Genomic DNA, 123,374 nt, shown 5'->3' on the forward strand with positions numbered 1-123,374 from the left:
CAGCTGGTATCAAGGTTACTACCCCATCCTCAGGACGTATTTACCCCGGCACTTAAACGCATAATACGGTAATATGAGTGGTTTATACAATTTTTTTTTTTTTAATATACAAGACATGTTCCGCGAACTTTGACAAATATTAGCTTGAGACTCAGATTTCATTCGAAAAACTTAAATTCATTTATAAAATACTATTGTTTTCCTATTCGCATCTTGAAGTGCATAAGGTACTGCATCGGTGCATTGCAGCGTATTTCGATCATTTAAGTTACATTGAAGGGTAAGATTCTCCCTCTAGCTTCGGGTGCCAGTCAAGGAACAAAAAAAAAAAAAAAATGTTTTTTAAACTCTTACATTACACATTCAAATAAATAGAAATATTTCAAAATTAAAATGTTCATTACAAATAGCAAAAAATGAAGCACAAATGTTAAACGATATGCTTCGTTTTGATATTAATCTACTATATGCTTTGTTAAAATGGGTTGTCTTTATTAAATTGTTTAAATTTAATTATTATTGTGTAATAATTACACGATTATTCGTTAAATTAAAATAAAATTTTATATGTAATAATTACGTTTAGTTAAACATGTAAAAGTAGAAAATATGAATAATTTCAATTGAATACATTTTGAAAAACATGAAACTTCCACTTGACTTGAGTAAAACTTATTGTGATTTTTATTCAAAGATTTTGATTGGAGAAACAATCATGTGAACTAATGACACGTTAATTATATATAATATATAAAAATTAAATTTGCTATGATAATTCAAATGTTCATTCGCTCTACATGCCTGAACCAACGCAAAACTCCTTTATTGATTTTTTCGATAATGTAATTAAAGCTATTTATAATATTTTGATTTTTACAAAATTGATCAAAGTTTTTTTGAAATCTCTAAATAGTAAAAAAGAAAAACAAATCTTCTCGAAATTTAACCTAGGACCTCAGCATGGTAGGCAAATGCGCCAACTTCTACACTTAGAGGCAGACTTATCTTCATTAATTTTTTTATCTGAGAATAACCATCGCGTCGAACCTATTCGTTCAGGGTTCTAGTTTTATTTTACACTCTGAACTGTATTATTTGTCCGCCTGGATTCTAAAAAAAATATTTCCTTTCGTAACTAACATGCATAATAACTAGGGTCTGAAAGGGTTAAACTTAAAATCAAACTGGACATTACTCATACTTTGGGAAGACCATTATGCTAATTACAGGAAAAAAGAATATTGTTATCCTTTGCTTAAGTAGCTAATTAGTATTTACCCCTAATTAATATATTATTTACCCGTACCAATAGTATGATAGTTATTTAAACCGGCGTAAATTAAGCATAAATAATTTTTAAGTCAGAATTTCCAGAGTAAGAATATAATTAGTTCTGTAGCAGTTTAACTTATAATTTGTTTAAACGGAAATACGTAGTCAACATTAAAATCTATCGTGTTAATTTTCTAATTGAAAAGGGGACTTTGTTTTTGAGTATTTTTTTTCAAATAATTCGCAATACTTTACGTTTAAAAACATAAAGTATTAAATGACTTTCTTAACTAACTATAACCAATAAAAATTTCAGCTCTTTCACTTTCCTAAAATCAACAGAAAGCAGCAAAACGTTAAATGTTTAAGAATAGGCAGAATGGTGAACGTTACACCGGTAAAAAGTGTAAACAGTGTAAAGTGGGCATTATTTTTTTTTTTTTTACAATATACGTAAGAAGTTAAACAGAATATTAAAAAAAGTAATGACACAGCAATGAAATAAATATTGATAGTAAGAATACTAACAAAAAAATCCCACAAAGGCCAATGTATACCAACCAGACAGGTCAAAAGCCCTGTAAATGCCTAGACTTCCATATTCCTTTTTCTAAGGTATTCTCCACCCCTGTTGTAATTTGTTAATCTTAATGACTCCCGAGGGGGTGAAATCCAGTCTTTGGTCTACAAACATTTGGACAAACTCAAATATTGTAATTAGCTCTTTATCATCGCCAATTCAGTTTCTTTTCTTAAAATCTAGAGTGAATACGCAAATCTTCTGCTACACAATAAGGTTTGTTGGCTTTCAAGTGGAAATGTTTCAAAACATAAAATAAATTTGGATCTCAAAAGAGTTCTCAGTTGTTGTACTGCTTATCTTTGGCTCTTCAGGCTAATGAGTTTGCCGACCACTGCTATATGCCTATCCCTACGGAAAAACGGCGCGAGGGTTTATTTGCATAAATCGATACAAAAGGTATCTATCTATCTTCTCACCACTTTGTACTCAATAATATCTTTAAATTTAAGCGTTTTATCATTTTGACCCTGTGAGCTTATTGCCCCCCTTAAGGCGAAGAATGAATATAGTAATCAGAATCAAACGATTAATTGGTTCATTGCACGTTTTCGACAACAAAGAGGAATTACGGATCTTCTCTGATATGGAAAATTACGTTTGGTCTGAAATTAACTAAATGTTGTGTGTAACAAATGATTAAATTGAAAGATCTGGCAGCTTCCACCCGAAAAGGAAACAAAATTCATAGTTGCTGGTTCATTTTTATTTAGGTATTTTATTTTATTTTATAAGGTCATGAATGAAACAAAGATACATGAATGAAACAAAGATACATGAAACAAAGATACATACTAAAAAAACATTCAATTTGAAGGTATTCGTCGATACAATTTCACATGCATTTCTTTAATTATAGAATTAGACAAAATATATAGAATTACACAAGTTGTTGTTTTTTATTAACAGTTGTATGTGTGAACTTTTTAAGTAAGATTTATTCCTAAAATATTTTTCGCAAAAGTTGGGAGAGTATCATGAAAAATTACAATTCTGTTTTTTCGGTAGTATATATTATATTCACGACATATGCGGGCCATTGCGCGGTTCGAATCCCACTCTACCCCAACTCGATTCCATTTTCTAATAGTGAGTTATTTACAACTCGTTGAAAATGGCCCTCAAAATTAAATATTTGGGTAAATCATAAGAACGCAAATATTTCTTTTTATTAAAAAAAAAAAAAAAATAAGTATGTGGTAAAAAGCATTACTTGAAATTAAAGGGAGTTTAGATATATCCCGATGTCTGAGTGTTCTCAATCCCATTTATTTAGATTTTATTAAGGAGGTTAGTGTATACTTTTTGGTAGAATATTTTATAAAGAAATTAAGATATAAAAAGATAAAATTGTTATTTTTTAGTTAAATTTTTTGTTTTATCGTATTTTTTTAATAATAAAAAAAACCCGGCAACTTTGCAGAAATATTTTTATTCCAGTGCGGCTTCGTGGTAAATATTTTATTAATATATTACAAATTTGTAGTTGTCTATTTTTCATTATATTACTGTGTGCATTCAAAATACATTTTTAAAATAAACACTAATTGTAATTATAATTATCTTCAAAACTATTTATTGAAGGAGACATAAATGATGACAGGAAAATTTTACTTTAAGCCCTTTCTTAGAATTCGGTCGGCACCTCAACCAGGCAATAATGTACATATATTACGTGGGAATTACCGGGGTTAATTATACCTACAGTATTCAAAGGAAGAAACGTTTCAATTTTATGTATTCTCAAATAATTTGGATCTTTTTGTAAAAATATGTACATATGTGTTTTGAAAACTCTTTCAACTTTTGTGGTTCCTGACATTCTTTTTTATCATTAACAAACAACTTTTTTTTTCAAATATGTTACTACTGTTACCACACGAAGAAAAACATTTTAAAATACTGGATTTACTTTTTTTTAAAAATAATGGGCAAGTTTTCCCATTACACGACTACCTACTTTAGGTGGAAACGATCAGAAATGTTACCATAATATTTATTTAACCGTAACATTTAAATGTAATTTGATGTCTTTTTATGATCTGAAACAACACTGCCTCTATTTAAAGTTCACAAATTACTACGAATTTGTAGATCTCGTTTAGCGAAATAAAATAAAATAATATTTTACCGAGTAACACCACACTACGCCAATGCTATCGTTACGAACCTTTACTTCCAATTTTTAGTAATAAATATTTGTTAAATTTTACAATTTTATTTTTACATTAAATAACAGTGGAATTTAAAAAATCCTTCTTCCCCACATATACAAATTTAAGACCCGCGCTTGCGATAAATAGTTTGAGTCGAAAATTGTGTTATCAAATCTAGGTAGTAATTAATACATTTTTTGGACTAACTACTATTACTGCATTTTAAGCAAGGTAAAAAATAATGCAACTCCCTTAAATATACATATATTTTTAAGTACTTTATTTGTATATAGTTTAGTTGTATTTCATTTAATATATCATAATATGTCATTTCATAGAACAAAACAACCAATTTCCTTCGTGTACCTATTAGAAAACTCCAAAATTGATGTAGTCAAGTCCATCAGAGATTTAGGAGTTGTTTTGGACTATAAACTGACATACAACGAGCATATATATAATACAGTAAATAAATCACTGAAATTGCTTGGCTTCATTAACAGAATATCCTCTGATTTTACTAATGTCCGTACAATCAAAACTCTTTATTGCTCAACTGTTCGCCCTCTTCTTGAATATGCCTCAGTGGTCTGGTCTCCATTCTATGTGAATCGCATAAATCACATTGAATCAGTCCAACATCGCTTGCTTCGAAAAATAGCGTGGATGCTTGGACTAGAGAGAGATAATTATTCTTATGCTGAAATAGAGTCAATGTTAAATATTTCTAGTCTACAAAAACGTAGAACTAATATTGACTCCATATATATGTTCGGCATACTAAATGGTATAATCGATGTTCCATCATTACTGGGACAAGTAAAATTCAATATTCCGACTCGTAGATTGAGAAACAATGAAGTACTATTCATCGATCAGCATAGAACAAACTATGGCCTAAATTCTCCAATGACCCGCCTTTGTCGTATTGTTAACTCAAGACAAGATCTGGACTTTTTTGGTTTAAGTTTACAACGATTTAAACGAGCACTAAATAAATAGTCCAGATCTTGTCTCGATGTCCTTTATGTTTGTCAATGCTTCTTTCTTTTTTTTAAAAATGTTTTAAACTATTCTTTTATTGTAATATTTAAACCTTATAAATTGTATACATGGACAATGTCCGTAATAAATAAATAAATAAATAAATAAATTGGGGGTAAAACAGCTTTTTTTAAATCGGTAAGTATAAATAAGTTCTGAAGAATGCAAACTCACGTTCTAATTTTTTTGTGATAGCTCGTGGAAAGTTCTGAAAGTTTCCAAACTAGTTGATTCTACAACAACAAGAAACTACTGAGTTAACACTCGGATAATGTTAGTTTTCCCGATGGTTTAAGAAAATAAAAAAAAAGACAAAAAATGTCAAGTGTGTTTGAGTGATGTATCTAAGAAATAAAAAAATGCAAAATAGCGTTTTGAAACATTTTTCTTAAACACATTCTTCTTCTTTAAGCGATGTCCCCTTTGCGGGGGCTTACGATCATTATGCCCGTCTCCATACTGTTGACTGCAGCACTGCACAGTGATCTGGTAATCGTTTCATACCACTACTTCAGATTTTGAAGGCAGGAAACTCTTCGATGACCTGATTCTCTTCTGCCATGTATGCTTCCCTGTACTATTAATTGAAGGATTTTGTATTTTTATCCCTTCATTACATGCCCAGAACATTGTAACTTTCTAGTTTTTACATTGCCAAGTAACTTTAGATCCCTCTTCATACATTATAGAACAATCTCATTTCGAACTCTGTCTCTCTAAGTGATCTTGGGTATTTTTAATATACATATTTCTAGAATTTGAACAGTTGTATTCTCCTATCCAGGCTTCCATATTACATAATAAAAGGACTTTACATGTGGACAACACAATTTCGTTTTGTCCGGTGACTCAACTTTTGTCCACACGTAAACAGCTTGCCCACCACATACCGCACACCGCATCTGAGTACAAAAGTCTGATTGGCGGTGCCCACATACACGTAAAGTTTGCTCATTGTCAAACGAAAAAAGCTGCCCGAAGGAACTCTCTGAAATCTGGTAGCCTTAGCATCTTTGTGCTTGAGAAAAGAGTACCGACTAGGATTAAATTAATTGGACATGATCAATTCGACGAAATGATTACAAAACTTTTTAAAAGCCTTGAAATTCTTTTTGGAAGCCACCAGATCTGTATATTCGACAGGACCTATAACAGGGCCACGGATAGTAGCGAGAAGCTCCATTCGGTAATCATAGAGAAGGGGAAAGGCACAAGACCACAGGATGTGTTCAGAAGATTTATTAGGATATCCGCAGCAGCACGAAGGGGAGTCGGCAATATTAAAAACAAATAGTTTTTGATTAAATTTACCATAACCTGATAAAAATTGCATAGTACAGTGATCGAGGATAACCCAAGAAGATTCTAAGCGCTGACGGATTGAAGGAAAAAAAGAAAGGTAACCTTGTATGTGTTTAATGTTTGTTGAACGAAAATGTCCCAGGTTGTGATACTGTACATTATTATAACAGGTTCGGCGAGAGAAATATAATGTAATCATAATGTGGAGGGAAAAAAAACTTAAATTTATTCCGTTCTACGGCAGATACGCATTTAAACAGTTCATCAAATTAAATGAATCACAGTTATTCAGAGAAAACAGAATAATTATCCTAAGTTGATTCAAGGTGCAAATTTGATTTATTCAACATATTATTTATAAACAAGTTGTTTTTTCACATATTGTTTTCAGGCGTTGTTTAGTAGGTGAATAATTTATTCAGTCGGATGAATCTCACCTTAATAAAAAAGGTTTCATCTCTTTTACTTCACAAAGAGGCTATAGAAAAAGGTGCTATCTATTTCAATGTGCCTAATAGGCCAATGAGGCATTATATTTCCTTTAGATATATTAATATATCTAAGTCGAATTTGCACATTCATTCTCTGTTCCCGAGAATTCACTCTTTCGCGAACAAATACACTGTTGACCAAAAAAAGATATATTTGCCGTATCAAATTTCAACAGCCGATTATTCTTAAAACTTTTTGAACAGTAGTTATAGTTTAAATTTATTTTAACAGAAAGGGGAAAACATTTTCGAGAAGGGAATATGGAAGTCCAGGCATTTACAGGGCTTAAGGCCTGTCATTGACTGGTTTAATTGGCCACTTTCACACCGTGTAACATTCACCATTCCGCCCATGTTTGAACATCCACATTTCCTTAACTCTTCCATCTGTTGACTTTTGTGAAGTAAAATAGCTGAAACCTTTATCACGTAGGCGAGATTCATCCGGCTGAACCAAATCACCTACTAGGCAACGCTTGAAAACAATTTTCCAATTTTTATACTTCTTCTTTTACCAGGTAGTAATTCAACAATATTTGAGTATGACCAAATATTTGCAGACTGACTGGATTTCCTCCTTAGGGAGTTATTCATATTTAAATTCATTTCAACAGAGAGGGAAAACATTTTGAGAAGGGAATATGGAAGTCTAGGCATTTACATTATATGTTTTCCCTCTCTGTTGGAATAAATTTAAATATGAATAACTCCTAGAGAGGAAATTCAGCCAGTCTACAAGCATTTGGACATACTCAAACATTGTAGTATTTTTAGTTTTTAGTATTTGCATGTTTTATATGCATATATTTTTTTTCATTTTTAATCCATTTTTTTTTATTTGTAAATTGTTAATAACCTCTGTATAAGTAAAAGCCCTTTGGGCGTTAATATATAAATGAAAAGGCAACAGATGGAAGAATCGATGAAATGTGGGATTTGAATTATAGGCAGAATAGTGAATGTTATAAAGTGTGTCAAGTGGCCACTTTAACCAGCCAATGACATGTCTTAAGCCCTGATAATGCCGAGACTTCCTTATTCCCTTCTCAAAAATGTTTTCCGTCTCCGCTGCAACAAATTTAGGTATAAAAAAGTGTTCATATATTTTGAGTGCCCAAGGAAAATTTAATAATACGCACGGAAATATGTAAAATTCATATGTAGGTATTTTTTCGTCAGACAACACAATTTACCACAATTATCTTTCTTGTTATATTTAAATCTTTTGCTCGCACATTTTAGATCTAATATACCGAAAACACTTTGTTCGGGGGCGGATTAGCCGCCATTCCGACATGTTATTTGCATGTTTTATTAAAACTCCACCCGACTCTGGATCCATTCACCCTCTAAATCAGATTTCAGACGTTTTGGTAGAGTTGTAAATTGGTGTTGATTTTGACCCTTTTTGAGGAAACCAAACAAAAGGTATTTGATGGGCAAACTGTGGATTTAGTGGAACTTCCCCGAGTTGCTTTTACGTTACGTATTGAAGAAATGAGTAGATAAAGGCGTCCTGTATTTTGAAAAAGAATTAACAATTAAAAATTCAAATAATGATTGGTTCTTCACTTGCTTTAACTCTTTACTCTTGTGTGTCTAATTATTTTTTAAATTGATTATTGCTTGGTATTAATATTTATATAAACCATAAAGTAAACTTTTTAACTTTCCTTTTAAAGAACTTTCTTTTTATTTATTTATTTCTCTTTTATTTCTTCTCTCTTCCTATTTTTTAATGCTGCTATTTTCAAAAGTTACCCTTCTTTTATATAGGTAAATATTTATATTTGATACATATGTAATATTTACCTATACAAAAGTTATTTTATACAAAATGTAATTAATCTACTTTTGCAAACAAATGTTTAAAGAAGTATGGAATTGGAAAAATGATGATGAAAGTAGGTTAAATGCTGTCGAAATGCGATCCCTCAGGTGAATGTGTGGTAAAACGATGAATGATAGGTGCACAAATGTCGAGATCCGTGAAGTGTGTAAGGCTGAGACATGCATTATCGACAGAATCAAGAAAGAGGTGCTGCGTTGGTTTGGACATGTAGAGCGAATGGACAGCGTAAGAGCGGCTAAAAGGATCTACGATGCAAATGTTGATGGATGAAGAAAACAAGGAAGACCGAGAAAGACATGGCACGATCAAGTCCATCAAGTACTTGAAGATGGACATGTCTAAAGTAGGAATAATCGGCGTGCGTGGATGAGAAGATGTATGAATGTAGAGGAAGCGAGGTCTGTATGCCCAGATAGTGTTATGGCGTTCTATCCTCTCTGCCTACCCCTACGGGGAAACGGCGTGATGGTTTGTTGGTTGTTTGTTTTGTAATATTTCTTTTTTTTAAATATAAATACTGTTTTTACCATTGTATACTTTTCTCGAAGTTTTTGTTCTTTTTTTAATATTATGTTATTTTTTGTTTTATTTTTTTCACTGGTTTTATTGTAATTATGTAAAAGGTTCATGGAACCGTAAACAAATAAATAAATAAATGTGGCAAAAACAAAAAGCAGAGTTATCTAGGGTTAAAGTTTTGAACACCAGTGCAATAATCATTGATAAAATAACAACTTTATTTGCTCTCAAAATTGATTATTTGCTACTTTTTTATAGTGTAGTTGGCTTTATGTGAAAGGGCTGTACATAATATATTTATCGATGCAAAAAACAATTTTGAAATGCCTTCAATTCATAAAATTTAATACAGATACTCGACATTAGAAAATCGGTGACCTGCGGCATATATCGTGAGTTTTTACCAAATATGGCCAATTTTGGCGATCGTTATTTGCCGCCGACACGCAGGCACTAGATATGCCGGACATTTGACGATCGTCGTGTAGGCGACCAGTGTGTATGTAGGTGCCTAAAGTGAGACTCTTTGATAAAATAGCTGAGACTATCATTTTGAGGTTGCGGGCTTGATTCATGCAGGGATGACGTGTAATATTTATTTCAAAGTTGGCTTGGCACTGTAATATTTTTTTGTACCTGGACTGGTACATGAAGCGTATTTCTGATCACATTACCTCCATGTAACAGATAATCGAGATCTGCATTTGGTGTTCTAATGCAGGGTACTCCTTATGCACCATCGAATGCTGATTGGGGTACGATGATGATGATATGTATAGATGACTTAGTATTTCATGTAAAGGTTCGGAGCTTTTTTCATATAATATGAAAGTTTATGATATAGTAGTAGAAATATTTTTAAAAGTTACTAATACTTGTAAGTTAAAAACATTTTCAAAAGTACCAATAGTTATTACTAAGAAGGTCACGAATTTGACTTCTAAAGTACAAACGAAGTCGATTCAACACTTAACTTATAAATTTATTCAAATATCTACTCCATCATTAGCCGATTTCACACGATCGTAAAAATCCTCACGGCACGATAAAATAACGTTTTTTATAAATTGTTCATTAAAAATTTTTTCAGGAACAGTAACTAACAAATTAACATTTTACATATTATAACATTTAAATAAAAGTATTACATTAATATAAAGTTGCATTAATTGTCTAATATGGTTAAGTTACCCAGTTCTAAGACAGTAAAAATAATACTATTTTTAGTAACAATATTTTGAGTTTGTCCATATTTTTGTAAACAAGACCTGGGTTCAACTCTCTGGGAAGCTGTTAATATTAAAATATTACAACAGATACGAAGAACATTTTAGAGAAGGTAATATAGAAGTCTAGGCATCTACAGGGCTTATGACCTGTCACAGGCTGGTTTAAGTGGCCACTTTACATACTATGTAACATTCACCATTATTTTTCTTTACTTCAACTGCACAAACTTCAACAGATGAAAGAATTGAAGGAATATAGATGTTAAAATATAGGCAGAATGATGAATGTTACACAGTGTGTAAAGTGGCCACTTATACCAGCCAATGACAGGTCATAATCTTTGTAGACGCCTAGACTTCTATATCACATTCTCTAAAATATTCTTCATCTCTGTTGGAATATGTTATTATTCACATGAGCAAATGCTGAGAAGTACCTGATTGGCCCACATTAGAATGTCTTTTCTGATTCCAACAGTTTAGCTAGTATAATGTAAAACAATAGCAGAAAAATCCTATTTTAAAAAAATATAATCCTTATATTATAAGAAAGGTAAAAATAATGCAACTCGCATTAAAAAAATAAATAAAATATTACTATTTTTAGTATCGTAAATCACATTCAGGATAAATAATATTTCTGGAGCCGTTACACTTTATACTTGTTCAAAGCATGCAATGAAACAATAATTTAAGAAAAATAAAATATAAAAGCTACCAAAACCAGTTAAAAACTACTAAAAGAAAAAATGTTTATGAAAAAAGAAGACTTAAGTTATAATAACACGAAAAAGCACTAAAACGTAGGGAAAAAAGACTTATTTAATCAGTGTCTTAGATCAATAAGGGCCAATGTCGCAAATCGTTATTTATACTTTTTCATTGTTTGTATTCTTTTTTTATACAGAATAATGTTCCCTCACCGGGGTGGGGTGTCCCGTGCCAAAGGAAACATTTTACAAAATGTGGAACATACCTAAGATTAACTATTTAACAAAGTTAACATAATAATAACAATAAAAAAACGTAATTAATCCAATGAACCTAATTATCATTAACATAATAAACAATAAAAAACTAAAATAATCATAAAAAACAAAACCAATTTATACAGACTAATTTCATACACAGTACACCCATTTTACTTATTTGGCTTGATCCGTGCGCAACCCACCGCCACTATCCATTTCTAAATAGCAATTTTATATTGTGAGAACTTACTAATTGTCCTTATGGATAATGAAAGTAGATTGTACACATCAACCGAGTAGTAGGCCAATCCTCTTTGACCGAAGGTTGTATTTTTAAAATTTTTTTTGCAGCATCAGGGTAGAGTATCTAGTAACTCTTGTATTATATTAGAGGAGAGTAATTATTTAGCCATTTTGAGGCATTATTATGAATTAACATAACGATAATGATGAATAATATTAATAAGAGACATTAACACACACATGTATGTGTGTATTACGTAGGTAAATATAAATATTAAAAAAAATATTCTATCTTTCGCAATATGCTTTTTCATCTATTTGTATCTTGTATCTCTTATGTGCAGACAATGCGAGAGAAGGATTATAATATCATGTATTCAAGCAAAAGTCTTCAACTCTGTCAGGATTACGGAGTCGTGTAAGTTTATGTTGCTAATAAGTGACAAACTATTGTATAGCCTGGTTAGGCCTCTTTTTAAGACTGTCTATTAAAAAAAAAAATAAAGCGGAAAAAATTCAGCCCTTAAGGAAATTGGATGTAAAAATGAACGTAGTTATGCAGAAAGCAGTCAGTCATAGAATAGTGAAACTGATATAAAAGCGCTTTTGTGAAAAGGGTGAATAATCGAGTTTACACAACAGTTGGAATGTTTTCGACTTTTTACAAATGATAAACAATGAATACATTATTTTTTAATATTACAAACAAGAATCTAATTACCTATTTGACCAGTTTGAATGATTTTTAAAGTACCGTAAGATTTTTCTAGTGTCCTGGGTGTTTCCTGCAAATTGAGAAAGGCCGTTTTTGTGATCGACACTATTTTCAAAAGGTGATAACTACAGTTTTTTGTATGAATGCGGCCTGGCTGTTTTTAGCAGAATATAGAATTGACCTTACTGCATCTGATAAAACCAAAATATAATTTTTACAAATTTGTGGACTGGATGCTTTCTGCATAACTATGTTAAAATGTGTTCTTACACGCAGTAAAAAATAAGCATTAAATTGTACTGCGAAGTTTCTTTAAAATGGATTAATAAATAAAATAAAAAATCTCAACAAAAACAAACTACTTTGTATGACGTCACTAGTTCTTTCAAATCAAACAATGATTATAGGTTTCCGGTTTACGGTAAGTCAACTGACGAATCAGCAGAACTCATCGAGAGAAGGGGGAAGAGAACTTAAGACGTCACACGCGAAGTGATAAAAAAAAACATAACTTTAGTAAATCACAACGCTAATAGTACGACACTAAAAAAATATAATTTTTTATTTTGGCTATGTTTAATAGTCTATTAACAAATATACAAACATAAACGTATTACAACAGAGATAAAGAACATTTAAGAGAAGGTAATATAGAAGTCTAGGTATCTACAGGGCATATGACCTGTCATTGTCTGGTTATGTGGCCACTTTACACACTGTGTAACATTTACCATTCTGCCCATATTTGAATATCTATATTCCTTCCATTATTTCCTATGTTGATGTTTTTTTAAGTTAAAGAGCTGAAACCTTTATTTATGCGGATGAGATTCATCTAATTGAATTGTTTCACCTACATACTAGGGCAACGCCTTTCGAAGTAAGCCAAATAAGGATCTCAAATTACCACCCGTGTAAGAAAAAAACCACTTGATTTATTGGGTCCACGTGTAGTATTTAGTGAACATGATAGAAATAAAATAAAAATGAATCAATTCATTAGTTACGTAAACCTTGACAAAGAAGCTTGTTTGCTTTGAAACCGGTCGGTGAAAAATAAAAATTAGTGGTTAAAAACAAAGTTGTTTTATTTATTTTATTATAATAAATAACCACAAAGTTAGTGCTTCAAATATAAACTTTATAGTATAATTGTTATTTGAAAAAATACTCAATGATTTTCTAGTAATTTAATCCCTGAAATATTTTTGGTTTATTCATTTAAACATTTATTTTTCAACTGTTTAAAACTCCTGCTGAATGTGTTATATAATTTTAAAGTTTTATTTTTGTTTGTAAATGTTAGATAATGTGATAAGTAATATATGATTTAAAAAAAAAAAATTAAACCAAATATGTTTAATTATAAGTTTCGCAAAGGACAATTTGGCCGTATGTGCCAATAAAATAAAATAAAAATAAAACTTCCCCATTGAATGGCTAGGCCGTTCGTTTAATGAATGAAGATACGAGTAGATCAACGTTCAAGTGTTAGCTGGTTAAAAGCTAACCCTTTGGAAATATCTGACCTAAAAGCCGCCGGATTAGTTATGACAAGTTGGATTAAGTTAAGTAAAAAATCTGTTTTTTTAATTATATAATTAATCCTAACATAACCTGACTCCACACAACAAAATAAATTAAAAAATAAAACAATAATTATTGTCGTATTAAAATTAAAGACGCTAAGCGATCTTCAGCCGCTTTGTTGAACGCTGCTTTCAACATTTTTGCTAAGCGTCCGTTAGCCATTCAATAAAATACTGTCATTCAATGAAAAACCTAGCCGTCTAGATAAGCGGCTGATTTAACTACTTGTCGGCGACATATACACAGGGTTTATTGATTTTTATTTATTCGATGCCAGGGTAACTCACTAATCAGTACATCTTAAGGCCGACTGATCTTCACTCGATTTTCGTTTGAATTTTTTTTACCTGGTACTAACCAAAAAAGAGATATAGGAAATAATAATAATTTTATTTATTTAAAAGCATAATTATACATTTTTACAATTTAAAAAAAAATTCACTTGTTATATTTTTACTAAAACTAAAATCCCACCAAGCCACTTTTTGTAGCTTGTTGGTGAAGATTATATTTATACTGACTTAATAATATTATTTACATTTATAAAAACAATGAATAACAGATAAAAATTAACAGCCGGAAAGATCAGAATAAACATGTTTATACAAATAATAATGTATAAATTTATTTTTTAAATACAAGAAAATATATGAAAAATTAAAATATTTATACCTAAGCTACTATTCATATATAAACTCTTGATCGAGTAGCCACTCTCTTATTTTGCTATTGTTACATTGTGAGTTAAATTTAAGTTCTTTTGGTAATAAATTAAAAATTCTAGGTACCAAATATTTGAGAGTTCTATTTCCATATTTATTACATACTTTTGGTACTACCAAGCCATCATTAGACGTGAAGCGCGTAATATGGTTATGTTTTAGAGGAAACTTGAACGTATTACTATTAAATTGTTCCAAAATGATGCAAAGCCACAGTAGTCCTCGAACAGGCAGAGTTATGATTGTTTTGTACAGGAGATCATTATTACTTCTTTGTTCGTAAATCTCTGCAGGTACAATTCGCTTAACTATAGAATACTGTAGACCCTGGATCATTTATTCACCCTAATTTTATCGTGCCGTGTGGATTTAGACGATACGTATGAAATGGTCTTTTCTCGAACATTTTCCAGATTACTGTATTTTTGAACCACATTTAATCAAGCCGACATTGTCATTTTATCATTTTTGAACATGAATTGTGTCTTGAGATGATTTTTCAGAAAGAACGACAATCTGGATTTGACAACCAACGCCAATTCGTTTTACGTCAAGTCTTTAGTATGACATCATTGAAAGTTTTGGAATTCAAAGAAAAATTCACCGTCGTATTAGGGATTATTACTAAGCGTTGATTAGGCGCAGAGAGGATATAATTAAGACGACAAAGCCTTTTGTAATCTAAAAAAGTAGAGAATTTCTATGAAAATTTGAATTTCTACGAAAAATACATTAGTATAGAAAATGCTCTAATCTTGTAAGTAATGTATTCAAAACACCATACATGATTATTTGAAATGGAAATAAATACTATTTCGAATCTAATTATTTTCTAAAATTTATATTTGATGCACAAAAAAAAAATTAAAACACATTATTATTCATCGTCATTCCCTTTCCTCACCTAATGGGGCATAGGGCACTGCATCGGTACACCAATCACAGCCTACCTTAATCATTTTTGTTTTGTGACGGAAAGTAAAAATAAAAAATATAACATTAATTGATTTTCAATCTCAGAGCGCTCCCCAGGGAGTTGAATCCAGTCCTTGTCTACAAAAATTTGGACAGACTCAAAATATTGTCGAATATAATTGATAAAAACTTATTTTGAATACATTGATACTTATGTCATTAGAATCGTAAAAATCTGCTGCAAATATACATGAAATTTTTAACGTTATTCTCTACTTGTGAAAATATCCTATTGGTACATGAGGTGATGATGAGTCTTAGGCTAAAGGCACCAGTCCAAGATCAATTAAATATTAAAGGGTAGAGCTACCTTTAAAATCAGTATATTGCATTCTCACTGTCGGGAATCGAATCTAGAACCTTAATTATGGCAGGCGAACATGCCTACGGGTCGCAAAGTGAATTTATCTATATTCTTAATTTTTATTTTTACCCGAGAGTAGCCACCGAGTCGAAACATTTGTTCAGGCTTCTGCTTTTATTTCATACAGATAACTGTATTCTTTACCCGCCCGGACACACTTTTACAAAAGCTCAAATTGAGAGTTTTGCTAATAAAAAGAATCGTGTTCCCAATACAATAAGATTTGATTTGAAATGCCTCCAGGATAAATCTTATTGAAGAATTCATATGGAATATGATCAAATCAATCGTTTTTGAATATAAGATTCAGAATATTTATTCGTATGTAAAATAATTTTTATCCCCCCATCGAATTCTGAGAATTTACGAACGGTGATCATATAATCCAATTTCTATTTGATTTAAGATAGACATATTGATATTGAATTATACATTTATAGATGTACAAACGATTATTTCAAATAGCATGGATAAATAGTTCTTTGACCGAAACTCGTCAGTTCTGCGCCGATGGATAACTCTACGTCATAATAACGTTACTTTGCCATTAGGTTGTTCTCTTTACCGTGGCTGAAGTGTGGTTAAACGTCATCAAGGCTTAATTGCTAGAGGTCGCATATGCATAAGATGCGAAGTGAAATGCAATGTATGCATCATAATAAATATTTTTTTAATCCTTAAAAAAAATCTAGATCACATTGGTAAATGAGTTAATTCTTTCAATTATGGACATAGACTGGAATTCTAAACGCCACAACGCTCTGTAGCTGCATGATTTGTGGTAATTTAACTAAACGTTCGTCCTTCTAAGACGAGTTTTTTTACAAAAAATGAGCCGTATTAATATCTTTGTTAAGAAATTCAATGTATTTATACAAATCAGAGGTAAGGATAGAGAATAAAAAATTATATGTAAGTAAATTAAATTAAATTATTTTTGTCTTAATAATCAGATCGATTAAGCCTATTTGATGCCTGAAATAAATATTAATACTTTTGTCGCCTTTAACACATAACATTATTGATCACGACCAAATGCAAAACCACAGGAGCTCATAAAATCTCCATTAGCAGACCAATAAGTACCTTTTCAAAATATGGGAAGATGTACTATTTGGACTTGTTCAACGGCTCAGTTCTCACCCCCCTAGAAATGGAAGCTGAGTCTTATTGATTTTAAAAAAGATTAATTATTGGCTTTTTTTAAAGTCTAACCTTAATCTAATCTCATAACACACATGCCACGTACCACACTCCACACAACAACTTAAATATAAATAGTACGAATTGTCAATATTCTCATAACATTTTGTCTTTGTAAGACATTAATTACTATTGTATATCGTATTGTGTACGTAAATTGGGCCGTGTTAGGTTTATGTTTTTTGCACAATATAAATTATAAATTTAATCGGTAAATATATGCAAGTTTGTCTATCTTTTTAATGTAGCTTTATAAAATCCGTTTTAGAATATCATTATTTTTTTACAAAGACTTCGTGTATAAAATAAATTTAAATATGCATTCTAAAATGAATTATTTTTAGTTAATATACGTGACGAGAAAAAAATGCGATAGAGGAAAATGGCTTTTGAAGTAAATATTTTTTTTGTAACTTTTCCGTTAGATTAGATTTTAATATTTGAAGCCTTTGTGAGGTTGCTTAGATTAAATTCAGAAACAAATTTTTCGCTTCACCGGGTACATTATATTACATATATTATCCCGTTAAGGTCTTTCAAATTTTATTATCAAGCCCCTTGGGGTCAGTTGCACCAAAAAGATTTAAATGAAAAAAATATACGTTAGCGTCAAAGTGGGTGAAATAGCTTGTTTCATCTAAATTAACCAACGCAGTGCTCTATGCACTATGAGGTGCGGAAAGGGATTTGATGATCATAAATTGTAATTTAATGATAGTTTTTTAAAGTTTTTTTTAACAATAAATATTTGCGTTTCCATAAAAGTAGTAAATATCCATGCGTTAGGAAATTAGAATATTATGATGCATGTACTATTTATAATTGAATAGATTGGAGTTCCGACACTATTAGTTCTTATATCATTGAACCACAACTTGGTTGATTATATATGATTATACTTTTTAGCTATAAATAGTTATAATTTCCAGTACAGTGAAAAAAGACCGAGAACTGTTAACCACTCTTAAATGGCGAAAGGCCGTATACTTTGGCCACGTATTCCGTGGAGAAAACTATGCCCGTCTGCAGCTCATACTGGAAGGGAAGATAGAGGATAGACGGGGTGGGGTGGGGTGTTGGGCGGGAAATAACATCATGGTTCTGAAATCTCTGAGTCTCCGGCGGTGGTTTGGCATACCAGATGCAGCATTGGTCATCATAACGGCTCGGGATCGAGAAGAGTTTCGAATGACGGCCGCCGACATGGAAAAGAAGAAGAATTTTCATAAAAATTATTTTGAAGTACAGATAAAAATTTAGAACATTACGGAAAATTAGAAAACTTTACCGATGTTAGTTTAAAATTGTAGGTGAATTTTAGATTTTAATAGAAAAAAACAGTCAAATTTCGCAAAATAAATTGATCTTTGAATGGTATAAAACTTTCTAATAATAATAATAAAATTAAAGTAGGTTAAATTATACGGTATACTTTATTTTAATTTACAATTTGATGAAAAAAAAGAAGTTACTTGGTAACTGAACGATATTGACTTAATTAGGTACCTAAGAATACAATATTTATATTTGAAAAATAATAAATTTTTTCTTCAAGTTTTGTCTTTCTCGTGAAACGGATTAAGTATTTTAGGCTGATAATGGAATTTTTCCCTAGGGACAGGATTATTTTAAATTACCGAAACGTTTTTGATGTTTCAAATTACCGAAAATGCTTATTATATAAATTTTAGGAAACCATTTTAGAGAAGTAAATTTACCAGGAAGTTCATTCTAGTAATTAATGAATATAATAATTGTTGTTGAAATATTTTAATTGAAGGACACATTTTTAGTACGAATAATTAGTAATGGTAGTTTGTTTATATTAGACCTTAAGCGCCTACAAGCGTATTAAATATTTTGATAAGATACTGCTTTGTTGAAGAATATTATCAGAAGATTTTAATTTTAAAAAGTTATTGACTCAACATATTGTGTATGTTTAACACGATCAAAATGTGAAACCTAAGAATTCACTAGCCACGGGACGACAAACCGATAATATTATATTGTGGTAGTCGGTAATTGAGTTTATTGTTTTATATTGAACTGTGGCTAAATAAATATTTAATATAGCTTTTCTCAGTTCAAAACATTTAGACTTGCGGAAGGGGTGCAAAATGTCGATATGTGCGGATGTAAGGCAATACAAGCATTATCAACAAAAGAATAAGGATGTGCGCGTTGGTTTGTACAAGTAGAGCAAATAGACAGCAAATAAATAAATCAACTAGTGCTTTGTCAAAAAACTTGTAAAATGTATTCATAGACACGGGATTTCTGAGTGAGAAATACATTATAACCAAATAATGTATATTTTAACCAACGAATTATTTAATAAAGAAATGAAGGGCTCGAAAATGTTTTTAAATACAGTAAACAAAATTGAAGGATGAAGACATAGCATGACCAAATTTAAAGCACTTGAAGATGAAACTGTTTTTTATTTTTTTTATCTGTTTATTTTTCCATACATATATTTACATAGACTTTTAATTACAAAAATACAATTAAAAAATACATCTTAAAATTAAGCTTTAACATAATTGGAAAAAATGCCCGCAAAGACGCCCGAAAAGCGTCTGAGCGTGAGCTATTCCTTTTTTAATGATTTAAAAGTTTATAACATTTAAATATGGTATGACATAACCATGAAGAAAGAAAAAAAAACAAACAAGATTAACGTATGCTGATAGAACAAAAGACAGGATTGATTTGCAGTATTTCATTATAAATTTTAATAAAAAAAAAAATAAAAAATGTGTCGATCTACTCCTTCCATGCTAATTCAAGACCATGTTTAAAGTCAAAACACTTGGGGGAAGGGAGGTATGTACATAAAGATCGAATGATATGACGTTCTAGCCTCAAAAATGCTCTAGTTTTTCACATTTCCCTTCTTCATCTCTGTTGTAATATTTGTCAATAATGATAAACTCATCCGGGCGAAAATTTTTGTCATATAATTAATTTATGTAATTATGTATTGAGGAAATATGAAATATCAAATAAGTTCTTTGAAACTGGGCACTGAAAAATAATGGTGGTCGTAACTTTATTTTTAGTAGTAAAGTGATGCAATTTAGTTTATATGGCGCAGAAGAGCCTTTTAAAAGCTTTTAGATGCTGCACAGTCAAATGTCACCGCCTAATGGAACGTGCAACTCTGTAAACAAATCGCATTCTGCCTTCAATAGCAACATAAATATAATAAATTGCGCTAGGTAAGGCTTTTGAACTAACAATAAAATAAAATGAAGTAATGAATATTTTAGGAATTTTAAAATCTATCGGTTCACATATACGAGTATATTATATAAAATATGTTTATCATGTACTAAATTTTGAATTGAAATAACAAATGTCAGAAAAAATTCATGCTGATTTTATTCAATTTCACGATTCTCTGTTCACGATTACATTTACTGGTATTGTTTTTACAATTATTAAACTTAATTCTAACGGATCAGTGAAGAGCTATGCTTATTTTTTCGATAAAATTATAATATTAATATGTTAAGGAAAAAAAATAAATACAAGAAAGTTGTATTTAAAGAAATGTAAAAAATTACGGTTAAAAAATCAATATTAAAAGACATAGAATCAAAGTAAGTTTTAAAAAAACAGTATTGAATGTCATAAAATAATTCATCAAAAAAATTATAAAAGATAACAAAATCAGTAAGCAAAATTTAATGTTATGTAAGAAAAACAAGGGTATGTATGTTTTTATCATAATAAAGTCACTGGGAGTTTTGTTCAAATGATTTTGGTCCAATGTTTTACTTAAAAACTTATCCCTTTAGGATATGATTGATAAAGCAGTTAAAATTTTAACAAGGTCTTTTTAAAAACTTATTCTGACAAAAGTTAATATTAAAATCGTTAATTGTATGGTTTTGTAGGACGTGCGATTGACAACTAATGTGCAGACAATATAAGAAGGTACTATTGACAGATTACAAAAGTATTGCGGCAGTCTTTTTTCTTTCGATTTTCGATACTGATTTTATATATTTTTCTGTAAGAAGGGGTAAATAGAAATGGGGTTTCATGACTAAATAGCTTAATACGTAATAGTTCAACGTCAAAATTGTAGTCGATCAATTTAAATTAATCGTATTGCGAAATCCTTAAAATGAACACGCACAATATAATTAAATATTTTATATAAAGTCGATATTGATTCAACAATAAAGTACGGTATTTGTTGCCTACACTAAACTTTCAAACGTCAAATGTTTCTTAAGTTGAGTGTAGAATAGTTTAAATTATACGTTCTTTTAATTGAATTTCGTAACATCAAATAACATTTGTAATACCATTTTTTTATTTAAAATTATTATTTATAACTTTCAAATCCATTCAATAATTAAAAAAAAGTGTAAGCTACTCTCCAAGCACAAAAGGAAGTCTCTTTTTTGGAAAGTTACAGTTTTAAGATTTAATAAATACATAAAAGTAGATTGAAATAAAAAAAATACATGTTTCATCTTATGTGACTATATAAATAAATATTCGTTGATTTTTGAAGCATTTCTTCATTATCATATTTTTTATGTTTATACAGGTTCACGTATGATAGAATATCTATTTCAAATTATTCTTTATTAAATCTGTACACTTTGAACTAAAAATATGTTAAATAATAACTTTTTATTAAATTCATACCGTATTATTATTATTAATCTTTATATATATAATTCCTCTGTACGTGTGATGTCAACGTACTCCTCCTATACGGCTTAGCCGATTTACGTGCGGTTTTCAGAGAAATATAGATCTTTGCGCTGTGCATATTCGTAGATATTAAATTTTTCAATCAGATATGTGAAAAAGAAGTTAGGAGCAAAAATTATTTATTGATTTATCGATCTACTAGGGTTGCATTCGAGGAGAATGCATTTGCAAAAGAATGGAAAAATGTTATTTTTTTGTGTATAAAAAAGTTTGTTTTTGAATGTTTACAAACAATATTTGTTTTTTGTGGATCTCAATCAGATTCTTTCCTTAAATTCTTTATAATTTGTACCCATTTATTTATTTTTATTTGATTTTTGGTGAGACCAAAATAATATTAAATTCAATACATTTATAAAAATCGTATTCCTACATAAGTACACCTCTTTGTTGGTGAGACGACCGGAGTTTGACACTTGCAAAAAGAATGCCATATTTGAAAAAATATTTATTCTATGTTTTGGAATTCAACCATAAACAATTACCTACTTAAATTGAATTATTTTTGAATATCAACAATTTTTAGTTTTGGAATTTAATCACAAACAAGTACCTAGATGAAAAGTATTTTTCCAAGATAATAGCAGGCAAGCCAACGTTCGGGCAGGACAACGTCTGTCGTGTCCGCTAGTACGATATAAAAATTCATTTAAAGGAGTACGTATCTACAATTTATTAATATTTGAACATGTATTTAAAAAAATATTATTCCGTTGGTTATGGTTATCGCGTGTTAGAGAATAGGGATTGCGTTGTGTCAGAGCAGGAAGCGAATCTTGGACCTCGATTTCGTGTCCACAACACTACCACGGTACCCACAAAATGGCTCTAAAAATGTGTAGTATATCTATGTTTTATTAATTTAATTTATAAGATGTCAAAGACAAATAAAAACATTTAATTTACATTCCATTACATGAACATATACCAAATACATAGTTTTTATAATTGATGTAAAATATTTATTATCTTTATTTTTAACACGTATTTTTCCGTTCACTCACTGTACAATCGGCTTGTGGTCCTGTAGATAGCATAATGGATTTATAGATCAAAGGTTTGAGGTTCGAAACCCGCTCTACCACAACCTGATTCCCATTTCTTAATAGTTAGTTATTTACAACGATTTGAAAATGGACACGAAAATTGAATCGTAAGAACCGAAATGTTTCTTTCCCTTTCATATAAAAAAAAACAAAAAGAGTTTTTAAACTCTGCTTAACTGAGTAATAAGGCGCTACCGCTATAGAGCCGCTCATACAGACAAACATCATACTAGGATTATCAATCACAAAGTTTACCATAGTTTACAGCAAAATAATGGGCCGTAGGTATTCAGGTCGAGAATCACAAGCGCAGCGATGAAACCGTCAGTTACAGGTCTGTTATTGAATTAATAACCAAATGAAAAATGTGCAATGTTTTTGTTCTATGCAATAGAGCGGAATGGCGCCTCTAGAGCTGTATCGCATATTACTCAGAGGTTTTTTCTTCATCGGTAGTAATTTTTTCTCTGGTTTTAATGAAAAACTTCAGCCCTACGGGAAATTGGACAAAAAAAAATGTTTTCTTTTCCGCAGTAAAAATTAGAGCATTACATTGTACGACAAAGTTTCTTGAAAATGTACGAAAAAATATTTTAATAAAAGTGAACTACTTTGAACGACATCACATCAATGATAAGAGAGCTGTGAAAGGCATCCGGTTTGCATACCGTAAACGGACCAATCGGCAAAACTGACGAAAATAAGCGCTAGATAATCTCTGACGTCACACGCTGAGTTATTTCAGCAAAATAAAACCTTAAAAAATCATAGCGATGATAATACGATATACAATTTTTTTTCTTCCCCATTGAACTTCCTCATTGTTTCGTATTTTAATTGAATTATAATTTTATTTTATCTAACCGTTTAATTATTTTGTGGGTTAAAATTGTAACATTGAATTTAATTTCTTGCTTTACTATGGAAATTATATTTGTTATGAATTTAAATGTGCAAGAAAATATAAAGAATCGTTTTGAATTCATTATATGGCGTTGTTAAAATTATTGTAGCAAAACATTTTCTTACGATACATTTCACTATGTATATTTCAATAGTTGGATTGAAAAATAGCCTTCAAACAGCTAAACGTTTCTCAGAACAGGTGGATTTTACGTATTCCTTAAAGTTCGATTTTCGAAACATTATAAACAAATGGTGAATTTCAAAAATTCAATTCGAGGTCCTGAAAATAGGACGGGGTAATTTTACAACAAAACACTTGAATAGTGAAAATATATCAGGTTACAAAGTCACGTCCTTCTGAAAACTACCCTCTCTTTACGAGTTCAGGCGCAGCATAGCAAAGTACGTGATAAACATTTGCGGTCAGAATTTTTATGATACTGCAAAAGTTGAATAGAAAATTTTTCAATATTGAAATGTAAAGTTGATTTGATATCTCAACAGAGACGCAGGGAATTCGACTTTTAAATGTTGTCTACTAAGAATACAAAAAACAGGATTAAGGAAAATAAAAATAAGCAAAATATATTCATACCCTAAAAGAAAGAGGAGGAAAGGTTAGAAATCTAAAGGTTGGGCAAAATGGTTACTTCTACATAGAATTTGAAGTGATCATTTACAAGTATTGTTCATACTTTTTTAAGCTTTGATCTGACAAGATCTCATTAGAAACATATAATGCGTGTACATCAGGGCTAGCTATAAAATCTATGTCCTATTAGCACGTTCGTTTTATATTTTTGTGCAACTACATTGGTGCAGGTGTGCAGTGGGATTTGCATGTACGAGTAATTTGTGTCCTGACGAATAAAAGGGTACGTCTCAAAACCGGTAGACATAGAAAAGTGGTTATATGCAATCATTTACTAACATTTAATGTAAACCAGCCAGTGATGAAGCCCTGTACGTGCATAAGTGTTCTACATCCCTAATAATTACTTCCTCTTGTTTGAGATATTAAGAAGTAAAATTTCAGAATTAGTCAACAAATCTTTGTACGTATATACGAAAAATATTTAAAATATTGAAAATTAGGTTTTGTATTGCTGGAACCTTTTTATAGGAAAATGAAAAATTACACATTTTTTAGTTTTTCAAATGTTTGTAGAATATTTGTCTTTAAGAATATAATTATGACGGAAAGATGTCTCTTTAGGAATTGGGATTATCTATAAAAACACACGGAAAACAAGCAAGACTTATGACATATCATTAGTTAATTAAAGTTAACTGAATTACATTCACTGTTCTGTCCATATTTTAACAACCATCATTTTAGTGTTCAGTTCAAAAGTTTTTTATACTTTATTAAATTCATTCAAACTGACGCGACGCGACTGGATTATTCAAAGTGGAATTTGGGGTTTTTTCCAGAACGTGTAAATTTTTATAAATTGCTATTTTTTTAAAATCCATATAAAGATTATAAACGAGTAAGTGTGTTTGTCTGTTTGTTTGTATTTCATTCACGTCGCAAGGGAGCAACATATCAACTTGATTTGCATAGGAATAGCCAGAGAACCGATATGTATTATAGGCTACTTTTCATCCCGAAAAAAATATAATATCATAATAATGTCCAAATAACAATAAATAAATATCCTTCGGAAAAAATCTCAGAGAAAAAATGAATTCTTCTTTCATGTCGCAACGTAAGAACCGATTGACGTAGTATTTTGCAAAACGATAGCCGAAAAGCCTAAATTTATCATGGGCTATTTTTAATTCTCAAAAAATTATCACTCCCTCGGGAAAATTCGAAGTAGAAAAACGAATTGATATTGATACAGAATACTGATGCTCATCGCCATAGACTAATGTATTATCGTTTTTTGGATAGTGAAAGTCGAAAGACCGGTAATCGATACAGGCCACTTTTTATTCTGAAAAATGTATCTTTATATCGGAAAAATCATTGTTTTTAAACGACGAAACAAATCAATTAACTAATTTCTCCTGAATACAATGTAGTATTTTATTAGTCCCTAATCCACATAAATATTTTTCTATAATAGTATATCAGTACATGCTAAAAAAGTTGACGCAATAAAGCAAATAAATGAATAAAATACGTTTAATTCTTTTTGTTTTTATGTAAACGAGCTAAAACTTGTTTGCTAAAACGAGCTAAAAATGACGTTTTTTCCGAAATAGAATATCCCAGCGCAAAATATATGTTATTAAATGATAAATTCCCTAAAGACTTTATACTGATCAATGATCATCAAACCTTCATCTAACAAACATGATAAAGATGTGCATTAGTGTACCAATTAAGTGCCCTATGATACCTTTGAAATACCAAATGAATAAAAAATAAAATAAATAAATCAATTTTGTTTTTAACCAATTTTTTTTTTCCGACCGGTTTCAAAGCAAACAAGCTTCTTCGTCAAGGTTTACGTAACTAATGAATTATTTCCTATTTTATTTGTATCGTGTTAACTTAATACTACACGTGGACCCAATAAATTCCAAAGTTAATGCTTCAAATATAAAATTTATATTAAAATAAAAATAATTTATGCAAGCGAGATTCTTTAGAATTAATCAAATGCTTGACGATTTTAGTATGCGCAATAGAAGTTGGTATACTCATACATTTGTAAGTGTTTTCATGTTATTTGATCAGGGGATGCTTTTAACATTTCCACGTTTTTGTAAAACGTATATTTATTTGAATATACAGCGGAAAAGCTTTTTACAGGAACAAATACGATATTAATTAAAACGAGAAAATTAAATATCATAATGTACAAGTAACGAATATTTAATATAAGTAAATGTTTATGCAAGAGGAGAATCGTTTATTTAAAGAAAATGATTTATCATTGGCTGGTTCGAGTGATCACTTTATACACTATGTAACATAAATTAGCAAGTATGGATGTTCACATATAGGCAGAATAATTAATGTTGTACCACTATACTCCAGGATCCACATATAAGAGAAAGACTTACACCCATGTGCGAGAAAAGAATCCTGCAGTATTTTGGACATATTTCCAAGGGTAACTCCGATAGTTTGAAGTAGTAAGTAGTAGTGAAACCATCCTCCTGGGAAGTGTCGGAGGGACAAGGTCGAGTGGACGTCAACCGACAAGATGAAGCGGCTTGGTCACTGACATATCAGAATTATCACCGACGAATGAATACAGAAGAGCCTCAAGACCGTCCCAGATGGAGGGAGACTGTCTACAAATGATCCATGCCTGGAGTCAGGCTTGATCATTCATGGCAATTTTGTATTTCATTTATCCTTGACTGGCTACTGAGGCATAAGACTGGCCACTTTACATTCATATAAGAGATGACCGAAATACGCTGCATTTGGTTTACCAATGTAGTGCCCTATGCACCAAGGGGTGTGAAAAGGAAGTGATGATGATGATGATAAAGAGCTGAAACTTTTGTTGATGCGGGATGAGTAAAAATAAGCTCAAAATATGTACGGATAATGAAATCATTTTGTATATAATTTTACACACATGTCCACCCACCTTTTCATAATATTATAACTGATTTATCTTTTCATGCGTTTCTGTGGATGTTTGTTACTGGTTTTATTATATTTTTAACTCGTGTTACTGTTGATATCCCTAACAAACAAAAAAAAATGTTTAAAAATAGTTGATCATGACACAGCAGATTGATTTAAAGTTGGATACTGGAATCATTTATGTGGCGCTATTTTTGTGAAAATCACCTAAAACGCGCTGTACATTGAATAAATATCCTAGCACGTCTTGCAGCTACAGAGCGCATGGGCGATTAGGATTCTTAATCCTTGTTTCCAACTATGATATATTCAAATTATAACAGATAGGAGCTAATATTACAGCACGCCTTGCAGCTACAGAGCGCATGGACGAAAAGTAATATAGTCCCCATTTACATTATATTTTAATTTGACGATGAAGTTTAGTGTTTGAATGATATTAAAGTAAAAAATAAAACGAAAAAAAACTCATTCTTAAAATAAGAGTTATATTATAACAAGTCTTACAGCTACTGTGCGCATGGACTGTTGAACTTCTAGACCCTAGTTATAAAATTAAAGTACAGAAAGATTACCAATCCCCTTGTAGCTACAAAGTGCATGGACTAGTCGAATTATGGCAATGTAAAATTTTATCAATAAATTTACAAAAACCAAGCAATGAGCATAGTAAATAATTTGTTTTGCGTTCGTACTAAAAAGTAAACAATACAAAAAAAACATAAATAAAGCACTGTTTAAACATTGTGGTTTACAAAATAAAGAAAGATATACGAAGGGTAGGTTTTGTAGATTGTAGGTATCATAGTTATTATAATTAATTAATTCATTCAAGGCAAATAATGAATGCAATTAGTGAATCGTTATAATAATATAAACTTCGTCGCTTTAAGGGTTCACCCCTTTATGACGGATAATTCCACTCATTAGTATTGTCAAGAAAGTAGACGCGTTCCTTGAAAAGTAATAAAGTTTGTAACAAAACACTTAAATTAATGTTTGGAATAACCAAAAGGTTAACAATAATTGCTATTATTTAATTTTATCAAATAATGGGCTGGTACCACAGCTAAGTGGGCTTTTCTTTAATTAGTGTCTATAGAATTCTGAAAATGTTGGTTTATTAATTTTTAAACAATAGCTTTATTCCAACAATAATTAAATACCCTTTACTCGAGTTCAAGTCCAATTTAATTGCATTAATGCTTTTCGTCAGTAGGTGCTTATAACTATGATCTTATGATAATATATTACATTATGTACAAATTATTATATCTCCTTATTCCAAAACAATAAAAACATCCAATTACTATGGTAAAATACAACTAGATATTTATTTAACACATTATATACATATAGATTTTATATGCATGTAAGGGCAGGCATATTGCTTCTGGGCAATTTTTTCCTACCTACCCAAACCATTTAGTTTGAGAAAAGACTACACCGGCTAGGTAACGAGTATGGTGAAGTTGATATATTTCGTCTGTCTTTATATAAATATAGGTTAAGTATTCAAAAGGTCATAAATTAATCTGTATAAAATTTCTTAATATTGTTATTTATTTACTATTTTTTTTTCTCATGTATCTCTATAATAATGTATAAACTTATATTTATGTATATGTATGTGTGTATGTTTTCATATGTACATTTATTAAATATTTCTCTATGTACCCTATACCTATGTTGGTACATTTCCTTCTTTTTACTTATTACTGTATCTTTTAGTTTTTCTTATGTTATATTTAATTTTAATTAAATTTACACACTTATGTTTCACTGCTGCACTTGAATGTAATTTCTAATATGTAAAAGCCCGTAGGGCGTGTAAATTAATAAATAAATAAAATAAGAAGTACATGGACATATTCTTGGATATATAATATAATAGAATTTATTAATTTTATACTAATTTCGAAAAAAAAAAAACAAACTACACCATACGCAGAGGATAGGGGATGGGAAGAAAATAAGAAGGAGATATAAAAAAAACCTTTATGTAGTGACATTTCAATCTAGATTTGAAGGTCAATAAACAAGGGGGCGTCTTTGACATTAATTTTTTTTTTATTCAATAATTTTTTTCTTTGCATTTTACAATAAGTAAAAAATAAAAACGCTGTTACATTAACCCAAAAATCCCTCAAAGGCATTGCCTGTGTGTGGGTATACATTTTATTTTAAATGGAAATAAAGTCTACTGGAAGTCTAGTGGGTACATTATTCCACAATCTAGCGACGACTACTTTCAAAGAGGAGAAATTAAAAACAAGACGACCCAAATAAAAAATTAAATGAAAACTAAAAACGTAATGAAAAAAGCACGTTTTAAAAGTCTAGTCTTCAGCATACGCCTCTCTTTTGTGCCTGGGGCCATATACTGGAATACACATAATGTCACGGCTTACGACATGACCACTCGACAATAGTCAAGTAGTCATCTTGATTGCTTTGTCAAATTGGTATTCTTGACATTCTTCGACCATTTAATTATAAAGCGAATGAAAAAGTGGCAACACTTGGAAATACGTATTTATGTATGGCTTATGCGTCACTTTAAAACTTCAATTTTATTCCGCAATAATATATTGTTTCTAGTCAAACTTTTTTTATGACAAAAGAAAATGTTTTACACAGCAACCTTTACATTATTGTTGGCTCGATTTAACGCATATTGTTATGTACTTGTATTACGAAATATGTAATACCTATTCGTTTAATGCAGTTGATTAGCTTTTTTATTTATATAATATACGTTCAGGTATTCAAATATGTATTTTGACATCGATAAAATTATTTGAAAATCTTAATTGATTGAAAATAATTTAATATATATTATTTGCATATTTTTTGACACGCCAATATCATAACTCTCTTCACTGTTGTTAATTTTAATTTATACTGGTTAAAATGAAATTGAAATGCGCGTGATTAAAATATGAATGGCGAGCGTTTTATACCAAGAAAGTTTGACAGCTAAAGGTACAATGTCGCATTCGATTGTCAGTGTCGCGTGCTTTGGGGAATTTGAGATACATTTAACTAGTTTTTGATCGACTTCACTCGGATGGAAAAAATACTGTTGCTCGTCAATTTACGTAAGTCGCATACGATTCATAAGATTAATGACTCCAGCATAAGGCTGAATAAAATATTATTTTATATTTTATTTTAAAGGGAGCATGTTTAATATCCTATGTATATTGTAACCTAAAGTTCTTATTTCGTAATTCTTTATGCGTTTTAGTAGAACTATCCAATCTACACTAGTGAACCTAATATTAACATATTACAACAGAGATGAAGAACATTTTAGAGAAGGTAATATATAAGTCTAGGCATCTACAGGGCTTATGACCTGTCATTGGCTGGTTTAAGTGGCCACTTTACACACTGTGTACCTAATACTATACTCTATACACGCTCCTATTTTATTTTAGTATTCGGATTAGACGCTGGTTGAAAAACTAGTTTAGACCATAATAAAGCCTTGACGGATAAGAATTTTTCAGATTTCTAGAATAATAATATTGTATAACAAACAAACAAACCATCACGCCGTTTCTCTGTAGGAGTAGGCAGAGGGGATAGAACACTATATCACTTTATCTTTGCATACAGACCTCGCTTCCTCTACATTCATACATCTTCTCATGCACGCACTCCGATTATTCCTACTTTTCACATGTCCATCTTCAAGTATTTGATAAACTTGATCGTGCTATGTCTTTCTCGGCCTTTCTCGTTTTCTGCACCCATCAACATTCGCATCGTAGTTCCTTTTAGCCGTTCTTTCGTTGTCCATTCACTCTACATGTCCAATCCAACGCAGCACCCTTTCTTGGTTCTTTCGATAATGCATATCTCAGCCTTACACAGTTCACGCATCTCGACATTTGTGCACCTATAAGAAAACGTTTTACCTCACATTTGCCTGAGGGATCGCATTTCGACAGCATTTCACCTACTTTCATCATCATTTTTCCAATGCCATACTTCGCTCCCATACATTAGAGTTGGCACTAGAACTCCATTGTGAATTGCCAGTTTACCCTCCTGCGATAAACATTAAACATGTAGAAATAAAATATCTAATAATTAGTATTTATTATTATATTAATGGGTGCAATACCTAAGAAAGATTTTTAAAAGTTTTGTAGTTAGTCGAAAATAACCGCACTGAGAATAGTAAACAAGTTGTGGTATAGTGTTGTTTAAACCTCGAACTTTAGGGTCTGGACACATCACCACGGCGCGGCGCCGTGCCGCGGTACGGGGCCGTGTGCGGTGCGCCGCGCCGGCTCAAGGCGCACCGCACCCGCTCAGCCGTAATACTATTTTGAGTAATTTGAGAAACATCAACTGCCTAGCAGACGCGCCGTGAGCCGGCGCGGCGCACCGTACACGGCACCGTACCGTGGCACGGCACCGTACCGTGGCACGGCGCCGCGCCGTGGTAATGTGTCCAGACCCTTAAGGTCTGTGAGTCCATGACATTTAAGAAACCACAACCTATATTAAGAAGGTTCGGTTTATCTCATTATTTCATGGTGTAGCTATAGGGCCCGATCAAAATAAGAAGTTAACAAAGTTATCATCAATTGCCTATAAAGTAAAATATTTTTTTGTTCAAACATTTTATTTTATTTTATTTTATTTCATTTTATTTGGGATTCTTACAGCTATTACATAAACAAAATAATTAGATAAATCTTAACAATACTAAAGCCAATTAAAAAAATCCACAGTAAATATAATGACACATAATATATAAGAAAAGAAGTTCAGTAATTGTATTTGTGTCACGTTTGTATTCATGTGTATGTGAATGTGTGTATGCGTGAATGAATGAGAGAGAGGATACATGTGCGTGTGGGAATGAAAGAGGGAGAGGGTGCGTGTGTATGGGTGCGTAAGTATGAAAATAATATATTTGCTTAAAACCTGTAAATTGTATTCAAAATGGTACAATAAAGAGCTTAGTAAAAAGTTAGAAACCTTTTTGTTAAAATTCAAATGACGAAATGATATAAATTGTTTTTTTTTTTTTTTTAATTATGTTAAATTTCAAAACCGTATTCTGAAAAAAAAAAAAGCATTTTATTTTTTAAATTTAACTGATACACATCGAATGAATAATGTGCGACGAGTCCTATACAATACAGTAGGTAACATGTCTTATTTGTACAAAAATTTTAGAAATCTTCGCCATTGACCTGAAATTAAACACGTTTCATAATTTTAAAAATAAATATTAAATTTTAAAAACAAGAAAATGGATTTTCATTGAAGAACAATGGAAGATAACTACCATTGTAATAGGGGCCATCGTTTCTATTGAACATATAAGAATAACATAAAAACACAAACAGAACAATTTAAAGTAAGTATTTATTGTTACTATAATGTTGTTCACGTAAATGTCTCATTTGAGACAAATATTACGGTATGTAAATTACAATTTATAATTTTATCCTAACATTTTTTTTAATGGTCTAACTCTAAGGAAAAAAAACATAAATTGAGGAGTTCAGTACTACGGAAAATTGTATATAAAAACCGTTTTTTTACACGCGGTAAAAATAAGTCAACAACTTTAAACGAAGTCGCATTTTTTCCAAATCAACCAATGATCCAACCGACCAATCAGGACAGCTCATCAATTACATACACACGTAATTACAAAACGTATAAAAATCGTAGCGGTGATAATGCCATACTTAAAAATGAAAACAAATTGTCTTAGTTTGATATTCTATAAATACTTCTTCATTGTTCAACAGATGAAAAATAATATCGAAAAAAATCTTCGCGGACGATGTAATTTTCATGGTTATTTATCATGTACGGTTTTGAAACAAATATAAGATTTACATTGGGATACATGTTTTTTTTTATTTATCTAATATTTTTTATTTATTTATTTAATCCAATATAAAATAAAAATACATGGTTTACAAAAATATTTATACAATAGGTACGGTACGGTACATTCAATACAATTTTATTTTTACATATGGATGTAGCCACTCCACTGGCCCACAGGCACTTTTCGGAGTGTCAGGGTATTATTTATTTTATTTATAATTGTACATTCTTTTACATCAATTGTGTGTAGAAATTCAAAAAAAGGAAAAAAAAGATGAAAAATCATACTTAAATCATTAAAACGAAGATGGACTTTCAAGAAACTGAAATTATATTCTTATATATGAAACATATTCCTTAGCTTCTTGTCTAGTCTTTTTAGCAATCCATTTATTAATTAATTTTCAAAAAATGCACTAAAAATTGTTTTCATGACTCACTTTTGGATGAAATATGGTGAACAAAGGCTGGCTTCAATAATCCTAGTCATTACGGACATAGCGGTCATTAAAGCTTAGAGCCTGGATTGGCTGTTGACTTATTTGAAATCCTAACATGTCATGTCCCATATATAAACAATCCCTTTGTTTTCCTATTCCCCTAGCCATTCTCCACTGCATAAATTAACTGAGGACCTCTTGTCATATAGTCACCCCAAGAATCAGGTACGGAGGACGATAAATCAACACATTTTATGCAGAGTATTTTGGATATTTGTAGCACTAACTTTTCGGATCATTGTTTTATGGTACAACTGGGTACAACACATGATTATTTATTTTTAAAAAATATGTAAATGTTTTTTTACAAAAACCTTATTTTTCAAATTTCCATATGTTTGTAGACATGAACTGGGTTTAATCCCCGAGGGATCAAATCAAAATTGGCATATATTTTCATTAATTAAAAAAATATACTAGTGCATAATTTTATATATTATTCCCAAAGAGTTATGGGAAAACAATTTTCATTTATAGACGTTTTAGCACTGTTATTTTTAACAATTATTATGTACAAAAACAGAATACAAATCATGATACTTTTATACCACACACGTCTATCCTGGCATACAATCCTAGCCTCTTCCACATTCATACATCTTGTCATACATGCCCCTCGGTTCTGTCTGCTTTTGACATGACCAGACTTAAGATTTTGGTTTGTCTGACCACGTCTTCCTTGGTCGTCCTCGTCTAACGTTGCCGTTCATTTTCGCCATATATACTTGTTTTACCATTCTTTCGTTGTCCATTCGTTCTACGTGACCAAACCACCTCAGAGACCCTTTCTTAATCTTATCAATTATACTTGTCTCAGATTTACACTCTCGCCTGATTTCATCATTCGTAACCCTGTCATACATTGATTTCCCACACATTCGTCTAAGAGATCGCATTTCAACCGCGTTCACTCGGCTTTCATCCTTCCTCTGCCAGTTCCATGTTTCACTTCCATACATAAGTGTTGGGACTAAAACTCCGTTGTGCACTGCCAGTTTAGCTTCTATTGACATATTTTTATTAAAAAATACTGTGCTTAGTGCTCCGTTCATTTTGTTGCCCGCATTCATTATTTTTTCTGGATCGATTAAAGAAATACTATATATTCAAAATGCAAATTTAAAATTATTTTTTAATTCACTCCTATCCACTGTTTATTTTTTGTACAAAATGTTAATTGTACATTGGCAGGCTTATTCCCAAATGGCAATTTCTTCCAACCAACCAATCAAATAACATTTTTTTTTATTGTTCAATTTAATACATATTCAATAGAAAATAAAGATAAAAAAAAACTGAAGATATTTAACAATAGAAATAAATGTATTTGTGTATAAATAACCTTAAATCAATACCATTACTCAATGGGAAAAAGGAAAAAAGAGGAAAGAAGAAAGGAGGAGAGATTAAGAAAGAAAAAGGAGATGTTTCTTCAGACGTGATTTAAACAGAGATAATGTAGTAACATCTTTGATGGTGGATGGGAGATGATTCCACAGTCGAGCGGCATGGACACTATATGAGTTAGAGAAGAAAGAGGAATTGTTTATGGGTATTAAGAGAGTGTTTTGAGAATAAAAACGAAGAAGTAAACCATGAACTGATAAGCGTTGAAATTTTTCACGCAGGTATATAGGAGCGTTAGGACGATGAAGTACATTGAACAGAAGTAAAAGGGAGTGATAGTCTCTCCGCTATTTAATTTTGAGCCATTTCAGTTGCTTACGATAATTAGAAATGTGGTCATATTTCCTAAGAACAAAAATATACCTTATGCATGTATTTTGAAGTCGTTCAAGTTTATCGAGTTGCTTACAGCTTAAATCAGTCATGGAAACACCAGCGTAATCTAGAATGGGTAGTAGTAATGCTTGTACCAGAGTGCATATAGTGTTAATGGGCAAGTATTTTTGCAACCGTCTAAGTGAGTGTAGACTGACAAATATTTTGCGGCCTAATTCGTTAGTATGAGCTCGCCAGCAGAGATGTTCATCCATTAGTACTCCTAGATATTTTACGGATTTCCTGTATTGAATATTAGTACCATTGACATTAAGAGGATTAAGTAAAGATGCGTCTTACTTACTAAGCAATTTTTGACTACCCGCAAACATACTTTGTGTTTTAGATGGGTTTATAAGTAAACCATTCTCTTCTCTCCATATTCGCACGCAATTTAGTGTATACGACATCAATTTAATTGCTTCGCTGGTGCTTTCTGGTCTGCAATGAAGATATAGTTGTAAATCATCTGCATAGAGATGATATGAACAATTGAGACATTTTGCTATCGGATTGATAAACAGGGAAAATAGTAATGGTGATAAACTGTTCTTATATTTTGAAATTGGTACTGCAAATCCTTGTGGCAAAGAGAAAATTCAGAACTACGAAAAATTTGATACAAAAAAAAAACATTATGCCCAATAAAAATTAGAGCATTTAATTGTACAGGGAAGTTTCTATGAAATGCACGAAACAATTAATAAAAATGAACTCCTTTAAATTACGTTACAATTTCTTCTCAATCAACCAATGATAGTGTTGTGATAAATTTCTGGTTTACGGAAAGTAAGTTCAACATTACAAAACTACCAAAATTACAGAGCTGATAATTATTTTATTTATTTGTTTATTTAACAAATTAACGGACTATGTCAAATTCAAACAAATTATATAACGAAAAACAGTAATAAAAGAGTAACAAAAAATAGAAGGAAAACAACAAAGAAAAGCAAAGACAAGTTAATACATTAGACAGGCATTATGGAATCCAGGTTAATTCTACAAATATACAGTCAATTTATTGAGAATGTTTCTTCAGCCTATTTGTAAAAAAAACTCAATTGACAATCAAAACAATTTAGATCTTGATTTTCATTTACAAATCTAATAATTCTGGGTAGAGGCGCATGGAAACCATAATTAGTCTTATGATGACCGAGGAACAGAATTTAATTATTTCTGAGTCTACGTGAAGGAACATTAAGAGATATTTGTTGGAGAATAGTCGGGACATCAAATAAACTATTTAGTATCTTAAACATGCAAATTAAATCTGAATTAAATCAACGTTGTGAGAGACTGGATATATTCAGGAAAAGTTCCATGTCAGTATAGTTATAGTGATCTCTTGTGATTCCTAGTTTGAACGCAATTTTTCTTATAAATTTATGCTGAACTGATTCGATGCGATTTATATAAGTAACATATTAAGGAGACCATATTTCGGAGGCGTATTCAAGAATGGGACGAACCAATGAGCAGTTAAGTTAATATATTTTCAAAATCGGAAGTAGCTCTATCAACAAATCCAAAGAATTTAAGAGATTTGTTAATGGTATAGTCAATGTGTTCATTAAAATTTCGATTGCTGTCTAGAATCATCCCGAGATCTCTTTTTGAAGTTACAACGGAAATAATTTGGTCATTAAGTTTATAATCAAAGGTAATATTTTTTTAAAGTTTACGGTAAGAAATTATTTTGCATTTATTGATATTTAATTCAGGGTTATTTATTTTGCACCAGTCATGAAAAAAATTATTATCATCTTGTAGAGCAAGACAATCACTAACATTTAAAATTACTTAAAGAATTATCGTCAGCAAAAAGCCAAAATTTGTGGTAGAGAATAATGCATTGACAACTTTATTAACAAATAAATTAAAAAGAAGGGGGACTAAATGAGCACCTTGCGGTACAACTGATGTAACCATCAAATTATTTGAGTTGAAAGTATCAATCATGACACTTTGTTTTCTTAGGGAGAGATAGGATTTAAGAAACGACAGGAACGGGTCTCTAATGCCAAGGGCATAAAGTTTAGAGTTTAGAATTATGATACATAAAAATATTTTTTATATAATTTGCTTAGTTTGATAGTATTTAAACAAACAAACAATGATATTTCTCATTAACACAAAAGATAAGAGTTTAGTATCATTAATATTACGGGAATTAAAAAATATTTTTTCACTGTTTATTTCATTGTACTGCTAGTTAAACTATACTTTATATATCAAGAGAGCAAAAAAAATCTGCATCCATATTAATTTATATACACATATCACGAGTTTAATTTTCAGTAGCTATTTTATTTTGCCTTTTTTAACTATCACCTAGGTTATAAAACTAAACATTTAATAACACCTTTTATTTTATTGGTTCTTTGGAATAAAAAGCCATTTGCAGTCCATCAATGTGCAAATAATATAATACAAAAAATTGAATCATTTTTTAAAAAGGCACACTTACACTTACAACTTACAACTTAAATAAATATGACAAATACACAGCTGCCATAAATTGAAATAGAAAAATGATAAAAAATTGAATAGATCTACCATGTATAATAATGTTATTTTTCAGTATGTGAAATAGTTTATGTACTTGAGTAAGTTCAAACGTTGATTAATTAAATATTTTTTATCTGAAAATCGGTAATAAACATGATCAATTTCTAACCTATAAATAAGAATATTGGGTTGCACAAGAAAGGAGTTCAGTGTTTTTTTTAATATTTTTTTATTTGTTGATAAACTTTCCAAACTAAGCTTATTTTAGTAAAATATATATTTTTATGTATCGTGATATGATTTTTGAAGGTTTTATAAATTTGAAATTATTCCGCCAGTGACGTCATAAGTTCAAGTGGGTTAGTTCTGTTAATCAGTGAATTCGCTTCTCGGAAACCAGAAATCTGTCACAATACTATATAATTGTTTGATTCTGAAGGACTTGTGCCGTAATTCGAAGGAGTTCATTTACATTATTTTTTTCATGCATTAATAGGGAAATTCGCCGTACAATTAAATTCTCTAATTTTTATTGCGTAAAGGAAAAAAAAAAAAAATGTACCGTTGCACCAAACCTCATCATTTAAAGTTAATTTAAATAATTGTTTCGGGTTCGTCAATAAAAGTTGTTTTATTTTTTTCTTGTAACACAAATTTTGTCCGTTTTGTCGAAAACGTAACAAATATTTAACTCTAAACCATTTTCTAAAACATTAATCTAAACCATTTTCAACTGGCTCTTACTCAAATCGTCTCTAGAGGTGACATGAGAAAAATAATAGTTCTTGAATATAAAAAAATGTTGGTATAAACTATTAAATAAAAGTCTTTCTATTAGTTTTAGGCAGTGTGTCAAACTGGCGGTAAAACACTCTCTTTAATAGAAGATTAGCGGGTTATTTCTAAAAAAACTGTGTCGAATTGTCAATTAATAAAACAACACACATAAATCGAAGCAAATCATGTGGTTTTAAAAAACTAAAATTAATTTTAGCGGCTCGTTTATCAGTCGTTGATATTAATATTATTATTTGTATAAAGTACATACACGTTAGCCTGTGAAATGATCTGAACCAACGCGTTTGATGCGTGCTAGCGGGATTATTTACGAAAAACTTCAAAGAAACAAGTTACGCAGATGTTAGAAAATATTGAAACACCGGAGATGAGAGATTTGAAGATGTAAACAAATTAGAAACATTTATTCGTCTTGTGGTCGTTAATTCGTTTTCATAGAAAGTTTGAAAATCGATTGCAATCACATTCTGTGGGTCTTCTTCTTCTTAGTTTTTGTTTGGCTTTTTTCACCCTTAACTGGGGTGTTTGTAGCCAGTGTCAAGTTTGAATATTCTGTAGGTCATTCACAAAGCATTTTGTTAAGTTGGTAACTTATTGTAAAATACTAAACCTGGTCACATCAGATCCCTTCAACATTTGCTCAAAGGTAGAATAAATATATTTGATGTACTATCAGGGCTGGTATTCTTAACGGAATTACGCGCGAAGAGATCGCTCCGTTAGGGTCTATTTAGTACGTAAATACGCGTTAAAAAAGCTTTTTCTAGACTCGCTTTTGCGTTCAGAATACTACCCCAGGGCCCCGATTAGAATGGGAAGTTAACAGAGTTATCCTCGAGTGTCTATAAAGAACAACCGATATTTGTGTATGAAAATGAGTATTTGCATGAACATTTAAAGCAGTGGTCTCCAAACTCAATAAGGATGAGAGCTACTCGCAGAAATTAAACTTGTCTGGTGAGCTACCAATACAAATTCCCTCCTTAATAGTTTTTTATCATCGACTATTATCGTACCATACATACTATTTTTATATTAGTTTACATAAATTAGAACATCAAATAAACAATAAAACATAAAATGCGTACTTTAAATATATATTATAAAATAATAATTGAGAATAGGTGTGATTAAAAATTAACATAAAAATAAAAATAAAGAGTAAAAATAATTAGTCAAAAGAATGGCATTCACTTTCCTCCACATTTAAAAAAAAATTCTCGGTGACTACCTTGTCACTCCCATCCGAATGCAATTATCAAAATGTAAATCTGTGAGTCTGTTCCTATATTTACTCTTAACAACCTTCACGTGGAAACGTTGACAGCAACCTTTTAAGCATTTCGTTGGAATTTAGCACATTTTTTATTTATTTTCGGAGTTCAATGATAACATTTACTAAGCAAATTTAATATCCTATGCGAGCCACCGAAAAAGCCTCGGCAAGCTATCGATAGCTCACGAGCTACCGTGTGGCGATCACTGATTTAAAGTATCTTCGTCGGTAAACCATAATTGAACATGTTTAAAAGAAAAAATGTGTGCATATTCTGCTTTTCATACAGAAAACTTAATTTTACTTTGTGGATAAAATTGATGCTAAATGTTAACTTTCCATTGTAATCGGTGCCCTGGTAGAGAACATGCAAAATAAACACTGACGAATATATTCAGATAAAATACGATATTTTCGTATGTACTTTATGTAATTATGCAGTTGAGTAAACCTGGGTGAGGAATAGACCAGACCAAAACCCTGGACAAGAGTTTTCGGCTCGACGGCCACTCTTATTGCTATAAGGAAAATCGTGTGGAGATAAGTCTGTTCCGTATTTATTTATTTAACTTTTTGTACATAATGTTATTTGTACGTTGGCGGGCTTATTGCCAAATGGCAATTTCTTCCAACCAACAAATAAAATAAAAGTTTTATTTTTATAATTTATCTAAGAGAATATATTCAATAGAAAATAAAGATCAAAAAGCTAAAGATATATAAAAATAGAAATAAACGTATTTGTTTATAAATTACCTTAAATCAAAACTATTACTCAATGGGAAAAAGGAAAAAAAGAAAGAGGAAAGTAGGAGAGATTAAGGAAGAGAAAGGAGATGTTTCTTCAGACGTGATTTAAACAGAGATAATGTAGTAACATCTTTGATGGTGGATGGGAGATGATTCCACAGTCGACCCGCATAGACACTATATGAGTTGGAGAAGAAAGAGGAATTGTGGATGGGTATGAAGAGAGTGCCTTGAGTATTGGAACGATTCCGTAGTCGCAGTCTAGTGGTTGGCGTGTTTGCTTACCAGGCTTGAGGTCCCGGATTCGATTCCGGGGAAAGTTGACATAAAATATTAAATAAAGATATTTTGTAAAATTGATCACCCTTTCTTCTATGAAATAAAACATATTTATATCACCGTATCCGGTGCAATCGTAGTACGAATTTAGTACCCTATGCATTTCTAGGTGCGGGTAGGGAAATAATTTTGATGCCGATACATATATTTGTATTATAGGGGTTAACTTTTGCAAAAAAAAAAATTCATTAAGATATTTTTTTAATTAACATATTACAACAGAGATGAAGAACATTTTAAAGAAGGTATAATATAAGTCTAGGCATCTACAAGGCTTATGACCCGTCATTGGCTGGTTTAAGTGGCTACTTTTACGCATTATGTTAACAGCTCGACAGGGAGTTGAATTCAGTCCTTGTCTACAAAAATTTGGACAAACTCAAAATATTGTTGATAATTTTTAAATGCTTTCCCTCTTTGTAGGTATGAATTTCCGTATGTTTAAACAATTAGATACCTACGTATAGTCCGATTCTACGCCCGAGGCACAAGGAAGGAATACGGTAGCGTGTTCTGTCCTAATGACCTAATCGGTATTTACGAATATATTATATTTTTAAATATCGGGGGGCCTATTTTTATCGAAACTCAACCGGGCAGCTTCAAAACACATCTTACACTTGTTATAGCAAAAATATTTAAACCGCAAGCATTTATTGGCGCAATCCTTTAGCCTAAATGGTTTTAAGAACCACGCAATTAATCATAAACACGTCAAAACTAATAAAACCACATAGGCTAAACTTCTGGTTTGAACCCTTCGTCCAAAACTTTAATTTTCATTTAAGATTTTAACAAACAAACAAAATATTACGCCGTTTCCCCGTAATGGTAGGAAGATAGTATGTAACGCCATATTACTCTGTCTTTGCACATAGATCTCGTTTTTACTACATTCGTACATCTACTCATGCATGCCCGCCGATTATTCAGATTTTAGACGTGTCCATCCTCAAGTATTTGTTAAATTCGGCCATGTCATCTCGGTCTTGTGCGTTTTCTGTTTCCATCAACATTCGCATCGTAAAACCCAAAGGCTTAAAATCTGTTCTTTCGCTGTTCATTCGTTCAACGTGTCCGAACCAACGCAGAACTCCTTTCTTGATTTTGTCGATAATGCTTATCTCAGCCTTACATTATGTACAAATCTGGACATTTTCGCACATATCATGCATTGTTTAACCGCACGATTGTCTGAGAGATCTCGTTTCAACAGCATTCACCATACTTTCATCCTTGTTTTCCAATTCCATACTTCGTTCACATACATAAGAGTCGGTACCAGGACTCCATTGAGAACTGCTAATTTTGCTACCTGAGACAAAGGATTTATTTGTCAAGATTATAAGATATTGAAACTTTAACTATTCAGTGTTAGCATCAAATTAAACAATGTTTAATCATATTTCTGAAATTTAAATGAGTATTTGACAGTAGTATTCTCATTGAGTAAATTGAACCTGATTTTTAAAAAAGTTTACGCCCCGACATATAATAACTTTTCTAAGACAGAAAATAAAATCTGGGCTCCAAATTATCTCATAAAACCTTCTTAGATTAGTTTGAAAACCGGAGGTTAAAGATGATCCGTGCTTAACTTGTGAACCTGACTCGAATAATTATCTAGCATTTTATGGTTCCTCGGGGAAAAGCAGTTTTTTAGTAGAGTGAAAGCTGTTTTTGACTCTTTGTATTCCAGATTACTTTTGGTCATCATCATCATTCTCCTATCGGCACCTGAAGGTGAAAAGGGCACTGCATTCTTACTTTAATTTCAACGTATTAACGATGAAAAATATTTTGAGTGTGTCCAAATTTTGCAAACATGACAGGATTCAACTTCCTGGGGAGTTATCAAGATAAAAATATTACAACAGAGAACATTTAAAAGAAGGGAGCTATTCGAAAGACATCGACAACCCTTGTACAGAGTTCTGGTTCTATTTCACACAGAGTACAGTATTCATAATCTGCCTGGAGACAGAATAAAAATACATACAAAATGAAATATACGAATGGGCATATACTGCGGATGCCTCCTAAGAGCCTTAACCACGCTTGCCTCTTTTACAAGGCATCAGGTTCTCGATGTCCTGGACGTCCGCTGCTGAATGGTCGTCCGCAGTTTATGTCAGAACTACGGGACGCCAACTTGACTTGAGAGAACGCACAGGAGCTGGCAGCCGACGGAGATGCCTGGAAGCTCTTTGTGGACACCATATGCTCCGACTAGGGAGCGGACATGGAATGATGATGATTTTGATTTTACACTAGAATAATTCAAGTACCTGAACTGTTATACTGTTTATATTACGTAAGCACCATTACGTGGTCGTAAAGTAAGGAGGTGACGTTAATGATATAGTATTTTTACTGTCGATTATATTTAGTTTTTATTCTTCTTCTTTTTATGGTTCCTCTCCCCGATGGGGGTTGGAAATCATCATTGCGATTCTTACTTTATTGGCAGCTGCTCTGAACAAGGACTGAGTGCTGCAATGGAACCAGTCGCGCAAGTTTTTAAGCCAAGAGATGCGCCTTCTACCTGCACTGCGTCTCCCTTCAATCTTTCCCTGTAGAATGACTTGTAAAATTTTATGTTTTTCGCCTCTCATCACATGCCCAAAGTACTCAAGTTTTCTTTTCTTTATAGTCTTCAGTACCTCTTTATCTTTTTCCATCCGTCGGAGAACACCATCGTTTCGTTAGTTATTATTAATTTAGTTATTTTTAAATTTAAAACTAAATGTAAATAAATTAAACAAAAACAAAACTTTTTCAATAAGTAAATAGGTAGATACTACCGACAAGAAGCCACAATATAAATTTGTACCTCAGAGGCAGACGGATGCAAATCCAGAATTTGATCAAATGACATATCAATTTTCGTATCCAGTTTATGGTCATGTCCATTGATTAAAAAAAAGTCTGATAATGAATGAACCAGTGTATATAATTTATAGCATTCATTTGTATGTAACCATACAAATTAATGCTATAAATGATAAGAAATCACCTAGAGAATGTCGATTCTCTAGGCTTTGGTTGCACATTTGACATTTGGATTTGCATCCGTCTGCCTCTGAGGTACAGAAATATTCAAATGGAGGAGTTGTCGAGACGAATTTTACTTAGATACCATTGCATACTCGTAAAAGTAGTGTTACAGTCACTAATAGAATTTTTAAACCTGTTATTTATTTTAATTTTTATTTATTAAGGTAAAACAACAGTTATAATGAAAGAATACAAAACATAAAAAATAGTACATACATCCAGTTAAAGTTTTTCACAAATATAACGAGAGAACATGTTAAAAAGTAAAGAGAAAAATAACATATTATATAAGACATGAGAAGAAAAAAAAAGACCTCGGAAGAAGGTTAAGGGATGAGGAAATAGAGTAGAGGAGTGGAGGAGAGGGATTTTCGTAATATAGTTGACCAATTCAAAATTTTGATATCATAATAAAATAAACATATTTAAAGGAACATAAACTTATTACACTGACAAATAGTTCATTTTAGTGATTCAAAAAGTTTTTTTTTAAGTCACAAAATTTTGTATTAAAAATATCTAAATGGGAACTAAGTAAATTAAATTTGGAGCAGCTACGAAAAGTAAACGAGTTTTGAACATATTTTTTTAGGGCAATGAATTATAAAAAAATGAACTTGTCGTGTTGACTTTACGGGACAATTGGTTGAAATACGCTCCAAGAGATATGGACTATCGATAAATTTTTTTAAAATTTTGAAGAGGAAAGACAGATCAGAAATGCTTCTACGTTTAGTAAGGGAAGTTTAACTATGAAAGGAAGAAGAGTCCTCATACGAGTCAAAATATGTAAGAGATTTACGATCCAGAAGTTTAAGGAATCTATTTTGTATACTATCTAGTTGTGATGTATAAATTGTACATCGTTATTAAAATATGATAATATTTCCTTACCCTAGTTTACGTCCAGACCCTGGTGAAACATTATAAACAAAATGTCGCGATTATGTTTATAATTTATTACAGTCGCCAACGGAGTTTTAAAGGAATTTAATATGGCGACTATATTTTTACCAAAAGTGTGCCAAGAGTTAACCCAGTGGGAAATAATATGAATAAATCTCACTATTTTTAAGGGAGAAAATGTTTTTCGTAATGGGAAAGAGAGTTTCTTTGGGTATAATCTTAAAATACATAATTTATTTATGCCCAACGATATGTCCTAAAAGTTTGTTTTGTCGTCATATGGGATTTGGGATTTAGATTTCCGATTACTTCTATTGGAAACTTCGGGGCTGCAGACAAGCGTATATTTTTTATAAAACTAAAGAATTTTACTAAATCTACAGATTAATAAAAGTTTGCATTTCATTCCAGTTTTTAACAATAATATCTCATTTTTTTTCATTTTTAAAGTAATAAAGGTCTATAAAATACTGTCCATAAAAAAAATTTTTTTGCTCATTATTAGTAGCATAAAACATAATTTTAAATTTGTAATTTTGAGAAATATTTTTGTGTAAAGACACCTTTCGTGTAAAAGAAAAAAAAGTAGATTAAAAGATATAATATAATATATTTTAGAATATAAAAATGTTTTAAAATAAAGTATATGTATACAAATAAATTAGAACACTTAAAACTCAATCATTATTAAAAAAAAACAAAGAATAATTACTCCTTGAAGTTTGTCAAAGTTATACCAAATATGTATATCTTTTGGTCATTGGTGTGTATTGACACCTAATGTGAATGTTACAAAGTGTGCAAAGTGGCCACTGAAACCAGATAATGACAGGTCATAAGCCCTGTAAATGCCTAGACTTCCATATTCCTTTCTTAAAAATAAATGTTTTCCCTCTCTGTTGAAGTAAGTTTAAATATGAATAAATCCCTAGGGAGGAAATCCAGCCAGTCTGCAAGCATTTGGAAATCAATCAATCAAGCATCTGCAAACATTGTTGACGCAAAGGACATTGCAATGGTACTTCAATCACTGCGCATTTACAATAATTTGTAATAAACATAGAGGCAAGACGATTAGCCTTACTCTTTACGAGCCAGTCGAGGGACAATAATATCTTGCAGACCAGATTTTTTAAATTTATGTTTATCATCGAGTTATGTAAATCTCGTAATTATATTAAATCGTACTCATTCATGCCAAGAGTTCCACATGGAATTAAAAAAAACATAGGCATTTTATCCGCCATATTGAGTTGTCAAGTGACAATAATTAAGTAGTTAATAGTTATTTCTAGTCTCAGTATGTATGTACACGTTTAGTTGCTATAATTTTATCCGATTTTACAATAAATAAACATCACAGTTAGAATTGTAATCGGCAAATTTAAAAGTGTCCAAAATAAGCATTTTGGAATTTAACTTAAATCTTTACAATGTACGCAGCGTCGCGCGTCGCGTTGTCGAACGGTAGCCATTTTTATTAAAAAATAAATCGAACTTTATAATTAATTGAAGCGTCGAGAAGTTAATACGAAAGTTTTTTCGTACATGTCACTAAATGTCCATTAAAGCTAGATAGTTTGAACTTTGTGACAAAGGAAAAGCGACTATCTAAGATAAACTGAATATAATCTAAATTGGACGAAAACTAAATTACAGTGGGTTTGGAATTTTTCGATTTGCCCTTCACGAAAGCTGTTAATGAAGTGTTAAATTGATCAAATTCTTTTTAAAGATCATCGTCATCATAATTGCCTCACCTGAACTACAATTGTGCACAAAGCACTGCATTAGCATACCGCATCTCAGTGTATCAGCTATTACTTGTAATGTATACGGAGGCAAAGGAGATTTACGATTTAGGCACCAGTCTAGGGACTATGAAATATTGCAGTGCAATACTAAATTTGCACAGTTTCCAAAAAAATAATAAAGTGACTGCTATACGTGATTTCATTTAAAATTACGACCTTTTTTAAGAACTGGTGCATAGATTTTTGTGGTCACAGTTTTCAATATTTATGAATAGTCTTTTTTGGGTGATTCTGTGTAGAGTAGATTTTGTTGTTGGAGCCACCTTCAGGACTATGCTAATATATGTGATAGAATATCTCCTGCAACGGTAGCCGAAAGTTCAAAACGAATCGAACCTCTACGAGATCACTCTAAAAAGACGATACATAAAGACAACACGATGTAATGAGAATACAGATGATATTATATATGTTTGTGTAGTTATTGGTTCATATAAATGTTATTTTTGAGGCACTAACTTTGTGGTTATTCATTATAATAAATAAAACAATTTTGTTTTTAACCACTAATTTCCGCAATTGAAACATTCCGCATTTCATTCAATAATACAATGAACGTTCCACTAGATGATAATTATTTAAAAACAGATTGCTAATAAAAATTTATATAAAGCAAACTTAATTGAAACATTAAATCAAAAACAAAAATACAAACTTATAAATAAATATTTATATTCTACTCCCACAATAAATAAAGCAAACCCACCTCAACAATGGAAGCGGATTCTTTTTATAAATGACAATTTTTCCAAACAATTATCTTATTCCTTACCATCAAACAGTAAACATGCCTTCTACGCTACTAATAATTTTGGAGCATTGTTAAAAAAAGCACAAAAACAAAGTCCATAAATATAATAAATCTGGCATGTACCAATTAAATTGTAATTATTGCAATTTAATTTACATTGGAAAAAAAAGAAACTCTAATATTACAGTAAAAAAACATTTAAGGTTCCAAAATAATAATAAAAAAATTGAATTTGCAAACCATCTGATGGAAAATAATCATTATTTCAATAAAGTTGATGGATTAAAAGTACTTCATCTTGGAAATAAAATATTGGAATTAGACAATTAGGAATTGTTATCAAAAAAACTAAATAAATATCCAAATAAACATAATTACCTTTAGTCCACTCCTGTCGTGTTTCGAACGTATCCATATCACATTACCATTCTTTCATGAAAAAAAGACTTGATTTATTTGTTCATTGGCAGCATTCAATAAAATAGGAAAGAATACATTAGTTAGGTAAATCTTTTTTAGCTTGTTTACCTTTGAAACCGGTCGGTGGAAAAAAAAAATTGTCGTTTTATTTGTTTGGAGCGTGGTGAGCGGAGTGTGGCATGTGAAATATAGTGTGAAATGTGGTGTGTGTGTTTAGTAGATTTCTTTTTCATCAAAAAATGGTAATTAATACAAATATCATTGAGTAAAATAAGCTCAAAACCACATTCTTTCAATAAATTAAAAAACAAATTCATGCAAGCTTATCGTGTCGTGTAAATTTGTATGGCCGCGACCGGTATGAAATTAGCCTTTAACTATATACATACATAGGTTGAATTTACATTCACCCTATACAGATGGGGAAGTTTTTTTTTCATGCCTATATGTATTATACGCCATCTTGCACCTGAACGTGTAATTTAGAAAGTTAATTGGGTGTCATATCAATCACCTGATCATCTGATGTTGACGGGGTAATTTAGATTGAATTGTTAAATTGTCAGTTATCAATTGAATTTCGATCGAATATTTTATTCGACTTGTTTTATTGTTAATTCGATGTTCAAAAGTATTATTTTATTTATACTGTCTCCGTTTTATACACACATTTATGTGTTGTAATATTTTTTATATTGATATTTGTTATCAAAAATGTCAAACAATTGATTTTAAGGCCACAAAATGGCTAAATAATTACTCTTCTGTAATATTTCGATTTACGATATTGGCCATTATGGATCCGAACCACAGATATTTTGACGGTTCTTTATGGTGTCATGCATTTTTTTTATCGTATAATTATAAGATATAAATTTAATAATTGCTTATATCTCGGAATAAGTTGACAAGTTTATAAGGCAGCCTCCGTGGTGTAGTGGTCAAGATGCTTGACTCACACACGGAAGGTTCCGGGTTCGATTCCCGGAGAGAACACAAAAAAATTAATGTGATTTTTCTCAAGCCTGGGTGTTCTGTGATGTAATTCACCACTGTAATTGTTCCTCCTGGCCTGTTGTGGTGCAAACATAAAATGTAAATAACTCCTAGGTTTACACAAATATAATATGTATATATATTTATTTTCATATTACACGTATTAATAAATAAGAATAAAAAGTATCTAAACAAAAATATTAATCATTTTAAAATAATTACTTTCCAATTTATTTTGTTTGAATTGCGAAATTGAAACTGATTTTTTTTAGTGAAATAAATTATTTTTGAAACATCATTAGGTATCACGACGTATTTTCCTTTGACGCTTCTGTTGAATTTAACTGGTGAATTATTCTGAGAACCCAATATGTGGACTAATATTTCAACTACGAAACTCCGTACATAATCCAAGGATAAAACTATTGGGTTACTAAGGCAAGGTTCTCCTAAAGTCTCCAGCTAATTCCTGTAAACTATAAGCTATAGTATACAAATTTACAACATCATTAGGTTCACAGCCATATTAGACATGACGTTAAAAAATAGTTAATCCATCTTAATTTACCCCAAATACTATTAAAGAAAAAAACATTCATTTGTGATGAAAATTACATTTTGTTTACTTAAAAGTATCTGGTATCTCATAGGGTACTAACTATCGACGTCATTACTATGTAACATTAATAATAAAAATGAGTAAATGAGAAATGATGACATCATAAAACGTGTTCCTTACTTCACAGTCCTCCGTTGAAATTTTTACTTTCTTTTAAAGATTTGTAAGAAAAATAATTTAAAATTTCAGAACAATTCAATTTTGTATTTTATACCTCCATATGTATCTATCCAGTGTATTTTATTAATTTTCTTCTGAAATTTCTAGGAAAAGATATTACAAAATATTAACCAGTGTAGAAAACAAGACTGGTATGTTCTTAGTATGTAGGCATTATAAAAGTTATAATTATTTTAACCTCTTGAACCTTTGAACCGACAAAATGTACAAGAGATGTATGTTAATGTATAATGTGCTGAATTTGATAAAATACTAACGAACTAATAAAATATGTATCCCGAATTTCAGTGGTGTAAATAATTTTAATGAATTTAGGAAGATAATTTTAACAAAAGGAAACAATTGATATAGGAATTAAGATAAAGTGAACCAGGTTGTGGTTCCGAGGTTGTGTTACGGACGTACTGATTAAAGCTTCGCTGTTCGAGCCCCGCTGTACTACAATTTGCTTCCATTTTCTATCATAGTTAAGTGCTTACTGGTTGGAAACGACTCCAATATTGAAATATGTGGAATATTTATGAATAAAAATATTTATCTACCGAAAAAAATATTATGTTATAAATCAGTTTAGATGGCTGGGTTTTGTTTCAGTTTCAATTGCCGAAATGCGTTAAATGGCAAATAAATAGAAGGTACAATTTGCTTTATTAAGCAAGTATAAAAAATGAACTGATTTAAAGTTATTCAAAATAAAGTGGGTAGTCAATTTATTTTTTTTGTTTAAACACTTTATATACATAAATATACAGTTTACATACATATGCCTAAGGGCGGGCACTTTACCATAAGGCAATTTTTTTCGACTGGCTCAAAGCGTTTTTTGAGAAAATCTGTTGTATATGAACATATTGTCGGTATGTTATAACATTTTCACTATAAAACAAAATATTGAATAACTATACACTTTTAAAAAAATAAAAATTGACTAAATATCTACACTATTCTATGAAAAGAGGAGGGATTACGGAGGAAAGAAAAGAAGAAGGAGAAAGAAAAAACTGAAATATTCAGGTAGTGAAATTTCATACCTGATTTGAATATAAATGAAGAAGTGACGTCTCGGACATTAGTGGGTAGATTATTCCATAACCGAGCAGCCACTACTGAGAAAGAGGAGGCAAGGCGATTAGAGTGGTGAATAGGTATTGAAATGGTTCTCTCGTTACTACAACGAAGAGTTAGCATATGTTGTGATAGGGGTTATAAGAGCTCTCTCAGACAAACAGGTGAAGTGCTCTTATTTAAAATATCGTGAATGAATGTTAATTCTATGTCTGATATTCAGCTAGTACAGTTGGGTGCGATATTCGCTTATGTGGTCGAACTGACAAGTAAAATCGCAAGGAAGCTATAGCAGCTTTATTAGAAACAAAATTGCTTGTTCTTAAGCTACAGAATATTGTAATAATAACGTAAATATACATAAAGTAGGAAGAAAATATTAATTTAACAAATAAAGTTAAAAAAAACTCAATTAAAAATTCTCTATTACTCTATTACTAATTATCTATTCATTTGTTCAAATTATTACAGAAAATATAATTGGTATGTTTTAATGTAATAAAAACAGAGTCCTAAAATATTTTATTTTCTAGAGTTTTTAATGTATGTATTATTTCAAATAAATGAATTGAATTGAATTCTCTAATACATAAAACAAAAGCGTTTAAAAAAATTGGTTTGGTTTTAGTTTGATTTTTAGTTTAACAACAAACGTGAACTGGATGATTTCGGTTTGCGCTTGTTATTCTCAACCCAAGTACTTACGGCCCGTTTTATTGCTGTAGCTAACTTCGTGGTCAATAATCATAGAATGGTTTTTCTCCGTATAGGCAACTCTATTAGGTTATTACTCTAATATTGAATCCATGAAATCGATCGTAAGGCCTTTTGCACGGTAGGCAAACGCGATAACCGATATAACCTCGAGGCAAAACGTAACAAATTATTATAAAGTTTAGTTTTGATGATTAATGTAACAGTTTTATTATAAACCCATTGTGAATTCAACCATCGTAAAATTGTTAATTAATTTTAGGCTGAGGATAAACAGTCAATCTGCATTTGAATCAACACATTTTGTAGTAAATATTATGTAAAATTATTCCATTATTAAGTATGGATCCTTCAGTTTCCTTTGCGAATCCTTGTTGACATATTATGTTTGTCTTGTAGGAAAATCAATTTAAGTTTCAGGTTGGATTCAATTATTGTAACTTGTGACTACTTCGGTGTGTCTCAGTACACGGAAAATATGATTATCAATATGAATGTATTATTCAAAATGGCAAAAATTCCATCTAAACTTATTCAGGTGGTTCCAGTTTCAATGCATTTTATTAAACCTATATAGACTTGAATAAACAGTAGACAAAAACAATATTTTGTATTTTTTATGTATTTCTCTGTATCCAGGCTAATACAAAATACAGTTCTGTATGTGAAATAGAAACAGAACCCTGGACTTGTGCTTTCGACCCGATGGCTGCTCTCAGGTAAAAATCCTGACTTAGGAAATCGAGCAGAGAAAAGTTCGCCTCGTAGTGTTGGCGCGTTCGTCTACCATGTTTGAGGTTCTAAAGTCGTTTCTTGACAGGGCGGATGTTAAATATTGGTTTTTAATGTGTCTTTTCACTGCAATATTTCATTGTTCCTGGACTGGCACCTGAAGCGTAAGGCTGATCAACTCACCTGCCATGTAACAAATACGACCTATTTACGCTGTAATTGTAATTCCAAAGCAGTGTCCTTTGCACCGTTTGGTGCGGATAAGGAGATGATGATGATGATGATGATGAATACAGGATATTTAAGTGTTGATACATTTTGCTTGACCCATTTACACCTGAATTAATTCCCGTGGACAATTATGTGTTTTCTACATGTACCAAAGGAATTGTCATAAAAATTTTTGTGTACTTGAAATATTTTATATTTTAGAAAATACTCAGTATCTTTTTTTTAATGAACACCGGCTGCCAAGCTGATAAAAAATTGGATTATGTTTGTAACATTGTATAATTTTTTTCCTAATATTTTAACATACTTAACGCATTTTTTTCCCTTTGATATTAATTTGCGATTCCATTTTCTGGGTTATGTTTAAAACCATATAGATATGTATTATTTCTATTTTATTGTTTTCCATTTTTTTTTGTTTTATCAATAAATTTCATGAAAGGTACATGTTTTTTTAAAAATTCTATACATATCTACTTTTACACATCTAGTAAATGTTATCACTGTAACTCTCCGAAAAAAGAGACTAACTCTTGGGCTTGGAGAGTGACTTACACTGTTGTAGTTGTTTATTTATAAAAGTATATATAATTTTAAACACGAATACACGAGAAAAAAAAACATAGGGTATAAAGAAAAATCATATAACAATAATAAATTCATACTAATTAAAAATTAATGTAGTTTTTACACGTGTTCCTAAAAAAATTCTTCAGATTTACTTTAAATTTATTTATTGATATTATATTTTTAATAGTTTTTAGTTCATTGGGAAGATTATTACATTAAAAAAAAACGGATAGGTACATAACTTACAGTTACTTCTTAATCGAAAAGAGTTATTCAAAAATATTAAATGTTTTCATAAATTATCTAAAGCAAATTCTTCAAATCGTAAATAAAACAAAACAAAAATAAAATATACACTATGAGTGATTACCTACCATCTGAAGCGTAAAATCATAACATTATTATAAAATAAATTAATAATCATGCTTAACAATGACATCTTATGTAAAAGTGTTAACACGTTTGTTAATGGGCTTTAACAGTTTTTAGTTCATTGGGAAGATTATTATAAGATTATTATAATTTTTTACACCTTTAAAGCCAAAGCTATTTTGTCAAATAATATTTAATAATTCATTCAATAATTTTTTGGTAAGCAACAAAAATACATACAATTTGAAGTTATTCGTCGATACAATTTCACATACATGTATATCTTCAATTATAGAATTACATAAAATAGAAAGAATATCATTGGTTGTTTCAAAAAAAAAATGTATTCCCAAATATCTTGTTCAGTATGAAATTCAATGAAAAATAAGTTTGACGCGTGTACTTATTAACTAAGATTTATTCCTAAGAGATTATTCGCAAAAGTTTGGAGAGTATCATGAAAAATATCAATTTTGTTATTTCGGCAGGATATATAGTATGTAGCATTACTTCAAAACAAAGGAAGTTTAAATATGTCACGATGTCCGAGTGTTTTCAATTCCGCATTTATTTTTATTTTATTGAAAAGGTTAGTATATACTTTATGCTTTTATATTTTATTAATTATTATTGGATAAAAAAGAAGAAGAATTGGACGTTTTATTTTATTTATTTATTTGGAAAAATAACAGTAAACTTATAAAAAAATTACAGTGTATTATAGTGAATGAGTCCAATTATTCGTTTCCAACGCGTTAGGGGGGAAAAAGGGTAAGAAAAGATTAGGATAAAATAGGAAAAAGGAGAGTTTCTGTTGAGAAGATTACCCTTGAAATGCCTTTAAAGAATAGACACAGGAGAATAATGTAATAGTTATACAGATTTAGTTAAAGTAGGATAAACCGCATCCCTCAAAATCTTATATAATGCATACGTTCGCAGCCATCTTGAGTTTGCATGTGTTGTTTGGAATCCTCGATATACAATTTATATATCACAACTAGATAGAATACAGAATAGATTCCTTAAACTTCTGGATTGTAAATTTCTTACATATTTTGACTCGTATGAAGACTCTTCTTCCTTTTATAGTTATATTTCCCTTACTAAACATAGAAGCATTTCTGATCTGTCTTTCCTCTTCAAAATTTTAAACAATATTATTGATAGTCCATATATCTTGGAGCGTATTTCAATTAATTGTCCCGTAAAGTCAACACAAGTTCATTTTAAAAATAAATTTAAGCCCAAAAAAAATTTGGTTCAAAACTCATTTATTTATCGTAGCTGCTCCAAATTTAATTTATTTTGTCCCCATTTAGATATTTTTAATACAAAATTTTGTGACTTCTAGATTCAAAATAAAATAAAATAACTAAATAATTAGAATCATAAAAAAAACTCCGAATGTTTAAAATATTTGCATATTACCCAGATTTGTGAAAACAACATGTAATATGAATCGTTACATCTGAGTCACGTTCTTGTAAAAATCTCTCGACATTCTAGTAGTAGGTTTTGTCGCGTACCTGTAATAACGATTTACTTTTAAAAGCGCGAAACAAAGAACACTCTATTTAATTAAAATGTTTCTATGAAATATGTTGAAATGTAGGTTAGTGTAGGCTCACCCATACAGTTTGTCTGTTGTTAATAAATTCTACATTTTATACCCTTGAGAGAGATTTAAGGGTTAATGTTTTCGTTGACGGCTACGTATGAATAAATAAAAACACGTTGTGCTTTCTCATCCCGTCATTTTGTACATCACATGAATATATGAAATTTTAAATTTGTAAGGTAAAGTGCTATTTTTTATTTTGATCATCAACAGGTTTATTGCACGGTTGATGCGGATACATTTACCGACATATATCTTGTAAATGGGTACACTCAAACTTTCAAGACATGAACACACAAACAAACTTACTGTTTAAAAAAATTAAAAAAATCTTTGATTCTTAAACAATATTTACGAGACTTATATGTATTTATTTAATATGTTTCTTTGCTAACTTTGCATATTTTGTGGAAATTTGTTATTAGTTCTGAGTTTATACATTAAATCTGTTTGTTTACTATAAATATGTATATAGAACTGTTGATTTCCCAAATAAAATAAAATAAAATAAAATAAAATAAAAAAATATAAAATAAATAAAATAAAATAAAATAAAATAAAATAAAATAAAATAAAATAAAATAAAATAAAATAAAATAAAATAAAATAAAATAAAATAAAATAAAATAAAATAAAATAAAATAAAATAAAATAAAATAAAATAAAATAAAATAAAATAAAATAAAATAAAATAAAATAAAATAAAATAAAATAAAATAAAATAAAATAAAATAAAATAAAATAAAATAAAATAAAATAAAATAAAATAAAATAAAATAAAATAAAATAAAATAAAATAAAATAAAATAAAATAAAATAATATAAAATAAAATAAATAAAATAAGATTAAATAAAATAAAATAAAATAAAATAAAATAAAAAAAAAAAAAAAAAAAATAAAATAAATAAAATAAAATAAAATAAAAAAAAAAAAAAAAATTAAAAAAAATAAATAATAATAATAAAATAATATAAAATAAAATAAAATAAATAAAATAAAATAAAATAAAATAAAATAAAATAAAATAAAATAAAATAAAATAAAATAAAACACTTACCATTGACGGAAGAACTAAAATGATACAGGATAACGGTTTTTTTTTATTGTAATTGACAAAAAATGTACTTCTAACATTTAAAAGAATTAAATAGCGTTTAAAAAAAGGGCGGATTTAAAAAAAATACAAAAAGGGATTTTAATGAGAAAACACAAAAATACTTAATATGAAAACAAATATTTAGAAATGTAGGGACAAAGTAAAAAATTTTCAGCGAAGGGAAAATTAACTACGTTTTTTATTATCATTTGACGTTAATATTTTTTATATACATTCGTTAAGTATGTAGGTATGTGTTAACAAAAAAGCGTGTTAGTGGATAGTACCTACAAATTATTGCCCAAATATATGTTTTGTAATGTTCAGCGTAATAACGGAATTTATCGCTATCCAATGAAGGGAGTCGAAGGTTTCAGACTCCCCAAAACAAGAATTCGGGCAATCCAAAACAATATGTATCATTAAGGACTTTAGATGTTTAATGAGTTGCGAAAATAGATTAGGGATTCTGGGTCTATCGAATCGTTTCGTGGGATTAGGATGATTTTTGTTGAAAACAAACATTTATACAGGTACATAGAATGTCATTGTAATGTGTATGGATTTTATAAAAATGTTTTGTTTTTGAAATAATTTTAATGTTTTTGAAGATATTTTTTATTTGTTAAAGTATAACTAAGTATTTAAATTTTATTTGTACAACTATCTAAAATAAATACATTACATTACATTACAAATAATGTTTATTGACCCTATGACACTACGTATACAACATATAAATTATAACAACTTTCTACATATATTTAAAATATATATATGCGTAAAGTGGTTCGAGGAATTCGATATATTAGATAAAGGTCTCTAGAATAATTATGTTTGTGAAAGCAAATTGATCTACCAAATCCCAAAAGGAACACTCCCACACTACCAGAAGACAAACTAAAGGATGAATCATGGGGTCTACCTTAAACTCTGAATTCGGGCAAAGAAATTTCAGGTTTCTGGGCCCCAACATATTCAATATGTTACCCGAACATTACGAAACTATAACCCGAATTCAATTAAATAAATTTGTAATAAAATGGTTACTGGATTAAGGTAGATAAAATTCGGAAAACTTTCTAAAAAAACATTCTAAAATAATAAATGGTAGATATATTGTATAACTTTATAATGAATTAACTAGTAGGTAGTCATGTTATTGTTTATTTTTGCATAAAAATGTTTGCTTAAAAACAGGCTGTACCTAGTTAGGCAGTCTAGACATAATCCAGAGAAATCTATTACATAAGTATGTATGTAGTAGATAAAGAATTTGTAATTTTTGATAATAAACCATTATAATAATAATAATTATTATTATTTTTATTTTATATATATCGATCTAGAATACTCTCTGAATTCAGCAAGCGCGTGCAGTGACTATTATTAGTAGGGATGTTGAAAAAATTAGTAATATTCTTACTTTTAGTAGGTATGCTACGTCTGTAGATATACTTTTATCATCAAATACACACATTAGGCAGTTTTTTTGTACATTAGCATAGTTATAGTATTTATTTTTGATATTGGGTACATAAGAAGGTTTTCTTAATAGTAAAGTGCTAATAATGTTGTTTAATTAGGCAAGTACTTGCAATTATCTCTACCAAAAGGGATGTAAAGTAAAAAATATCAGTTTTACTGAAAAGTTCTACTTCTTACTTCAGTCAAATAAAATTCAATATTGCATAGAATCAGTGTTGTGAAGCTCTTCATAATTGATACATTATAATAATAATTATTAAAAATTGATGAAACGTGAGTGCGTGTAGTGGGGAAGCTGTAAACGTTACATCCCCAAAACAAAACTCGAGTCAGATATATAAATTTAGGGCAAATTTCATTGATTCGCTAAGAGCTGGACTCAACTTTAGGAGCAGTATCCGGCGTATCCAACAAATCATATCAAGGCCGACGAAGGTACCAAGATATTTAATACGTTGATATACAAAATACGCATACGTAGGTATATATTCTATATACCTACTTACTAGGGGCGAATTGTCTACGTAAGCGATTATGCGCAGCTAGCCATTTTATTTTACTATGGATAATAGTATTTTATAGTAATTACATTTATGAGAAAATAAGAACTTATTATTTTAAATAACCGCCACCGTTTACACTCGTATCTATATTCCTACAAAAAAAAAATAACAGCGCTCAGCGCCCAGTTCGTTTCCTGTGACCGAAGAATCTAGCAGATTACATCGACTTATTTCTTTACACCAGTATGTATACTGTATTTAAATTCTCAAAACCCAGTTAGTGTTATTTCCTTCTTAAGTAGGCATGCATACAGCAGATATTATTTGAAGATTGTCTGTTTGAAAAATAGTATTTTGAACATGATTTCCTAGGGCCTATTTTACTTTAATATTACATAGTTGACTTAGGACAAATGGCGCTCAACGTGGCCGTTTTTGGTATTATTTATTAGTAGGAGGAATCGGCACAGTGCTCCGTGTTGTAATTTAAACTATAATGAAAATAATACCTACTGAATGCCATTGTAGTATTTTAAAAATATTTTGTACAAATGTTGTATCAAAATAGTGTAGAATATTAATAGCTTAGCTACATATATCGCGAAGATAATAATAATTGCTGTTTGAGTTGATTTGATAGATTATTGGAAAAAAAAATATGTTGTCAACAGCTGAAACAGAGATATGATGTTCACAGTACCATAGAAAAATAGTCATTTACATATTATTTATATATATATAGGAACAAATCAATGATTTTTTTTGCAGATTACCCATAAAAAAAAATTCCGCTCGCTACTGCTACTTACTGAAAATATTGTTTGAATTAAGGAAGAAGGTGTTTCTGTGGGAATTTTAAAAATATTTATAGATTTTTTAAATTACAAAAAGACTAGAAGAGGAATGATGAAACCAGAGTAAACGCGGTCAAAATGCTATTTCTTAGGCGAATAGTCTTAAATCAATGTACAATTACGAGTGATAAAATCAACAAGAGTGCAAATCTAAGACATGTATAATTAATAAGATTTAAAAAGGGTCACTGAGATGGTTTGGTCATATAAAACAAATGAATGACTAAAGAATGGCAAAACATACATACATTTACAACAAGCATACATATACATCGTATATATATATACATATATATATAATATATATATATATATATGGCGAGAATGAATGGTAACCTAAAGCGAGGACGACTAAGGAAGACGTGGCATCATCAGATAAACCAAAATCTTAAGTCTGGTCATGTCAAAAGCAGACAGAACCGAAGAGCATGTATGACAATATGTATTAATGAGGAAGAAGCTAGAAATGTATGCCAGGATAGACGTATGTGGCGGTCAAACCTCATTTCCTACCTCTACTGAGAAACAGTGTGATGGTAATAGTGGTAGAAGTACAAAATACAATATATTATTTTCCAATTTTCATGGAATGCCCCACATTCTTAATATTTATGTATGGAAGGCGTTTTATATCCAGCCTTTCTTTAGAAACAGTAAGATATACTAAAAATATTTATAAAACATCTAAATAAAATATTGAAAAAAAAACAGTAACAGAATAAGACACGATCTTTAACACTGACTCTTTAATTTTTCAATATGTAAATCATCTTTCCCATCAACATAATGAATGGAAAAATTCCTTTATTTGCATATAAATTGAATCGCAACCGTTGAAATGTTAAATATACACACCTAATGTCGATCTTTTTGATGTCGAAAATAGATCGTAAAATATCTTATGATAATTCTTTAAAGGATGTTTTAAGAAAATTCTCCTAACAAAATAAGAAATGAGGTGTCTCAATGTATTAAGCTCAAACAAATAAACTTTCATACGTTTTTAATCAATTTGAGTTTTTTTAAGAATACGAATAGCAAATATTTATGAAACCTTCCCATTTTTTATATTTTAAGTATTTGAAAATTCTGTTTATTTTAATGTGCAATATGTATACAACATGCCCGGTCCATCCATATAATGGATGGAACCAATGCATCCTTAAAAATTTGACCTCATAGAATCAGTATCTATTTTCTTTTTATTTAACAAAAACTAATCCTTAAAATAACTGCAGAAAGTATTTTGTTATAAGTTTGTTGTTTCATTAGTACTGATCTAAGATGGGTTCAATGTTTATTCATTAATAACTTCCAAAAATTACGACAACCCTACACACAACCTTTCGACTGCGCAGTTATGAGCGAACTGGTATGAAATACACCGCGCTTTGTCTGATTCTGGATTATGGAACTACGTAAGTGCACATTTTTAGTTTATTTAAAAGCACTTATTTGAATTTCTGTGTTGGCAGTAGGCACAAATTTTACCTATAAATGTACCTAGTACCGAGTGACTACTTCCCTAATCGAAAACTTCACCGCACGTTTCTGGTATACAACGAATAAGTACATCTCAAAATAATTCAGGAAACACAAGGTTTCCTATTCAATTACAAATTTCAATAGCTACTTATGTTTTTTGCCCCACAACAGGCCAAGAGGCCAAATAAAAGTTGTGAATTACACCGCCGAATGTTAAGAGAGTGAACCGTATTTAAAAAGAAATTGACATAGCTAAGGGTTTTGCTCGGATAAAAAACGAAATTCTTTTAGAGTGTCCGGAGTTTGTATTCAGACTTTCAGAATAGATAATGATAAGTACAAAACGAGGTTTATTTACACCATCGAATAAGTTATTCATATTTATTCACCAGATTGATTTTCCACACAAAACCGGAAGGCACTCAAAAACTTTAGTGCAATGAACAAAATAATGAAAAAAAATACTAATATGTTACAGGTATATACGAGTATTTATATACCTGTAACGGTAAAACTGTAAAAACGGACACGTTGATTAGGGTTGCGATCACGTATCAGGGGCCCGAAGTTCGAACACTGCTCTACCCCAAATTGATTCATGTTCTCTAATAGTGAGTTGTTTACAACTCGTTGGAAATGGCCGTTAAAATTAAAATATTTGTTCTAATCATGGGAAGGCAAATATTTATAATATTAATGATAAAATAAAAGTCGGAATAAACGGCTTGCGTGCACGAAAAGTCATATGAATACTGAGGAAGTGAAGTTTGTATACACAGAGTAATTTGTCACTTTAGTGCGGAGATATGTGTACCGCTACGTATGCTTACCCTTGTTACATATCGATGTACCTACCCAAAATTAAAGGCGGGGGGTCGGTAGTGTATCTTCGTAATCCTTCGGGACAATTCATCTTCTACTATACCTCCAGGCTGAAGGAAAGACGTCTTTGACTTTACATTATAATCACGGCACAGAAGTCTGTAATCTTATGCAAATTTAATTCTATTTTGCGTGATTTTTTGTTTGTTTCTAAATTTGTTGCAACAGAGAGAGACAAAAATTTTGAGAAGGGAATATGGAAGTCTAGGCATTTACAGGGCTTATGACCTGTCATTGACTGGTTTAAGTGGCCTCTTTAAACACACATTCACCATTTACAAGTTTTCCCCCTCTCGTACAACAAATTTAGATTTAAATAACTCCTTTGAGAGGAAATCCAGCCTGCCTTTAAACATTTGGACATATTACATTACATTACATATTACTATTTTTAATTCTTAACCTACTCTTTGACGCGCTGAAACTACTAAGCTCAATAAAATTTAATATCCCAACTAGAAACCTCAGGCGAAACTTACTTTTTCATACCGATAACCATAGAACTAACTATGGTTTTCATTTTCCTATGCCCAGAATTCTCAGGTCTGCCAACAAACATACAAGTCTTGATTTCTTTGATAACGAGTTTTCTTCTTTCATAAGATCACTGAATCAAATTAAATTACAAACACCTCTTTCCTGCTTACACTCCCACCAAATTAACTACATACCATTGTGTTTTTTTACTTTCTTTCATAATAATTTTCTATGTAAACATACTCGAATGTCCTTAAAAATGACCATAGGGCGTATAGATAAAAAAAAACATGAATATTCAAAAGAATGTAAATTTTTTTTTTAATAATAAATAAAATGTAAGTACTTACATACTTTTTCTTTTGATAATTTTAAATTTTTTTTAAATTTTTTTATTAAAGGTTAAGAGAAGCATAATGCTGAAGATGGCGGATGCATGCCAAGAGATGTCTTCCAAGCAGACCCGCTTTCACGAGATGTACGTCCAAAGGCACAACAACGTCAGCATTCTGTATGCAGACATCGTCAACTTTACCCCTCTATCTGAGCAACTGAGCGCCTCAGACCTGGTCAAGACGCTCAACGAACTGTTCGGGAGATTCGACCAAATAGCTCAAGTAAGTTCATTCAAACTAATTAATAAAAAAAATATACATTTATTGTCCGTGTTCGGGAGGATAAAAAAATACAGTTTTTTTAACGGAACAATATGTTACACCTCGATGTAAGAAGCTTTTTAGCACGTGGGCAAGATATGATATGGATAGAAGTTATGAAAATTACATCACAACACCTAAACACCAAGATCAGAAAAGAAAAAAAAAATGGTGGGAATAGAACCCCCCAATTTCACAGTTGGCCGCCTAACCCACTGCAACAGGGCACTGCGCCTATAAGTTTTGTGTGTGATGACAGTTCTTAGGTAAAAAATCAGAAAAAGAAAGTCAAGTGAAGGTATATCTGCCTCGTAGTGTAGTAGTTAGCGCATTCTCCTGCCACACTCGATGTCATGGGTTCGATTCCTGGAAGGGTATGATTAAATGAACGTAGTTATACAGAAAGAAGCCAGTCAATGTTCAAAAAACGAGATATTGATGTTATCGGGTGCAGTAAAGTCAATTCTATGTTCTGCTAAAAACAGCCAGACCGCTGTCAAAGAAAAAACTGTATTAATAACCCTCTGAAAATGGTGTCGATCACAAAAAACGGCATATCTCAATTCGCAGAAAACACCACAGCACTAGAAAAATCTTACGGTACTTTAAAACTCATTAAAACTGGTCAAATACATAATTAGACTCTTGTTTGTAATGTAAAAAAGACCTAGTGTATTCATTGTTTATCATTTGTCGAAGTCAAAAACATTCTAACAAATGGTAGATTCGATTATTCACCCCTTTCACAAAATTATCTCAGTTTTACTTTTCTATGGCTGGCTGCTGTCTGCATAATAACGTTCAACTGAGCATTTAGAAATTGAAATAAAATAAAACAGAAACAAATCAAACACTTGTTTACGTAATCACCGCTGATGTATAACCGCTCAGCTCATTACAATATTTTGAGCTGTCAAATTTTTGTAGACAAAAGACTGGATTTCATGCTCCGCTCAAATATACATATATATATTTAATTACACCGCAACAGGCCGGGAGGCCCAATTACAGTGTAAATTGTTGCACAGAGTATCCAGGCTTGACAAAAATCACATTTTGAATTTTTTGTATTCTCACCGGGAATCGGACCCGGAACCTACTATGAGAAAGTCAAGAGTCTTACTCACTACACCACGGGGGCCGCCTAAATTATATTATACTGTACGAGTATTAGAACTTCCAGATCTTTACAACTTTTGGAAGTTGTAGGTACTTTACTATCCTTTCATCGATACGCACTTTGGCTGATGTCATACGATACATGAAATCAAACAGTTTTTAAATAACATGAAAAAATATTCCCATAATTTCGCTTCCTGAATAATTATGTGTGCGTTCGTACAAATTCAAACGACGTGACGTGGTAAATTTAGGATGGACGATGGGTGAGGATGATAGTTATTATATTATATTTTTATTATTTAGTGAGTACTCTCGAGTCTAGCAAAAATATATCGAGTGGAGATTGGTTGGTCTCATGGTGAATTTATTTATGCCATTAAATGAATAAAAGTAATAAGAATTAATAATATTATAAAATAATAAAACACCCTCCTATGTAATTTATCGTACCATGTGGATTTTAACAATAGTCTGAATTGGGCTTTTCACGACTTTAATAAATTTGGTACCTAGGTCTCGGGTCTGGATTACTATGGGAAGTCAACGGTTATCTTTAATTATTCTCTACAAAGTAAAATTTAATTATTTGTGTAAAACACATGGTAGCCATAAAAACATTTTTTTAACTGTGCTCAATTACGTAACCTGGAAAAATATATTTGAATTTTTTATACAAATACACATATTTTTGTTCATACAGTTATATTTTACTTAAAAAACTTGAAGATAACTCGGTTAACATTCCATTGTGATCGGGGTCCTAGTTACCTTTTTTATTACCTAACTAGAGGCTACTGTATTAACTCGGTTGAAAGATGACTAAATATGATGTCATTTTTTAGACACATTGAGTTATATACAAACATATCTACATTCTAACATTTTCTCCGTTTATGACTGTGCAATGATGCAACAGAATATCAATAAAATTCTTAACTGGAGTAAGGATAATAAAGTAGATTTTCATATTGACAAGTGGATGGTATGTTATGATATGTTTTTTTTTTTTTCTTTTTTCAAGCCAATCAACAAGCTTAAGTAGGCCCTAATAGATTGACATTAATGAGTAATACTAAAAACATTCTTTAAAAAATCTTAAATTAACAAAGTGCATAATTAACAAAAGGGAAATGGCAAGTGTGACATCGCGAGTCAGGAGATACAACACCGCTTGCTTCTTAAATGCCTGCCCTTGCTGTAGAAATACATCGACAGTACCGTTAAGTGAGATTTCGTTCACTGTTCTGAGGATCCTTAGCAGAGGGGAAAAGAATCCGATGTTAGTTTTATAATTTCCCACAGCAATGACAGGATTGGTACGCAAGTTACGGCGAGGTATATTAATGTTTATCTGAGCTAGGATATCATGGGCATCTATACAATGAGATATCAATTTGTGCAAGAATATCAAACCAGCCAAAATCCTTCGGAATTCTGAACTAGAGATATGAAAGTACTCTAAACCATCATAATACTACTACTACGTTTTTTACTAGAAATTATCATACTTTGTACTATAACTATTAGGGAGCTGATGTTTTTTTTAATTATAGCTCGGAAACCAAAGACCCGGCAGTGACCTTTATCATTTGGCTCATTAACGTGAGGATTTGTAACATATAATTCTGAACACTTCGCAGAATTGAATACCATCAAACTTTTGTACACAATTTTAGTAAGTAGTATTCTAAAGAGTGGTGCGGTGCGGTGGTGTGGGGCCTGAAGAAGCCACTTACTCACAATAGTTGAGAAAATACAGAAGAGGTTTCTTCGTTACCTGTACATGAGAGAGTATACATACTAGTCATTGCAGTAGCCATCATTTTCCTTTTAGGAATGCTTGGTATCACAAGTTTGCGGGTTAGAACGTGCATTGTCTGGCCTATGATGGCCTTTAAACTTTTGAAAGCGTTACTTTATAATACCAACATTTTGGAGCGCATAAAATCATATTTAAAGAGTAAAAATTTAAGAGCTAGGCAACACAGACCATTTGTTCTTCCTGAATGCAGGACAAATTTACCGTTAATGATGCCTGTGGGAAGAATGATTGGTCTGTTGAACAGCCGACCGAGAGGGCTGGGATTACCAGTTTTAGACTCTTCCTTATTTTTTTTATTTTATTTATTTTCTTTTATTCAGAAAACAAAACTATTTAATAACATAAATTAAGAGTATACACAATTATAATTAGTTCTAATGGACCAGTAAAGTTTCCATATTTTATTACATGCAAATATTATTAATAAACTGTTTATCGGCTTCGTGGTGTTATGGTCAGCGCGTTAACCTGCCATGCAAGAGGTCTCGGGTTCGATTCCCAACATGGTTGATATGAAATATTTATTTAAAATGGTGTTTTCACACCAAAATATCTCATATTCCCCTGACTGGTACCTGAAGCGTAAGACTGATCATCTTACTTTCATGTAACAAAAATGATCAAGATACGCTGCGATTGGTGTACCAATGCAGTGCCCTATGCACCATTAGGTGCGGATGTGAGGATGATGTTTTTATTATTTCCCGTACAAAAATATTATAGAGGAAAAAAACACAACTGAAAGAAGTTTAAAGAATAAATTAAAATTAAAATCGATAAAAACAAGCTCAAAATAATTACAGGGAAAATCAATATTCTCAGAACAACGGGTTAAAAAGTTACGTTAAAAGTACCTTATCAGTTTTAACATAAGTGGAAATAATATAATAAATGAAAAAACTTATTAAAAGCATTTAAAAAGTATACATTTTATGAAATTGGATTAAATAATATGCTAAAATGCAAAAAATATTTTCAGAAAGAAAAAAATACGGCTATATTTTTTTCCAGATAAGAAGCAACAATTAAATAAATTGAAGACAATAAATTAAAGTTAATTTTAAAAACAACTTTAAAAATAATAACATAAGAATTACCGTAAGAAAAGTTGTATATGTATTCTTTTAAAGCAATTCTTAAAGAAGTTAAAACATGTAAAAACATGATTTTTAGAGGAACATAAAGTAATTAAATCAAAAAAACAAATATTTCAAGTAATTTTAAAAATTCTATGTATCCTAGAGTGTATTAGTGACTTATTCGTCTTTGTTTACTGTTGTTTTTATAAACTTTATGTTTGACCTTAACAATTTATTGTGTTATTTCCTCAAACATGTTTTTTTTTATAACATTACAATATAATATATGTACAGTACATTATAACCGACAGTAGTGTCGTATTGTACATTTAAATAAATAAATATCACAGGAGTTTTCAGCATTTTGTGTATATACTATGGTGAAAAAAATCCTAATACCACCTGCTGACTGTGACTTCTTGTCACTGTCACGTTGTGTCACTGTGGGTGCGCTCACTACTCACTACTGGTGACAAAATGTTCATTTAGCAATGGATTTCGAAGAGGTCGCAGTGATTTGCGCTCTTGAATTACGCAGAAGGAAAATTAAACGAAAGAAACACTACTGGGAACATCCCATATATAATGAACGATTATTAAAAAGAAAATTTTACTTCCTGTATTCTAAATTACTTCAATATCCTATCAAGTTTCTAAAATTATTTTCGTAAGTCAATAAACAGTTTTTAATAATTGAATTAAAATTTTGACCCACAATTTCCTTTCAAATGAATACCAGAGAATTCCTTTATTTTTTTGTATGCAATGCTGGCCTTTTCTCTATGTCTTCTATTAACAATTCGTTGTCGATATCATCTTCTTGCAGAGAAGCAGCCATCTTAAATCTCGCCCGCAAAAATAAATGTTTCAGCTTTTTAAATTCACAATCATTAACAGATCAAAAGGGTTGAAGGAATATAGATGTTGAAATATAGATAGAATGATGAATGTTTTACAGTGTGTAAAATGGCCACTTGAATCAGCCAATGACAGGTCATAAGCCCTGTAAATACCTAGACTTCTATATTATCTTGTGTTAAATGTTCTTCATCACTGTTGTAATAATATGTTTATCTTAAATAATTCTTAAAAATGAACAACACACGTCCGTTCGGTAGGCATCGGCCGGCACAGTGACAAAAAGTTCCTAGTGAGCGCACTCCCATAGCAATGTACAGACCGGGGCCGGGTGACAGCTTACCCACCACATACCGCACACCGCATCTGAGGACATAAGTCTCCTTGGCGGTGCCCACATACACGGAAAATTTGCTCGTTGTCAAACGAGAAAAGCTGCCCGAAGGAGCTCTCTGAAATCTGGTAGCCTTAGCATCTTTGTGCTGAAAGAAAGTAATCCAGAAGTACATAATATGTACTTCATTGGATTGAGAAGAGAGGGAAGTGAATTCTTCACTGACTGGGATTAAATTGATTGGACATGATCAATTCGCCGAAATGATTACAAAACTTTTTAAAAGCCTTGAAATTCTTTTTAGAAGCCACCAGATCTGTATATCCGACAGGACCTATAACAGGGCCACGGATAGTAGCGAGAAGCTCCATTCGGTAATCATAGAGAAGGGGAAAGGGACAAGACCACAGGATGTGTTCAGAAGATTGGTTAGGATATCCGCAGCAGCACGAAGGAGAGTCAACAATATTAAAAACAAATAATTTTTGATTAAATTTACCATGACCTGATAAAAACTGCGTAGTCCAGTGATCGGGGATAACCCAAGAAGATTCTAGGCGCTGACGGATCTAAGGAAAAAAAAGAAAGGTAACCCTCCCTGAAGAGGAAGATTCCCATCGCAATTGCCAAGCATTAAGAAGAGCATTTAAAGTCATTTTTTTAATATTTGATTGAGACATTCGTTCAGTTGGGAGTAGACGGACGCCACCAATAACAGAGGAACGCCTTCTTTTTAGGTGGAAATTTGCAGATCGTCGCTGAACCTCCAGATCTAAAGGAAACAAGCCCGTTAGAACCGGGAGTGCATCCGTTGAGCATGTCCTATGTGCTCTAGAAAGAGCCAGAAGAGGTTGCCTTTGTCCGCTTAAAATAATTCGCCTGAAATATTGCAACTCACATCGGTGTGCCCAACAGCCAGCTGCATAGCATACGATACCTAGGAAAATGGATTTATAATAAACCGTTGAAGTTTCAAAAGACAATCCCCAGCTGGCTCTGGCCAAGCGTGCGACTTTGTGGAAAGCCATCTTTCCCAAATTTACGGCTTTCCTAGCATGGGAAGTGTAAGATAAATTTCTTTCAAGGATTACACCAAGGTTTGAAACCGAATTTGACGCTCGAATAGAAGTGCCCATAAATTTGATTGAAGGAGGACACACAAAATTACCTTTTAAAAGTGAGAATTGAGTTTTTTGAGGAGCAAAACTTAGTTTATTTCGAATACCCCAATCGAATACTTTATTTAATGCATTAGCTGCGTCACCCTCCAGAGATCTGCGGCTATTGCCCTCAATCAAAATACATCCATCATCGGCAAAAGCCTGAATCATACATGTGAAGGAAGAGGAAGTTCGAGAAAATCATCAAACAATATATTCCACAAAAGTGGTCCCAAAACAGAGCCTTGAGGACAGCCACATGAAATCTCACGGGATAAAAGTGAACTGCCACCGGGATACACAACGTTTCGATTTGAAAAATAGCTTATTATAATTTTAAATAAGTTTGCAGGTATTTGTCGAAGACGTAGCTTGGAAAGAATCATTGGCCACCAAGCATGGTCGAAGGCACCTGAGATATCAAGTAAAATAATGAGAACATATTTTTTGTTTGAATTATTAACAAAATTGCTTATCGAAATTATAGCATCTTCAGTAGAAATATTGGATCTGAACCCAAATTGCTTAGCGATTATCGGTTGAGTTACATTTAAGTGAGACTCAAGTCTGTTACATATTAGCCGTTCCAGTATTTTTCCCAGAATAGGCAAAAGGGTGATTGGTCTGTACGCTTTAGGATCAGTACTTGGCCGATCGCAGCGCTTAGGAATAATTTTCATCAATCCTTTCTTCCAGCAATCTGGGAAGACACCTTCGGAAAGGCAAATATTAAACATGGTAAGGAGTTCAAATGGGGCCAAGGACCAGCACCTTTTTACAAGCGCGGGATCAATTCGATCTAGACCAGATGCTTTATTTAGATTGAGATTGGAGACGATTTTTCCAACTTCTAATGAAGAAATAGGTAGTGACGATGAAGTGAGCGGAATTGTTAATGCATGTTCTCTAATCTGTGCATGATGAAGAGAATCTGAAGCTATGTCATCAGAAGGGATAAGTGCATCAAGCAGAGCTGAAGCCGTGTCTACTGCAGTGAGTGTTATGACACCGGTCAAAGGATGTTTAATACCAGTAATGGGCTTATCTTGCAATTTATTAGAGGAAATAAATTTGTATAGAGCACCCCAGGGATCAGATTTTGAAAGTTGATTTACTAGGTGGCGCCAACATAGTCTTTTGGCTTTATCTATTGCAGTTTTGTATTGATTGTCTGCCATTCTAAAATTAGCATGTAGTAAAGACAATGTTAAAGGATTACAACCAGTTCGGCGACCCCTACCGAGAGCTCTTCGTGCACGATTTGAAAGTGTTTTTAATGCCGAAAGATTGGGATTCCACCATTTGTGGCGAGTCAAAGGAGGAAGGGAAGTTCGTCCTAGCGCATTATCTGCACAATCAATTATCGCTTGAGTTATACAAGACGCCACTTCCTGAACTCCAATGTCCATTCTAGCTATTCGATCCATTTGATTCGTGAACTGAACGTCAAATTTTGACCAGTTTTCAGTTTTTGATCGAAAACGCGATGGGATTGGTGTTGTAAAAGAATTAGAAACGTCACAATAATCAAAAGTGATTAGGTTGTGATCACTGCAAGATACTCCATCATGCACAGTCCAATTGGAGAACTTTGAGCGAAGATTTCTAGATACCAGAGTAATGTCAATATATGAAAATCCCATAGCAAAAGAGAAAGTAGGAGCACAAGACGGATCATTTAAAACACTTAGGTCGAATCGGGATATGAAATCCTCACAAACTTCTCCTCGCTTTGACTTAAGGTCCATGCCAACTCTAGGGCTCCAAATGGCTGACTCTGCATTGACATCGGCACCGAAAATTATAGATTTCCCTGATAAGGCCATTAAAATTTTCTCTAACTGGTCCAGATAGGGTTCAATTGGGTCACTGTATTTAAAGTATGCTGATATAATATAAAAAGATATGTCTCGAAAGGATATTTCGACAACAGAAAATGTTTGTGATGACAGATGGTTTAAAAATAAATATGATATTTGTGGATTGAAAAATATAATCGAAGCTAATGGAGGATTCAGTGGGGAAATGCATTCAGCAAAACGCGTATTTGGACCGAGTCCTTTAGTAGACCCACCAAACGCATATGGTTCTTGTAAAATAATTAAATCCAGTTTATAAGTAACCGCAAGTTCTCTCACTTCAGCGGTAGCGGCTTTGGCACGTCCAACGTTTAGCTGTCCAAATTTAACAGCCATAGTCGATTGTGGCTAAGTCCCTTAGTAAGGCCGCTTTGTATGCTGGACAGTCTTTATCTCCAGTCGGGTGATTTGCAGGTCGATTAAATTTTGTGCATGTAGCGCAAATCGGAATGTCATTATTTTTAGGACAATCAACACGACTGTGTCCTTCTGTGGCGCAGTGGGAACATCGATTTGCTTCTTTACAGAACTTAAAGGAGTGTCCGATCATTTGACACTTTGAACAGATTGTGAGCCCCAAGAAGTCACGTACACGGCAAACAGTCCAGTCAACATAAACTCTTTCTTGAGTAACGAGTTGATGTCTTACAGCGGCAGGTACTTCATACACTCGGTGGCAAGTGGAGCCTGTACGAGGACCTGCTAGATGACTTAGTCGACATCCTTCAATCAGGCTAGCTACCTCAACGTCAGTTTGTTGGGAAATATCCGAGAGAGAATTTTGAAGAAAATAGTTGTCAGTTATTTCCCTAGGGACATTAAAAAATATTACCCTTGGTAATCTTTTCATTGGTAACCGTGCACTCAGTTTGCTTAAAGACGCCAGAGCTGGGGCTTTCATGAGCTTATCTTGTTCCAATTGAGTTGCTGTATGAATTATAACACCCTTATTTCGGATGCTTTTAAGTCCCGTTACTCTTATTCCCAATTCCGATGGTTTAAGCGACTCTTTTAGCATTTTTTTGTCTCCTCGCTGTCTTTGATCAAATCATCTTTAGGGAATATGCATATGCCAGGTCTTGCAGGTCCTACTTGTAGCCCAGTTTTTTTAAATGGCGGGGGTTTCAACGTGTTAATAGATTTCCTGGCAATGTCAGCAAATGATAAACTCGCCTCTGTTGCGTCCGCTACGCGTCGCATTACAGGGCCTAGATCCGACTCTAATTGCTCTGTCTTAGATTTTAGACACGAGTTTGTTTCAAATACAGCATTTTTTTCCGCCTTTAAAACTTGGCACTCTGCTTGAGATTTTACGAGCTCCAGCATAATTGAATCTTTGTCAATACATAGCTGGCCAACTGAACCCAAGACGTGCTGGATATGAATAGCCACTTTAAGCTGCTGTTCTTTGGGAAGTTTGCTTTGTCTTTCCCCCAATACTTCTTGAAGGGCTGAAAGAGCAGCTTGGGCAATAGCAAGAGAATTCCGTTCTTCGTTCTTCATCTCTGTTACTTCGGTAGCTTCCTCCGAATCTGAATGACTCCCATCGGACGTATCTCCATCGCTAGGTACATTATGCTCCTGTTTGCGTCGGACAGCCGAAGGTGCAATAGTAGGAGATGGAGTTCCATGATGACCGCGAGTTCGTTTTTTAGAACGAGGTGGGCCTGGCTCGCTGGCCGGGTGACAGTCACGTCACGCTGGAACTTTTTGTCACCGTATTGCCATGTCGCCACAGTGAGCGCACTCTCATATATTTCCATAGCACTTGACACCGTGACAAAACGCCACCGTGACTTTTTGTCACAATCAGCGGGAGCTCTAATTAAAGAAATGTTCATGGTATCTACTGACACTAGAATGGCTTGTAAACTAAAATTCCTTAATTTCAAAGCCCTTCAAAACCCATTTTTTAAATGTATTAAAAATTACACACCATGTTTTGCCCTATTTCATCAGAAATATCCCCATTTAAATTGCAATTTCAGTTTATATAGTATTTGTGTAAAATATATATATATATTTTTAATATTCCTAATAGATTAGACATTTCAATTTTCTTAATTTTTACTAAAATTACAAATCCCACTAAACCACTTGTTGTACCTTGTTGGTGAAATTACAATCATAATCATATTGCTAAACCAATTTAAAATAAAAAAGAATGCAAATTAAAAAAAATAGGTACTATCCGCGTCCTGCCTGTGGAAATAACACGAAATTGGCATTTGCATCATATAACCATATTTAGCTGTAATCGGTTTTCATGCAAACTCTGTCTCTAATTTAAATAAAGGTAATATATACATGAATAACATAATAATGTCATATTGCTTCTCTCATATCCTGAAAATTTAGGCGGCGAAATATGAAATGTAATTAGGGTCACAGCCAATTGAAATGGTGTAAAATTATGCAGCAGAAAGATTAACATAACTTTACATTGTGCATACGTAATAATTCAATCGCCAAATAAATCAAAGACAGAACACACAAATACTTTATTAAACGTTTATTCTACATTTAAAGGCTTTTCTGTTTTAAAAAAGCTACTGGGTCCCCATTAAACGCTGCTCATAACTATGTCCATAACCGGAAAGAACGAATACGTATTATACACCCATTTTTTAGGGCTCGATATCCCAAGGATAGTTGAGGGTAAGTTTCCTTGAAAATGAACTACTAAAGGGCTCAACATGTTAACTTATAAAAACTAACGTCTTATTACTTACAAAATTACTGACCGTGACAAAGAAAATGATTGATATCTATACAAACTAAAAGCAGTCAAGACGAATTACGGTCTAAATTATTAGTTAATAAAAAGAAATGTATGGACATTTGTTATACAACAGATGCCTTACGATAAAACCATTTTGATTGAGTTCTCTGTATTTTACGATTCATTAATATCGTTAGTAAACATGCGTGAAAAATTACACTTGTTAAACCGTCAAACTTATCACAATTGGGTGATTTTTCGCTTTGTTTTTCCATGAGTTTTGCTATCGTTTTCTGTTGTATGGTAAACTAAAGATGTGTAAATTTGTTTTGCATTAATTTATCATTATCCACTTAAACGGGTGTTAAATATGAACGGCAAAAGTAAGCCAAATTTTATATAGAGCAAAACCGGAATCGTAATATCCGGAGGAGTCCAGAGGATTAAAATTTAAGTACAAAGTAAATATTGTTAAACTGAGACCAATAATAGTTATTGACTTTTGTGAAAAAAATATCTAGTCACGATAAAAGTTTTCCTCTTTTTCGCGTTTGTGTATGTTTCGTTTTGTCTGATCCGTTTGGAAGGACGGATATTTTTATATGATAACACTATGATGGAAGAAGGAATTTTTTTTAAGCCATCTGATTATTAGCAATCTGTGATCGTTATATTATTTTTATTTTTTATTTTTAAAATTAAAACCTTTATTAGCATAAATAAACAATTAACAATACATTCAGTAAAAAAAATGGGACACGTCAGGTTAAACTTGCCAAAAAAGAGTCTGGTTCTTGTGTTTGGCAAGTATGTATTCGTATTTAATATCTGTCAATGGTCTTAAAAGCATTCATAGATTTATTGCAGATCGATAAAAATTAACGTAGGTATGAATAACATAAAACCATTACATTTTGTCTATTTGTTTTTAGTAATAAACGAAGACAAATCCTTAATTTAAGTTTGACAAAAAGTTATCTAAGCAATTAAAGTTTTGGACAACCGATTTCCGATATAATTTTTATCTTTGTAATCGTGTCAGAAGAAATGCGACGATGATTATTTGATTATGGATGATTTGGGTTCATATAATTGGTGACGAATTATCCCAGATGCCTCTTACAGTAATTGTATAAAAACCCAGATGTTTTTTTTTCTCGAATTACGAAAAGCAGACATTTTATTGAAGTCGTCAAGTAAATATTTTTGTAATGGCGTGCCTGGTCAGCCGATACTTTGTCATAGTAGAATTTGTATTTGAATTTGAACCAAGTCACCTATAGGGTAAAATTGAGTTAAGAATCTTGGGTAAGTAATTGATCACCTTGCCAATTTTCAGAAAATTGTATAAATTGTTTACTGTAAAATTATTAATTATTAAAAGCAATTAACGTTTGAATAAAGTAACACTTTATTAAATTTATCAGTATTTGTTAGAACAAAGTTCTCGACTAATAGAAGGTTGCGGTCATTATTGCGGTGAAAATGAACACTTTCGCCATCTAAAGAATATTTCATTTCATTCGGATTTTGAGGAGAATTATGAAAACAAATAGAGTTAACAGTAAACAGTCGGCGGTCACCGACTTTTTTTATTTTGTATATGGGAGTTGCATTATTTTTTACCTTGCTTATAATATACAAGGTTTATATTTCAAAAATAAGATTTTTCTGCTATTACATTTCTTTATTTAAGCTAAACTTTTGGGAACAGGAAGGTTATTCTAATGTGAGCTAATCAGGGACTTCTCATCATTTGCTCATGTGGAGAGGAAACCACTTAAAACTCTTCAGGAGAAGCCGGCCTGTTGACAGTTGTCAACAGGTCTTCCGTTCCACTAGAAGAGTGTTCGGCATTTTGTTCCCTACATTAGTTCATTTTACCAATTGCCTGCACTATATTGATCATGTATGATACTACCTCTTGTGTGAGTTCTTTTTTACCACCGATCACCGATGGGATGTCACAAAGATCTTCACCCAGGCTTCTGCATCGCGACTCCAGCTGTTGTCTTTGAAAGCTGAAAAAAGGGCAATGCATCAACAGGTGAAGGACATCTTGACGGTCACCGACTGCTACATGCTAGAAAATTCAACTCTTCTGACCGTGTCCTGTTTGTTCGGCACTACGGGCCTATGTGAATTGGTCCTTCAGGCCTAGGTTGACTAGGATCTAAACCACTTAGGAATAACGCCCTCTTGTGCCACACAATTTATTTTTTGTTGTTCTAAGCAATCGAAATTACATTACAAAAATGTCGCCATATAACTTATACATGCTAATAAATTATGTGTATTATTTAGAATATTTTTTTATTTTTGCAATTAAAAAAAAAAACAATTTAAACTAATTGAAAGAGTAAAAAATACAAAATCTTAGAAACTTCAACGCAACAGTATTTTTCTTTGTATTTATTTTTATTTAAAAAGATAAACATTAACATAAAATAAAAAGGAAAAATCATGAAACCCACTAAACCACGAAACCCGCTTGTCAGCATGTTTTTTATTTTTCCTTTACAAAGAAAAAAGTTAAAGAAATTATATAAATTTAAAAAGTAATATAAACATTATTAAGAATTAAAAGCATACCTATTTTTTACACAAAAAATATTTACAAAAATTTAAACAGATGACTGTTTACATAAAATAATAATCAATTTAAAGTCTTGTTACATATAAGCCATTTAATTATTTTTTTCTTAAATGTTTTATCAACATTTTCTTTTAAAATCTGCTTAGAAATCTTATTGAAAATTTAAGTAATTGTATAATAAAGTGTTCTTTGGCCATACTTGTTTACAAACCTCGGTACTGACAACTCTTCAACAATAATAATATTCTCGTGGCAAAGCTCGCGAAAGGTAATCTAAATATACTTAGATGTCGGACAGTAAACAACCGCGTGGTAAATAGGTATATAAAATTACTAATCAATAAAAAGGTTCAAAATAATTGGATGGAAGATTTCAACGACTTTTGATCTTTTTGACTTGTACTTTTATATAACCATCTCTGTGACTTAGTGGTGTCAAATTACAGAGAAAGTAATAAACTGCGAGTCAAACAAATGAAATCTAATACTGAAAGAAATCATTTAAAATATGGGCCTTTTAAATATATGTTACCACTGTGGACAACGACTGAGCCTGCATTGATAAGGATAATAATTATATAGATTCGTTCAAACCGAGTCAAGTATCAAAGTTTATACCCAAATCATCTTGCAACCCAAAAAATAATGAAAATATATGAAACACTAACTCTGTGAGACGTTGCTATTCTTAATTAAAATCAATTGTATAAAACGAGAAGGACATTCTAATCTTTAAACGCGTTTTTCTCACTACTATGTAAATGTGACTCGGTTTGAACCAATTTTTACTGACTACTTATCTTAACTGGGGCTCAAACCATAATGGCACGGATATTAAATTATTGATAGTCAGGAAAATAGAAGGACAATAAGATAGTTCCTATAAAAGCCGTGAAACCCTTACAACATTTCGGTGACTCCAAAAAGTTCGGAGTTCTCGCCATCACTCACGCGCTCCTCGACCAATTCTGCATTATATTATTCAACATGTAATTAATACATATTGAAGCACAACACCGTTTTTCTTCTGTCACCTAAAGTGGTGTAGGAGCTCCCTGTATCACAAGGTATCACATTCATTTTTTCCACACTATAAACAATAATAAATTATATTAAAATTAATGTGACCTCACTGAGGTGTTATCCGTACCGAGGACACTAAAAAATGTATTTAAAAAAAATTATTTTTGTTATTTATACAGATAAAAATTACGAAATGGTGAGACCGTTTTAAGCACTACGTATTTATGTTTATTTTTAATTTCTCTATCTTTACAAGGGGTTGCTACTTAAGTTTTGAGATATGGCAACACCAGAGTAAATATGTCGAATCTGACATTGTCATCGAAAAGTTCGCCTTAATGGTAAACGTACTAAAAACGTTTTGTCATACGAGTGATATTTGTGTTGTTTACAGATTCTTAATTAAATAAATTTTGTTTAAAAAATGGAACTCAATGGTGAACATTTTCGTGCGATGATTTAATATGACTTTTGACGTGGATTAAACCAACAACAGTGTACCGATCAATTCATTGCGACTTTTGGTTATAAAGCATCATCTCGATCCACCGTGTTTTGCTGGTTTTTATAATTCAATCGCGGTCGCACTTCGTTACAGGACGAATTTCGAGAAGTTCGTCCAAAATCGATGCGTTGCGTGAACTGGTATTGCATGATCGTCATGTGACATACCGTGATATTAAGGCATGCTTGAACATTAGTTCCACTAGCATACATTCAATATTGCATGAACATTTAGTCGTCAAAAAGATTTGTTCGCGTTGGATACCGCATAATTTGAAAATTGCTCAAAAAAAGCTCGTGTCGATTGGTGCAAACAAATGTTAAAAAATTCAATCGCGGTGCTTTAAAAGACGTCTTTAAGATCATGATAGGTGATGAATCATGGATCTATGCATATGAACCCGAAACTAAACAACAATCGACTGTATGGGTCTTTCAAGATGAGCCAAATCCAACAAAAGTTGTTCGCGCACGAAGCACTTCGAAGCAAATGGTCGCCTGTTTTTTCGGAATAACTGGACATGTCATTTTTTTTCTTTTTTTTGTGATATCGTGTCTATTGGATTTGTTCCGATGTTTCGGCTACCATTGCAGGAGCCATCTTCAGGGTAAACTGATAAACTTTCACTCCTATTTAACTGGGCATGTCGCCACCGTTTCATTAGAGCAACGTAGAAAGGTCAATTTTGAATGGTACACCACCATTTGTTTGCCAGAAGTGTTCGGAAAAATAAGGGGAATCAATTGCAGAAGACAAATCGTTCTCCACCACAAAAATAAAAACTGTCACACATCAGCTCAAACAAGTGAATTTTTGAGCATTCAAAACATCGAATTGATGGGTCATCCACCGTACAGTCCTTATTTGGCACCCAACGATTTCTTCTTATTCCCGCATATCAAAAATAAATTGCGAGGTCAACGTTTTTCTACGCCTGAAAAAGCGGTTGATTCGTTCAAATTACATGTTTTGGAGGTACCTCAATCAGAATGGAAAAAGTGCTTCGAAAATTGGTTTTCAAGGAGAATATTTTGAAAAACAATAAAGCCATTTTCGATTATTAATATTTGTTTTTACTTGTCTTTCTCAAAACTCAAATTGCAACCCTCGTATTATTTATATTATAAGACGCACAATAGAAGAACAAAAACATAACATAAACTACCTATACGTTTGTGAAGCAGGTGATTCAATATTGGTTTGGGTGAATGAGACAATTCATTTTACTTCTACCCAGTTTGTACTTCTTTTTTAAATTCTTTTTTCGTTACCAATTGTTATAATGGACAGTGGAAGTAGGTTATTGTTTTTAACTGCATAATACTCAAAATCCTTTTGTCAAAATATTATTGTTATTATGTTTTCACTATTTAAGTTTGAATAAATAAATATTGTTGAAATATCGTGGTTGTACAAATAAAAGTGACCATTTGCAAAAATGACGAAATTGAGATTATTGACTTTTTGACATCGAATTAGCATAATGCTTGACTAGTAAAAATGCCAAGTTGATCCGACACTCTAAAAAGAATTTAATTTGTAAAATATGTGACTATTTGACAGAAGCTCACAGATTTTTGACAAATAAAACTGACTAACAGATATAGTCACTTTTATAGTTAGTTTAAGATCCAAAGAATTGACCAAGTAACAGTTAGTCAATTTTCAGTTTTTTTTAGTGATGTCACCAGTAAATAGTTAGTTAAAGTTAGAAGTCAGTAGTTAGTAAGTTAGTATACGTTTTGTATTTGACAGATACGGTTTTTTTTATAAAAAAGTTCATTAATAAAATTTATTATTTAACAGATTATTACGTAACACTTCTTAATTATTTGTTCATTCCCATTTATTTTGTATTTCTGTGTTAATTTAACCTTTATAAATATTAAAAAAATGGATCATTGAAATAAAAAACTCCAAAAACATAATTTATGGTTACAAAATGAAATACTACCTCCGTCAATGAACGAAACAAAAATGATTATCTGCCAAATTTCATGACAAATTTTACAAGTAAAATTGACTAAGTTTTTCAATTGATTTTTTTAATGAAAAAGTGATTATGTTTTTTATAAATGTTTGTACTTGACATAAAGTTGAAAGTACCGTATATATAAAGTAAAATTACCAACCACCTACTTGAAAAATCTGATCTTTGAGAAGCAATTGAACTCTAGAAAAACACTAAAATGGCTCCCCTGAACATGATTGATTTTGTCTCTCTCGCATGCCCATGATATATATCCAATTAGGAATCCAATGCCACCTCAAAGTGACAAATTATAAATAATATGAACATGAAAACAAGTTTTTATTTTTTATTTGACTGGCACAATAAATTAACAAAGTGATTCCCAAAGGGCCCTTAGACCCTTTATGAAAGTTTATTACAATTTTAGGCAAAATACGGATTTTTAGTTATTAAATATAATGAAGGATCTGCTCAGGATCAAAGAGTTCATGTTAATTGAATTAGTCGTTTTGAACCAAAAGCTACCCGTCTCTTTGTAATGCCTAAGAAAAAGTAGTAGGAAGCTTATTTCAATTGAATTAGTGTTATATTGAAAGATTATTTCTCTGTATTAAATATTTTATTCATGCGTTTTTAACAGTTGATCAGTGAAATATTTTGGAAAGGGAATAAGGTTAGTTTTCGATGGTAGATCTTCCATGATTAATTTTTAAATAAAAAAAATATTTACGTCTTGAAAATGAATTTCGTAACGATTGTGGACATTTTTTAAACAGTTGCTTTTTGAGAAACATTTTTACCATAAAATATTTGTTTAACATTAAAATATTTTCTTTCGAAACCAGATTTTTTTAATAGAACCACTTTTTTATGTTTATCTGTCACATGTATATTGTTAGAAACTAAGTTTGTTTAAACTAGCCAACGACAGGTTATAAGCCCTGTAAATGCCTTGACTCCCACTTTCCTTTCTCAAAAATGAACCCAACTAACTAGTATAAAAGTAAAATAATCAAAAAGTATTTGGAGGCGTTGCTAAGTAGGTAAAATAATTCAGCCAGATAAATCTCATCACACTAATAAAGGTTCAGCTTTCTTACTTCTTAAAGTCAATAAATGGAAGAATTGAGGAAATGTAGACGTTAAAACATAGGAAGAGTTGTATATGTTACACAGTGGGTAAAGTGACCACTTAAACCAGCCAATAACACGTCAAAAGCCGTGTATATGTCAAGATTTCCATATTCCGTTCTCAAATAAGTTTTTTCTCTCTTGTACAATTAATTGAAATGAAAAACTATTATATTACAAAATGTTATTTATATATCTTATGTTACATCAGCAGACAGCAACTTTCCCCAAAGTCTGAAACGCAGAATATACGACCAATGTGTACTTCTAGTATTAAAATATGAAAAATGAACACCTTTTTAATTTATTTTAATAAATTAATGATACATGTTTTTTTTATATTACAATCTACTAATATATTTTTAATGTTATAACTAACTTTCCAAAAAAAGAAACTATTTCTTGTGCTTGGAGAGGAACTTGCAGGTTTATAATTATTTAATAATTTGAAGTTATATATGTAATTTCCAATATACATAGGATTTTTTTATTAATTATACGAAATAAAAAGAAAATCAGAAAATCATAATACAATAATCATAGAATTAAGAATAGTCCAGAAGGAGCCTACGCTCCGATGTATTCAAATATGATTGATTCTACAATCATATTTGAATACATTGGACTGTGTCCAATAATTCCCCCAGTATGCCTTACTTTCGCCACGCGTATTCGCGATGTCGCCGCATTATGTTGCTTGATGGGAAAAAATAATCATAACACAAATGTAAGGTAAAAAAAGCATTCTATTTATTTCTCTAAAATTTTATTGTGCACGCGGAAACATTAATTGACTGATTAATAAGAGTAATTGAATTAATGAACTTTGAACTTAAAATATAAAACAAATTTTATTGTTAAAACGGATATTTTTATATCATGTTAAATGATATTTGGTGTTTAAAAGATAATGTCGTTCAAATGTCCCCCACGGCGTTGTTTAATCCGAGGTCTAATTTTCATTTATTCTTTCATTAGATGAGCAAAGTAGGGTAAAATAAATTACAACTTGGGAACACCAATGAAATTTCCATTTTGTTTCTTCGACAATCTGACAGATGGAAAAAAAAATCAATTTTTAAATAATGCATTTGCTACTTAAACATTCGTTTGCTAATTACACATTAAATGTAATACCATCCTGTTTCTCTATGATCCTAGCAGTATTTCTACACTTTAAAAGGACACAACACGGCATTGTTGAATTCAAATCAGGAGTTGCGTACTGAGTGACGTCTACAAAAAAACGAATCAGTCAAAACGTAAATCTACTAATTTATGAGTAGTTTAGTTGCCTCCTGTTTTATGTGCGTATGCGATTTCTGGACTTTTCTTAATTCTATGACAAAAATACTAATTAAAATAGAATGCTGTTTTAACTCGGTTTCAAAAAAATCTTTAAATTTACTTAGAATTAATTTAGTGATATTTTAGTTTTAATAGTTTTTGCACACTCATTAAATCGACTATAAAGAAGTTCCAGGTAGTACAGATAATGAAGAAAAAAAGCCATGCTACGTTTAAAACTCTCTGACCAGGTAAGAAACACCGAGGTATGGAAAAGGTCGTAGGCAACTGGCGTAGTCGAAAGATTGGCTAAGCCTAAATGGTCATTTGCGGGACATGTTGCCAGATTAAAAGACCAAAGATGGACTAAATGGGGAGGTAAGTGGAGACCACATGAAGACGAAAGAATTAAAGGATGACGGAATAAAGAAAATTGTCGGTAACTGGATATGGTATGGAAGAACACGCAAGACGGGGACATATGGAGGAGTATGGGGAGGCCTATGTTCAACAGTGGACATGAATTGATTGCTGTGTGATGATAATGATGATATGTTACAGCATCGTCAGTTGGCTTTAAAGGCATTGCCTCATGAATAATGTATTTAAAAACTTAATTTACCTACGGGTATAAAAAAATTACCTTTGATCAAAAAACAAAGACAAACTTTATACCCACTACAGCTAATTTGTGCGTGGAGTAACATTGTTAATTAAAACATTGACATCCGCTGTATTTATTTTCTAAATATGTGCTGTATTAAGTTCTGGGTAAAGCGTCAGTCTTGTTAGTCAGTTCATTATGTCAGAAGGTTCTAAAATCAAGCTTAAGGGTGGGTTTATTTATGAAGTAATTAACCTCCCTTTACACAAACACAATTTAATACCATTCTTAGCTAAGAGAACCTTAATCTAATCCATCTCTTAAAATTATATCTTAATTAATCTCCGACGTTCGCGTAGAATTTTTTTAAAGAGTGGATTTTAATATAATTTGGAGATTCTTTTATTGGAGCGAAGAAAATCAACAGGATTTAATTTTGTTTTAAAGTTTAAAAGCATGTTTAGGTCATGTAAAGGAACTGGAAAATAAGCCGAGGATTCCCATTGAATATTTAAAATACATACATTAAAAAAATATTTAACCTATTAAAAATCGAACAAATCTCCATTGAAAATCGGAATGATTTGTATTATATTTTATTTCCAATATTTTTTATAACTTATTCACGAATATTACTTTATTTTCTTGTATTCAATTTCTAGTTTACATAATAAATAGTTTTATTATATTTTATAATTAGGGCTATGAAGTAGAAATGGCAAAAATAGATTTTAATGTAAATCCAAACGATTACTACTACCATTACGCCATTTCCCCGTAGGGGTAGGCAGAAAGAATAGATCGCCACACACGTCTATTCAGGCATTTATTCCTAGCTTCTTCCATATTAATCAATCTTGTTTATACATACCCTTCGTTTCAGTCTGCTTTTGACACGACCAGACTTAAGATTTTGGTTTATCTGAACATGCCACGTTGTGATAGAAATCGGTTATATAAAGGACGTCATTGACGAACAATAAGGTTATTGATGGAAAAGCCAAAATTTCTGTAGGATAATCCAAGACGCCGGCTGATTTGACGAAACTTAAACATTTGAGAAGTGGTATTCATATGTTGGAGTGGGGGGGTTTGGGAACTTTGGTTGCTGAGGATTCGCCACGCCTGTCAGATAGTCGACGGAGAAACAGGTTGGATGTTAAATCGACTTTAATTTACATTTTTTTATCTTCATTTTCCACATCCGCTCCTAATTGGAGCATGTGGACATCACCAAATGGCTCCAGGAGACCCAATAACTTGCTACCATCCCTTAGTTCCGTTGAAAAAAGCAGAAATATATTCACTAACGGTATTCCACGACGGCCGAGGCCCGTAGATAAGAAGAAGAAGCAAATTCAGCCAAGGATTTCCTGAGGCATCTACAGCACGTATCCATGCCAGATTCACGGCCGCACCTTGAAAACTCTCATTATGCCTAATTACTTTATGCCTTATATTTTCCTAAAGCCTTTATCCTCAAAAGCAAGAAGTTTTGTGTTTTGAGTTTTAGTAAGGTGCCAGGATTCGCACTTGTTAAATTATTGGCATTTCGTTTTGACCTAGTATAAACTAGAGTTTCAGACAGCATGATTCGTGTTAAAAGTTACTCCAGTAATTCCTAGGCGGGTTGTGAGCTCTTTGTGCATGCCATCTTCCTCAGTTATGTGAACTCCCGAGTATTAAAAACTGTCTACTTTCTCGATCACTTTAATAATTATATTTGGTAAAACTACATACAGTTATAAATACGGCATCTGGAGAGAGCACGGGAGAGATGTGGTTGAGGTCCAAGTACAGTGTTCTCATAACTTAACTTAATTTCGTCTATAGTAGCGCATAGTCACTTAGCCTTTTAACTATCCATATAATATTTTAAAGCTTATGAAAACCCATGTTGAAATGAAATATTGGAACAGACAAAATACTCTTACATAGGACAAATAATGCCAGAACCATAGAAATGTTATAAGAGCCTCAAGCTAAAGAGGTTATTGACTGTTTCCCTCAGTGAAATTGGGCGCAGAGTCTGAGAAGTTGATGATAGCTAATAAATGGCCGTCACATGTTCTCGATGTTGTTTTTGTTAATTGATTTATAATGTTCTTATTTATTTTTACAACGTAACCACTTTTTAAAATAAAAATATTGTTTTTCATATAATATTAATATTATCCGGGTATATATGAATCGCATATTGTGTTTTTGGCTATTAAAATAATATACTTTCGACTGTCTTCGAACAGGGTTACTTTCACTGTTAGACTGTCAAAGTGATTTTATAAAACTGTAATAATTGTATGTAAATATAATAAGAATAATAAATGCAGGTTTGACAGTTACTTTTACTTGTACTTTTACAAAGTTGATAAATAAATACAATTTTTGTTTCATGATATAAAAATAGTGACTTTAATAAGCTCTCGCTGTTTCCCGACGCATGGTGCGATCTCAGCCTTTTTATATCAGGCAATACCACATTCCACCATTAGGCTCAAAATGACAGAATATATTATTTCACTGAAGTGTAAATAATTTATTTTTTCATAGCGTTAAACATATAAAAATTTCGTGCTAAAAAACGAGTACTCGCGGGGAATTTTACTGCGTTTCTTTTAAAAAAAAAAATATACAGCTAAAGCTCTTAGAATTTTCGTGGAGACTTTCAGTTACCATGGTTTGTTGGAACATTACCGAGCATGATCATCATTATCTTTGTTTTGTACCATGATCAGCTGGATGTAGTGTATTATGAGAAACTATCACAAGAGATTTCAATCGATTGTAATTTATGGATTTGAGCCGTGCATTGAAAGAAAAACGGCTGCAATACGAGGAGAGACACTAAAAAGTAATTTTGCAGCATGACAAAGCTCGGCCACATGTTGCAATGCGAGTCTAAACATACTTGGAAGCGCCCAAATGGGAAGGGAAGTCCCACCCCATTCGCCGTAGTCACCGGGCATTGCTCCTTCCGATTAATTTACATTTTTTCCGATCTATGACTCGTGACTTGGATGAGCGGCACTTCCATTCTAATGAAGATGACAAAAATGGCCCGATTTGTGAATAACTTCAAAAGAAGAGTCGTTTTTTTGAAACTGTATTTGTAAGCTGCCAGAAAGATGGGAAAAGGTACTAGGTCACTAGCGGTAGACAATACTTTTAAAGGCATATCATTTACTAATTAAAAAAAATAAAACATGAAAAAACAGCGAGAAATTATTCAAGCTCCTAATATAAATATAAAACGCAGAATAAAAAACAATAAGTACTTACATTTAAATTCAAATTTAGATTCCTTATAGACAGTACACCGGTTTCGTTATACGATGTCAGTAATTATTTATTTATTTATTTATTTACTTATTCACACTCTTTATCAAAATACAATTCCATGTTCACTTTGCCCAGCTAACAAGGGTACATACCCCGTTCCAAGCTAGGCAATTACATTTTAAAATATTATAAAAGTTAACAAATTTATATAGAGCACAGACAAACAAAATAAAAACTTATTCGGATACACATTTTGATTCAGATACATACAGACATTGTCATATACACATATATACACATGTACATACACACACACGTACATACACCCATGCGCATACACATACATACTTTCATAAAAACATACACAATTTATTTATGCGAAACTTCATGGTTGTCATCTATAAATATATATTTTTTAAATTATTCCTTATTTTTTATATTTTATTTTTGACATCCAGTAAGATTCTCCAATCCGTGTCATGCATCAACTTTTCTGGCTCCCTACGACCAATGTCATGAAAGAGCGAGGTCAACACCTTCCGTAACTTGACAACACTCCCGTCTTTCCCCGATTCTGGCAAAAGGTTATGGACCTTTATGCCTACGTAATAGTGTTGTCTCGATGCCAGAACAGTGTTAACCCCTTCACTTAGTATCAGATCCCGATTAGAGTATCTTGTATTATGATTGTGGTTGATGCTTGGGTAAATGTCTCTATTTATGTGTGTAACCACTAAATAGAGACATTTACCCAAGCATGTATGTACTCGTTATATTTTGTACCTGTTACATTATTTTTATAAAACTTTTTTCTTTTCGTTTTTAAATAAAATAAAATTGTTTAAATTTAAATTTATCTTGTTTCTAGTTACTTTATTTTTATTACCGTATATAAATATATGTATTTTTATTTTATTTGCAACTTCTAAGTGCCTAGCATTTCTTAATTGTTAAATTGCTTTTTTTTATTCCGATAGTGTACTTAATCAATAGCTTACACCACTGTAGAAAATTTTTATTGACTGTTTTCACAATTTTCGTTTATATATATTCTTATTTTCTGTATTCAAAATATCTAAAAAATGTTGTTTTTTCCCAAATAAAAATAGTTTGATAAATAAATGCGCCATTTAGAATTAAAACATTATGACAGAGATAGAGAACATTGTAGATAAGAGATTTTTTTCCTGTAGATTGATTCACTCTGGGTGAAATCTACATTTCATACATAATTGATCATTAATCAAGGATAAATAACCAACGAACAGCGCAGCAGCCAATTAAAAGGTTTGAATTAACATTTTTGATGAAGGAGAAAATATTCCTATGAATAAATTTAGAAGTTTCTCATTTCAATTTCAACGAGTCATGTAGTGTTTACACCATGCACAACTAAAATAAAGTAACGACGAAACATAAATAAGAAGAACAATATCAGAATTTTGGGGTAAATGTATCACACTTTTTTGCAAGTTCAAACTATACGATATGTATTACTAGAGTTTTGCCCATTTTTAAATTTTACCACAAAATCAAATAAAAAAGATGTTGCAAGGAAAAATCCATTCAAGATTTTTTCTTGATTGGTCTGGGTTTTTTTTTGTTTTAAATATGTGAGTTGCATTTGCTTGTAACGTACAAGGTTTTTGTTTTGATCAAAGGGATAGTTATTTATTTGTTTACTACAAAAAAAAATATTATTCTATTCAATTTACTTCAATGAAAAACTTTGTTTGGTTATTTAGTTATTTTATGTAAGGATTGGTGGGATGTTTCGGCTGTGACCTGTTTCAGGAGCTTCTCCGCATTTGCTCCAGTGACGAGGAAACCACAGAAAACTCGTCAGGAGAAGGCGGACCGTTGTAACTCGTCAACAGGTCTTTCCATTCACTTAAAGAGGGTTCGGCATTTGGTGCCCTGCTATCATTGATACCTTTTATTGACTTTACTATATCTGTCATGTATAATGTTACCTCTCTTGACAAGTTCTTATGACTAATTACTACATGAACATCGTGTAAATCCTCATTTGGACTTCTACATCGCGCCTCCAGAATTGGTCTGGGTGTTGTGGTGTATTATTCATAAATTGTATACATGTATTTTTTTTCCTACCTACTGACAAGCCTCTAGAAAAGAGGCTTAGCGGGTTATTCCGTTATAAAAAAAATTGTTTATTACTCTTTTATATAAAGCTACTTTTTTCACCAAAAGCTCTATAAAAAATAGTTTATTGACAACAATCTAAAAAGCTGCACAACTGTTCCTATTGTCTTATACAAAACACATAAGAAGAAGATGGAAGAAATATGGCTGTACACTGTGTGTAAAGTGGCCACTTAAACCAGCCAATGATAGGTCACAGGCTCTGTAAACGCCTCGACTTCCATAAAACCTTCTCTAGAATGATCTTCATTCTTGTTGTAATTTGTTAATGAAAAATCATAAGCCCAACTCAGCACGAATTGCGTACACAACACAATAATATAATTATATCTACAACACAAAGTTTAACGATCTAAGATGTAAAAAGAATAGGTGGAGATGAAAATATTAAGTATTTGTGTTGTTTTGTTTAGTGAGTTTGTAGTGTGGTGAGTGAAGTATGGTTTGTGGAATGAAAAGGGTGGAATGTGTATGCTATGTGTGTCATGGTAGTGGATTTAGTTAAAATGAATGTTTTTTTACCTTTTTGAACACGCGACTCACTCACGATTAGAAACATATCTGGCGACCCCTAGGACCAACTTTTGCTTTGCTGGTGGGGATCGCAGTCACGAGCGAGGTAAAAGTTAAATAAGATTTATGTTAAAATTGACTGCGAGCCTCCCAAGCTCGACTTTAAAGATTCTGACTACCCCACCCCTCCTAGGACCATAATTTTGTTATACTACCTGTATGTCAGTTCTTTATCCCTTGATTTTTACTTTTGCCTTGGTTGTGACCGCGATCCCCCAGGGAATTGCGACGCACAGGTTAAAACACACTGGTTTGGATAAATTTAATATTAACAAGACTAAAATTGAAATTTTTAAAAGCAACTCGTTTCTTGACAAAAAAGTGTAAAAATAATTATTTGAACACGTGAAAAGACTATATTATTTAACTTCAAACTTTCTTAGCTTTTTATGGTGCCACTGGTACTAAAAGACTTGGATATATTTAGTTCTAAGAAAATTTACAAGTGAACTATGGGACTATGTGGCATGCAGGTCGCGGGGATGAATGTATCATTTACGAAGTATAGTTCCTGCAGGTGTTATAAATTGCCCCCACCGTCTCGTTACTAAGACGGGCTCCGATTTTAACCCCCCTGAAGTCACATAAATTCATCTTTATTAAATACTCTTTAAATTTAACCCAAGACATTAAGAAAAATTGCGATTTAAAATTGTAATTAAATACACCATATTAAGATATTTATTTTTTGTGTCCAGGCGGATAAAGAAAACAGTCCTGTACGTGAAATAGAACCAGAATCCTTGACAAGTTTTTTTGATCAATTCAGCTATTAAGTAAAATTTTGAATAAAATAATCCGAGTGGAGGTAAATCCACCTCGAAGCGAAGTAGTTGCGCGTTAGCATACCATGCTTAAGGTTTCGGGTTCGATTCCTGGAAAGGTCATCGTGATTTAAAAGGTAGTTCTACCTTATTTTAATTGATTCTACACTGGTACTTGTAGAGTAAGACTGTCACCTAACCTTCCATGTAAAAAAAATCCTTAAATACGCTGCAATTGGAGTATCAATTCAGTGCCCTATGCATCACTGGGTGCGGATAAGGAAATGATGATGATGATTTGAATGACTGTCCCTGGGATGGTAGTTGAAGCGTTAGACTAATCTTAACCTTAACTTCTAATTATCGAAATTGATCCATTTACACCGCAATTGAAATACCAATACACTGCTCTATGCACCACGGGGTGCGGATAGGGAAATGTTAATGATGAATATTTGAAAAAAAAAAAAAAAATAAACAAGTAAATCCTAGTTCATATTGGTATATATTCACTAGTCGAAATTCTAATGAATATCGGTTTTGAAACGTACCCATCTCTTCATCAAATTCACAATAAATATTTTGTAAAAAGTGCTGTTCGAGGCCATGGTCTGATAAAAAGTAAGGAAATCATACGATTTAGATATTTTAAAAATATGTTTTTTTTAAATTGTGACATAAAAAAAATAAACTAAATGAACATAAGGTCAATTCAATTATTTTTTAGGTTGTGCTTGATATAAATATACGTAAAGGTTTTACGTAATTGAAATATAACTATTTTTCGACTGGCAGATTACGCCTTTTGAAATTTACACTAAACTTAGGTACATTAATACATGTATAAAAAATAAATGTTGAATTAAAATTTGTTTAGTTTTTTTAAGATAATAGATTGAACATGATAGTTGTAAAAAAAAATTTACAAGTATTGAAAACCACAAAAAAATAATCGTTTTGAAAAAATGAAAAATGTGAAATATTCTAGTTCATAACTGATTTATGGAAAAATGTAGTTTTAAGTTTTTTAAAACTATTATGAGTGTAAGTTGTTAATTTCTGCGGTGTGTTTTAACAAAATATAATTTCTCATATCGAACAAAGTATGGAATTTTCCGTTAAATTTTTCGTTCAAATTTAGCTAAAAACATACTGTAGAAATAAAATATTTATGACCAAAACATTATACTTTCATTAAAAAGAGTATGAACTTAAATATTTCAACTGTTTTATTTTTTTTGAACAATTATACAGAATTTAAGAAAAAATAGCGTAACGTTTGTGTGGTATTAAATAGTTTTATTTATTTTTTAAACGTTATTTAAGATTTGTATCCACAGCTTCCCTATTAAATTTATTGTCTATAAATTATTAAAGAAGTTTTATTTGAAGATTTCGTTTTTTTATGAGTACCAATGCACATAATGTATGTCTAATTTTAAAAGGTGTAACATGTCGGTCAAAAAGTAATCATATTTAAATCACGTAAACCTTTTAAATATACTTTTTATCAAATATATATTAAAAATTATTGTGTTTATCTTATTTTATTATATATATATATATTTGTTTTTTTTGCACCACAACAGGCCAGGATTCCCAATTACAGTATGTGTTTACATATTATTTTAAGAGTACAATTTTGAAAAAAAAATGGCTAAATCGCATGATTTCCTTACTTTTTATCAGACTACTGCCTTAATTGATGCGACAACTCCGGTTCTTAATTGGCTGGTTTAAGTTGCTACTTTACACATTAACATTTACTATTGTGCCTATGTTTAAACATTTTAATTTCCTCAAATCTTCCATCTGTAGATTTTTGTGAAGCACAAAAGCTGAAACCTTTATTGTGCGTAAAGTGGCCAGTTAAACAAGCCAACGACAGCTCGAAAGCCCTGTAAATACTCCCTAATTTAAATCTCAATAACCCCCAATTGAGTGAACTCCTGGCTTAACTATAAACAGTTCGATTCAGTTAAAATGTTATTGACAGAGATAATGACTTAAAATACCTAATACATATAAATCAATTTATATTTTTACAAAACGGATTTAAAAAAATATTTTTAAATAAATATCACACACCCCTGTTTACGTTCAATACTTTATATAGATATAATACGTAGAGAAGACAATTATATAGCTAGACTGTTTATTGCAAAATTTACTTAGTAACTACAATGTTCGCAACTAGCAAACGACTGCACAAAGCGTCTCTCTACTTTAAACGATAAAGTTTTGTTTGTTTTAATTTAAGTTAAATATCTACTTGATATAAAAAGCTTCGTACAGTAATACACATAAGCTTGGGAATTCAATTAAAATAATAAAAACTGGTTTCATTATTTTTTAAGGACTAATGAAAAATATCATTGTATTTTATTTTTATTAAATATAATTTTTTTATTACTTTTTTCTACTATTAACTCAGTGGTAGTCCCTCTTCATACACAAGAGCTTGTATCTTTTTTGAGAAACACCATTAAAATAACAAAACACTAAACTTATATCTTTTTCTAGTGCCTTGCCGGGTCCCCCCGACGTGGGGGTAATGATTCTTCCGCGGAGATTGCCTGCCTGTCTATCTCCATGACAATGTCTCTGAACAATGTTTTGTTCTACAAATTGCCATTTACACGTGGACAATGGTCGAGTCCTTGGACAAAACAGTATTGTATTGTCTACGTGTCAACGGCCTTAAATTTTACTGAGAATTCTTTACAACTTGTTGCTGCGAAGTAGATTTGAAAGTGGCTCGTTGATTCGGGACCGTGAGAGTTGAAGTACTCTCTTATGCTGGAGAGGGTTTGGAAGAAATCTCCTAGATTTCTCTTCACGAGGGAGTGCGGATACGTGTATTATCCATGGCTCTATTCTACTGAGTTTCACCACGGAAAGCTTGGTTACGACATCAGTATGGATCAGAAGGAATATGTATCAAACTACGAATTTCTTTCGATTTTTTTGTCGACGGCCCTGAAATTATGCGGAACATTAGTTATATGCTGTACCTTAGACAACGTCAACATAGACTGTTATATATTCCAATATATAAGACCAACCTGCCAATTGTTATAAATATTAAAAGAACTTCCTCAATATTGTACAATATTACTTTGCACATTAATATTTTCACGTCTCTGAGGGAGTTTTTCAATGCAAGGTTTTCTCACTTTTTAACATTTCTTAAATGTATTTTAAAAGTGGTTCTTTTTATGCGTATACATATACAATATGTTTATTTGTGAAAAAAACTATGTGCTTTTATTATATATGCTAATTAAAATTTGATACTGTGTAATGTACAAACGCACGTTTTATGTAAATAAATAAAATAATTGATAATTGCATTTTGTAGGAATTTTAAATGCTAACTGGAAAGAAAAATATGTTTTTAATTAAATTATTTGAAAGTACACTTATCGGAAAACAGGAGGTAACAGTAATTTTCTTAGCATATCCTAACTTTTAAAATGAATTTAGTTGTTGTTGAAATTCTTTTGTCAAAAATTAAAAAGTATAGTGTAAAACGAAATTCCTTTCTAAAGACGAGTATTTCGTTTCATTTGAGAGGTAAAACAAGTACAAAATAAGCATGCATATGAAAGAAAGATTGTTTGTTTTATTTGTGATTAGGTATTTTAACTCTAAGCGACATCTGTAGGATTTATTGGGACGTAATAGACCTGCCACTATTTCGCCTATTTTTTTTCTTTTATTTAGGAAACAAACAGTACAGTTACATAGTTTTATATTTTACACAGTTAGACTTAACTCCAATGGACCAGTGAAGTTTCCATATTATAAAGTAATTATATGTAAGGTTATTAATGAAAGTATAAAAAAGAGAAGGAAAAAAAAACATAAATGGAAGTTGTTTAAAAATTAAAGTAAAAAAAGTTATTTTAAAGTTTGTAGTTAGTATTAATAAATGAAAATAATATTAAATGAAGAAAATTTTAAAAATTAATTAAAAGTTAAGAATTAAAATAAAGAATGAAAAACAGGCTCAGATGTAAAAATAAAATAAAATAGTAATGACATTTAAAAAAAAGGAAAAACATAAATATATACATACATATTTTGAGGGAATTAAAAAAAACGATGAAAAGAATCTTTAAGTGAAATATAATACAGTAAATTTATGTCAATTTAAACATCTTCAAAATTAATGACACATTATAGTAAGAGCAGCAATAAATTTATTTTATATACATATATAATAAAAGTAATTAAATGTAGTTTAAAAGTATAAAAATATGTCAATGCAGCAGAAAAAAAAAGAATAAAGAAAGAATAACTGGTAATCTTTAAAATATTGCGCATTTAGTTTTTAACCTGTGAAAATATTTTATGTAGGTATGGTAATTAGTTAAGTTTAATTCATTGAGGTTTTCATCAAAATTTTCAGCACGTGTAAGACTAATGGTCTAGTTTACATGAAACAGACAATGATGAAGATATGCTGCAATTCGCTCAGAGAATGTAATTTTTTTAGCGAAATCGCTTGCGAATGAAGGTAAAAAGAAAAATGTAATGTATTTTCTCTGCCAACATTCAACGGGAAACGTTTTGATCGTAATAAATAAATAGATTTTCATAAATAAACTATTTCAGGTATTTTAAGCGTTGCTGATAGAACAAAGAAAATTTTACTTTGAGAAATTTCAGGTATAACGGAATGTCACGAGCGAAATACATAGTTCATAGAAACATCGTTTCTCCCTCGCAATTCTGAAAAGATGGTAGTTTATTTATAAAAGAATCTTCTGTCATACACATTCGTTTAAGTTACACACATAAATGGCATATGATGTAAACTTATGACAATATTATTATGTAAATGAGAGTCTGATGACTCAGGGGGTATAATAAAAGTTGAAGTCTCATTTTCCATTTTTGTAAATTTTACATACATTTTTTGTTTTTAAATATTAGCATCAAAAATACATTATAGTTAATAATTTTTGTGAAAATAACATCTTACTAATAAAAAAATTACTTGAAGTGATATTAAAGTCAAACAAACTCAACTGAATCAAATAATTTGCAATGAAGATTTGGAAAATGTGAGTTTTGTTACAAACTGACTGAAAAATGTGTGGTGTGTAGCTTAATGAGGATCTTCAGCCCTACGGGAAATTAGATACAAAAAATGTTTTCTTACGCGGGGTAAAAATTAGAGCATTTAATTGTACGACAAAGTTTCTTGAAAATGTACAGAAAAAATAAGAAAAAATATTTTGATAAAACCGCACTACTTTAAATGACGTCACTGGTTCATGTGAATCAACCTATGATCTGAGAGCTATGGAAGATTTCCGGTCTGCTTGTCGCTTTCGGACCAATAGGAAGAATTGAATGAGAATAAGCGGAAATGAACCTTTGACGTTACACGCGGAGTTATTTCAGAAATACAAAACTTTGAAAAATCGTAGCGCCGATAATACGATATATAAAAATTAAAAAAAAATTTTTTTGACTTAGATTAACAGTCTATTAACAAATAAAAAAAATAAAAAAAACTACTGAACTTCCTCATTGAGCAAACCAGGTCCACCGCCGCATCCTCAAGGCGCTCTCACAGCGTTATTAATATTACAATCGGTTTGTGGTCCCGTGGTTCGAATCCCACTTTACCCCAACTCGATTCCATTTTCTAATAGTGAGTTATTTACAACTCGTTGAAAATGGCCCTCAAAATTAAATATTTGAGTGAATCATAAGAGCGCAAATATATCTTTTTAAAAAAATGAAAAAAAATAATATGTCGAAATCTCCCCATCATCGTCAGTTCAGATCCTAACTAAAATCTCACTTATTTATTTTATCATGCTCTCAATTTTAAATTAGAAAATAAAATATGTCACTTTTGGTTAGTGAGAATGTGTCAGTTTACGTATACAATTGTAAAGCGCCCTCGAGGTGATTTTCACAAAAATTGCGCTATATAAATCAACCAAATATATTTATTTTTTTATCAAGAAAGGTATCAGCCCTCTTACTTCATGAAAGTCAATAAAATGACCCATTGAGAAAATGCGGACGTTCAAATATAGGATGAATTGTGATTGTTACATAGTCTGTAAAGTGGCCGCTTTATCAGCCAATGACAGATCATAACCCCTGTAAATACCTTGACTTCTGTATTCTTTTCCATAAAATTTTCTTCGTCATTGATGTAATATGTTTATAAAATATAGATTAAAAAATGTTTTCAGAAATGCAAAAGACGAGATGGAGACTTCAAAAAATATTTTTATATGAATTTAGTAAATGTAAGAAATATTTATTTCTTATTTTTTGCGAACAAGCTGTTGGTTATACGAGTGTCAGATATTCATATTCATTTTTTACCTTCGATAAAGTAAAGATACGGGAAACTACAAAAGAAAATATTATTTCGCAACGTTGTATCTCATAAAAAATATTTGCAAAGTTATTCGTTCTTTGTACGCTTATATCCGATAGCTCTTTTTTTCTTTAAAACATGAAGCAAAAATAAATTCATATTGTTTCCTATTGTTGCAAGACTTTTAAAAAAGGAAAGCGTGAGAGCTATGAATTGTATTTTTCCTGATACGCGTGTTTGATGAATAAGATCAACAATATTTGTAAGAAGTATTTTGTGCGAAATGCTTTTGAGAGACTGAAATGAAGACATGTTTAAAGTAACACCGAGAAACATAGATTTTATCTTAAAATCTAAGCTGTGTGGATTAACAGTGTTTACTTCTCCCTCAGCAACAAAAACATCCGCGCGTAAAAAATGAGAGGTTTTCAATCGGAAAAAAAAAATCATTGGCAATGGCTTCATTCATTTAAAGTTGAAGTCTAATTGCTTAAAATATGAAGAAAAAAAAACATTGGCTAATGTTCACAGCTCTACCATAGAGACCACCCCTAACTAAAGCTCCAAAGCAACTGTGCAACTGGCATACTGAGGCAGTGGTACAGGTTACTTTGCTACTGGCATGTGTGACGAGTGAATTTGTCTCTCCTGCTCACGAATATACATATACAATATTGAAAAAAATATTTTTAGGTGTCCACGGCACGGGTAACCCCAGTGAAGACACATTATTTTTATTATTGTTTATAATGTGAAAAAAATTAAAAAAATGTTTGAATTAATTGTTTCAAGCTCAAGCGGGTAAATAAACCCGCCAACCACCAATTACACTGCGTGGTGGACCTATCTCCACTCGGTTTCCTTATTCTGTGTTTTTCCTGAGAGTAGTCATCGAGTCGAAAGCACTTGTCCAAAGATTGTGGATCTATTTCACACATAACTGTATAGTTCATCTACCCGGATACAGATAAATATCAAAGAATAAAATACAGTAATTTATAAATGAAACAATAAATGACCTCTTGTTATTTAGAAATTATTAAATAATAAAATAGATTGCTCTGAACTGTTGTTTCGATAATTTTCGTGTTCCACTTAATGTTTTATTTATTTTATTGTTATTTGGAAAAAAAACAGCAGTTTTTACATAAATTGTATACAGAAAATAAGAATATCAAAAACAAAAATTGTAAAACACAGTCAATATAAATTTTCCAGTGGTATAAGCTATTGATTAAGTACATTATCGGTATCAAAATAAAAGCAATTAACAATTAAAAAATGTTAGGCACTTAGAAATTGCAAATAAAATAAAAATATGTACGTATATTTATACGCAGTTATAAAAATAAAGTAAATAAAAAACAAGATAAATTTAAATTTAAAGAATAAGAAAAGAAAAAAGTTCTATAAAAATAATGTAAAAGGTACAAAAAATAATAATGATCAAACGGGTACGTACATAATTACTGACATCGTAAAACTAAACGGGTGTACTGTCCATTAGGAATCTTCAATATTTTATGTAGTAGAGATGAAAAATGTGTGCGTGACTGGAAAGAACAGTATTATAATAATAACATGCTCCAAAGAAATTTCACAGTTTTATTTCAGTCATCATTAAATTACAAATAATTCATTAAATTGACTAATTATTCGCATGCAGTAGCTTACAAATTAATACATTGCAGGGATAGTTTAGATTTTTTTTTACTTCTCCGCTGGTGATGTCCTGTGTCCTGGAAATGAATGAATAATTTCGAATTGAATAAATAATTTGATTTCCACTGTATTGTTTTTTTTCCACGTTTGCCTTTGTTTATATGTACTTTTTGTGTAAATAATGATCAAAAATTCTTAAGGGCATCTGTAAATAAATAAATAACTGAAAATGGTGTTTTCCTTTTTACACAGGACAACCAGTGCATGCGGATAAAAATCCTAGGGGACTGCTATTATTGCGTATCTGGACTTCCTGTCTCCAGACCAAACCATGCCTATAACTGCGTTAATATGGGCCTGCAAATGATTGAAGCGATAAGGTAAGTGTTTTTTTTACAAACTTTATAATTTGTCAATATTAGATATTTTGTCAACAAATATGAAGTTTGCCCGAATGTTTGTGGACAGGCTGGATTTCCTGCCTTAAAACACAAAAAAACTCAAAACTTTTTCTTTTCTAAAACAAAAAAAAAAGATTTTGCTTTCGTTATTTTAATACTCAATTTATTATCTTTAAATTATTAGATCAAATTTTAGTTCAATACTTAGTCTTTATGAGAATCGAGATACCAAAGCTTAGTCTAAATTTGATGTGGCGTAATCTACCGGTTGTAAGGTGACTTTATTTTAGTTAAATAAAACTATCAAGTACATTTTTAAAAAGAAATGCATTAAAAAATTATTGCATTAATTTAATTTATGTTTTTGTTTTTTATTATTGCGCAATTTTTAAGAAACATTCGTTTTAAAATGGCAAAATAGTGTGATTTTCTCACTTTTCGTACGTTTTACCCGACTACAGCCTTAAGAGATATTTGGATATAAATTTGTTGCAACGGAGGAAAAAACATTTTAGAGAAGGGAATCTGAAAATCTAGGCATTTACAGGGCTTATGACCTGTCTTTGACTGGTTTAAGTAGACACTTTACACACTGTGTAACATTCACCATTCTGTTTATGTTTGAACATCCATATTTCCCTCTTCCATCTGTTGACTTTTGTGAAATAAAAGAGCTGAAACCTTTATTATGCTTGAATTTGTGTCTTAATAACTCCCAAGAGAGAAAATTCACCCTGTCTACAAACATTTGGAAATACTCAAAATATTGTTGATTAAATTAACTGGTAAAAGAAGCACATAATTTTTTTAAGGCGTTGGCTAGTAGGTGAAATGGTTCAGCCGGATGAATCTCATCCCAATAATAAAGTTTTGAAGTTTTTTGTTGATATTTCTTGATAAAACTCCAAAGTTAATGATTATGAAGTAAAACGAAACCAAGAAGTTTCATTTATAAGTTTATTTATAATTTTATCATAACCAATAATAACGGTTTCGATAATTTCGTCAGGATTTATTACACAGCATCCATATTGTTAATTTGTAGAAGATATTGTAGACTCAAGTGAGATGTCGATGTGAAGATTAATGTGATTTCATTTAATATTCACATGAGGTATTTGTTTTTATAGGTGGTTTTCCACTGAAATATTTCACTTGCCTGGTCTGGCGCCCGAAGAGTAAGGCTGATCACCTTATATTCTTGTAACGGATGATCGAGATATATTGCATTTGTTTTAACAATATAGTGCCCCATGCACTACTGGGCGCGGATAAGGGTTCTATGATGATGATGATGATGACAACACACTAATATAATATTTATAATTGTTTTTGTTATCGTTGATGTTTAATTTCTGCAATATCAGAAAACCTATCGTATCAAATACAAATTTTGGTCAATATAATATTAATTATGTCGGTATACTGTCGGCCTCTTGGTGTATTGGTCAGCGCGTTTGCCTACCACGCAAGAGGTCTCGGGTTCGTTTCCTGGCATGGGTGAGAAGAAACTTTTTGTACAAATATGTTTTTACACTATGATATTTCATAGTCCCCGGACTGGTTCCTAAAGCGTAAGACTGATTACCGTACCTGCATGTAACAAAATATGGTTAAAAGAAACTGCGATTGGTGTACCAATGCAGTGCTTTATGCAGCATTAGGAACGGAAAGGAGAATGCTACTTAATACTACTATTTATTAAAACAATTAGTAACGAGAAAATGTTTAAAAAGGCTATAAAAAAATGGATAGTGGAGCTAGGTAGAAGTAAAATGGATTGTCTCATTCGCCCATACCAATATTAAATCAACTGCTCCACAAGTGTATAGCTTATGTTAGGTTTTTGTTATTTTCATTGTGTCTTTTGTAATATAAATAATATAGATGTACATAAATACCTTGTTATTAAAACTGTCTGAATATTTGCTAATTATGTTTGTTTTTTAGGTTAGTCTTCTTTGTTTTTTCTCAAATGTAATTTCAAAAAAGTATATTGTTAAGTGTCCTCGGCACGGCAAACCCCAGTGAGGTCATATTATTTTTATTATTAATTATAGTTTGTAAGCGAAAAATATAAATAAGTAAATAAATGATGATGATGAATAGTAATTATTATAATTATCTAGGTTTATTTTTAGTAGACTAATAGATTTAATAAATATCCGAAGTTAATAGGTTTCGCTGCTAGCTGATGTCCATATTTCCAGAAGATAGCTTCGTAAGTCAATTGTGTAGAAACTTAAGCTCGACATTTTTCCTTTATGGGATCTTCGGGAATTCCCAACTTACTCGTATCGGATGCAATGCAGCGAAGTTAAGCTCCTTTGCGCTTTGATCTAACTTCAGAAACTAAGAAAATATTTCAAGTAAAACAAATTAGCAAAATTAGATGGAACTTCAGGTCACCCAGAGCTCAAGCAAAATCTGAAACTAAGGTTCAGTTTAGTTTAATCATACATTCGGAATATATCATAGGTACTTTCTTTTTTTAAGACTTCAAAAAGTTGCATAGTCAATAGACTCTCGGCCGAAATAAAGAATAGTGATATGAATAAAGTTATTTTTTAAAATCTTTTTCTTAAATTCTAAGTTTAGTGTGTAAAAAAATGGAAACCAAACAATTTTAAAGCAGTGTTAAAAAAAGTGATTGTTTATTATTATTTTATATATTTCGGTATAAAAAAAACTTGATTTACATGTATTTAATTTTTTGAAACTTTTATTTTATTGATATATTTAAGATTTTTTTTATATTAATGCAAACATTATTATATTGTGTTACCAAAATTTTTAAAGAGAGAAATCCCTACAAAAAAACTGCTTTTGCAGTTTAGCGGGAATTAAAAAAATTGTTCAAAAGAATGCTTAAGTAAAAATTTTCGATAAAAAAAATAAATTAAAAAAATAAAGCTGGGCTGCTTTCACAAACGCGTTATTAAGTAAAAATGATATTTATGTACGAAAATGTGTATATTTGTATTAAAATTTAAAGTGTCTTCAACCTGTAATTGAGCATAGTTAGAGTAAAAAATTGTGTTTATATTATATTGTTCATACAGAAAACTTAATTTTATAATATGAGGAATTTTAGTGCTATGGAAAGCTGGACTTATAAAATGTTATCTTACACGCGGTAAAAATTAGAGCATTTAATAGTACCGCGAAATTTCTCAAATACGTACGAAAAAAATAAATAAAACTGAACTACTTCGAATTTAGTCAAAGAATCAACCAACGATAGTGTTGTGATAGATTTCCGGTTTGTGGGAAGTCAACTCATCAATTCAGCAGAAATCTTTGACTAAACCTTGTAACGTTACACGATGAATAATTTCAAAATTACAAAACTTTAAAAAATCATATTGCTGATAAAACTATATACAAAAATAAAAATAATAAAACAGTTGGATTAGCTATGAAAAAAAATTGCTCATTAGGCCATTGTTAACAATAAAATTTACATTAAATTAAAATATAAATTATTACAATAGAACTTCATCAACTATTATTGTCAGTAAACACCACATATACATTTTCCATCTATTCAGTTGTAAATGTCGTTATCAATCAAGTATTTGATAAATAAAATGAATAAAGGTTTTATATTTAAAGCATTTACTTTGTGATTATGCATTATATTAATTAAATTATAGTAAAAATACTTTGATTTATACTTTGGGAACTAACCGTTGTCAAAGGAACACGTAATAGCTCAGAAACCGATGGGTAATAAAATTAATAAAAAGTGGTTAAAATACCACCAATAAGTGTTTAGTTTTATTAAATGAAAAATGCATGTTTATGTTTATTTTTTGCTATATGGCTTGAATAACAAAATCAAATCAAAATATACGAAAATCAAAAAAAAATCCTCAACGGGAAAATACAACCAACATATTTTATTTTGTAACATATTCCACAGATTAAATACAAATTTTGAATGGGAATAAATTAAACAATTCCATCTTAAATTTAAGAAAAAAATATACCAAAGTAGCTTTATTTTGCAATATTGTACAAGGTATCGAGTGTTTATTTTTAAGACGTATTATAAAAGTTGGGCCGAATAATAAACATAATATGATTGTTTTTGCCGTTAAATTCGCGGTATACTTCACTTAAATCCGTACCAATAAAAGCAAATACGAAAATGACATGCAATATTTTGGGATTTAAGGAAACCGGATTGCCGTAAATATATTCCTTCGCTATGAATATCTTGTTTTACGAGCCGTAAATTAAACGTAAATACGAGATGTTATGGTTTCGAGAAGCTCCCAACCCCCTATGTTGGTATACAGCGTAAACACTTTGGATGAAACGTTTCAATAAATATGAGGATATATTAAAGAAAGTGTAAGTTCAAAGACGACTAAGGGATGGAATTTAAACTCGATTACTTTTGTTTCTGTAATTAATTCACTTTTATATAAATTTGTTTCGACACAGAGGGAAACATTTTTGAGAAGGCATTCGGAAGTCTAGGCATTTACAGGGCTTATGACCTGTCATTGGCTAGTTAAATTTATCGGTTGTAGGTGACAGGTCATAAGCCCTGTAAATTCCTTGACTTCCATATTCCCTTCTCAAAAATGTTTTTCTTTCTGTTGCGACAAATTTAGATAAATAGCTTTTAGAAAAAAACATTTCAACAAGATTTTTTTAACTTTTAGAATTTCATTAGTAAAAAATCATAATCTGTATAAAGCGAGGGTTGCCTTTTATGTTTTTACAATCAAACAATAGATGGCGTTAGTGAGTGGTGGCATCACTGTATTTGTGAACATTGACGTGTGTTTTTGCGAAGCCAGTGGCAACTTAGTAATTGACCGATTCGTTTGTTGATAGTAAACGTTTAATAGAAGCAAATGCCTCAAGCCAACACCGACTTATAAAATATACCCAATCATCGGAATTGCTCCACCACACATTCGAAGAAGTACAGCCGCAGAAGCAGAGAGGTACAAACACACATACGATCCTAGACATCCCCTACACCACCAACAGCCTCGCGTCTGAGATCTAGAAACAGTTTTATCAAAGCCACCTCCTCTGTTGAATCCTCACAACAGCGGAGAGAAGAACTATGGCAACAGGATCGTGGAGTGAGACAGTGGATGGATCCAAATGAGGGTATCCGAGGAGGTGAACACCTACCATACTCTCTATGGATCGCCCTCAATATATTACGGGTCGGTGTTACACAATGTAAAAAAAATCTCCAAAGGTGGGGGTACCTCTCTAAAGATGATATATTGTGTGATTGCGGCGCGACCCAGGACAACAGCCACCTATTGCCATGCCCGCTCATGGAGGAAGGCTGCACTTCTGGGGACCTAATTGTGGCAAACGGCAAGGCGATATCTGTCGCCGCATATTGATGTGGCAGGATATAATTCAACCGGACGCGCCAATTAAGTATAGATGCAAATTTGGGCAAAAATGGAGATTATTTTTTTATGTAATTTCCCTTTTTGAGTTTTTGCGAATCGTTGATTATTCTGGTATTTTTTCACTTCGCATTTTATTAATCTTTCTGTTTATTTTTTTTTTTTAAATCTATGTTTTTTTTACCATTTATCTTTTAACGCTTTTTGAGTGCCTATTTGTAATTTTATAAGTTACTTTACTGTTATTTATAATTTATTTTTAAATTATATTTTTTATAAACAACTGTACTCTGTTTACTTCTGTGTAAATATTTGTTTTAGTATGTATTTTCTCTAAACATGTAAAAAAGCAAAAATGTCATTTATTTGAATAAAAAAAAAAAATAAAAAAAGTTCTTAACATATACCAAAATATTATATAAAGGTACACAATGTACATACATTAGGTAACTTTTAATTTCTCTCCTAGGTGGTGGAATCCAGCCTTGTTTACTAGTATTTGGATTGAGTTTTTTTTTTTACTGCTTTGCTTATGCATACAAAGCTTTTTTCCCTTGTCTGTATATATTGCACAATAGTTATTTTCCATAGGTCTGGGTCTGACCCTTATTATTATTTTTCATTATTATTACTAAGGTCTTTATAAAATCAACGTATCTTTCCGCAGTGGCTTCATTTTTTATTTCCTTTTCAGGGTTTTCAAAAATTTGGTCGTATTGTGCGCACATTTGTTTTGCAGTTTAACCACTCGGCGTCAGACATAGGACTATCATGTAATATATGAAGGAAGTCCTGAGAGATGAGTCCATCACAAGGGCAGTATTTGTTAATATTAATGCTCAATTAATACCAATAGAGCTGAAATATTGATAAGTTTATGTAGTCTCTGAAAAGGCGAGTGAATATACGTGTATAAAGTATTGGCAAATTAACAGTTATGAGATTCGTTTAATCAAGTATATCCAATCCGACTTTCCATCAAAATAATAAAACAAAGTTATCCATAACCAATTGTCCTTTTACTAGATTGTATTATATTAGATGTATGTATTAGCTCGGTTTGAATTTAAATTTCTTGTATCATGACAAATGTTTAGGATTCAAAGTTCCTTTTGATATTCACTTTATAGTTGTCACATAGCTGGGAATAAAATAATAGACATTACGTCATCAGGGAACATGTCTCGAGGCAGATCGATGTGCCGACTTGCAAGTATTTAGGAGGTTAAGGAAGATTGATCGAAGTTTAAACCGATTGTAAGCAGTTTATACATATTAAGATTACTTGGCATATTACAATACATTGTTTCAATGGATTTGGATTTTAAAAAGATTGTGTTTTCTGTAGCGATATAAAACATTTTTCTTGATACAATTTTTAGCATCTTACACATACTCAATTATGGTTTATGCTTATGAACTTTACAAGAATCTAAATACAGGTCATAAATAGGTCGCACTAAGATTGTTATATTATTTTATTTAAGAAGTTCATAATATTTTAAAAGTTCGGAATATTATATTATATTTAATTTTAATTTTGATAATCTCTCTCATCATTTTCCATCAGCACTCAATGATGCATTGCCGAATATAGCCAAAAAACTGTAATCGGCGGCCTTCTAGGACATTAAAAGCCCCCTTCACTAAATCAGATTTGTTTTACAAGTCTTGTGGCCATTTTGCAAATCCTCTTGCAAAAACAAATTTTAAGTTTTAATCAAAGCATTACTTTTAAAATAAAAATACTTGCGTTAATTAGCAATTACTTTTACTGCTTTCAATGACCCAATCACTGTCAGAACACCTCAGTCCATAAAGTAAATTTGCAATACAAACGGTAAAACTTTTTACGTATTATTCATGGCATTTTTTATTTTATACACAACTAGCGAATCTGACTGACGTTGTCCTGCCCGAACGATGGCAAAAGACTTTTTATTGATAAGTAGGTACCTAGGTACTTGTTTGTGAGTAAATTCCAAAACTAAAAATTGTTAATATTCAAATATTGAACTTAAGTAGGTACTTGTTTTTGGTTGAATTCCAAAACATAAAATAAATATTTTTTTAAACATGGCATTCTTTTTGCAAACGTCAAACTCCGGTCTTCTCACTAACAGAGGGATGTACTTATGTAGAAATACGATTAAAAAAAATTAACTGAATTTAGTATTATTTTAGTATTACCAAAAATACCAGAAATAAACGGGTAGAAATTGTAAGGAATTTAAGGATAGAATCTGATTGAAATCCACAAAAGGCGAATGCTGTTTATAAACATTCGAAAACAAACTTTTCTCTACGCAAAAAAATATATTTTCATTTTTTTGTAATTGCATTCTCCTCGAATGTAACCCTTGTAGATCGATAATACATTTATGCTCGAATAAAACATTTATGCTCCGTACTTCTTTTTAACATATTAGATTGAAGATTTTAATATCTACGAACACGCATAGCGCAAAGATCTATATTTCTCTGAAAATCACACGTAAATTGGTTAAGCCGTTTAGGAGGAGTTCAGTGACATCACACGTACAAATGAATTATATATATGTATATAAAGATATAACATCATTTTATTAAAAGACTTTGAAAATTACAAAGTTCACATTATAATAGACCGTAGACTGTAGAATAATATACTGAAATCTCCAAAGAGATGTAGAAATCATTTGCGAAAGGCGGAATATAAAAATTCAAGAATTTTTAATTTTACCGAAATAAATATTTTTTTATGAAAGAAATTCCTCTTGCAATACAAAAATAAGAGTTCTGTGCCTGGGCGGACGAAGATAAAAGTTGTGTGTATAAAATAGAACCAAAATCCAGAATTCAAAGTGCAACAATAGATGACTAAAGAGACGATTTCGTTTCATTAATCGGTTTTTCTATCAAATTAAAAAAACGCTTAAAGGATTTTCATTCGGGGTTGTAAAAAAAAAGTTGATGCAGGTTTTAAATGAAAACATCCTCCTGAATAATTTTTCCCGCTTGTTTCTTGTTGCACACTTTTTAAGCAAAAACGAAAACAGTTTTTTACAAGCACTGCTCGTCAATCTCACGGGTCAGGAAAAACATTTTTGTCATTTTTAAATACTCTTTTCTTGTTTTGTTTTTATTTCACGTGTTGAGTATTGTGCTAGTAAAATGGTGCTTTAATAATGAAATATTTATGCGAAAAGGTATTATTTTACAGGCACGTTGTTATTTTACCTAACCATATTTTGGTTTTATCGAAATATTTGTTAATACCATATTTCACCTCCTAGGGAGGGAGGTATTATTTATATAGTACAGCAAACATGGATATTATTTTAGAGAGTAAAATATGGAAATCTAGGCATTTAGAGAGTTTTTGACTTATCATTGGCTGGTTTTATTGACCACTTTATACATTGTGTAATATTCACCGCATCAACAATCAACAGATAGTTGAATTAAAGAAATATGGATGTACAAACATTGGCAAAATGGTAAATGTCATAAACCCTGTTAATGCCCACACTTCCATATTTCTTCATATAAAATATTGTAAATATCTCTTGTAATACTATTATGTTATTTTACATTTTCCGTTAATGTACTTAATTAATTATTTATAACAATAATTGAAAAAAAATAAATTCAATATTTTCGGCACTGAAATAGGAATCTATGTTTTAATAGATGTATTTTAGTTGGAGACAATTACTAGTTTTTATTTGGTAGAAATAAATCGATAATTAATCTACGCAAAAACAAAATGAACCATCACACCGTTTCTCGGTAAGGCTAGACAGAGAGGATAGAACACCAAATCACTATTTCTTTGCATATAAGTCTCGCTTCACGTATAAAAACTTTTTATGCACGCCCGCAAATTATTCCGACTTTATTTATGTCCATCCTCCAATATTTATTGGATTTGGCATGTCTTTCTCGGTTTTCTATTTTTAATCCACTATTTCACATTCATTTTTATTTACATTCAGAACATTACAGAGATCCAACTAATTCTAAATACAAAACAAAATATAGCAAAAATATTTATTACATCTAGATCGCGTACAGAATATAGCGTATAAACAAAATATAGCGTACAGATTTATTAAATCTGAAAGTCTGGAAGTCACATTTTTTGCAAAATTGAGTTATAAATGCCGTTTTGTTCATATATTCAGATTCTATTCATGCTAAAAATATGCGAGTCCTCCGGTATACCACTACTCAAATTGTTTGTTCTAAAATACCAGTAGTGCAGTAATTATACTCATGCTTTCAACAAAATTCATCAGTTTGCTGGTATTAAAGCAGTGGATACCAAATAAATATCCACAATTTTCATAACAAACTACCTCTGACGTAGCGAGGGATTTTGCACAAGATTAAGTTTTATTGTCACAATCATAATCGTACTATATTTATTATTAATATTTAAAGCATTAACTTTGCTGTGAAACTTTTTACCAAATATTTGTAAATAATTTATATATGTATATAACCACTAACCGAATTTTCCATGTTAACCTGTTTCCAGATGTACCCGCCTTTTCATCCGGACACTAATTAAACCAACATGCAAAATCATGCAAAACATGCAAAAAATATAAAACAAACATTATATGCATTTAAATAAGTAACCCTTACTTATTAGGTTATGAAAATATTTGTTGATTTGGGAGAAATAGTTGAAAAAAAGAGAGAGAGCGCATGAAGGGAAGGGCGGGAGTTCAATAGATAAAGATTGATCATTACAATTTAACATCGTATAATGGGCTATATTGAAAGGTTGTTTGATTTTATTAATCCATATTTGGCAGCCTCCATCAAATAATGGTTTAGACACTTGACTCACTCACGGAAGGTTTCAGGTTCGATTCCCGCTGAGAACACAAAAATTAAATGTGATTTTTCTCAAGTCTGGGTATTCTTTGCTGTAATTCACTATTGTGATTGGGCCTTCTGGCCTGTTGTGGTGCAAATAAAAAAAAACATTAAAAAATATATTTAATACAAAAATTCGAAATTTGATATTTTAAAACAGCACGCGACCATGAACTTCTATAAAGAGATTTATCGGGACTTTTTATTTTATTTGTATTTTTTTTCCACGAAAGAAAAAAATCGTCTAATGAACAATTTCGATTTCTAACGGAATTAAGAGCATAGTTTTCTGTGTGCGGTAGAACTCAAAAATCCCTCAGTAAAAATCCTGAAAAACTAAATTTTTGGGAGATTAGCCCATCACGTGGCTGATAAGAGATTTTTACCACCACGCAGGATCCCTAGCACCATTTATGGCAGGGTCATCTTAATGTGCGTATATAAACGTTTTATTATCACTGCAATATGTAATTTGGTCACGTGGAACGAATGGACGACGAAAGAATGGGAAAAAAAACAATCTATGCGGACGACTTAGGAATTTTATATGAAAACAAAAATGACATTGAAACGACTAAAACCATCAACAATGACGTGCAAAAACTATTAGAATGGACAAACAAAATCTTCTTAACACTAAATGCCAAGAAATGCAATATAATACATTTCGAAACACAAAAGAAGAACCATGACATGAACATAAAAATAAACAACGAAACTCATAAAGAACTAGAACATGTGACTTACCTAGGACAATGGACAGACAATTAAAATGGACAAAACACATAGACGGACTCACTAAAGTAATAGCATCACTACATAGCCTCTTCTACAAAATTAAAGATTTTATACCAAGAAAGGAAAATATTATGATGTACGAAGCCTATGTCAAAAGTAAATTGATTTACATGATCGCCTTCTGGGGAACTGGTAACAAGACAGACATAACAAGAGTACAAAGACAACAAAATAAAATTCTTAAACTAACATACAACCTACCCTACCTGACTTCTACGACTGAGCTGAACAAAAAAACACACCAGTTTGACATAAACTACTTGACTAAAATTGAGACCTTAAAAATTGTGCACAAAATAACACTGGGAAACATACAAGACGACGACATAATATTAGTAAAAAATGCTGACATACACAAATATAACACCAGACAACAACAACACTATCATATTGAAAAAGCAAAGACAAACACAGGACAGTCAAAAATACTATATAATGGACTTAAACACTACAACGACCTACCTTACTACTTGAAAACTTTTACTGGAGACAAATTTAAAATCCATCTGAAAAAGCACATGATGACTGAACTAACTAGACTAGACGAGACATAAAATGACTAGACAATATTAAATTTCTAATGTAACCCTAACGGGTTTTTTAAATTTTTAAATAAATAAAAAAAAAAAAAAGTATGTAAGGCGAAAATGAACAGCAACGTGAGACGAGGATGACCAAGGAGGATGTAGCATGATCAGATAAACCAAAATCTCAAGTCTGGTCATGTCAAAAGCAGGCAGAACCGAAGGGCATGTATGACAAGATGTATGAATGTGGAAGAGGCTAGGATTGTATGCCAGGATAGACGTGTGTGGCGGTCCATTCTCTCTGCCTACCCCTACGGGGAAATGGCGTGATGGTGGCAGTAGTAGTAGTAATATGTTATTCCCCGGATTTGATCTGACATATTTGTTTACTACCATCTTCCTTGGAGTAGTCATATTATTGCACGTATATTAAAATTATGATAAAACAGATCTTAAAATCAAATCAAATCTGAAATCATGTGGACAACTTTCCACTATAAATGTAAAAATAAAGCATAAACATATTTCATAAATCATTTTCTTGTATTTTCTGGGAAGTAATCTTTGACAGTTCTATTCAATATTCCGTTCCATTATCTCTTTTCCTGACTTCGAAAACTAACACCTACGTAAACTGATCGTGACGTGGGTAAGACATGTGGACAGAAGAATAGATTAGACTTGGGGCCATCCCCTTTGGAAACTTTCAAACAAGGACCAAGTAGTTAAAGAACCGCAATACTGTCGTTTAGAAAGAAAAAATATTTATTTGAGCGACCAATAAATCAAATTTGTACAAAAAAATTTAATTTACGTCAACCGGTTTTAAGGTTAACGAGTTGAAGTGCTTTATGACAGAAGCGGTTTAAAAAAAAAGTTGTGAAGAATACTTCAAGTTTCCCTCTTTTTCTACTCACCTACAATGATTTTGATGCTATTTTACTTTCGGCAAATTCTTAAAGATAAATAATATAACTGTTTAATTGATTAAATCAACCCGTATGCTGAGTAATTCCTCAAAGTTTAAGATGAGTCGAGGTTAAGTCAAGGCCGGTCCTCAACTCAACTAAAACTTACCCTTGCAGAGTCACTTCCTTAAAATTTGAACTGCATCTAACAAATTTCGAAGTCAACGGCGCGGAGCGGCGTAGTGCATAGAATCGTATTATGTATTTCGGTATCAAAAAAGACTTCATTTGCTTGTATTTAATTTTTTTAAACATTCATTTATTGATATATTTAAGATTTCTCATATTTTTATGTAAACATTATTATATAATGTTACCAAAATATTTAAAGAGAGAAATCCCTGCAAAAAAATTGCTTTTTGCAGTTTGGCGGGAATTTAAAAATTGTTCAAAAGAATGCTTATGTAAAAATTTTCAATAAAAAAAAAAAAACCTGTTTTTAAAAATCTTTACAAAATAAGTATACAATCACAAAATGGTTGGTACATACATAAATTATAATAACGTTTCTCCCTCTCTAATAAACTCGTAACGAAAACTCGTGTTTAGAGAGGGAGTTCGTTTTACATTTGTTTTTATACACCAATATACATAATGTCTACACTTACATGTGTTGTATTTTATTAACATTTCATTTTTACTATCTAAAACAAATTCCTTAAAATTGAATATTATATTCTAAAAGATACACAATTTTCTACTATATGGAATTCAGGATAGGGTGGGTCTTTAGATGTTTTAATATTTGGTATTGATTTTACGATTTCTGGAAGATTATTTTTGAAAAAACTCCAGCTCGGAAAAAGGAAATTTCCTAAGTATATCAATATTAAGTAATAAAATAAATCTAAGCGATAAATTAAAAATTGATTTTGAAAACGTTTTCAAACAGAGAAAAGTCTAAAAATTATATTGCAAGTAAAAAAAAATCAAACTTGATTAACAACTATCAAATCCAGAGCCAAATATTTGTCATATACTCATACTTATAACATTAACATATCTGTGGAGTCTGGGGATAGGCGAGTATGTAAATGTGATAGTTGATTCTAGAACTTGCAAAATCAAAAGGAGATTTATGACGAGAATGTTGACCAGGTACACCATTTCAGTAAATCTGGACAGTCAATAAATGAGTCGATTACTTTTTTGGGGTGCCTTATCAGTCTTCCCGAAGTCGGCGATCAATACATCGAAAGCATCTTGGTCCTGCGCTACTCCGCAGCCAGGACAACTGCTTGTTGGATGTACTCACCATAGTGATTCCCGGGAAAAGATGACCAGAGTGGTTTCTCGTTGCCTTCTCTCGTGGATTTTTCTGTCGGGGTTACCTTCCCTTAGCTAGATAGTTCTGGTTTGGAGGCGCCAGAAACTCGCCTTTCGTCCTCTCGTTTTCTGCCGTGATCACACCGTTATGTGGGGGCAATGTGATCCCCCGGGCAAATGTGATACAAACTCCGTGTGATTCCATAGTCCGGGGTTCGCGACGTGGACGCTTACGAGTTGGACTAGTCAGTAGTGTTGCCGGTGGAGTGCAACTGGGCGTTTGCAGCATTTTATAGAATCACACCCTCCAGCAAGATGTGATTCACTGCGACCCTACTGACAGTTTGATTACTTTATAAAAGAATAATAAACAGGTCTGTTAAAAGGCTTCTATCAGGAAGTTTAAAGAGATTTGAAAAGGATAATCATTAATCATCGTGCATAGGACACTGGATTAAAACATCAATCGTAGCATATCTTGATCAATTTGTTACATGAAGGTAAGGTGATCAGTCTTACGCTTCAGGTACCAGTGTCCAGGAACTATGAAATATTCTAGTGTGAAAACACCGTTTTAAATAAATATTTCATATCAGCCGTGTCGGGAATCGAACCTGCGATCTCTTGCATAGAAGGCAAACGCGCTGAGCATTACACCATGAGGCTAAAGGATAAAAATGAACTATTTTTTAATAAAGCTGCTAAAATTTGAAGTTTACAATTAATATATTTTAGATATTTCTTCTTGACGAGCTCTAGAGAATCAGAATGTACGCTGTAATGGATTGACTAGACTGGAGAAATATATTCTTGAATTTTTCCCAGGGAACAATAAAATTACTTGATAAGAATAATATTTTTTAATTAACTATTTACCCTTTGGATAAATCCAAATATACGTAGCGCTTCATTTGAGATCTTGTTAATATGGTTGAAATTCACGAATTTCGTAAGCTTCGTATAAACCTATTTGTTTTTACATTTTGTTGAAAAATTGAAATAAATTAAAAATAAACAAACCAAAACAATTTTAATCACATTACAATAACTTTCAATCACTTAATATAAAAAGGTCACAAAAATAAATTTTTACAAATGTCCGCCCCTTTGATGTTGAAACATGATTTGCAATTTAATTGGTTCAAAGGCTACTGATATTGAAAGCCGGAAATTGTATTACGAACCCCCGAATACTTGCTAAGTAAATAATTCAATCACATTTTACCGGTCACGGTATTTAATAGGGGATGATTGTAAAACTGAATCTGATTATTGAAGTTTACTACTAAAAAATTACAAAGAGAAAAGTTAATAATTGAATTTTTGACATCGTCATTTAATTTAAAGATTAATTATTTATTTAATGGCAGGCAATCGCATTTACCGGTACCTACCCCACGAGGCTAAATAATTTTTAATCGATTTTCTTTTGGAGGATTTTCACCTAAAAATAGCCTCTAAACGTACCAGTTGGACAGATCATATATTATGTAGGTACCGTTGTAATAGATACATCCTTTAAAATAATATTTCTTTTGCAATTAGGTAGGTATTATTAAATTGTTAAATACTTGAATTTAATTACCTGATTTTAGAATAATGTCTCAAACTAATATTTATGGAGAAGTGTATCATGTATTCGAATTTATAACTTTTCCACACACAATAAAATACATGTAATGTATTTTTAATATTTAAAGAATGAACTTTGTGGTCATAAATTTAACTAAATGTTATTTAATATTTGTATATAACCACTTACCGACTTTTCTTTGTCTATGTATAGTGGGTTTTGCATGTTGGTTTAATTGGTGTCCTGACGAAGAGACGGGTACGTCTCGAAACCGGTAGACATAGAAAAGTCGGTAAGTGGTTAAAAATAAATATTTAATAACATTTAGTACATGTAATGTATTAAATAATTACAGTTGAATTTTATCAAGAATTGTCAATAAATAATAAATTGTGAATACTTAAATTTTCACTCGCCTATTTTATTTTTTTACTTTTGTTTATATACTATTTGTGTTAACCAAAATGTAAAGCCCTAAGACCATTTATAAATAATTTACGATTTGTTGTGAAGGGAAGGTAGCTCTATTGTTTCTAAATATGTCCATATTTTTTTTTCTCGTTCGTTTTCAAAATACACATTAATTACTAATTAGTTATTACTATATATATATATTCTTTCAGAGAATTCTTTACTTTGTCACGTTGTTAATATTTTTATTTATTTTTTCGTATCTGTTGTTTTGTTTAATTTACCCTTTCCTTAAATATTTTTATTTCTCACCGACACTTTATACTAAGGTATGGATACTAAGTTTGATGTTTTTTTCAAATAAAAAATGTTGTAAAAATTGTTTACTGATACTATTATCATTTTGTAAAATGTTCACTGAATCGTAAATAGGTAAATAAATAACTCAAGTTAGAAATACGAAATCGAATTTTAAAAATGTGTTCTGGACACGACATTAATCAAAATATTTTATTGTATTTTAAAACTTTTCTAAAATGGACTAAAAACGTACAAAAAGAGGTATAAATTTATCCCATTTGTCATCAATAAACGTACAAAATATGTCGTCATAATTTACAAAATAGTTACCAATTTATGAACGCTCGCACCTGTTGACCAAAGTAGATAAAAAAACACTGATTTCACGGAACAACTAGCAAAAAGAGGGGAAATGGCCGTTTGAAAAATTTAAATGTTGGAAAATTAAAAAAAGATTTATTTAATTAAGGAACAATGACATATAACTGGATATATATATATATATGTACAAAATTCGAATGAGTAAACACTTTAATAATCCAAAGGCCCTAATTTCATTATATTATACATTTGTCAGAAGCCATTTGGAATACGCATCTCAGATATGGAACCCCCAGTATGCCATATATATAAGTAGAATAGAAAATATTCAAAACAAATTTATAAAGTACCTTAAATACAAAACCGGTATTTCTTATGTATCTACTCTCACTGCCTCCACCTTCCATGGAATCATTTCTCTACAATACCGCAGTGTGTGCAGACCAACTAATGCTTTACAAAATTATGACAGGAATAGTTGACTGTACAGAGCTGCTTGGTTTAATAACAATACATGTGCCAGCCAGGATTTGTAGACGGTACCACCTGTTTCATGTACCAATAAGTAAAACATCGTATGTTAAAAATGCTTTTCTTCGTAGGACTTTTTCAGTGTACAATACAAAATTTACCAATATAGATTACACAAACATTACTCTGTCAGATTTAAAATTTACACTAAAAATGCATTATGTAACTTAGTAGACATAATAATAAATATGTACATCTCCCCTCCCCTCCTTATCCTCTCTTCAAGCATTTTTGTCCTTATCCCGCCCAATTTACAGTAACTTAATGTTCTTAAAATAAATATGAAAAAATTCTTTTATAATTGAGTATATGAAAATAACATTTTAATAAGTATAAATTATATGTATTTATTTGATATGTAATATATTTTCTTTACTAACTTTGTATACTATGTGGAAATCTGTTATTAGTTCTGAGTTTATACACTATATCTGTTTGGTTACTATAAATATGTATGTAGAACTGTTGATTTCCCAAATAAAATAAAATAAATAAAATAGATAACATGCAGAATAATAAATTACACTTATAATATTAATAGGCTACCCACCTACCCTTGATAATTCCACGGTTAACAGCATTTAATGTGTTTCAAAGAATAATCTAATTAAATGGACAATAAAAGACAAAAGCTACAGAAACTGTTGTAGAAGAAAAACAAGAAAAAAATACTCATGTTTTGGTTTAGATTATAAAACAATGTAAATATAACAAAGTTGACTTGGTTTTTATTAAGTTTACGTTACGTTATGTTATTTTATAAATTAACCTCGTTTTGACATTCTAATTTCATGAATTCTGATATCGACATATTTATGTAGGTTTGTTCGAGAGGCGACCGGTTTCAACGTTGACATGCGGATCGGCATCCATACTGGCAATGTATTATGTGGCGTGCTGGGTCTGCGGAAATGGCAGTTTGACGTGTGGAGTGACGACGTCACGCTCGCCAATCACATGGAGTCTGGAGGAATCGCTGGGTAAGCACTCCCACTATTATTTCGTACCGAAGTGTGAAATTGGGATCTAGAATGATTTATAGAGTTTGATATGTACGATTTATTTGGTCAGAACCAATGTCACAATTCCCGTTTATAAACGTCTTGTAATAAAAACGCTAGATTAGTATTTCTGTATTTTTTTAGAACAGTAAGCGTACAATTTAGTGTAGGTATGCATGCGTGCGTTCTACGTTAGAGTCTAAAGTAAAATATATTTTTTAATTATAAACTGGAAAAAAACTGTAGTAAACATGAACACATGACGAGAATATCAGAAAAATATCATATACAATCTTTTAAAATGAGAAAAGGACAATCGAGACTAATAAACCATGGACTGAAATTATACAATTAACTACCAGACAAAACTAAACAAAAGACTCAGACAACCTTTACAAAAGATGTTAAAAAAATTATTATGAACGGTAGAATGTGAATTTTAAAAGTGAAAATATTTTAAAAATAATATATAAAAGTGTATGTAACCCGTAAGGGTTGATCAATGAAATTTAAATAAAAAAAATAATAAAAAAATTAACTCTTGAGATTAAAGGTCTTAAGAACACTTTGGTCAATTTTAATGTTAGAGTCTGTAAGTCCTTGAAAAACTTTTGTTTATTCTAGAGTTCGAGTCAAAAATATTATAGAAAACTTTTGTTATCTCTTGAGTTAGAGATAACCGTTTTTTGGAAAGGGTTTGTTGACTCGACAGTGAGTAAGTTCAACAAAATGCTTTTGTCGATTTAAAAGTTTTATCTAGGTCACTAATTATGCTAATTATAATTCCATAATATCTACATTTGTTTACTTACTTGTTAAACGTTTATGATAAAGTTTAAAGAAGTTATTGGTAACAATCATACGAATGTCACAAAAATTAGCGTTATTCATAATATTTATTTATATTTTCAGTTTGTCTATAAATATGTTAGTTGACATGGCTGAATATCACTGCCTAGGGTGAGAACCTAATCAAGATTGGTATATATTGTTTCTCTCTCTGATGCAATAAATTTCCGTTTTTCCAATTAAACCACTTATTTTTTTTTTCAAATTCAATTTAATTCATTATTTAACATAAGATTAATAAAAGGTAACTTAACGTTAACTAACTTATTGATATATTCGTTTATCCATTTATAATTTTTTGATAAGGTACGATTTTATTTGAACAAATAATTATATTAATACTAGCCATAATCATTTTATATTATTTTATTTTTTTTATTTACCTTAAAAAAATATATATTTACAATAAAATAGCATATATAATTGTATCGTTGTTCTCGCAAAGCCGAGGCTTGTCTGCGGGTTACATTACATTAAAGGTAGGTGCAGATTTTAATCAATAATTATAAAAATATTTATATGCGCACTTAAGATACACTTGTTCTTTCTGTCATTTTTCATTTATTTAATAGCATAATTATACATTTTTACAATTCAAAAAAAAAAAATTCACTTGTTATATTTTTACTAAAACTAACATCCCACCAAGCCACTTTTTGTAGCTTGTTGGTGTTCTAATAAGTTTTTGATGATTTAAAAAAAAACATTAAATTGTTTTCCTCGCGATTTTCACTAGGTATTAAGTTAAACAGTTTTGGTACTGCACATATAAATTCGTAAAGTATGAAAAATATTTTATTTAAATTTGACATGAAAAAATGGTCGAGTATGTATGAAAAAAAAGACTGGGAGGGTACAAAGAAAAATACAATGACTTCTTCGGAGAACTTTCAGAAAATAATTGCATACTAGAAAATAATTGAGTACTTCCCCTACTGTTTTCCGAGGTCTTTTATACGAATGCTCATTTCTTTTCGTTTCTACCTGTTGCTTTGCTCTACTCTCTTTTAAAACCCTAGCTTAAGTTTTCCTTACAGAATGGATCCTCGTTTCAAATGATTTCTTTCTTTCCTCTCAAGTTTGCTCTTAACTTTCGAAGCTTTTGTTCGGTTCTCGGTATTGCATTATTATGGAAATGCACGTTGGCGGAGCACCTTTTTTTGATTTTATGCACATAATTTTACCGAATGTAATTTACTTCTGCAGGAAAGCATTTTATTTCACTAAGATAGGATCTACGTGTTGCTTTCCACCCTTAAGGGGATAGTTAAATATAAATACGATAACAACTTCATGTATTGTTTATGAATAAACATAAATTAAAGACACCACGTTTATAAAACAATAACAAACAAACAAAGATAAAATAATGATAATATTACAATTTTTTCAATATTAAAAACGAGATAAGAACAACTTATCTCGTTTTTCGTAGGAGACTAATAAACCTGTCGTGTAATTACGAACGAGTATCAACATATGTTGCGTAAATATATAAGATACTGCAGACCCCTTGATGAATTCCACCGGCAACACGACTGACTAGTCCAACTCTTTAGGGTCCACTCCCACGCCCACGTCGTGAATCCTGGGCAATGAGATTACACTCGTAACGGTGTGATAACAGCAGACAAAGAGAGGATGAAAGGCGAAAGGCGGGTTTATATCGCCTCCAAAACAGAACCAACAAACGAAGGAAAGGTAACGCCGACAGAAAAATCCACCAGAAAAGGCAACGGAAAACCACTGGTAATCTTTTTACAGGAATCGCAAAGGCAAGTACACCGATAAGCAGTGGTCCTGGCTGTGAAATTATATAGTAGCGCCCAACAGAAATGCTTTTGCTGCAGTGATCGTCAACGACAAATCAACGAAAGATAAAATTTAATCATTTGAAATTTTGTGTTCCGCGGGCCACCCTGTACTGTTTATACCATGCGCTGGTTGAGTCAATTATATCATATGGAGTGAGTTGTTACGGGCTAACATTTACAACGTATACAAATAGGATAAAAAATTACAAATTAGATTCCTTAAAATGTTAGCAAGTAAAACCAACATAATTACTTGTCAAAATGACTACAAAAATCTTTTCCCTATGTGTAAAGTTTTGACAGTACATAATATGATATACTATCGCCTGGTAACAGAGGACTTCATGGATTTCTACAAAACGCCAATATCACATAACCATGAAACGCGCCAAATGTGAAAGGAAATTTCACAGAAAGAAGAGCTATAAATGCGTATGGAGAGAGGACCAGGGCGTATATACTTCCTCGCATAGTAAAGAGACTCCCGGACGAAATAAAGAATAGGGATATAAATAAAAACAAAGTAAAATTGGTTTTAAAAACCTTTTTCTTAAATTCTAAGTTTAGTGTGTAAAAAAAAAAAATTAAAAAATGGGGAAACCAAACAATTTAAAACAGTGTCAAAAAAAGTGTTTATTTTTTTAAATATATTTCGTTATCAAAAAAAGACAAATTTATATGCAAATACAGTGATTTTTATGTTTTACATACTATCATTGGTTTTTTTTCGATAAAAATAAAACTTTTATTTTATTGGTTCGTTAGAAGAAAATGCCACTTGGCAATAAGTCCGCCAATGTTTAATTAACATTTCAACACATGTACAAAAATATTAATTAATAAATGAATACATTAAAAATAATACACGTGCCAGCAAAATAAACGGAAAAATTATCCATAATATAATAAATAAAGGTGAATAATATTGTGTAAATTATTTCTTAAAAGCGCTTAACGCGTCTCTGAAGTTATAATTGTTTTTCGCAGTGTCTTTGTGTAGCTTGTCTACTACACAAATGACAAATAGGATTAATTATAATCATAATCTGAATACAGAATTAACATTCTGTATCCAAGGAGAAATTAACGGATACATTACTTTGATTGCAATGAAGATGTGCAAATTTGAAAAAAAAAATACAACAACAATAATTTTATTTACATTTATTGAAGCATAAGCCCCAACTCCATAGAACGGACTGAAGTCCTGTGTTGAATTGGAACGGATTTACTTAAATAATATAGTACAACAATAATATTTTAGTATAATAAAAAACATCGGCCTCGTGGTGTAATGATCAGCGCGTTTGCCTACTATGCCAAAAGTCTCGGGTTCGATTCTCGACATGGTTGACATTAAAATTTTATTAAAAAATATGTCTTTACACTAAAATATTTCATAGTCCCCTGTACTGGCACCTGATGCGTAAGACTGAACATCTTACCTTCATGTAACAAAGATAATCGATATGAGCCGTGATTAATGTACCAATGCAGTGCCTTATGCACCATTAGGTGCGGAAAGGGAATGATCACGATTATGATAATAACATAATTAATAAATTGCACATCAATATAAAGATAATAAACACAAACATTAAATTTATATTGAATCACCAACTTAAGTATGGACAAAACATATCAAAGCAGTTATAAAAAAACTAGGTTCAATTATTGGAATAATGAGAAGAACAGATATCTTTGACAAAAGTACAAAATTAATGATATACAATGCTTTTACACTTCCACATTTGTATATGGATTAATAATATGGTCGCAATGTAGTAAACATATGCAAGAATCAATACAAAAAACAATGAATGAAACACTTAAAGTAATATTCAATTTTAATTATTATTATTATTTATTATTGTGATCTTTTTTAATAAATCTACTAGAACTACAAAATTATATAGAATAACAAAAATGCTCAATCTAGAGGAATTGATCTACACAGAAAAAAATTATGTTTAAGATGACAAAGAATAAAATAAAGACAAATATTAAATTTAATTTAAACTACAACATACATAAAATAAATACAAGAGCATCAAATAATTTAACTTGCGAACAACCCAGGACCAACAGAAAAAGAAACAGTTTTTTGTATACAGCAATAAATTTTTACAATTCCATTTCCAATGATTTAAAAAATATACAAAACATATACGTACTTAAAAAACACCTAAATAAAACAGTTCTTACAGCCCGTGTGACGAGTGATATGTGATGGTATTTTATTGATTTTTTATTTAAACTATTGTGTTATTATGTAATATCCCCTCATACCAGCACTTTTGCTGATTGGGAATATTTCGTACTAATAAAATATGTAATAAAATGTAATATGTAAAGTCTAAAAACCTTGTATTTTGTCATAAATAAATAAAAAAAAAAAAAAAATAAAAGAAATTAAAAAAAAAAAATTAACTCAATTCCTTCCCACCAAGGAAAATTTAGTCCTGTGCCAGGATAACAATGGGAAGTTAACATTTATCTTCAATTTTATCTACTAAGTAAAATAAAGTTTTCTGCATGAAAAGTACAATATGCATACATTTTTTTCTTTTAAACATGTTCAATTATAGGTTACCGATTTAGGTACTTTAAATGTCCATGTAAATCATGTAAAGCAGATTCCCAAAGTGGTCTATATCGACCCCCAGGGGTCTATGACAACCTGCAAGGAGTCTACGTCAACGAAAAAAAAATTTGGGGGTCCAAGAAATGAAAATGGGGGTCCATGATAGTGGATCTCAACATACACTGATATATTATAATATAAAGACATTTACATTATTTATAAAAGTACTTATGAAGTAAACAAATTATTATAAACGATTATAAAATTGTGTACGTTGAGGATGTGGGCAATATAGCGAGGAAATTTTTAATTTGCTTTCCATCATCATACCTAGTGGAAAGGGTGTGCAGCGCTGTTACCAATCTCCTAACGAAAAAAAGAAACAGACTGGACATCATTGGCCGAGGAGATTTAAGATTAAACCTGACAAAATTGACGCCAAATGTTGATAATTTATTATTAAAGCATCAGGTTCATCCTTCCCACTAAAAACATTTACTTATTGCTTAGTTTATTTTATGTTACGTTTATTTTATATAACAGATACAAAATTTTCAATCTTCAATTTAATGTGTATAACAAAAGTTAGGAGCATAAATGTTTTATTCATTTCCCGGGTTGCTTTCGACGAGAATGCATATGTTCAAAAATCGGGAAGGAGTTATTTTTTTGCAAATAAAACAAGTTAATATTTAAATGTATACAAACAGCATTAATTTTTTTGTGAATCTCAATCAGATTCTTTCCTTAATTTTTTTATTATATCTATCCATTTATTTATTTTTATTGGATTTTTGATAATTCTAAAAAAGTATTCATTGATATTTAATACATTTTTGAAAATCGTAGTTCTAAAGTAGAGTAGAGTTTGACTTTTGCAAAAAAATCTGTATTTAAAGAATGCATATTTTTTGTTTTGGAATTCAACAATTAAAGGTACTTACTGAAATTCAATATTTGAATATGAATAATTTTTAGTTTTGATTTTCAATCATGAAAATACCTGGGTACTAACTTATCAATAAAAAGTCCTTTTCCTATTACCCGAACAGTTTTATACGCTTTCACGACAGAATCAGGCATTTTTCTTATTAATTCTTTTGGTTTCGAATTAAATGTCAATCTCACGTCAAAACCCGGCTGGCGGTTGAAGAATAACTAAATTCGCGCTACGCATAAGTTGAGTGTCATAATTTTAGAGGGCTCAGAGTAGAACGCGGTCTGAATTTTATTCATTAAAATGTATTTTCGTATTTTTTCCCTAGATTATGGCACTAGAGCAGTGTTTTTTTCACAATTTTGATTTGAGTATACCGAGGATTCTTAGCCAATCACATGAGGAGATAAATAGAAAAACGAATCCTTATTTTGAATACCTACATAAATAGCTTGAAAAGGCAAAAATAAAAAACGTGTGTCCTTATTTCTTTATTCATCTGGTTCTAGGAAAAAAAATGTTTTATGACCAAAATGAAAATTTTTTTTTCGCATATCAGAACAAATAACCCTTAAAATTTTTCCTAAAATATTTCTAAAAATGAAAAAAACCTTAAGTTCATGAATAATTTGCCGTTAAAACCTTCTGAGAAGTTCGTGAATAATTGACCTTTTGAGATAACAATACATGCGCAAGTCGCTTGCGTCGTTGCTTGGCGTTGTTTTGACATTTCAATTTCTGCTCGCTGTGTTTCGATATTCCATGTATTAGAATTGCGTGCATAATTAAATGTATTATTAATATATTGAAATAACGTTTTAAAATCAATCTAACTTGCAAGTTTTTAGTTTCAGTCATTTTTATTCATTAAAAAACTATGCCACGTCTTCGTGAACGAAGAGTAAATATACTAAAACAAACAAATAAAATGTAACAAATTCTTTAAAAACAAGAATTGAACGGCGCAGGATAACGATATATATATATTTATATATATTTTTCATTAAGGAAAAACAACAGTTGTTATATAAGAATACAAAATATAAAAAATAGTACATACATCCAGTTAAATTTTTTCACAATTTTGCTTTGGGCAACAGCAAATCACACAATGGCAAAATAAAAAGGTTTAAATGTCAAACTCAATGTCAAACGTCAC

General features: G+C 31.1%; 1 protein-coding gene across 1 annotated transcript; it reads left to right on the forward strand.

Moving 5' to 3' along the window:
• Positions 1-30,469: 30,469 nt before the first annotated feature.
• Positions 30,470-116,010, forward strand: LOC148282172 (adenylate cyclase type 2-like; the record flags this gene model as incomplete). Its single annotated transcript, XM_088225529.1, has 5 exons — positions 30,470-30,484; positions 31,715-31,810; positions 62,545-62,760; positions 97,925-98,052; positions 115,852-116,010. Coding segments are annotated over exons 1-5 (614 nt in total), but the record flags the coding sequence as incomplete, so codon positions are not given.
• Positions 116,011-123,374: the final 7,364 nt, after the last annotated feature.

This window comes from Micrasema longulum, unplaced genomic scaffold (assembly GCF_059751315.1).
Source record: "Micrasema longulum isolate JH-2025_06_02 unplaced genomic scaffold, ASM5975131v1 h1tg000368l, whole genome shotgun sequence".
In the NCBI taxonomy this organism is placed as follows: domain Eukaryota; kingdom Metazoa; phylum Arthropoda; class Insecta; order Trichoptera; family Brachycentridae; genus Micrasema; species Micrasema longulum.